Raw genomic sequence first — 120,000 nt, forward strand, 5'->3', positions numbered from 1 at the left:
ATCCACGCCGCAAATTTTCACGACTCGCGGTTTTGAAGAAGATACTGCCGTTCAGGCATGACAGTAAAATGAAGCCGGCATGTCCTTCAATAAGTACGGTTCGAGCCACCAATACCACAAGCATGCACGAAGGGAACGAGCGCGCGCAGCAGCCGAGTGAGCGCCGTCCTGGCCGTGACGTCACTCGTAGAGGGCGCCACTCCAACTTCTCGCCGCTAATTAAGTTCTTGTCGATCTAGACTCCGAAGTAGGGAAAATCTTAAAATAAGTTGTGGGGTCTAATGTCCCGAACTTGAACATTGGGTTATGAGGGACGCCGTAGTGGAGAGCTCCGGAACACTTTTGCTCACCTGGGGTCCTTCAACATACGCCAAAAGCTCGGTTCAGCAGCGTTTTCGCATTCCTCCCTAATGGAAATGCAGCCGGAAATCAAACCCACGACCTCTTTCTCAGCACTAGAACGCCATAGCCACTGAGATACCACCGTGGGTTAGTATATATACTAACCACGGTGGTTAGTATATATATGGACAGCAGTCTGTCCATATATGGACAGACTGCTGGCCTGTAAAAAGTTCGATGCATGCTGCCCACTTGCGGCAGGCCGGTGGTCGGTTGAAAGGAAGGGTGCGCAAGCTGAGCACGGCGCGGTGAATCTTCCTCGAACTTGCGGTCAGGTTCACCTGGTAGAACGAAAGTTACCCGCCGTGGTGGCGTACAGTGGCATGGCGTGGATCGGATGCCGGCCACGGCGACCGCGTTTCGACGGGGGTGAAATGCGAAAACGCCTATAATGTGTGCACATTAAGGAAACCCAGGTGGTCAAAATTAATCCGGAGTCTCTCGCTACGGCGTGCCTCATAATCAAATCATGGTTTTGGCGCGTAAGACCCCATAATTATTTTTTAACGGGGAAAAAAACCCCCGAGAGTTCACCTGATAGTCACGCTCACAGAGCCCTTTCATCGAAGGGGCCACTAGGTTTCACGGTGGATCAAACGATGACGGATTACAAGCCGTATCTCGCAGTGCGCTATCTTGAAGTACTGCATACATCCAAGGCAGAGCAAACGAAGGGAGCCCATGGGGCCCGGGCCGCATTTGATGTCGCCCCGGACACTTTCTAGGAAGCGTCGCCCTGGCCCATGGTTTAAGGTCAGGGTTGAAGTGCGGACGTCGAACCCCGACCCAAGTGCAATGTCGTACGGTGATCGCAGCAACTGACACTCCTTCGTGGACACACAGCGTGGGTCTGCAGCATTTGCACGACCCCAACAATGCCAGCCACCTAAAGACGTGGCTTTTGCTGGCTGTCTTCAGGGAGGCCGGGCGACAACCTCTTTCGTAGAGGTTCCCTCATTGAGACTGTTACACCTAGAAGTGCGCCCTGGATCATTACGTATTTAATTGGTTGTTTTTTCATAGCTGCTCAAAGTAGTGTACTTTATCTGTTATCATTGCACGTAAAACTTATGATACAGAATTTTATTTGATTTCACATCTATATCTATACTTCCCATGAACATATGCACTCGATTCAGTTATCGTTTGAAGCAGTTTTCTTAATTATTTCTGTTCTGAATCGGAAGGAAATCTGGAACGAAATATATTCCAGTTCGACACCATCAGTTGGTGTCTCAGTAACTGCCTTGCGGGGAAGTTCCTACTACTAGGTGCTTCGCCTTGAAGCAAAGAATGATTTCTACAGGCTGCTGCCGAGCGCGAGGTCGCGGGTTCGATTCCCGGCTGCGGCGACTGCATTCCGATAGAGGTGGATGCAAAAAAAAAAAGAAAGAAAAACTTTGCAGTGGTTGAACGCGTTTGTCGAGCGATATAGCACGGTTTTGCTTGCTTTGGGAAAGGACACAGACGCTGCTCGGCGCCGTCAGCAACTACCGCATCCACAATTGCACCACAAGCCAACACACAGACGCTGCTCGGCGCGGCAGCAGCAGCGAGCAAATTGACCGCGTCTCGCTTCAACGCGAACGAAGCGTCGAAAGCACAGCGCATACGAAGCTACCTCGATCTCGGCGCACTTTGTCCACATCGCAGATCGCTTTCAAGATATGGGCGCCCACGTGGCGTACGCAGCACCCGCCGGTAGTGGCAGGCTAAGTCCCAGTTTGGCCTTGGCTGGGCTTGAAGGTCAGATTTACGGAACCAGGCGGTTGCTGGGTTTGTACCTGGAGTAGTAGAGCTATTGGCTCTAAAAAATAAATAACGGTCATGTATCGTGTTTTGGGTGAAGGTTAAATAACCTCTCGCGGTCGGCAATAACCCGGAGCCCTTATCCCCTTTGTCACTTTGTCATAATCATAATAAATCATAATAAATCAAGTAAACTTCTTGCGTACCGAATAATGGCGAAACTGGTGTGTACATGGCTGACATGGTACGTCGCACAAAGATGTAAATTATGCAGAGACGGAGGCGTGCATATCCGGGGGCTGTGTCACTCACTACAGTCGCGGAATACAGCGGTGCTGGAGCTCCTGACCATCAGAGAATGGATGGCTTTCTGGCGCTTGGCGTTTTTACGGTCGTCTCCCAGGTGTACATATATGATGTGCGTCGCAGGCAAACCCTTGTCACGGTCGGTCTGGAGCACTCGGAGCGCGTGCGCGTACTCGCAGGGCGGCCGTTCCTTTTTCAGCCAACTGCTAAGTATGGGCGTCGCAAGGCGCATTTTATGCTTCGTTTAAACACTTCTATATTCTCGGTTGATCACCGCGTTCTGACTCGACTGTGAGGCACTGTAAGTGATAAAATCTGTGTAACTGCAGAGAAAAATATATCTCGCTGCTTGATATCTTCACTGCATGCTAGCATCTCGCTTTAGTGCGACCAACGCCAGAGGAGATGTTTATCTATGTAGATTATATCTACTTCTATCTCTCTGCTTGTGTACCAGCGCCACTGTCTGGCAAGCAGACATCGCACTGTGCTATCCAAGGCCGCTTGTATAAACGCACGGTTTCTCGCTATCGGCGGAAAAATCATCGTTAGTCCGCTTTCCCGGGATGAGGCGAAAATTTATGTATACACATTTGAAGATGTAACCTTGGGACGTAACCCAATTCCACTATAGCTGCCAACGTTCGGTTTTGGGTGTTGCTCTATAGAGGAAGCTAATGGGGGTGTTGCGGTGTGGATCATGTTACGATATACCATTTTCTCAAAGGCTCCATGGCGCGTGCCGCGGGCGAACTTGGGGGAAATTCTGCAGCTCATCTTCACGCTATATGGCTACATTCTGATTTGGTGGCAAGCCGGGTACCCATTAATCTACCACAGACATACTGTTGGACAGCCGGGGCGATTGGTTGGAAACAGTGCCCAGGAAGGGTCCTATAGGCTGTCCCTGGGCAGTACAAGTTTCACCACAAAACTGGAGTGCACTCAAACGTATACACGGCAAAAGGAAATACATATACAATACCCACGTCTCCGTTGTCCTGCTTTTGAGCGCTGCTGTTGTGCGGATATGAACCAACTAGCCCGACAGTCTATTCTCGTTGCCAACTTAGCTTCGAACAAGGAAGCGCCGGATGAGACTGAATCCTGTCAGGCCTCCCAAGCTCTGATAACTCACCCCAGGCTCTCCTCTTATAAATCCGCTGTAGATCTCATTCCCACATCCATGCGACGCTGTATGCAGTACTTAATCAGGGGGGTGGTCACCCCTCTATTTTTTAATGCGTATAAGCATTCTTTGGCGAGTACTCCGGAGAAACTGTGCCTATCCCGTAACGCTTTGTAAATGGGAAATAAGTGCGTAATTGGTCAAGTTAAGACATTTAATCGTTATAATATTGTAGCTGTAGATAATTGGTAGCTCTAGAATCGATTAAAAATATGGTCACGTCACCGTCGCCTCGACATAGTCATTTGTTGCAATAAAAAGTATAAAATGATAAGAATAACTGGTTGATAGATGTGGTTTGGAAAAAAAAAAAAAAGAAAACGAGTTGTGGTAGCGGTTAGTCTCAGTTTATACGATCGCCCTAAAACGGTCGGATGTGCTGCTGAGACGAGTTCTTGCAATGGCACCAAAGAAACGTAAGCTTGCTGAGATGGAGAAGCGGCGTAGGAACGCTGAACGACAACGGGAATATCGTAGTCGGCAGAAGGAACTACGGGAACGGCGACAGGAACTAGGAGATAATCAACACCAAGAAGAGGAAAGGAGGTGTTCAGAAGTGGATCGGAAACGATGTTATGGCGACGTTCGTTAAAAAATGCTACCGAAATTCTGAGAATTGTCTACTAATGCGTAAGCTTTCTTTGGCTCCGGAAAAAGCAATGGATCGACGTACATACATGCATAAGCTAGCAACATAAGTAAAAGCGAAGTAACAGTTGCGTGAAGGAATGCGTACGCGTTAGTAGACGATTGTCAGAATTTCTGCAGCATTGTTAAGGAGGAGCTCAACAGCAGCCCAACACCATAGCCACTGAGCAACCACGGCGGGTGACCCTGTTTCACTGCCGGATCCTGTGATTCATTACTTTACTATGCATATATATATATATATATATATATATATATATAATCATAGCATAAGAAGCCAACAAGCACCGACACCAAGGACAACATAGGGGAAATCAGTTGTACTTACTAACTGAATTAAGAAAATGATAAATTAATGGAAATTAAAGTGCATGAAAAAACAACTTGCTTCAGGTGGGGAATGATCCCACGTCTTCGCATTACGCTTGCGATGCTCTTTCCATTGAACTACCGCGGCGCTGTTTTTCCATCCACTTTCTGGGCTATTTATGTTTTACTACTAGAACTAACCCGGGGAGTGTTAGCCAGCACCACCACTCACAAACCTTGGCGGCGGATGTGGAACATCCTTTCTGCCGCAGGCGCCACGAGTACGTGATCATTTTCGGTGGAGGCAACTGGTCAATAAACCCACATATGCTACCTGAAGACATCAATGTTGCCGGATTCGAGACCCTCGTTATGTAATGAATGATAAGAAAGGGCATCGAGGGGCCCGATTTTTAGTAATCATAACATAAGAAGCCACCAAACACAGACACCGCAAGGACAACATAGGGGTCCGCGATGATCGAACCACTTTTGTTACAACATGGACAGAGAGAGAGAATAAACATCTTTATTATGTAAATGCAGCTTTGGATAGGCGTCCACATTCCAGAATGCCTCGAGCTCGGGCCGCGTCCTGGGCCCTCGCAATCAGCCGTTGCTGATCCTCGAGGTCGGAGCTGGCCAAGGCTCTCTCCCAAAGCTCGTTGGTGTGGTAAAGGTTCGGAGGATTGAGTGGTGCCTCTCTGCAACCCCCTATGTGCCTGAAGGACCCTGGCTCTGCGCAGAAGCGGCATTGCAGAGAGAATTGTGTCGGGGCTATGAGGTGATTTCTGGTTGGGTGGGGGAGTGTATTAACCTGTAGAGCTCGGAGGAATCGCTCCTGCTCTCTAGGTAGTGACTTGTGTGGGGGTGCATATGTTCTGCGGGTTAGCTTGTAATGTTGTGTGATGTCTTGGTACGAGACTAGAGGGTGCATGCGCTCGGGTTCAGATTCCTCATGATTAGACGCTTGTTTATGAATAATGCAGGCCAGGAGGCCGAGAAAGGTAGGACAAGAATACGGAGCACCATAACCATTTCAACATTTCGCAATGCGAAAATACAAAAGCACTGTGTTCAAAGTACAAAAGTGCCAAAAATCAGTCGCTTATTTATGAATAATGCAGCCCAGAAGGCCAAAGTAGGTAGGACAAGATTACTGAACACCGTAACCATTTCAACATTTTTCAATGTCAAAATACAAAAGCACGGCATACGAGTACAAAAGTGCCAAAAAACAGTGTGCAGTTTATAAAACAATGTATAGTTAGGGAAAAGTCAGAGGAATTTCCCTTCATAGCCACTTGCCGTGAGAGCATGTGTCCTGAGCAAGGAAATTCAGTTTGCTTGTTGCTTCCGCATTCTCAAAGGTTTTGTGTACAAGTGTGCCCTACCTAGCACACCCGAGAGTGTTTAATAAATGCTTGCTAGTGGTGACGGAATGGTTTCATTACCTCTTTGAAACGGGCTGTGTAGATCGTGCAGCATATATTTGTCAAAAGTATCGTCCTCGCCTTAAAGGCGAGGACGATACTTTTTTTGCTCTGAAGAACTTATAATGGAGAGAGATGATTTAATAATAATAATAATAATAATAATAATAATAATAATAATAATAATAATAATAATAATAATAATAATAATAATAATAATAATAATAATAATAATTCATGAACGATGTACAGTAGAAAGTTCCAGCCCGCATAAGCCTTGTGGCTTACGTGCGTAGAGAGGAAGCTCATGTCAGCTACGACCCAATGTCAGCTTTTGTCCCATATACCGTGAACGTACGTGACTTACGTACTTTCGAGCAATCCTCACTCGCAGAGAAGCGAAACACTCAAACTATAGAATGCACGGCGTAGCACGATTGCTAAATGTCCGAAGCTGGAAAAGAAAGCTTGTTGTTATATTGGGTGTTCCAAAGAAGGCAAGCAGAAGAATTGGAAAGCAGGAGGATGGGCCGCGGGATTTCTAAGTCTCACGTGGCGGTGGACACCTGAACAGTCCCGCAGCCAAGGAGCTAGGTGAAACAGCAGGAAAGGAAAACGAGAAATGAGGTATCAAAGGAGAGACGCAAGGGTTCGACTTTGAATAAAACGCCAGGAGCAGTTCGGCCCTCACAGACAGCAGCTTAGGTGTGTGACGAAGACGTTCGCGTCATCGGAGTGAGGGTTATGTGCCTTTAATCATAATGTTATGCCTCGAGTCATGGTGACCGTCAGCAGGAAAGAGCGAAAAAGACTGAAGCTAGTTTTTCCGACGCAGTGAGTCGAGCAGACAGCACCTACAGTCTGGAGCAGCAACGGGGTTTCCATACCCGCAGCTTCGAACATCAATCGGAAAGACTGCGGCCACACTGTCGGAGTGTCACACTGAATCGGTAATGAAACGAACAAGTAACGCCTTGCAGCAGCTATTTGCCGTCCTAAACACCCCGAAGACGCTGCGAAAATAATGCCGCAGTGACACCACGTTTTAGTATACATGCGTGAGTGGCCTCGGGATAAGTTTATTACTATTATTTTCTTTTTCTCCCCCCCCCCCCTCCCCCCCTTTTTTTTTGCACAATACACTGTCTTTTTGTCGACATAAAGACGCATGAATGCGAAATGTGCTCAGAACAGAGCATCGTACATTTGTCTAGCGGTCATCTTCGCCATCGTGCTGTATTTCGACTACCTTTTTTCTCTGCCTATATATTGTTCCTCCTTCCCCCAGCGTACCGCGGAGTAGCAGGTCAAAGACATTTCCTTCGGGCTGACCTCCCCATTTTTTTTTTCCCCACACTATCGTCTCTCTCCCAAGTTTAGCGAGTGAATGCATTTTCGAGTAGAAGAAAAGGAAGGTTAATTTAGCCCGAGGAGCGCAACTGCATGAAACACTCGGGGCGAGCGTCGAGTTCTGTGTTAGCCGTGACTCGCGCTTTTGGCGCTATAATATTTATCATTGACGAGCGCCCACGCGTTTCACACGCGGGCACGGAGAAGCGAGAATAGCGCGCAGAATGCGTCGGTTCCCCTCAAAAGCAGCCGCAGGTGCTCGCGAGGCTGCGAAGGGCTTCTACGAACGACGTGTATCCATCACCCACGGTGGACGGGTCCGCTTTGGCAGGAGGAGGCAGCAGCGCGACAACGTTTTCGCGGCGCGGCCGCTTGCACGGGCGGGTGGCAGCCGAGTCAGCAGCAACGGAGGCAGCCGCTGTCAGCGGTGCAGCCCGCGCTCATCGCTTGTGTCACGCGCAATTTCCCTCGTTTCTGCCGCCCTTTTGGCTCCGCACCAGATGCACGCGCGCGGCCCACCTCTTTTTTCAGACATCGATCAGGCGACCACTCGTCACCGTTTCGCGCGCCCCGCAAGGAGCACGTGTTGGCGCCTCCTGCCGCCAACTGCGTTCACTGGCACGGCATCCACAAGACGCATATATCTCGCAGATTTGCGAGATATTTGCTACTATACCCGCGCCCGCCTGCTGGAACCTCAAGGACGCGTCTCTGCCAGGTCTCTGCTGGAGGAAGGCGTCAGCGCCGTCCCTGCGACACTTGTAACTCGAAACACTCATATTGGTTGACACATACCGTAGCACTGCTCGCGCTAATGTCACTGTGACTATTCCTACAAGCTTTACGTATGCTGTTAATGTTTTTGACCACGCACTTTCGAAATAATCGGTTCAGTTTTGCCCTATCCTGTCGATATACAAGATCTGATATGTATATTTCGATGGTGTTAGGAAGCACGTATCTCAAGCGTTAGTTTTATTCTTTAAGATCTAGTAATGTCTTGGCAAATAGTAAGAAACGAACAATAATTTAAATATAACTGATTGAACCTGTCATATTCACAAGAACCAAGTTCACATCGCTTGCGCGTAATTCTAAATGAGAAGTGTTCTTTTTTCTTAAAAAACAATAAAGAAAAAATGCTATTGCCAACTGTCAAACCTTCAAGTTTCACCTGGATATGGACATATGCTCAATAAATATAAACCACGCTGGTCTTGATCCTATTTCATATGCGCTTTCGTTGTGTATTTTGTCTACGTCATGTTAGGAACTCATCAGGAGCACGAACTATCATGGTGCTGCAGTATATATAGCGGCACAGCGAGCAGACAAACATAGAAAGGATACGCAGATACCATTTGGTCAGACTATTCCCCAAGGGCCTTTTGCACGAAGCAGTTTATCTGCAGATAAGTTTGCCCACGGGCAAAAAGCTTTGCGCAAGTTCCAGTACGTTGCCCTGAGAGTGTCGAGTGGAAAAAGTAACGGTTTACCTCCATTGCCACTCGACCAGCCTTTGTACACGTACATTGGAGAAAATAAGTAACCGATTACAATTACTTCAATCAAAAATGTAATTGATTACAGTTACCAACTTCTGCCTCACAAAAGTAGTTGGGCAGTTACTAAAAAAAGTAATCGATTAATTTTACCTTACTTTCCTTCCAACTTTTATTCATGTTGCACGAACACAGTAAATATATAAAACAAGCTAGCGTGGCTCTTTCAGTGCGTCGTTGCAGCTTCACTTTAACTTCCCTAAAAATTCTTTTTGAAGATTTTCATCGCTCAACTTCCCTCTTTTCTTTCTAAGGACACCAGCAGCGGCATTGAAAACTCGGTCGATCTGCGTGCCCGAAGGAATGGCAGTGCATGTTGTATCGTACGAACACCTTGCACACAAGATCATGGTTGCACAATACCGCAATACTCGCGTCGGGATCATCTATGAAGCGTAGCGTGTCATTGTTGTTGGCGCTAGGAGAATACGCTCCTGGTAGGGAAAATCTGAAACATCGTCCTTTGGTGATTTGCCGGCAGCAACTTCCGAAGTGGGCATTGGTGTGGAATCATAGCAACACCTGGTGAACTTCTCGGCCAACATCTGATGGAGCTCTTGCCGGCCCCCTCCACTCGTTAACCGTTTAACTTAAACCAAAGAACTGTAAGGGACGCCAGCAGAAGTTCATGTTCCTCGCAAAGGGGGCCAAATATGTCATGTAACTGTAACTGTTTATGATTCTTATAAATAACTTTTTTATCATTAAGCCATGAAAATAAGTGTTTGTGTTACAATCGCCAAAAAAGTGTGAGTCACGTATCATGCCGACAGGCCGGAACAGTTACGTTTAACGGCCAAGAACTTGTCTAATGTGAGAAATAATAGACTGCGCTAAGCGAAGAACTACAACTCTTACCACCTATGGATGCCGCTTAAAACGTCTCCGAGAGAGGTGTGCAAAACTCGGGTTTGCCTGTCTGATCCTGTGCATCCACGAGGCTGCCACGTACGTTGGACGACCAGGGGCGTACTACTGTAGTTCCCGCCAAAACAAAGTGCTAAATTCTGCGTCTCCTCCTACAGCTTGTACTGACAATAAAGTAACTGGTTACAAATAATTGGTTACTGAAAAGTGTAATTACAGCGACCGTTACTGAGTAAAAAAGTAATCGTTGAATTACAAAATTACCATGAAATGTAATTGATTACAAGTAATTACTTACATGTAACTTTTTTTTAATTTCGAAAGTTACATGTAATTCGTTAAGTACAAGTCTGCACTCGACAACTTATACCGTGCGACAACGTCGCGTCATTTGCGCGAAGTTTCTTACCACTGTATAAATTTACCTGCGGGTAAAAAAGCTTCACAGAAGGGACGCTACGCTGCTGCAATGTATACATTCTCTAGAGGCAATTTACCTACGGTTAAAATGCTTTGTGTGAGCTGCCACAGGAGTAATAATTTTGGCTGTACAGCAACGGCATCATGCTCTTCCTTTTTGATTTGCCTTTTGTGATTGCGATTTACCTGTACTGTATCTTCTTTCTCTTTTTTCAGATATGATATCATGATGACACAATGAATGCAACCGGTCATCCAGCAACAAATCGTAACGTTTTCCTCGGAAAAACAACTGCAAGTAAGTTGGCTGACTGGATCGCTTTTTTGGCCAGGAGTCAATGTTATGAACGGCTTTGCATGCATTGAGATTTATTCTGAGAGCTAAGGTACACATAGGTATACGTATATACCTATGAACTATACCCTATACATAGCTATAGATATACCAAGAGCCCTATAGTGTATAGACTTGACCATCGGCCATTTCATGCCCAAATACTCCTGTTCTCGTCATCGAAGCTGAGCAGCATCGGGCTTGGTGAGCGCACTCGGACGGAAGACCGTGCTTCAGAGCTCATCTCTTGCTGACCGACTGACCGCGGCAAGGGCAAGCGATCAACAGGCTGAAACGAAACGAAGGGCTCGTTGACCTACCCCCAACGACGACAAAAGCTCCTTACACGTGCGGCCCTTTCGTGGGCCATTTCTGCCGGTGTCGCAAAGCCTTTCGCGTCACGAAGTCCACTCTCAAGCATCGTTTATTGAAAACAAGTAGCTGTCCGCCTAACCGCTTCCCGGCACCTCAGCTGATCGTGCCGCCTCGCGTGCGGCCGTCATGTTCCAAGTCAGTGAGCACTCTTTTGCAGTCCCGGGTAAAGCGCGCACCGGGCGATTGCTTGGACGTTCGAGGAACGGTCGTCGTCGTCGTCAGCGACTAGCACCAGCGGGCCGGCCCGTGCAGCGCCGGTGGCTGAGGCAGCAGCGAGGCAGCGCAGTGCCAGGGCGCCTGTGGCGGCAGTCGCGCCAGCTGAGCGACCGGGTGCGGCGGGGGCGGGGCGGCCAGCACGGGCTGCTCGCTGGCTTCGCCGCGGGCCACGCGTTGCGCGCTGCGCTCGTTGCGACGGAACTTGGCTCGCCGGTTCTGGAACCAGACCTGCGACACGGCGGTACCGCCAAACGGTATCGCCCAGCATCAGAAGCCGTCCTCGAGCGCGGCGGAGGCTCGTGCGCGGTTGCAAAGCCCAACTCGGTTGTCAGATCCTTTACTTGAACACAACTGGAACGAGCCGTTCTCTTGTTAATGTTGTTATTATTATTATTGCGTTTCTTACTGCTACCTTATTCCTGAGTGTCATCTTCCTTTGGCTAGTTTCTTTGCGGATATACGGGGTAATCGTTTTTAAGTTTTCCGGAATTTTTAAATATCGCATGTGGCAAGTAGCATAACTCTTGTCCTTAAGCTGGATTATTCGAAGAGGCGGACATTACTAGCGTTAGAAATCGAAACACTTATTCAACTAATTACCAAGTATTCACAAATTAACTTCCCAATTAATTACTTTACTTACATATTGCAATTTACGAATTGTAGCCGGTGAGTTTTCAAGACGTATCCACTTGAAATGAATCTCTATGGAATGACAACAGTTTCGAGATATTATTTCCCAATGTGTGGGACGAAATACATGGGCGTCACAGTAACTTTTGTGCTTCGGTGCATAAAGAGGGTTCTGTTAAAAAATGTAAGTAGAACAGCAGTGCATTTTTACGGGGAATTTGATGGCGCATATCTCCAAACTGGTGTCATTGTGGAAACGCATTCCAAGTGGATACGTCTCGCAAACTCATCGGCTACAATTCTTAAACTGCAATATGTGCGGTAAAGTAATTAATTAAGAAGTTAATTCGTATTTTTGATTAGTTGAATATGTGTTTAGATTTCTCGTGCAAGTAATGCCCGCCGCTCTGAATGATCAAGCTCAAGGACTAGAATGATATCTGCAACAGGCGATTTTTTAAAATACCGGGAAACATAAAAATGATCACCCCGTATATTATTACATTGTTTTTATTGCCTTTGTAACGGGTGGTAAGAGTTAACCAAACTCCTTCAATGCAGCATTGTCTATCATCATCCCTAATGTATCGTACGTGAAAATAAAGACGTGAAAAAATTATTGGTTTATTGGTACGCAAATATATGTGCGACGGCAACAGAAGAGTGAAATAACGGCAGGCCAACAATTGTATGCCTGTAAGGGATACTACGTTCATCTGTTAAAAAAAAAGGAAGAGAAAGAGACAAGTGGAAACACGACACACCAATCACAGAGAACGTGCAGCCGCCACCACCCTTGCCCACTCGTACTTGTGTGGTCTCTGTTAAAAGTACGCAGGCTCCTAGCTCGACAATGCTATCCTACTCCTGAATACCAGTTCTTTCTTTTTTTTTAAGCTGCACTTCATTAAAAAAATGCCTGTGGCAGATAGGACAGTTCTATCCCTTGAGATAAATTACTTGATGAGGCGGCCATTACTTCTGCGAGAAATCAAAATGCTTAATTGGATATTTAACACAATTACACTAACTTTTAAATGTACATGCTCCATGTAGCTTCGCTCTGCAGATGATACGTGGAACACCTGTGAACTTTGGCAGAAGTTTCGAGATGGATATATCGAAACTGGGGGCATTCTCACCATTTTCCAGAGTGCACATGCCATGGGCACTGAACAGCTTAAATTGCACAGTCGGAACAAGTGCGCTACAGTTGGTACAGAAAGCTTATTTTAAATAATCGGATCATCAATATTATCGTATTGGCGATTATGACACTTTTTTAAACGTTTGCCGCTGTTGACCAGCGAAAACAATAATTTAGTCTCGGATACCCTATCGATACCCAGGATACCCTGGAGGTCACTGAAATCCACAATGTACCACGCCTTTTCAATCGGAAGAGCCAAATTCTTTTTTAGACAGTGCTGCGGAGAAATTTATGTCTTATTTATTGGCAACACATAATCAGCAGCATTGGATATCAGTAAATGTGCGATATTCTGTGATTAACTAAATGACTAGCTAAATTTCGCTAAAACCTATAAGTAATTACTTTAAAAATGTTACAATCCCGGGATTGGAGCCGGTGACTGCTTAAGGCATGTATCTCAGTAGAAATCAGGAAACTAGCAATTTCGAGATATCCGTCCTCAAAATGTCATAAAATAGACTGGTGTTGCACTTAGCTTTGCTTTTGGGTACTCTGGAAGTCTGCACAAGGTTATGCGGCGAGTACATATGGTGACGCCATCTATCGGAAGCGCCCCGTTGATGTGGTATGAGGGACAACACGGTGCGCTCCGCATAGCTTGACCCATGTAGCTTGACTGCCGGCGCTCAATCCGTCTTTTGCATGACCCTACGGGGCATGTGTATACAGAACCCAGGCAGCGAGTGTAGAAAACAATTTGTACGGCGTCGGCCGTACTCAGCGTAGTTTTGTTTTATTCGTCATGAAAAAAAGGATCGCTTCATCTTTCATAGTGCCACCGAAACTGGCATGAGAACTCATGATAACGCTCTTAATGAGAGCACTTCTGTGTGTTTCTTCTCGTCAGCTCGAAGGCACTGTGAAGCGAAGTTTGATGCTTAATTGCTCCCCCATTGAGTCATTCTTTTGTGCCGAGCACACATGCAGACTTAGTTCCAAAAGAGTTGCCTCCCAGTATTATGTAATGCCAGTGTCCCTTCAAGATTAGTTGTTGGCGTCGGGCGCCCCGCCACTCGTAATTTTCGCAAGGCTAAAACAAATTTTTTTAGCTTTATATTATTTGTGCCATTTATTATTTAGAGACAACGACGCGATCACCTATATAGATACCAGTGTGGCTTCTTCTCCGTTTATTCAGTACAAGTGAAATAGGGATTCAACGCTTTTCCAGGTTCTCTGTGCTCGGGTGTCACCCAGCAAGCGCGCCAACAGCTTCCGCGTTACTCAATCTGCACTAATTCAACGAGTCCCTCCCTCCGAATGTTCGCACGGTTCGCTCGCTTTTACACATAGACACGAGACAGCAATATCCGGGTGCTTATGTTTCTTGAATGTCTTTTTTTTTTTTTTAATTTCCGCAATGCAAACTCATGAATCACCAGCCACATATATATAGGGCCTTACGACTCTGTCGATTACTTTTGTTATTGTAGCCTAAAGCGCCGTCCATGTGTTCGGCAAGAGGTCGCTGCGTAGACAGCGTTTTACTGCTCTAATGACCCCACCAGACGTCGCTCTTAAAACCAACAGGCGTAACTTCTGCAGGGAGCGCCTGTCCCCCACAGCTTCGTACAACGGGTCGCGACGCCCGGTGACTTCCGGCGGCCGCACGCAGAGCGCAAGCCGTAGTGCGCCCCTCCGTCTGACTTTCCCTCTCCGCGCACCCCCGCGACTGCAGCCAAAAGTTCCCGCCAGCTGATGGGGCGAGCTGCTGCGCTGTGGAAGAGAGCGCGCCAGGGCGTCGGCGATGCTTATCTCCCCGCCGGGAGGACCCACGACCGACACTCGGCGACAACGAGGCGTCGTCAGCCGCAGTTCGGGGCCCCGACGGCGGGCCGGGCTGCCCCTCGAGCACGCGAACCGCTGCTTCCATGCGTGTCTGCGTCGCGCGGATCGCGTTACAGGCGCGGAAGGCGAAGGAAAAACGAAACCGTATTCCAGCGCATTTTACGCTACGTGCGGATAAGCGTGGCTGACTCCGGGAAAGACTGTTGTGTCAGCGACGCTTAACCTCCTGTGCCACAGCTCGTTTCCGTTTTCCCCCGCGGAACGCGTTCGGAAGCGCGGTGAGTGGAATTCACGCAAGAGGAGAAGCAAATGGTGCGCCCATTGACACACAAGACATGACTGTTATTTTGTGGGCGCGACCTGTCTGGCGAATAGCGGAAGTTATACCGGCTGTTTTTTTTAAAAGGTCCAAGAATATTTAAAAATCGCCTGTGTCAGATAGCACAATTGTAATCATTGATCTAAATTACTCCATGAGGTGGCCATTATTTTACGAGAAATCAAAATGCCTAATTAAATAATTAACACAATTACAGTAACTAACTTTTTCATTAATTTACGGCACATATTTAAATATACGAATTATAGCCGGTGAGTTCGCAAGGCGTATCCACATGGAACGAATTCACAGGACTGCACCATTTTCGAGTTATTAATTTTCGAAGTGTCCGACGAAATGCATTGGCGTTCCAGTTACTTCTTTTATAAAACGCTGTGTTATGCATTGAAGCACAACAGTAACTGGAACACCAATGCATTTCGTCGGACACCTTGAAAATTAATAACTCGAAACTGGTGCAGTCCTGAGAATTCGTTCCAAGTGGATACGCCTTGCGAATTCACCAGCTATAATTCATATATTTAAATATGTGCCGTAAATTAATGAAAAAGTTAGTTATGGTATATAATGGTAAAGTAATGGCCTCCTCATGGAGTAATGGCCTCCTCATGGAGTGATTTAGATCAAGGATTACAATTGTGCTATTGACACAGACGATTTTTAAATATTTTGGACTTTCTAGAAAAGGATCACCCGTTATAGATAAATCTATGCTGAAAACGAATGTTAATCTAAATATACTTGAGCAAAACAGAATATTGAGCGAGTTGGTATAAGTTGACTACATTTTAATGTAGCGTAAAAAGACGGAGCCCGGAAGTAGTAAAAGTAGCGATCGTGTGTCTTCGTCTTGTAGTTGTACTTCGTCCTCTTGCGCTACTTAAATATTATTAATCTAAATGTAAATTTCGTATAGCTGAGAGAACGCTCGTGACTTGATGCTCTGCAGATAACACTCAGGTCCCTCATGCAAGAACTTGAAGTTAAATGCCCTGCGTCGCTCCGCGAAAACAAACAAGAAAGTGTGTACATATTCTATATTCTATAATGAGTGTCTATATTCTATAATGTCTATAGAATGGTTAAGATTGTCCTACTCAAAAGTCGTGCGAATTTATTATCACTATACCACCAGCGACGCAGTCAGAATGTGCATCGCCATCATATACGCTTATTCGCGGCAGTATCTGGATTGGCTGAAATTGATCGGCTGCGCACAAAAACGAGCTCGAAGTGTCCCGATCGTAGAAACGAGAGCCGACGAGAGTGCCGGCTCGTTCTTTTGGCTCACCTGTACGCGTGCCTCGCTGAGGTTCACCCTGGCGGCCAGCTCTTCGCGGGCGAAGGCATCCGGGTAGTGGCTGCGCTCGAACGCCTTCTCCAGGGCGTTCAGCTGCTGGGCGCTGAATGCGGTGCGGCTGCGGCGAGCGGCGTCGGACGCGCGGCTCTCGGCAGGCTGCGGCTCACTGTGACTCCGGCTGAGCGCTGCGGGAGAGGAAACGGGCGCCAGCCGCTAACCGAAGAGTCTGCTCTCACGCGGCAGCGGGCGAGAACTGATCGCCGCCGAGGCTGGCGACAGAGGTTCAACCATGACACCGTCGAATGCTGCCAGCCCTTTTGCTCACTCTCTCTGAACACGCTTGTCGATTGATTGATTGATTGGGTTTATAACGTCCCGAAGGAACACAGGGCAATGAGAGACGGGGTAATGCGGGGTGGCTCCAGTTTAACTTTGATCACCAGGTGTTCTAAACACGCACTCAATGCATTCCGAACTCATCAGAATGCGGCCGCCGCGGCTGGTAACTGAACCCACGACCTCGTGCTCAGTAGCAGAACGTCGAAGCCACTGAGCCACTGCGGTGAAGACAAACCTTTCTACCGCGGTTACTCAGTGTCAGACACGCTATACCGCATTGCTAACAATGTTCGTAGAAGTGAGCATTTTTACGGAGTCAAATAGAAAGAGCATGAATAATCTTTGGCTTATATTCCCTCTGATCCCTTCCACATTTGAAGCGTGAATGTCATATATCATCTACAGGGCCGTTGCGAAGGCGGCTAACCAGGTTTACCTTTATACGCGTACGTGCCTCGCTGTGGTACAGGCCTACCCCTGGATTTTATTATAGCCGACCCTGTACATGGAGTATCAATGTTTCACTTCGTAGTACTTCGCTTGCTAAAGGCGATACATACGTGTATCTTCCATGTGAAAAAAATATGATAAAAGGAAAGGAAAACAAAAATTGCGGCAGATCCAACGCACTTTGTTGGAATCTACGTACATCAAAGCTTTGTTTAAATACATAAGGAGTGCTGAAACCTGTGGTACTTTCTGTGCTATTGCACTATTGGCACGTGCACTTGTTTATGTTTCACCGGTGACCACTTCACCGGTGACCGCTGATCAGATTTCGACGATCGCCGACTGTGTTCGCCGCTATCGTTCTGCTTCGAGTGCAACTTGCTTTTGTGGGCACAAGTTCGCCCAATGAAATGCCCGTTTCGTCATTCACAGTTTTGCGACTGTTTTCTTCACCATCACTACTACGTGACAATATCAGTGCAAGGTCATACCAAAGGCCCTGGCCCCACACCATCCAGGTTACAAGCTGTCGAAACACAGCCCCTTCGCATAGGTCTGCTCGAGTGCGAGCGCATCTGCTCTCGCTCAGCCGTGCTACGCATTGTGACACACACGGCGATCATATATACGCGCGATTGTGGCCTAACGTACTTGCGTGGTAAGGTGGCCTGCCAGGACAGGATGTATGTACTAGCTCGTATGCCTATAGAATGTCTATGCCTCCATCAACGAAAACATTCTCCTTTAAATTACATTCTGAAATCATGCCTGTCAGGACTTTGGTTACGTTCAATAGACGTTTTCGTGACATACATAAATTGTCGCTTGTGTGATGCACCCGAACGAAGTGAACATCGTTTTATAGGCTGCAGAGATGCCATTTTATTTCGGAATGTGCTTCAAAGAGACGTTGATCGAAGTCATCATTCCGTGCGATATATGGTGCCAGCTAGCTGTGACGATGTGCCCTTTGATATGTTTATGCTTATTGGAATACATAGCCTGCGGAAAACACGCATGTTGGATCGAAATGCCGAACCTGTAACTTCACCAGCGATTCATTTCTTTCAATAGATCGTCCAGTTGAAACATCTGTACGAACGAATTTAATTTCGTCCAGAGTGGTATCCTGTGTTGTTAAGGTGCTTATCCTTTGCACCATTTCAGTGTCTCTCGTGAAAATCAACCCTGACCTGAGCAGCACGTTTCAAGAATGAATACGAACTCTATGGTGATTGTTTATGTCTTCGTCGCCGTGCACCTGTAAGAGAATTCTTAGCTCGTTTATCTGTTTGTTTCTCGCAAAAGTCATATATGCCTTAAATAAATACCACTGTAGGTCCGAGGTTCTTTCCTATCATCGGGCACGTGATTTTTTCTTGTCTTTAACTGTGAACTATTTGACACGACAGCAGCAGCACCCAGCAGCCACGGCCAAGACAGTCTGGGAGGGTTCGCGAAGAAAGCTTAAAATAGGAAAGTACCAATGTGGGCGAGGGATCAAGAAATTCGCTCTAAAGTATAGCTGGCGACGAATGAGAAAGACTTAAGTATCGGTTGAAATATTACACTCAACACAGTATGAATGTGTAGTTCTCGCTATAACACAGCTTTTGGTACCAATGCGCCGATATCACGTTCCACTGAATAGTGTTGCTATATTATTTTAGGATACTTCACGCACTCTCCGGAAAACTACACAGGAAGTCGGCTAACGCACAAATTTTTTGTTTTGTGTGTTTATGAATTCCGTGAACCCCACTGAGAAATTTCAACGAGAAAGATCAGACACTATTAGGACACCTTTTATCATGAACGAGAAAGATGAACGAGAAAGATCAGCGAACAATGAACGAGAAAGATCAGAAACTATTAGCACACCTTTTATTCCACCTCTTTCTCTTTCCATCTCTTTCTAAAAAAAAAAAAAGATAAAAAACAACGACACAATGAAACCGAAAAAAAAAAAACCCAGTTCACATGGAAGAGTCTCTAGAGGAACTTCTTCACAGGAGGAACTTCTTCGGCAGTCTCTGGCGACTCTTTCAATTGTTTGGTGTAGCTTTGTTTTAACATCTCCTAGTTCAGCCGTGTCAGATGCAATGCTCACCGCGAGAAAATTCGACATGTCAAACGGTTCACCACACTCGAGCAAGGCCTCGTGCTCCTCGTAAAACAAGAAAAAAAAAAGAACTCTCACCGACATACTGTTGAAAAAAAAAAAAAAGAGGAACAAAATGTCCTGAAATGTCACTCAAAAGTGACCCATGTTATCACCTTTTTCGAGAACGTGTGGCACCTTTTTGGCGACTGACTTGTTTGGTGAGCCAAGCCTGGTATACAAAGTGGCATGGACCAGGCCGATGACCGCGATGGCACAGGAAGACCACACAGCGGGGGAGATGATGTCTGCGGCGTAGAGAAGAGGCAACCCCACCAATGCGGCAGCCTTCAGCCTGTTGTTCTTGGTGAGCACCATCCTCGTGCCCCATACAGCTGCAGTCTCCCCGTTGTGGTGCAGCTTGAACGCTGCGCACACTGCACCAACCGCCACGATGCTCGCCACGAGTGCCACGTTGGACATGACACAGCCCGTCAGGATGCCGACGAAAATGATGGCGTAGTTGTAGCGGAAGCGGTCAACGTTTGATTGGATCCGCTTGGTGACCTCCTTGGCCGACTTCGGAATGGAAAACTTGGTGGTGTCCGCAAAATCTTTCCACGGCTGTGCTCGGTTGAGCTGTTCGCAGGACCAGGACACGATGGTACGGCGAACTTCAAAGTTATCCTGTCTCGAAGTCGAGCAGAGGCGCCTGCGCGGCAGCACGTAGTAGGTGACTCGAGCATCACCTGAAGACGTCGGCCTGGAGTTCGGGGACTCCTGGACTTCGCCGTGCTCACGGTTCATGTCTTCGAGCCGCTGTGTTGGTAGATGATGGATGGATGGAAGCGATAGCTGTCCTCCTTGGTGATTCCGGCAGCTGATTGACGTGGCGCTAGCCCTGCTTAGAGCTGTCGTGTCACGCGTCACGTGTCATGGCACGTTCGCTGATGAATTCTCAAAGACGAAGAAGAAGCAGAATCCAGTAGAGAAAGGAAGAGTAAGACGAATTGTGCTTTACCAACAATTTAAAGCAAAGCTTTCTTTTACCCCTGACGCAGGCAAAGTAAAGTCATTCGAAGTAAACCTCTTTCTTTTTTTTTTACGCTGAATCACCCCTTACTAAAAGCAGTTTCGCCAAGTTCCGCCGCTGGCACAAGGTACGGCGCAGTATGCTTTATGTGTTTTCAGTAAACGACGCAGAAGATCACATGGCGCTGCTTCTTTAAACAGAAACTAAAAAAAAACCGCCAAAAATAGATAGAAACATGCTTTAATGTGGTGCTGGTGATGTTAGCCTGGCTATTCGCCTGAAATGCTGCTCCAGGTGCTGGGTGATGATTATGATATATACAGTGATAAATATTTAACAGTACACACAAGTCTTACGCACACACATATTACACTACTTACAAAGTTTGATTAAGGCTCGTGGCCCGTAAGAGCGTTAGCAGCGCTTTCGTGGCGCGTAACGTGCAGGTGGTGCTTTGCCATGGGCTGAGAATATGCCGCATTTCTAAGCTCGAGTCCTAAGGTGCAATGCCGCCTTCAAATACTGTCTGACGCGTAGCGGCAGCAGTCACACAGAACATGTTGCAGGTCTTCAGGGGCGTCATATTGAAAGCACATTGGCGAGTCAGTCAGTTTAATCTTGCTTTTGCAGTAGTTCGTGTAGGAGACGTTTAGTCTGATGCAGTGTAGGCATGTTTGGTCTTGTCTATTGAAGCCTCGCGGCATGTAGAAGTCACACGATGGATCAATTTCGTATAGGGGTCCGTACTGGTGACTTGCATCTGTCCAGAAGGATCGCTGGAAACGCCAAGCGTGTGCAGATGGATACTGCACACGCTTTCTGGGGTTTTATGTGCCAAAACCACTATCTGATTATGAGGCACGCCTTAGTGGGAGACTCCGGATTAATTTTGACGTGCACCCAAAGCACGGTACACGGGTGTTTCTGCTTTTCTCGAGGAAGGTATCTGAACCGTTTCTCTCGAAGTGTCGTGTCCGGCTTTGACAGCGTGGTCAGCCTGGACGTTGCCTTGTATTCCGCAGTGGGCTGGTAACCACTGCAGCAAAACGCTAAAAACAGTAGTGTATCGGGTGAACGGAAAGTAAAAAAAAAAAAAAAAGGGGGGGGGGGGACTGTGTCTGTCTCGGCAAAATCATTAAAAATTTTAAAGTGAGCATCGCTTACGGTCCGCTCAGCTCCGATTTCACTTGTTCAGACGTTGCGGAGAACTGCCGCTGATTTCGGAATTTTATTAGCGCGTCTGACAAACGCCAACGGCGCGCAGTCACCTTGGCTGCAAATGCTCAGTCGGCTTGGCAGCAGATTGAGGAAAGCGTTTTGCAATGTTGATCCAGCCTTCCCGTGCCGGAATGAGCGTTGTGCGAGCACGCACCGTGGCGAACACTAGCGCGTTCTCCGGTATTAGTTAGATACTGGGGTTTTATGTGCCAAAACCCCTATCTGATTATGAGGCACGCCGTAGTGGAAGACTCCGGATTAATTTTAACCACCAGGGGATCTTTAACGTGCACCCAAAGCATGGTACACGGGTGTTTCTGCATTTCGTCTCCATCGAAACGCGGCCGTCACGGCCGGGATTCGATCCCGCGACCTCGTGTTTAGCAGCACAACACAAAAAAGTTATGGGGTTTTGCGTGCCGAAACAACCTATCTGATTATGAGGCACGTCGTAGTAGGGGACTCCGGAAATTTGGACCACCTGGGGTTCTCTAACGTGCACCTAAATCTAAGTACGCGGGTGTTTTCGCAAGCAATACAACACCATAGCCACTAAGCAACCACAGCGAGTGTGCAAGTTGTTAGGATAGGCTTGTGTGAATGGAATAAACGTCGAGCGAAAAATGTGTGCGGTGCTTCCCAACCCTAACAAAGTTTGGACTGTGAGAATCACGATGCCACGCGTAAGCCGCATGGGAACGAAGCTATAGAGCGATGAAACTGCCGGAGGCCAATATCATGCGACAGTGGGGACAACAGCTACCACGCTTTGAGGTTATCGCTGCAGTAAAATTGCGTCGCTGCTAAGAACAAAACTGTTTAAGAAGCACTAGAATTATCGATAAGTCACTATTGTGTTAAAAGCGAAGCTTGTCTTTGCGAACCTCGCTGGGTTTCGTGACCGTGGGAGCTGCGGCCTGGCTGTTCCCTTGCCGAATAGGCCAACCAATCACAGTGGAGCACGCGCGCCATTGGGTTCCTTGCAGTAACCCCAGATGGCGCTCGTCTCCGCGGCAGCGGCGGCCATGCGAGGGAAAGAAACAAAGAAAGAACCAGAAAGCTCGCCTTCGCGTGCGTGCGTGCGTGCGTGCGTGTACTCGTGTTTCGACTCCTTATGCACTCACACAAAGGTTCACTGTATATAGATTCCAACTCGTTGAATCTTCGGCATTTTTGTCATGTTTTTTGTTATTGAAGAGCAGCGATTGAGGTTTACATTTCCTTTCCCTTTCAAGCCCATATACAGGAGTTAGGATATGTTCCTTTCCGGAAGGGGCCCTTACCAAAAAGGAGATACTCCTTTGTTGTGTGTCATACCACGTGAGCGCCTTTCTGGTAGATGTTCCTCTAGTGTAAATGTCTTTGGAGAGCACATGTGTCAGGTGTGTTAGCCTCTTCCCCACCAGCGATTAGGGCAGCGCGTCTCTAGTCGCTTCGCGTACACCGATTACCGCAGTGCGTGGCTTCTTCATAATTTTTTTCTTCTTTCAGCTGAAGTTGCGTACTGTCGCCTTCTTGACTGATATTTTTTGTTTTGTCTATGTTGTGTGTACATTTTATCCCCCTGTGTGGCAAATCTTCCTCGTGGGTATGAGCCATTTGTTGAGGCCACGGCATCAACAACGACCTCGCATCTTGTGTTCGCTCTCGCGTCCTTTAAACATTAACGACTCACGGCAGCGTAGCAGTTTGGTGGAGATGAGGGGTAGTCCAATGAACTACGGAACCGCATCCACTGAAGCGTCGTCGCAGTTGTCGTGTCTCCGGACTTCCCGCTTTGCCATCGGAAATGTCCAGCAATGGAGATGCTCTGACGACAACGCCTGGTGGTCACTGGCCACCTCACAGAGAGAGACGCAACTTCGGTGGAAGAACGGGAGAAGACGTGGACGACTAGCTGACCCACTACCAACGGGTGAACAGACACAATAGATGGGACACAACTGTTCAGCTCACAAATGTCGTGTTCGTTCTGACTAACACAGACACAGATATAAGCGTCAAATACGGAAGGGGGTGGGGCGCAGGGGTGCTCTCGAGTCTCCCCCCCCCCCCCCCCCACACACACACCGAACTTGTCCACGTGAGGGCGAATTAACCCCCCGGGTTTGAAGCCCTAGGCAGCCAAAGCTGCAGGCTTTCCCAAAGGAGAATGTAACAAGTATATTCTTGTACAAAGAATGAACCATGCGTGAATACCCTTCAAATTTTGATCACAACAATGCCTGATTTAGAGTGCCTCCCTCAATGTACCGTAAGTTCGGCTTCCACACGTCCACATGAACCCCAGGGTGACGCCGTCTGGATCGTGGCCTCCCCCTCCCGGACAAAATAGGAACGCTACGCCTCTGGGCCACGAAAACCACGAAGACATGCTTACAAAATGAGATCTGCTTGTTGATGAACTAAAAGAAAGTTGCGCAGAAATCATCGACGATTATTGTCAATGTAAGCGCATAGCCGAACGCTTATAGAACGTTATTCGCTTTATTAAAGGAATAGTGCGCTTGAAGGCGTATAATTGTTGCAGTGAGGACATTTTGACAGCGTTTGTTGCTTCATTGAATAACTCCGTTGAGATCAGAACCTTTAACCAGTCTATCTGCAGCGGTGCTGGAACAGCCACCACAGGGGGAGAGGGCGGCGGGAGAAGAGGCCGGTAATACTTCCCGAGCGTTGCACCACAGCACGTAAACTACAGACGCTACAAACAGCAGATACCTGCTCGTTCTTCTTCTCTTTTTTTTTTTCTCAATAAATGTTTTTCCTCCTCCGACAGGTTCGGCTTTTCGCTTACACACACAACTGTAGACACTATTACGAAGGCATGTTTTAAACGGAGTGCAGCTCAACGTTCGCATTGTCGCCTATTGCCTATCTCCACAACTCCCGCAGTAGCCCTAGATATATATAGAAATTTGACAAGATATTTGTGTTATCGTTGCAAATGTCATATTTAGAACTCATAATTTTGCGAGAAGTACGTTCTCGAGGGTTTTTTCTTTATTTGTTATAGTATTTACTTTTGGAGTTCGGCGACTAAGGGTACGGCCACGCTAGTGGCAAAAACGCGTCAAAAACGCGCGGCAACGCGTCATGCCGCGCGCGGCAATAGCGGCAGGAATCGGGGGTTTTGCGGCATGCCGCGCGAAATTTTCGCCCGAGAAGCGTCTACCGACTGGCGAGGAGCACGACGATAGCGACGAACACAGTCGGCGATCGTCGAATCTGATCAGCGGTGAAAGATAAACAACTGCACGTGTTTCAAGCGGTGTAGGCGGCGCAACGGTCGAAAAAGGAGCGCGAAAGAGAGGAGAAACGAGGAGGAGAGAAGGAGGAGGAGGAGAGTGTCGCTACTTTTTATATATAGGGTCTTTACGGAAACAGGCTCGGCGCGGTCCGTAAGATTAGATTGCAGCTGTTGCAAAGCTTATGCAGCTGCTTGAAAGAGGGTTGACGTCATTCGAAACCCTTCCAGCCTAGTAACTGCTTCGGTTCATTTTCTAGACTACCCCACTATGGGTAGACCACGGAAAGTAAAGACGGCAGAAGAACCTAGATGGCGCGAGGTAACAGTCGTTTTCATGATGACAGTGGCGGCCGGGGAATAAAAACAGCGCGAACCTCTTGGCAAGAAATACAAAAAAAAAAGAAGAAAAAAAAAGTGGCTTGCTTTCTCAAATCTTGTATCTGACAGTGAATAAACAGCAAAGCAGTTACAACGAAACTGAAAAAAATATCAAGTGCGCCGCAGTCACCGTGAGGGTGGCGTAAAAAGCTTCGCTTTCCAACCACCTTCACAGGGTGGTTTGGCGGGCAATTTTTTGTAAAGTCCCTATATAAGAAAAGTACCGCCATCTACTCTTTCCTTCGCCGCCTCCTCTCCTAAAGCGCTTGCTTTTTTCCTTTACTTTTTTGCTTGCGAAAGCCAAATCGACGGTGGCGCACCTAGAAAGTCCACGTTGAAGCTTTCAGGCCGGGCGCGCGCCGCCGCCGGCGACTGCGGCTGCGCAGAGGACTTTCAACATGGCTCTGAGGCGGAAAAAAGGAAAATATAAAGAAGTGAAAAGCGCGCGCTATCATCGTCCAATCGGAGATAGAGGAGAGAGAGAAGCGGCGTTTGTCAAAGGATGGCGGTACTTTTCTTATATAGGGACTTTAGTTTTTTGCCGCTAGCGTGGCCTTACCCTAATTCAACTCGGTTGCGCGGCCGTCAACTACCCTCCGCCAGCCATCGACCACAAAATCCGGAGCACGGTGTAAGATATATACTCTTTCCGGAGCCAAAAGAAAGCTATTCCTTTTAAAAAATGCTTCGGTGACTGCCACAGAAAAAAAAAAAAAAAAAAACCCGATATGCGGACCCCGCGAACTGTGTGACTAGGTTTAAACGAAGCTATCACACATTTGCAACTAAAAATACACGACTAATTTAAAAAAAATGTCGCAGTTTCGCCCTAAGGGCGAAGCAATGAATGCGATAGCAACACAGCAATGTCATACGAAGTAAGGTGAGCGGCTTTGGTAGCAATATGAATTGTAGTAAACATGAGCTGATTAAGTAAGCAGGTGTGCTGCGGCGTAAGTAGACCGACATGAAGAGAGACTCGATGACCACGAGAAGGCGCGTGTGAAACGGTGGTGTTGGTGAGAAGCGCTTCCCGTGGGCAGCGCGTGCGAAGGGACACACATGTAGTGCTGCACTGCCGATCCGGGCAGCATTGCATGTGTAGCGTGCGTTGGAAAATTTGGCCCGACTATTACTAACTGAATGAACAAGCGTGGTGTGAGCGCGCACAAACAAACATGAATAGATGGATCACACTGAATGACTGCAGACAACGACTGTCAAAACGCTGGCAGCGAGCCCATACGCCGCAGCGGGCGAAGGTACGTGCGGTCTATCGCTTCAACGGAAACTGAGCGGCGAATGCACGGCGCATAAAGGTCAGAGCCGTGTGGAGATAAGAGACGGTGCGTGCGAGCGACGAGCGCGGTTGTTGGCAGAGTAGAAGTGCAGCCAGCACTCGCAAATAGCAGCCAGCACTCGCAAAAGAAGGTGGGGGGGGGGGAGAGGCAAGGAAAGCTACGCTTAAAAATCCGCCTCCATTCCACCCTGTGATGGTTGATATACATACAGAAAAGCTGTAGACGAAATGTAGCGTCCGCGACCGTGTTTCGCCCTTTCCGTTTGTGCTTCGACGCCGCGGTGCTCGCTGTGCATGTTCACGGTGTCTCCTCCTTGCATTTGTAGCAATATGCGCTATCCCTGTGCCCCACCAGGCGTCGCACCGTCAAGATCAATGCAGCGATCGCGTTCGCGCCCTTTCCGTTTGTGCTTCGACGCTGCGGTACTCGCTGCGCGTGTTCGCGGCGACCATACGCTTGCGCGTGACCCGCGTTCACGAAGTGGAACGTCACTGTAACTTTTTGGACAGTGTTTGCCATAATGTCGATTACAGTCGCTGCACACGCTGCGCTACAGATCGTCACGTCACGATATCGCCTGACTACGTCATGTGATGACTTCATCACGTCAAACGTGACGTCACGGGATGACGTCATCGTCAAGTGGTGATGCCACCTGATGACGTCATGTGATGCCTCTTGGAGAAGCAGCACACTGTGTACCTTTAACCAGTATATCTGCGGCGGTGCTGGTGCTGCAACCACAGGGGACGAGGGCGGCGAGAGAAGAGGATGGCAATCCTTCCCGAGCGCTGCACCACCTAAACGTACAGACATCACAAACAGCAGATACCTGCTTGTTATTTTATTGCGATAGGAATTATATGGACACTCCAAAGCGGATTTCTGCCGTCGGCGTTGTCGTCGCCCTGAGGTTCCGTATGACGTCAACGGCGATGAAATCGTTGTCGCGCTCCGGACGCTGTATGTGCGAGTGAAAGGGAGCGAAGGACGCGCGCTTTCACGTGGAGCGAACGCATGTCGGAGAGCAAACGCGCGTTCTGCGCCGTGCTCCCTGAAGGGCTGCAGAATTAAGCGTCTCTTTCCTCCTTTACAATCACCATATATAGAGAGCAAACGCGACTTCTATCGCGCGAAACGCCGTGGGGGGACGGGAGGGAAGGAGGGGAGGCGACGTTTAGCTGCGGCACCAAATGCGTATTTATATAAAAAAGTGGTCGCAGTTTCACTTGAAAGGCGAGGCATCAATTGCGATAGCAAATTTGTAGAGAGCTATACGGAGTAATGATAGTAGCTTTATCAGCTGTATAAACTTGGACATGCAGCAGCACCGGCAACACGCAGAACTAATGTCGACGCCGTCGGCGTTTTGCCCGCGTTCGGCGTTGCTGACTGTTGCCGGAGCCTCTGATATAAATAGGCACTTGGTGCCGCAGCTAAAAGTCACCTCCCTTCCCTCCCCCCCCCCCCCACCGCCTTTCGCGCGTCGGAAGAAGGCGCGTTTGCTCTACATATATGGTGATTGTAAAGGAGGAAAGAGACGCCTACTTCTGCAGCCCTTAAGGAAGCACGGCGCAGAGCGTGCGTTTGTTCTCCGCCGTGGGTTCACTCCCCGTGAAAGAGCGCGTCCCTCGCGCCCTTTCACTCGCACATACAGCGTTCGGCGGCGCGCGGCGACGATTTCATCTCCATTGACGTCATACGGAACCTCACGGCAACGGCGACGGCGACGGCGACGGCGACGACGACGGCGACGCCGACGGCAGAAATCTGCTTTGGAGTGTCCATATAATTGCTATCGCAATAAAACGTTGCGAGGCGAGAAGGTGGGTAAGATTTCCGACGCTGCTCGACAAACGTCCCATTCTGATCTCGTCGAAAACCTCCGAGCCGCCCCCGGAGGCACCGGCAACAGTCACCAACGCCACGCGCGTTCGGTGCGAACGCGGGCAAAACACCGATGGCGTCGACAACAGTTCTGCGCGTTGCTGGTGCTGCTGCATGTCGAAGTTTATACAGCTGATAAAACCACTATCCTTACTCCGTATAGCTCTCTACTAATTTGCTATCGCAATTGATGCTTCGCCTTTCGGGCGAAACTGCGACATTTTTTTTTCTTTTTTTGTCAATAAATGTTTTTTCACCTCCGGCAGGTTCCGCTTTTCGCTTGCACACAGAACTGTAGATAATGTTTAAGAGAAGTTTGTGTAGACGATATTACGAAGGCATGTTTTAAACGGAGTACAGATCAACGTTCGCATTTTCGCCTATTGCCTATCTCTACAACCCTCGCAACAGCCCTGGGTGTCTGCAGAAATTTGACAATATATTTGTTTTATCGTTGCAAAAGTCATATTTAGAACTCATAAGTTTATGAGAAGTACGTTCGTGACGAAGTATTTTTTTCGCGTATTCGTTGTAGTATTTACTGTTGGAGTTCGGCGACTATGCCTCGCAGCTCGCTTGCGTGACCGCCAACTACCGTCCACCAGCCAACCACCATGAAATGGGGAGCCAACGAAAGCTATGCCCTTTAAATATGCTTCGGCGACTGCCAGAGAGAAAAAAAAAAACAATATGCGGATCCCGCGAACTTTGTGAATCGGTTTAAGCGAAGCTTTCACTGGTGTTTGTGAAGAACGCTGTTTTAAGCGAAGATTTGTAGGCTTACAAGTGTCGGCGGTGGTAGTGGTGGTGGTGGTGTCACGCTGAAAAGTGGGGCGATCCTGGCGATAGTGCAAAAAGGGTCCAAGCCCCATGGCACATACCAGGGTCAAAAAAAGAAAGAGAGAGAGAGAGAAAGAGAGAGAAGAAAAAAGAAGATCACCAGTCCTTTCCCTGTCAAGAAAATGGGGGTAAGCAAAGGTTGTCGTGTGTGTACTTGACCTACTACTTTCCCTTTCCTTTCCGACTACTTTTCGTTCACATTCCTCCTACTTTTGTTTCGCTTGCGTGCAACTTTTTCTTCCGTTGCTTTGTACGTTTCCTTCCCTCGATGTATACATTTAATAAACATTTATGTTTTATTACCACGACATGTCGTGAACTTTACGTTACCCTGATGAAGGTCAGATATACACACGACGAGCTTCGCTTACTGACTATTTCCTCGACAGGGGAAGGGCTGGTAAATTTTTTTTTTTTTTTTAGCGAACGTTTGTATGAGCACACGACTAAATTGGACGCATTTTCACCGGGAAACGCCTAGCTCAGCGTATACTTGTGGTGCTTGAACAAGCAGATTCGCTGCACGCGCTGCGCGACAGATCGTCACGTGACTATACCGCTTGATGACGTCGTGTGATGACACCATGTCAAACGTGACGTCACACGCTGACGTAATCATCAAGTGATGATGTCACCTGATGTCGTCTTGAGATGCCTCTTGGAGAAGCAGCACACTGCACTTCCCGATTTGCACTTTCTCTGGGATCAGCCCATCATAACGAAACGTGATTACGTCATAACCTCAAATGTCGCATGTTCACGTCATCACACGAAAGGTCGCGCGATTACATCATCACGTGAAACGTAACGTTACGTAATGACGGCATCGTCACGTCATGATATCGCCGGACGACGTCATTTGATGACGTCTTCACGTCAAACGTGACGTCACACGATGACGTCATTGTCAAATGATGATGTCGATGGTAATGCGATTAATATTTGAGCAAGGTAACGACACACCGTATTCCTGAATTCACGTTTATTTAACGTTTATAGTGGTCATTCTGAGACTTCCGTTGCTTCGGCTATATGCGACATACTCCGGTATTGCCCTACTTTGTTATGGAACTCGCTTGCCAAGATCACCCATGAGCACGGAGCCATAACGATGACTATATGACGCTCACGCAGTGACGATGAAGGAATGACAACGGAATGACGTCGATGGAACGACGAAGGCGGTATAACGACGATGACATGACGACGAAAAACGATGACTAGACGACGATGAGATGACATGACGACGATGAGATGACCATTCTTAAATTATGACGATGATATAACGACGACAGCGTGACGACGACATGGGGGCAATGGAATGACGACGAGTGTATGACGACGGTGGCGTGACTACGGCGGTATGAAAACAAATGGATGACAAGCTGGAATAATGACGATGGCATTACCACGACGGCATGTCGACGGCGACCTCACAACGGATGCATGATAGTGGATGTCCGACGACGACGTAAAGACAACAATGGCATGACAACTGCGCATGATCACGATTGAATGACGACAGCACGATTACGATGGAATGACGAAGGCGGTATGACGACGATGGCACGACGACAATGGGATGACGTTACGAAAATGATGATGATGATGGTTAAACGACATCGTCACGACGTCGGCATGGAGACATTGGTATGACGATGACTGCGGGACGGCGATGGCGTGACGGCGACGGCGTGACGAAAGTCGGATGACCAAGTTAGAATTACGACAGTGGAACTGAGAAGGAAAACAGAAGCGCGAAAGAAACAACGACGAGACGAGTACACATGACTTGCGCGTGGACTCGCGTGTACTCCTCTCGTCCTTGTTTCTTTCGCGCTCCTGTTTTCCTTTTCACTTATGAACCAACTCGCCCAAGAAATTGTTTTACTAAGTTGCATAATGGGACGATTACAACAGCATCACGACCATGGTTGACAACGAATCTTTGACGAAGATTGTATGACGACGATGGCGTGATAATGGTGTGAGAACAATGGGATGACGACGAGTGCATGACGACGACTTTGTCATGAAGCGTGTATGACGATAATGGCGCGACGATGGCGGCATGTAGAGAGTCGTATGACGAAGCTGGAGTGACGGACACGACCACGACGACATGACGACGACCGTGTGACAACGGACGCATGATAGCCACTGTCTAACGACGACGCAATGGCGCCGATGGCGTATAACGTACGGCGCCATAATCACAATTCAGTGACGACAGTATGATTACGATAGAATGAAAAAGGATTGACGTCGATGGAACAACGAAGGCGGTTTGACGATGATGGCATGACGACAACGGGATGACGTTGCAGAAGTGGTGACATAATAAAACAACAGCGTGGCAACAAAGGTATGATGGCGACTGTGCGTAAGGAGGAACACTACCTGCCTTCCTTCACTGCGGGCTTGGGATAATAGTGCAGTTTATGGCCGCTCGACGCCTTTATTTTGCGTCTGATCGGTTCACTTTCCGAACGGAGAGAGAGAGAAATTACCGCCCAAGCACTCCGTACAGATGGTTAACCAGCGAAGCTGAAACGCTCGACCCCGGTGTTTACCACTGGGTTAATCCCGACGGTGCATTAAAGTCTTTCTCAATTATTGTCTACGTCTTTGTGTTTCTTAATGAGGTTACACACACGTGCGGCTGCGACGGAGAAAACGACGTCACTGATGGTACGCCCACAGTCCGCTGTTGTCCTACTGCCGCTTGCAATTCTTCAAATTTAAATTGCTTCAAAATTAAATATCTCCTTCAAGTAGAACCATTAATGAATGGCTCATACCCCCTTAAGCAATGGCTCATACCCCCGTAAAGGCGGCCTCCCAATTACAATAAATTCTCACGTATAGATTATGTTGTGTGTTGTATTGACAAGAAGGTAAAAATTCAGCACAAAGTATGGCGATACCGCGGCACAAACATGCAATACTCGCCTTTGAAAAAACTAAGTACAGCATACTAGATGTCTAGTCGGCGATATCTGCGTATTTATACCCGTCTTGGAGGCCTGAGGCCCCCAAAACGGGTATAAATACGCAGATCTCGCAGAAAAAAAGCTTGGCTAACTATACGACGTTGCAACTGCAGTGAAGCAGACGACGTCGCAGGGTGCTCTCGCTAAATTACCTCCGTGGTATAATTCTGTCATCTTAATGTGATCGCGTTGAAGAAGACGCAATTACCGTCCTCCGGAGACTACAAGACGGCTGCAGTGCTTTCACAACTCGCCATCGCAGGCGACTGACAACTGCAAAACGCTCTAGGACCCGTAGTCGCTCGCTCCATGCCCGCACTGTTCCCGCATTCCGAAAGCAGCGCTCACACTAAAATCATAATTATAAGAAGAAATGGTGGCCACATTCAGGCGCTGGATAGTCTGGTCTATAGATGTTCAATTAACGTGCCTTCAGAAATACGGTGCGGCATTACATTGCTCAAATGCAAATCGTTTACCATCGACTGTCATTGTGAGATGAGTTGCGCCGTAATTTGCTTTTTCTTGGAAATATATATTCCTTTAAACCTGCACACGATATCGGCTAACATCCACTAAACCTTTTTTTTTTATGAATTTCGTCAAACCCCCCCCCAAAAAAAAAAAAAAAAAATTCACCGAGTACTAAGATCAAGCAGTTCCACGACACGTTTTATTCCAGTTTTTCAGCATCTAGCAGTCCTTCACACTTAGTCCCAAAAAAGGAAAAACTTAAGCATAAAAAAATAGTGCAAATGAAAGTTTCTCAATGGGTATCCCGCAGCACGAAGCTCTTCGGCAGCATCTGGCGACTCTTTAAGATTCTTTGGTGGAGCTATAGTTTGAAAACTCCTGGTCTCAACCGTGTAATATGCAATGCTCACCGCGAGAAATTTTGATGAGAGATGTCCAATGTTTCACCACACCAGTCGCACTTCGTGGTCGGCGTAAAAGAAAATGAAGTAAGTTATAGAGAACGAGAGCACCTTGTCATCGAAAACTCGGCCATAAAAAAAAAAAAAAAAAAAAAAAAAAAAACATGACGAGAAAAATGTCTTGGAGAACGGAAAAGACAGCAATGTCCTTCAAGGATGACCCATGTTATCAACTTTTGCGGGAACGTGCGGCACCTTTGGCGACTGACTTGTTTGGTGAGCCACGCCTGGCATACAAAGTGGCATGGACCAGGCCGATGACCGTGATGGCACCGAAAGACCACAAAACGGCGGACGAGATGTCTGCGGCGTAGAGAAGAGGCAACGCCACCAATGTGGCCGCAATCAGCCTGTGGTTCTTGTTGAGCACCAGACTCGTGCTCCACACCTGAATCTCGTTGTCGTGGTTCAGCTTGAACACGGCGCACACTGCACCAACCGCCACGATGCTCGCCACGAGTGCCACGTTGGACATGACGCAGGCCGCCAGGATGCCGACGAAAATGATGCTGTAGTTGCAGCGGAAGCGGTGCACGTTCGACTGGATCCGCGTGGTGACCTCCTGGGACGACTTCGGAAGGGAAAACTTGGTGGTGTCCACGAACTCCTTCCACGGCTGTGCGCGGCGGAGCTCTTGGCAAGTCCAGGACACGATGGCACGGTGAACGTCAAAGTCATCCTGTCTGGAAGTCGAACAGAGGCGCCTGCGCGGCAGCACGTAGTAGGTGACTCGAGCATCACCTGAAGACGTCGGCCTGGAGTTCGGGGACTCCTGGACTTCTCCGTGTTCACGGTTCATGTCTTCGAGCCGCTGTGTTGGTAGATGATGGATGGATGGAAGCGATAGCTGTCCTCCTTGGAGGGCTCGGCAGTAGATTGACGTGGCGCTAGCCCTGCTTAGAGCTGTCGTGTCACGCGTCACGTGTCACGGCACGTTCGCTGATGAATTCTCGAAGACGAAGAACAAGAAGCGGAATTCCGGTAGAGAAAGGAAGAGAAAGACGACTCATTTTCTATCAATTTTCTTGCACTTAAGTTGCGCAATGTCTCTTTCTTAATTGATTTTTAATGCAATTAGCATTTTTAGGATACTTCACGCACTTTCCGAAATGTTCGTCTCTAACTGTTTTCCCGCCAAGTTGCGTCACTAGGTACAGTCGATGGGTACTCTGATGGGTCGAGAATCGGGCTGCGGTGCTGAGGGAACTGGGATCAAAAACGAACCGTCGGACCAACTTGGGTCACTGCGTATGTAACACTTTGTGTGTGACTCTGGGTATGTGCCACGGAGTATGCGCCGCATTTCAATGACCCTCTTTGGCGCCATCTAGGGCACCGAGTATGTGCCGCCGTTCAATGAACCACTTTGACGCCTACTTGGCTCATTAGGTGTGTGCCGCAGGGTATTTGCTGCTCTTCAATAAAAATAAATCCTTTAAAATTTCTCCCGTGCTGGGCGGAATGGAACAGAACAAACCCTTTTCATAGGCTAGTTCGCTCAATATAAACAGATGGTTCTTACGCCGCACCTAGTCTATAGTGAGCCTAAATGCAGCTTGCATTTAGGCTCCCTAACCCAGTCATTTGCTGCGTCAAGACTCGCCGCGTCGCCTTCGCGGCTGTTCGATTTTCGGTTGCGGCGGGCGCGTTCAGAGAAGGGTGGAATGCCAAAAAAAAAAAAAAAAAAAAAAACGTTCCTGTACTTAGATTTAGGTGTATGTTAATGAACACCGGACGGTAGAAATGAGTCCGAAGCCCCACTACAACCACGTCCCTCATAGCCTACTGTGCATTTTGAGGACGCTAAACCCCACAATTATTAAAAAATCGGTTAAAATTATATACGAGTACGTACTTTAGTAAGGCTGCTTCTTGTGGTTAGTGGATTCACAACTGTTCCTTTCTCAAATGGATATTTGTGCCAAAAGCTGATCAGCTCGCAGTGTTTTGTGTTCACAATGGAGAAGCATCGAAAAAAGATGCACCACTCTTAATGGCGATCTGCTAACACCGCTTTAAAGTAGCTATACTGTCCTCCCTGGTTTTCTTCGTCCTTCGTTTTTTTACGCCGCAACTCCGGAACAAAATGTCGAACCGTCATCTAACTCAAACCAAGGTTTTGATGTATCAAAAGAAATTTGCGATTTTGCGACAAGTATGATGGCCCAGATAGGACAGCAAATTTTATACGCGCTCGTTCAAGCTTGTAAACATTATTTTTCTGGTTTTCACAAACGTCCGGCCCATTGTACTGAAACTCACCGAGACTCACAGCCACGTATCAGAAGGAGTGCACTAATCAGAGAGTTTGCCGACCAATGAGTGGTTTACATGCTATGTTAAGTAAAACGGTTCGAAGCTGAACTTTTCGTAACGAGCCACAACCTGAACCACTGATGAGCGATATTATAGAGTTTTACATTTTGCGCAGCAAAGTGGTTTACAAAAGATTGCAAACATGTATGCAAAATATTGCAAGATGGGTACAAAAGAAAGCAAGCAGATAGCGGCCCTTTTTGTGGCTCCCTTTGGGTACCCAATGCCCCATTTGGGTGCACGTAATCTAAAACAAGTTAAGGACCGCACAAAGAGCGATGGAACGAAAAATCTTAGGACTAACGTTAAGAGACAGGAAGAGAGCGGTGTGGATCAGAGAACAAACGGGGATAGCCGATATTCTAGTTGACATTAAGCGGAAGAAATGGAGCTGGGCAGGCCATGTAATGCGTAGGATGGATAACCGGTGGACCATTAGAGTTACAGAATGGATACCAAGAGAAGGGAAGCGCAGTCGAGGACGGCAGAAAACCAGGTGGGATGATGAAGTTAGGAAATTTGCAGGCGCAAGTTGGAATACGCTAGCGCAAGACAGGGGTAATTGGAGATCGCAGGGAGAGGCCTTCGTCCTGCAGTGGACATAAAATATAGGCTGATGATGATGATGATGATGAATCTAAAACTCCCTAGTATGTTTTTTTTTGTGTGTAAGAGCTCACGTCTACGCTTACGCAGATCACCTGCCACCCCGGGCTGCCCTGGTTTGCACTGTATCCGGTGTCGGTACCGGTACTGCATGGCCAATCGTGCAAGACAGCAACCAGCACCCATCGCCAAGTGGGGGAAAGGCAAGTAATGCTTTGACATAAATTTCTGGCTACGCCACAGAATAGCTTCTGCTAACGTGTTGTCGTACTTCGGTAACCCACAAACAAAAATTAAAATGTCGAAAATGCCTTGGGTATAAAATGTGGTTAATAACATTTTGTTTAGTAAATGATTCGTGATCGGCGTGCTTCTTGTTGGTAATGTTGTAAGGAGATTGATTGGTGGCATAGAACGTTGATGGCTACTCCTTGTCTCATCAGGAAAGTGTATACAGGTGTAAGACTTCAAATATAGAGAATAAATGTAAATCAGTCTGAACAGCATAGCACATTGGTGCAAGCACGACTTTTAATAAAAATCCGTGTGAGCGATACACGATCGAACGAAAAAAAAAAAAAAATCACCAGCCCTTCCCCTGTGGAGAAAATGGGGGTAAGTTAAGCTTGTCGTGTGTGTATCTGACCTTGGTGGTGATTTCCTTTCGTTCTTTCTTTCGCTCTTTCTTTCTTTCGCTCTCTTTCTTTCTTTCTCTCTCTCTCTCTATGAATTTTCTTTCTCTCTCTTTATGTCTTTCTTTCTCTCTCTTTCTCTCCCTCTCTCGTTCTGTCTCTTTCTTTCTCTATCTCTCTTTATTTCTTTCTCTCTCTTTCCTTCTCTATCTCTTCTCTCTCTCTTTCCCTCCCTCTCTCTCCCTCTCTCTCTTTCTTTGTCTATCTCTCTTTATTTCTTTCTTTATATAACTTTCGTGGCGAGTTTCTTTCTCCCTTTCTTTCTTTCTCTTTCTGTCTCTCTATCTACCTTTCCTTCTCTCTCCCTTTATGTCTTTCTCTCTCTCCTTCTTTCTCTCCCTCTACATTTTTTTATTATCTCCTTATTTCTTTCTCTGTCTCTCTCTCTCTTTCTCTCCTTACTTCTTTCTCTCTCTTTCTTCCTTTCTCTCTGTTTTTCTTTTTTGTCCCTGGTATGTAACATTGAGCTTGGACCTTTTCTGCTCTATCACCAGGATCGGCCTACTTTTCAGCGTTACACCGCCGCTGACCACCACCACTGCCGACACTTGTGAACTTATAAAGCTTCGCTTAAAAAAAAAAAAAAAAAAAAGATAGGCGTAAATTAAAATACAGGAAAACAGCAGTGTGGATTAGAGAGCAGGGGGAGAGGGCGGCTGGAGAAGAGGACGGTAATCCTTCCCGGGCGCTGCACCACAGCACCTAAACCTACAGACGCCGCAAACACCAGATGCCGGTAGGCCCGGCGTTTCGCTTACACACACAACTGTAGACGATATCACGAAGGCATGTTTTAAACGGAGTACAGCTCAACGTTCGCATTGACGCCTATTGCCTATCTCCGCCACCCCCGCAATAGCCCTGGATGTCTGTAGAAACTTGACAATATATTTGCTTTATCGTTGCAAATGTCGTATTTATAACTCATCAGTTTGAAAGAAGTACGTTCGTGACAAAGGTATTTTATTTGTTATAGTACTTACTGTTGGAGTTCGGCGACTAATGAGCCTCGGAGATCGGTTGTGCGACCGCCAACTACCGTCCGCCAGCCATCGACCACAAATAGCCAATAAAGCTATTCGCTTTCAAAAATGCTTTGGTGACTGCTAGAGAAAGGACTCCGCGAACTGTGTGAATCGGTTTAAGCGAAGCTTTCAAGCTGGTGTTTGTGAAGAACGCTGTTTTTGTTAGCGAACGTTTGCAAATAAGAGCATACGACTAAGTTGGACAAATTTTCACCAGGCAACGCTTAGCTCAACATATACTTGTGGTGCTCGAACAAGCAGATTCTACACATGATGACGAATGACAGAGGACGATGGCATGACGACACTTGAAGGACCACGACGGAATGACAACGAATGTATGACGACGACGCAATGGCGACGATGAGATGACAAAATGGAATGGCCACGACAAAATGGCGACGATGGAACAAACACGACGGCGTCACGACGACAGTATTAGCACGAATGCATGACGACGATTGGATGACGTCGACAGCATTGGCAACTATGGGACGAGCACTACGGCATCGCGACGACGCTATGACCACGAATACATGACGACGACTGCATGATGACGATGGAATGACGACGTGTGTGATTACGACGTCTCCATGATTACGACGGCGTGAAGATGAAATAGTCTGACGACAGAGTGAAGACGGCGGAGTGATGACAGCGGCGTGACAACGAAGGAATTATCGTAATGGAATGACGACGACCGAATGGCGACGACGGCATGTTTGTTCTGGAGCTCACGTCCGCGCTTAGGCCTGCCGCTTCGGGGCGTCTCGGTGTACTACATACGGTGGCAGTTTGCACTATCTCCGGAAACGGCCAATCGTGCAAAATAGCAGCCAGCACTCGCAAAAGAAGGGGGGGGGGGGGGAGGAGGAGAGGCAAGGAAAGCTACGCTTAAACATCCGCCTCCATTCCACCCTGTGAAAGTGGGTGTACAGCAAAGCTGTAGTCGAAATGTAGCGTCCGCGACCGCGTTGGGGCGCCCTTTCTGTTTGTGCTTCGACACCGCGGTGGTCGCTGTGCATGCTCACAGCGTCCATACGCTTGCGCATAACCGGCGTTCATGAGTGGAATGTCACTGTAAAGTTTTGGGAAGTGTTTGCCATAATGTCGATTACGGTCGCTGCACACGCTGCGCGACAGATCGTGACTATACCGCTTGATGACGTCGTGCGATGACATCATGTCAAACGTTACGTCACATGATGACGTCATCATCAAGTGAAGATGTCGGTATGTGATGCCTCTTCGAGATGCAGCACACTGCACTTCCCACTTCTTTGCTCTCCCTCTTTGATCGGCTCACGATGACGAAACGTGATTACGTCATAACCTCATACGTCGCGTGAGGACGTCATCATACCAAAGGTCGCGCGATAACATCCTCACGTGAAACGTAACGTTAAGTGATAATGGCATCGCCACATCACGATGCCTGAGGACATCATGTGATGACGTCATCACGTCGAACGTGACGTCACGCGATGACGTCATCAAGTGATGATGCCACCTGATGACGAGGTGTGATGCCTCTTGGATAAGCAACACACTGTACACTTCCAGATTCTTTGCACTGTCTCCGGGATCGGCCTATGATGACGTAACGTGATTACGTAATGACGTCAAACATCGCGTCATGACGTGATCGCACCAAAGGTCGCATGATGACATCATGTCAACCGTTACGTTACGTGATAAAGGCATCGTCACGTGACGTTATCGTTTGATGACGTCATCACGTCAAACAGGACATCACACCATGACGTCTTCGTCAAGGGGTGATGTCACTTGATGACGTCTTGTGATGACTCTTGGAGAAGCAGAACACTGTACCTTTAACCAGTATATCTGCGGCGGTGCTGGAAGAGCCGCCACAAGGGGATAGGGCGGCGGGAGAAGAGGCCGGTAATACTACCCGAGCGCGGCACCACAACACCTAAACCTACAGACGCTACAAACAGATACTTAAGTGTTCTTTTCTTTTTCTCAATAAATGTTTTTCCTCCTCCGGCAGGTTCGGCTTTTCGCTCACACACATAACTGTAGACGATATTACGAAGGCATGTTTTAAACGGAGTACAGCTGAACGTTCGTATCGATGCCTATTGCCTATCTCCACAACCCCCGCAACAGCCCTGGATGTCTATAGAATTTTGACAATATGCTTCTTTTATCGTTGCAAATGTCATATTTAGAACTCATAAGTTTGTGCGAAGTACGTTCGTGACGACGTTTTTTTTATTTGTTATAGTATTTGCTGTTGGAGTTCAGCGACTAACGAGCCTCGCAGCTCGGTTGTGCGACCGCCAACTACCGTCCGCCACCCATTGACCACGAAATCTGGAGCCAAAGACAGACAAAAAAAAAAAAAAAAAAAAAAAAGAAAAGACCACACGATATGCGGACCCCGCGAACTGTGTGAATGGGTTTAAACGAAGCTTTCACATGTGCACATTTGCAAGTAAGAGCACACGACTAAGTTGGACACATTTTCACCGACAAAAGCATAGCTCAATATATACTTGTGGTGCTTGAACAAGCAGATTCTTCACACGACGACGAAGGACAGAGGACGATGGCATGACGAAACTTGAAGGACCATGACAAAATGATAACGACTGTATGACGACGACGTAATGGCGGCGATGAGATGACAAAAATGGAATGGCTACGAAAAAATGGCGACGATGGAACAACCACGACGGCGTCACGATGACAGTATTAGCACGAATGCATGACGACGCTTGGATGGCAAAGACAGAGTGGCAACTATGGAACGAGCACTACGGCATCGCGACGACGCTGTAACCACAAATGCATGACGACGGCCGTATGACGTCGACGGAATGACGGCGACTGTATGATGATGATGGAATGACGACGTGTGTGATTACTACAATGTAGGGTTGCCAGATGGCCCCAACAAAAAGTAGCCAAATGATCTCAAAATGTACCCAAAGATACCGAGACAAATTTTTTGTGACCCAAAAGTAGCCAAAAACATAGCCAAAAGTTTGATGATGTTCTGCAGGTGTCTTATAGATGGTGCAGATGGTTTACAGCGTATTTCCGGCTCCAAAATTACTTCCGCCGCATGCAACCAGCACAACAGTGGCCTCAAGATCTGCGTAATGAATTCTAGTGAGAGCTGCCACTCAGAGGTGGATTTGGACACCACTTATCGCTTCAACGAGCCGAAGGATTTCGTTTCCGATTGATTCATGACGCTATCAGTATTGACTGAGCCACGTTGTGAGCTAACTTGAGTTCACGACTCGCTTTACTCGAGGCATTTTTCTATAAGTGTCGGGCAAAATACTGCCAGCTCCAGCCTCTAGGATCAGCTTCAGCTGGTCACGATCGAGTGCCCAAGAGGTGGCCCGAGCTCAATGCATTTTAGAATAGTGATGCCTTTCCTAAGCAGGATCAATAAAATAAGCATGTTATTTTTATCCCGCTCTCTCTCTTTCTGTTTCTCTTTCTCAATTTTGTATTTTTTACTCGAAAGCAGCTTGACGCTGAGTTAGCAAATGCTGCCGCTTAGAGACACACTGGACTACTGGAGAAAACTTGAAACCTTCTCGCATTTGCCTCGTGCGAAGAAGGGACAGTTGTGACTGCAATAGTGCAAAAACGGAACGACCTGCTGGCCCGCAGCAGAAGAGGTGAATTAAAGTTTACAGTTTCACATGCCACCTGGATTACGGCGCTGGCAATAACCCAGGTGGTATTAGTATCGAAACGTTGAACTGTGCAATTTTTAAACAGGGATTCCCTGGCAAGATTCGTGCAATCTGAAAACGTGTGCGTAAGTTTCTGTGAATGCAGGCACGAATGCGTGTGTTGCCAAATTTCCGAGGGGGGCTGTGTACCTTACCTTCGGTGTGACTTGAAAAAAATAAAGAAATGTAATTCCACTAGGGAACACATAAGCGATGTTACCGTGTTTGAACTTTAGACGCAACCTCACAGCGACGACTTCGACCACGGTAGAAATGCGCTTGGAGTGTCCATGTATACAATTGCTATCGCAATAAAAGGAAATACCTCTTGGTCATTTACCTGTTATTTTATCATAGACAACCACTTTTGTTAAACCTAGTGAAAGCATTCTCACGTTCCAAAAATACTCATTTTACGGGTGGTCAGCCCGCCGGGGCAGACAACAGTAAAGGAAACGAGCCCGCGCACTCGGATTCTTCGCGAACACACTCGGCTCGACCAGGCTGGCGCACACTCCGTTACCGTCACTACGTCACACTAAGTGAAAATGGCGCACGTGCGTTCTTGCTTCTGCAAAAAGGAAACGCAATAAATATACTATAGCGCATTCGATTATCCTTTCTTTAATAAAACCGGTGGGCCGGCAATATCTGTGTGTTTCCAAAGACTAGAAGGGCAAGAGGGGACGGAACGGCAGCGGTCCTCCACGCGCACTGTGCCGTGGCTACCGATCTTGAGATAACGGCAGACGACGAGCGAGTACAAAGTGCGTCCACCGCAAGTACGAAGCGCGCTCGTGCCTGTGCCGAAGTTCGTGATCATGTGGGAGCCTCACGCAAGACCTTGACCCTACCTTAAAACATCCTCATTCTCAACTGCAATATTTCAAATTTTGAATGGCTTTATGCTTTGCAGATACAATAGTTGCCTTCGAATGCGGAATGAATTTCGGACATTTTGTAATAGAGTAAGAAATTTGCTGAATTTCTTACTCTATTCCGAAACAACGCACCACCAGACGCTTTTAAAACCAAATATGCGCATAAAGTAAAATTTACCTTTGAAAGAGGGGTCCTTCTCCCATTCCTTCTTATATGCACGGCTGTATTTTGCCCACTTGCCCATGCTTAGTTTTAAGAACGGTTTTCTTACTGAACCACGCGTGAAGCGGCAGCAGATGGCGTCCCAAAACAAAACGAGAGCTTAGTCTGGAAAGACGTGTAAACACGGCAGCGATGACTTAACGCCATCCATTCAGCGCCGACATTGCCTAAAACACAGCCTTTGAGATTGCCTACATAACTTTTTAGCAGCAATGAGCTTTGGGTTTTCATAAGCCGGCGTTCCCAAATTTTGTCAGTACTGACGTGGTACGCGGGACCCGGAAGTCCTTAATACAAAAATAGCCCAAATATAGGCATCTAGCCAACTCGGAATTTTCTACGCCAAACCGCGTAAAAGGTAGCCCAATTTGGCAACCCTACTACGATGGTATGACGACGTCTCCATGATTACGATGGCGTGATGACGAAATTGTGTAACGACAGAGTGAAGACGGCGCAGTGATGCCAGCGGCGTGACAACGAAGGAATTATCGTAATGAAATGACGACGACCGAATGGCGACGACAGCATGTTTGTTCTGGAGCTCACCTACGCGCTTAGGCCTGCCGGCCCGGGGCGCCTCGGTTTACTATATACGGTGCCAGTTTGCATTATCCCCGGACACGGGCAATCGTGCAAAACAGCAGCCAGCACTCGCAAAAGGGGGGGGGGGGGGGGGGGAGAGGCAAGGAAAGCTACGCTAAAAAATCCACCTCCATTCCGCCCATCATAAGTCATCATAAGTGGTTCTTGAGGGAAAGGGAAAGGTTGGCGCTATCTTCTGCAGCCCTTGAGGGAGCACGGCTCAGCGCCCTGTGATGGTGGATGCGTCCGCGACCGCGTTTCGCCCTTTCCGTTTGTGCTTCGACGCCGCGGTGGTCGCTGTGCATGCTCACGGCGTCTCTTCGTTGCATGCGTAGCACACGGCTTAACACGGCCGGGCTCGACTGGCGCGCGCGAGCCCGGCCGTGCGTAGCAATATGCGCTTTCCCCGTGGCCCACCAGGCGTCACACCGTCGAGATCAATGTAACGTCAGCGATCGCTTTCGCGGCCTTTCCGTTTGTGCTTCGACACCGCGGTGCTCGCTGTGCGTGTTCGCGGCGACCATACGCTTGCGCTTGACCCGCGTTCACGAAGTGGAACGTCACTGTAACTGTTTGGACAGTGTTTGCCATAATGTCGATTACAGTCGCTGCACACGCTGCGCGACTAAAGTCACTGGGACCTGGAAAGTACCGCATCCTCTTCGCCGCCGCGCCGCCGATTGGTCAGTTGCCGTCAGATGGTCACTTTCCGCCATAGATGAACCACGCCGCGTAAGAGCGGGCAAGCAGACAAAGCCATCGCTCGCACACGCCGCGCGTATGAGCCATCGACGAGGTCGGAGTTTTCGTTTTGTGTAATTTAGGGCATATGTAACTTTCGTAGACTTAAAATAAAACGACAGGAAATGCCCGGGTGCTGTGCTTTCGGCTGCAGCAACTACCAGGAGTCCAGGAAAGCGTTTTTCTCGATACCAATTAAGCGGGAAGAGCGACAGCAAGCGCCGTGCTATCTGGCTGTACCGAATAAAGCGCGGCAATTCCACTCCCACTACGTGAACTTGATGATACCGCAAAGCTGAGAGGCTTTGCGGTATCATCGAACTGCGTAAATGGCATAATGTGATCGAGGTGCTTGACGTGTTTGCTTTGTAGACAGCGGTTTGCCTTTCGAAAACAAAGCGAGGAAATGCTCAGAAATATCGATAACCGAGCAAAATGCCCGTCGAAGAACGTTGGAATGCGGGCGACTGTGTAAAAAATAACATAATGCAGTGAGAAAACCGGTGCAATAAAGATCTATCGACTTGTCAATGTCAAATATTTAAATATACACTTCCTCCTGTGTTGTTGTTTATGACTGTTTAAAACAACGGGAACGTGACCTGGATAACTCTGTTTTAGCATCCCTTTCCTTGTACTGCAGTCAGGGACAGTTTATTTTCGTCGAAGTCGATCTGTATCAGTCGTTTCGAGCGCGGGTAAATCAGTCGCCACGTTCGACAGCTATTACATCCATGCTTGTAAACGATGCGTGGCAACGCCTGATACCAAGTCAGCCTAAAAAATTCTGTGACACTCGAGGATCGGGTTCATTTTCAATTTAGAACGGGGGCGCGCATTTGAATGCTTCACTTTCCGAGTAGATGTAATTTATATCGCATCTAGCTAAGCGAAACACGGTTTTGTTTGTGGATTTCACAGGGCCCACTGCGACAACCATCGTGCCGGTCTTCACTGTAGCAAGTTTAGAAAACCCGAGGAAGAGCTGCGTTTTTTGCAGCGCCTCGAATAGCTACGAATTAGCCATGTGGGTAAAACAGTCAATGTAAGCAAACCCGAGATTCACGTAGGACTGCGACGTATTAATTGCTTAAAACACGAGTAATGTTGCTTAATTATGCAATTAAGCAATTTAGCATATTGCTTGGATAGCTTCCCAAGGAGCACAAAACTTATTGAGAAGAACAAACGAAAGGCCGGCCGCTCGAGCGCCCGTCCCATAGCTGGTCTTGCTGCATGCAAATTGGCGCCTGTAAAAATCTTCCGATCGTACTTATCTGTACTGCTTCGCACGCACAAAAGATGCACCATCTCATCTTTTATCTTAAGGACGATGAAATGCGTTTCGATTTGCGATAATATAAACCGCTGAAAGAGAAGCTACATAGCTGCGCTGCCGCCGCCCGAGAGACGCGTTGAACCAAATCTGGCAACAACAGCGCAGTGTTGCCTGCGCGCGCTCCGGCGGTTCCGGTACTTTCCAAGTTCCACTGACTTTATGCGAGACAGATCGTCACGTCATGATATCGCCTGACGACGTCATGTGATGACTTCAACACGTCAAACGTGACGTCACGGGATGACGTCATCGTCAAGTGGTGTTGCCACCTGATGTCGTCTTGAGATGCCTCTTGGAGAAGCAGCACATTGCACTTCCCTATTTGCACTGTCTCTGGGATCAGCCCATGATGACGAAACGTGATTACGTCATAACCTCAAATGTCGCGTGGTGACGTCATCACACCAAAGGTCGCGCGATGACATCATCACGTGAAACGTAACGTTACGTGATGACGGCATCGTCACGTCATATCGCCGGACGACGTGATGTGATGACGCCATCACGTCAAACGTGACGTCACACATGATGTCATCATCAAGTGATGATGTCGACGGTAATGCGATTAATATTTGAGCAAGGTAGCGACGCACCATATTCCTGAATTTATGTTTATTTAACGTCTATAGTGGTCATTCTGAGACTTCCGTTGCTTCGGCTATATGCGACATACTCCGGTATTGCCCTACTTTGCTATGGAACTCGCTTGCCAAGTTCACCCACGAGCACGGAGGCATGACGATGACTATATGACGCTCACGCAGTGACGATGAAGGAATGACGAAGGAATGACGTCGATGGAACGACGAAGGCGGTATAACGACGATGACATGACGACATAAAACGATGACCTGACGACGATGAGTTGACCATTCTTAAATTATGACGATGATATAACGACGACAGCGTGACGACGACATGGGGGCAATGGAATGACGACGAGTGTATGACGACGGTGGCGTGACTACGGCGGTATGAAAACAAATGGATGACGAAGCTGGAATAATGACGATGGCACTACCACGACGGCATGTCGACGGCGACCTGACAACGGATGCATGATGGTGGATGTCCGACGACGACGTAAAGACAACAATGGCATGACAACTGCGCATGATCACGATTGAATGACGACAGCATGATTACGATGGAATGACGAAGGCGGTATGACGACGATGGCACGACGACAATGGGATGACGTTACGAAAATGATGATGATGGTAAAACGACATCGTCACGACGTCGGCATAGAGACATTGGTATGACGATGACTGCGGGATGACGATGGCGTGACGGCGACGGCGTGACGAAAGTCGGATGACCAAGTTAGAATGACGACAGTGGAACTGAGAAGGAAAACAGAAGCGCGAAAGAAACAACGACGAGACGAGTACACAGGACTTGCGCGTGTACTCGCGTGTACTCCTCTCGTCCTTGTTTCTTTCGCGCTCCTGTTTTCCTTTTCACTTATGAACCAACTCGCCCAAGAAATGGTTTTACTAAGTTGATAGAACGATTACAACAGCATCACGACCGTGGTTGACAACGAATCCTTGACGAAGATTATATGACGAAGATGGCGTGATAATGGTGTGAGAATAATGGGATGACGACGAGTGTATGACGACGACTTTGTCATGAAGCGTGTATGACGACCATGGCGGCATGAAGAGAGTCGTATGACGAAGCTGGAGTGACGACGATGACACGACCACGGCGATATGACGACGACCGTGTGACAACGGATGCATGATAGCGACTGTCTAACGACGACGCAATGGCGACGATGGCGTAAACCTTACGGCGCCATAACCACAATTCAATGACGACAGTATGATTACGATAGAATGACGAAGAAGGATTAACGTCGATGGAACGACGAAGGCGGTTTGACGATGATGGCATGACGACAACGGGATGACGTTGCAGAAGTGGTGACATAATAAAACAACAGCGTGGCAACAAAGGTATAATGGCGACTGTGCGTAAGGAGGAACACTACCTGCCTTCCTTCACTGCGGACTTGGGATAATAGTGCAGTTTATGGCCGCTCGACGCCTTTATTTTGCGTCTGATCGGTTCACTTTCCGAACGGAGAGAGAGAGAGAGAAATTACCGCCCAAGCATTCCGTACAGATGGTTAACCAGCGAAGCTGAAACGCTCGGCCCCGGTGTTTACCACTGGGTTGATTCCGACGGTGCATAGAAGTCTTTCTCAATTATTGGCTACGTCTTTGTGCTTCTTAATGAGGTTACACACACGTTCGGCTGCGACGGAGAAAACGACGTCACTGACGGTATGCCCACAGTCCGCTGTTGTCCTACTGCCGCTTGCGATTCTTCAAAATTAAATTGCTTCAAAATTAAATATCTCCTTCACGTAAGACCATTAATGAATGGCTCATACCCCCTTAAGCAATGGCTAATACCCCCGTAAAGGCGGCCTCCCAATTACAATAAATTCTCACTAATAAATTGTGTTGTGTGTTGTATTGACAAGAAGGTAAAAATTCAGCACAAAGTATGGCGATACCGCGGCACAAACATGCAATACTCGCCTTTGAAAAAACTAAGTACAGCATACTAGATGTCGTCTAGTCGGCGAGATCTGCGTATTTATACCCGTCTTGGAGGCCTGAGGCCCCCAAAACAGGTATAAATACGCAGATCTCGCAGAAAAAAGCTTGGCTAACTATACGACGTTGCAACTGCAGTGAAGCAGACGACGTCGCAGGGTGCTCTCGCTAAATTACCTCCGTGGTATAATTCTGTCATCTTAATGTGATCGCGTTGAAGAAGACGCAATTACCGCCTTCCGGAGACTACAAGACGGCTGCAGTGCTTTCACAACTCGCCATCGCAGGCGACTGACAACTGCAAAACGCGCTAGGACCCGTAGTCGCTCGCTCCATGCCCGCACTGTTCCCGCATTCCGAAAGCAGCGCTCACACTAAAATCATAATTATAAGAAGAAATGGTGGCCACATTCAGGCGCTGGATAGTCTGGTCTATAGATGTTCAATTAACGTGCCTTCAGAAATACGGTGCGGCATTACATTGCTCAAATGCAAATCGTTTACCATCGACTGTCATTGTGAGATGAGTTCCGCCGTAATTTGCTTTTTCTTGGAAATATATATTCCTTTAAACCTGCACACGATATCGGCTAACATCCACTAAACCTTTTCTTTATGAATTTCGTCAAACACCCCGAAAAAAATTCACCGAGAACTAAGATCAAACAGTTGCACGACACGTTTTATTCCAGCTTTTTCAGCATCTAGCAGTCCTTCACACTTAGTCCCAAAAAAGGAAAAACTTAAGCATAAAAAAATAGTGCAAATGAAAGTTTCTCAATGGGTATCCCGCAGCACGAAGCTCTTCGGCAGCATCTGGCGACTCTTTAGGATTCTTTGGTGGGGCTATATTTTGAAAACACTTGGTCTCGACCATGTAATATGCAATGCTCACCGCGAGAAATTTTGAGGAGAGATGTCCAATATCTCACCACACTGGTCGCACTTCGAGGTTGGCGTAAAAGAAAATGAAATAAGTTAATGAGACAGAGAGAGCACCTGGTCATAGACGGAAAAAAAAAAAAAAAAAACAGTCACGAGGAAAATGTCTCCGAGTACGGAAAAGACAGCAATGTCATTTAAGGATGATCCATGTTATCACCTTTTTCGAGAACGTGTGGCATCTTTTTGGCGACTGACTTGTTTGGTGAGCCAAGTGTGGTATACAAAGTGGCATGGACCAGGCCGATGACCGCGATGGCACCGAAAGACCACACTGCGGTGGAGAAGATGTCTGCGGCGTAGAGAAGAGGCAACCCTACCAATGCGGCAGCCTTCAGCCTGTTGTTCTTGGTGAGCACCATCCTCGTGCCCCATACGGCTGCAGTCTCCCCGTTGTGGTGCAGCTTGAACGCTGCGCACACTGCACCAACCGCCACGATACTCGCCACGAGTGCCACGTTGGACATGACACAGCCCGCCAGGATGCCGACGAAATGATGCCGTAGTTGTAGCGGAAGCGGTCAACATTTGATTGGATCCGCTTGGTGACCTCCTTGGCCGACTTCGGAATGGAAAACTTGGTGGTGTCCGCGAAATCTTTCCACGGCTGTGCTCGGTTGAGCTGTTCGCAGGACCAGGACACGATTGTACGGCGAACTTCAAAGTTATCCGGTCTGGATGTCGCACAGAGGCGCCTGCGCGGCAGCACGTAGTAGGTGACTCGAGCATCACCTGAAGACGTCGGCCTGGAGTTCGGGGACTCCTGGACTTCTCCGTGTTCACGGTTCATGTCTTCGAGCCGCTGTGTTGGTAGATGATGGATGGATGGAAGCGATAGCTGTCCTCCTTGGAGGGCTCGGCAGTAGATTGACGTGGCGCTAGCCCTGCTTAGAGCTGTCGTGTCACGCGTCACGTGTCACGGCACGTTCGCTGATGAATTCTCGAAGACGAAGAACAAGAAGCGGAATCCGGTAGATAAAGGAAGAGAAAGACGACTCATTTTTTATCAATTTTCTTGCGCTTAATTTCCGCAATGTCTCTTTTTTAATTGATTTTTAATGTAATTAGCATTTTTAGTATACTTCACGCACTTTTCAAAATGTTCGTCTCTAACTGTTTTCCCGCCAATTTGGGTCACTGGGTCCAGTCGATGGGTGGTACTCTGATGGGTCGCGAATTGGGCTGCGGTGCTGAGGGAACTGGGATCAAAAACGAACCGTCGGACCAACTTGGGTCCTGAGTATGTGACACTTTGTGTGTGACTCTGGGATATATGTGCCACGGAGTGTGTGCCGCATTTCAATGACCCTCTTTGGCGCCATTTAGGCTCACCGAGTATGTGCCGCCGTTCAACGAACCCCTTTGACGCCTACTTGTGTCATTCACTCTTAAAAAAAAGGTCGTCATATTCACTAAGTAAATACTAACACGTTACTAGTCCCAAAAAGCACTACCTTCTTAGTAATTGCAGGTAGTAAAATGATGGTTAGTACTTTTCACTACCTACTGAAGCTAGGAAAAAGCACTAACTTAGTACTAACTACATACTACCTCGGTAGTGCAGTTACTAATGCAACTGACATATAATTACCAACAATACAATGGGGCCTATTCGATTTATAAGTGCCGCTTGCATTGTCATATGAGGTCGATGGTATTGTAAATGCATAAAAAGGTAAAATAATAAATATACATGAAAAAAAAGAGAACCGCGTGCTATCGCTATATACTAAGGCGTTAATTGATTGTATATACATATACGTAATGTTTACCAAGTACATGAAGGCGCACTGACTCCGGGCAAGAATGTACTACAATCTCCATTGAACAACGACAAGCAAGGAAACACATACAGAACGACCAAGGTGCTACGGAACAATTACTGAAAGAGCTACTTCACGAGTATTTATAGGCCTAATTAGAGGGAGAACAAGTGGCACCGGTGAGCACCTATGTATTTGGTTAAATAATCAAAGCTTTGTGCATAAATGTCTAAAGCCTACTGTCTGTACATATGTGTTATACGACGTCGCATATAACTGTTAATCCAACATAATGATCAACACTACAGTTTATCTCAATTTCGCATAAGACTATTACAATCACAGCATAATAGGCCAAGGCCAGACAAGTTAGTAGATGCTTAGAAGTTACTTAGTAAAAACTACTAAGAAGCATTTCTGGTTAGTAAAAGCAGCACTTACTAGCTTTACTAACCGCTGGCTAGTACCGAACTAGTCAGAAGGTAGTAAAATACACCTTAATCTAGTAAAAACGTGCATTTACTAGCTATTTACTAAGTTTATTTTTAAGAGTGCTGGGTGTGTTCTACTGGGTATGTGCTGCTATGCAATGAAAAAAAAAAAAAAACACCTTTAAAATGTCTCTCGCACTGGGGGAATCAAACACGCGTCATATACGCTGAGACAATCTTGTCTGACTATAAACCCTTTTCATCGGCTATAGCTTTTGACCGGATTTTTTTCACCAAAACTCCGTGAAGTCTTCCCGGACTTGTGGACATGAATTTCACAGGTGGGAGATCTCGAATTTGCATTCTAGAAGACTTTGAGTGAAATCGGCTGCCGACGCCACGCTAACCCTAACCTGGACTACGGCCACGCCCACGGTGTAAGAAGAACAGGTGATCCGACGGAAGCTCGCGGCGTGTCTCGCTAATGTTGGGATGCCGCTAGGTGGCGCTCGCGACTAGGAGGCTGGGCGTCGGGGGTATGGGGGCCGGTGGCAAACATACCCTGAGCGCGCGCGTTTCAGCTGTTTCAGCCTGCGTTTTCAGAGTGCCTGTTAGTGTTAACGCTCTCATATTGAGGTTATCATCTTAATTTCCCGAAAGCTTAAAGAGTTATTTTAGAGAGTCGCTAGGCTTGCTGCATTTTTAAATCAAAAGCATATATTCGCTCAAAGCGGCGCTAACGGTCCGGATATTTGTTGGAGCAGGTGACAATTCATTTTGCAAGTTACGTTTCAATGACGAGTTGCTATCTGTCGTCACTATACGCTGCGACCCCGTTTTCATTTCTCATGCGAAAACAGTGCGTAGGGAAGTACCGCGTACAATGTCCTCCTGAATGTATATATAAGCGCTTTCGCGTAATGCGGTGAACTGTGTTATCGTTGTTCTGTAGACTCAAACGAAAATTTAGTTTGCGCGCTTCCCATACAGGCTCCGTGCATAGTATTGGGTCCATAAAGCACCTATTTAAAGGCTGTTTGTTTTTTATGAAGCATGCGGCACCTTGCATGCGTATATCCTTTACGCATGCTCCTTAATAAAATATTCATGATAGAAGACGCCGATCGTTTTTCTTGCTTTTTTATTCAAAATTACGAGGCAGCAGAAAAACAAATGAAAGCAACTTGCAAACCAACAGAAAGGAAGTCCATCGATGTAGATTATGCATACCCAGATGTGACATTATTCCTGGCGAGACGGATTTTCAAAGAGCGTGTTGAAGTTGATGCTGTCGGTGTTACCGTCAGGTGATGCTGCACTGAAGTCATGAATTTTGTGAGGTCTTGTAGACTGCTGAGCTGCTATGGCTAACGTTTCCTTGTCCACACGAGAAGTCTCTTGACTTCTTGTCTCTTGCATCACATATACTTTTGCCTGCGGTTCTTGTAGTTCACTGCCTTCAGGTTTTGATTTGCGCTTGCCGTCAGCTGGAGTCTGTTCTGTGTTGGCTTCGCTATTCTGGTTCTGGCCGTCTTCTATTGGTACGTCATTTGCTAGCTCCAGTAACTCATGATTCACAGTTCTTTGAAAGAACTCATGAGACAGTTCTTTGAAAGTGTAGTGTGAAGTAGCCGGAAAATGAGTTGGCACAGCATCTCTAGCTAGATAAGCTCTTCGGGTCGTGCTGGCTAAAACAACTCCGTTGTGCATTGCCGTCCATGTTTTTGACACGTACATTGGGTCGAAGTGCTTTTCGCACACGCAGTCCCCTGGTCGCAGGACTCGATCTTCACGTTGTATGGCATCCCGCCACGCTTGCAGTCGACTCGTCTCTTTAGGGACACTGAACATACATACTTTGTCTTTGCACGAGTCATATCCACTCTTGCAGTTTGGAACGAAACACTTCTTGCCAATAGTCAGGCCAGATCCGTCTCCGCCAGGCAACGTCGCGGCTCAAACGGCAAATCTCTCTTCTTCCCTTTCTTGCGATTAAACGGATTCGTCCTTTTCCATTATGCATACCACGGGAACACTTTATTAAGCGCTTACCGAGAACAAGGGTGACTGATTGCTCAACGGTAAAGCAAACGTTGCAAAATATTAAGAAAAGATAACTTATCGTCTGCCCGCACCACTTTTCTGCGACTGCTTCCAGGCATTGTCAAACGCCGTCTGCTAGATCCAGCGACGCGACCGCAATGCGGAGACATTATCGTTTGTTTCGGCGCCTGAGGGATTTAAATTAGTATAGTGGCACATTCTCCTCCCGCAACGCCGCGATGAGTGCCACGGACAGCGCCAGCGTCAACGCTATTAGATCTTGCCGTTGAGTGCGGGAGTTGGCCGACGTTGAGGAGGCTTTTGCGAACTGAAGGTTTATTTACATTATTTACAGTGAAAATATACAAAGTAATGAACAGTAATACAGTGATCGACGGCCGGCAGCAAATCGGACGCTGCGGCCCGAGGCAAGAAGAGGAACCTCCCTCTCCTCGATTTGTCGCTCTTTTCACCCCTTCGGTCTCTCGGGGTCTCTCGGAATTCCTCGAAGTCCGTTGAGATCCCTCGGGGTGCCGTTTTCGGCCAATGGTCGAGCCAGCTCAGGTGTCGTCATTTTCCTCCCCTGGTATTGGCCCGTGCAAGTGCCGTCATATTCGGCCAATGGGGTCTCTCCAAGGGCTCCATTGTCCGATGGTTGATTTGCCTCCGGCGTTGCCTCCTCACCTGGAAGCGCTCGGCTGAAGGAGTCGGGATGTTCTCGGAACGACCCTCCAGAGCTGCAAAACTGCCTTGCTCTCGACCAAGGCCTCCTACTGGAACCGTGCCCTTACTAAGTGGTTCATTTGGAAAGGAAAGGTTGGCGCTATCTTCTGCAGCCCTTGAGGGAGCACGGCTCAGCGCCAACGGGGAGGGGAGAGTGGGAGGAGAAGGAGGGTATAGAGGAAGGTGTTGGTGTCGCCATGGCAGGGGCGAAGCAGACCGGCGGGCAGGAACGGGGTCACGCCATCCAGAGGGTAGGGCCTTGACAGCTCGCAGCTGGCCTGGTGTGGTCAGCCAGTCCAAGGCTGGGTGGTGCCCTTCTCCCGTTGCACTTTCGGGAAGAGTCAAGCAGGATGAGAGGCAATAGCTTGACGTGAGGCGCATGAGGGGGGGGTGTCGCCAACCTGTCTGACGGGTCCGGTAGCGTGGTTGATGCGCCTCGGTGCACCATAATTGGAATGCGACGGCCTTTTGAGGTGGTGGGGAAACTTGAGTGATTCCGGGAAAGGGCCCGTATGCAACAACGCCAGTGTCAGCGCCGCGAGAAGAGGGCTCGAGCCACTGCCAAGAAACGGCAGCGGCGACAGGCCGATCCCGAACTTCGGGCTCGCGAAGCCGGTAGCTACGTACCTCAACCTAACGGAAACGACGAACTGAAAACTAATGGGAACTTGAGTCGACCCCATGGCTGCTTCGCATACTACTCAGGGTTCCCCTACGGGAAGATGGTGTAATTTTTTCTACTACTCATCGGCTAGTTCGCTCAATATAAACAGATGGTTCTTACGCCGCTCCTAGTTTAGGGAGCCTAAATGCAGCTTGCATTTAGGCTCCCTAACCTAGTCATTTGCTGCGTCAAGACTCGCCGCGTTGCCTTCGCGGCTGTTCGATTTTCGGTTGCGGCGGGCGCGTTCCGAGAAGGGTGGAATGCAAAAAAAAAAAAAAAAAAAAAAAACGTTCCTGTACTTAGATTTAGGTGGATGTTAACGAACACCAGAGGGTAGAAATGAGTCCGAAGCCCCAGTACAATCATGTCCCTCATAACCTACTGTGCAGTTTGAGGACGCTAAGCCCCACAATTATTAAAAAATCGGGTAAAAATTATTTACGAGTACGTACTTTAGTAAGGCTGCTTCTTGTGGTTAGTGTATTCACAACTGTTCCATTATCAAATGGATATTTGAGAATAGCCATCATATTTGAGAATATGATGGCCCAGATAGGACCGCAAATTTAATAGGCGCTCGCTCAAGCTTGTCAACAATATTTCTCTGGTTTTCACTAACGTCCGGCCCCATTTTACTGAAGTTCACCGAGAGTCACAGTCACGTATAAGAAGGAGTGCACTCATCAGAGAGTACGCCGACCAATGAGTGGTTTACATGCTATGTTAAGTAAAAAGGTTCGAAGCTGAACGTTTCGCAACGAGCCACAACCCAAACCAGTGATGAGCAATGTTATGGAGTTTTACATTTTACGCACGCAAAGTTTGGGGAAGCAGCCCGCCGGGTTTACAAAAGATTGCAAACATGTATGCAAAATATTGCGAGATGGGTACAAAAGAAAGCAAGCAGATAGCGGCCCTTTTTGTGGCTCCCTTTGGGTACCCAATGCCCCATTTGGGTGCACATAATATAAAACTCTCTATTATGTCTTTTTTGTGTAAGAGCTCACGTCTGCGCTTACGCACATCACCTGCCACCCCGGGCTGCCCTGGTTTGCACTGTATCCGGTGTCGGTACCGGTACTGGTCAATCGTGCAAGACAGCAACCAGCACCCATCGCCAAGTGGGGGAAAGGGAAGTAAAGCTTTGACATAAATTTCTGGCTACGCCACAGAATAGCTTCTGCTAACGTGTTGTTGTACTACTTCGGTAACCCACAAACAAAAATTAAAATGTCGAAAATGCCTTGGGTATAAAATGTGGTTAATAACATTTTGTTTAGTAAATGATTCGTGATCTGCGTGCTTCTTGTTGGTAATGTTGTAAAGAGATTGATTGGTGGCATAGAACGTTGATGGCTACTCCTTGTCTCATCAGCTAAGTGTATACAGGTGTAAGACTTAAAATATAGAGAATAAATGTAAATAAGTCTGAACAACATAACACATTTGTGCAAGCACGACTTTTAATAAAAATCTTCGTAGAATTCTGTGTGAGCGACGCGCGATGGAACGAAAGAATATCACCAGGCCTTCCCCTGTCGAGAAAATGGAGGTAAGCGAAGCTTGTTGTGTGTGTATCTGCATGACCTTCGTGGTGATTTTCTTTCTTTCTTTCTCGTTCTCTTCTCTCTCTCTCTCTCTCTCTCTGTGTATCTTTCTTTCTCTCTCTCTTTCTTTGTCTCCCTCTCTTTTCCTATCTCTTTCTTTCTATTTCGTTATTTCTCTCTTTCTTCCATTCTCTCTCTCTCTTTCTTTCTTTCTTCTCTCTCTCTCTTTCCCTGACCTTCGTGGGTGACTTTCTCTCTCTTTCTCTCTATCCATCTATCTTTCTCTCTCTTTCTACCTTTATTTCCTTCTCTCCTTACTTCTTTCTCTCTCTTTCTTCCTTTCTCTCTGTTTTTCTTTTTTGTCCCTGGTATGTAACATTGAGCTTGGACCTTTTCTGCTCTATCACCAGGATCGGCCCACTTTTCAGCGTTACACCGCCGCTGGTACCACCACCACTGCCGACACTTGTGAACTTATAAAGCTTCGCTAAAAAAAAAAAAAAGATAGGCGTAAATTAAAATACAGAAAAACAGCAGTGTGGATTAGAGAGCAGGGGGAGAGGGCGGCTGGAGAAGAGGACGGTAATCCTTCCCGGGCGCTGCACCACAGCACCTAAACCTGCAGACGCCACAAACAGCAGACGCCGGCAGGCCCTGCTTTTCGCTTATACATACTACTGTAGGCGATATTACGAAGGCATGTTTTCAACGAAGTGCAGCTCAGCGTTACGCATTGTACGCCTATTGCCTATCTCCGCCACCCCCGCAATAGCCCTGGATGTCTGTAGAAACTTGACAATATATTTGTTTTATCGTTGCAAATGTCGTATTTATAACTCATCAGTTTGAAAGAAGTACGTTCGTGACGAAGGTATTTTTATTTGTTATAGTACTTACTGTTGGAGTTCGGCGACTAACGAGCCTCGGAGATCGTTTGCGTGACCGCCAACTACCGTCCGCCAGCCATCGACCACAAAATCGGGAGCCAAAGAAAGCTATTCCCTTTCAAAAATGCTCCGGTGACTGCTACAGAAAAAAAAAAAAAACAATATGCGGATCCCACGAACTGTGTGAATCGGTTTAAGCGAAGCTTTCACACTGGTGTTTGTGAAGAACGGTGTTTAACTACGCGAAAAAACGGACCACTGCGCGAAGTGGTCTGTTTTTTCGCGTTTTACATCATCATCACGTGTTGTACGTTTGCAAGTAAGAAGACACGACTAAGTTGGACACATTTTCGCCGCGAAACGCCTGGCTCAATATACAGGGTGTTTCATTTTAGCTGCACCAAATTTTTAAAATTGCCTGTGGCAGATAGCACAATTCTAATCCTTGATCTAAACCATGAGGCGGCGATTACTTCCATGTGAAATCAAAACGTGTAATTGAATAATTAACGCAATTATGCTCATTAAGTTTTTAATGAATTACATTAGAGCACATATTTCAATCTACGAATTATAGCCTGGGAGTTCGCAAGGCGTATCCACTTGGAACGAATTCTCAGGACCGAACCAGTTTCGAGATATTAATCTTCAAAGTGTACGACGAAATGCATTGGCGTTCCAATTAACTTTTTTAAGAAAACGCTGTTTTATGCATTGAAGTGGAAAAGTAAATAGAACACCAATGCATTTCGTCGGACACCTTGAAAATTAATATCTCGAAACTAGCGCAGCTCAGAAAATTCGTTCGAAGTGGATATACGCCTTGGAAACTCACTATAGCTACAATTTGTAGATTAAGATATGCGCCGTAAAATAATCAATTAAAAAGGTAAATAACGTAATTATGTTAAGTATTCAATTAGGCGTTTTGATTTCTCGTGGAAGTAATGACCGCCTCATGGAGTAGCTTAGATCAAGGATCAAAAATTGCCACAGGCAATGTTTAAAAATTTGGTGCAGCTAAAATGAAACACCCTGTATACTTGTGGTGCTCGAACAAGCGGATTCTTCACACGACGACGAAGGGCAAACGACAATGGCATGACGACACTTGAAGGACCACGATGGAATGACAACGACTGTACGACGAAGAGTGTATGACGACGACGTAATGACGATGATGAGATGACAAAGCTGGGATGGCTACGACAAAATTGCGCCCACGGAACAACCATGATGGAATTATTGGCACGAATGCATGACGACGATTGGATGACGACTACAGAGTGGCAACTATGGAACAAGTACTACGGCATCGCGACGACGCAATGACCACAAATGCATGAAAACGACTGTATGACGTCAACGGAATGACGACGACTGCATGATGACAATGGAATAACGACGTGTGTGATTACGACGGCTCCATGATGACGACGGCGTGAAGATGAAATAGTCTGACGACAGAGTGAAGACGGCGCAGTGATGCCAGCGGCGTGACAACGAAGGAATTATCGTAATGAAATGACGACGACCGAATGGCGACGACGGCATGTTTGTTGTGAAGCGCACGTACGCGCTTAGGCCTGCCGTCCCGGGCCGCCTCGGTTTACAATATCCGGCAGCGTTTGCACTATCTCCGGAAACGGCCAATCGTGCAAAACAGCAGCCAGCACTCGCAAAGGAAGAAAGGGGGGGGGGGGGGGGGGGGGCAGGCAAGGAAAGCTACGCGAAAGAATCCACCTCCATTCCCCCCTGTGAAAGTGGGTGTACAGCGAAGCTGTAGAGGAAATACAGCGCCCGCGACCGCGTTGCGCCCTTTCCGTTTGTGGTTCGACGCCGCGGTGTTCGCTGTGCATGCTCACGGCGTCTCTTCGGTGCATGTGTAAGCAATATGCGCTTTCCCTGTGGCCCACCAGGCTTCGCACCGTCGAGATCAACGAAAACACGATAGGCATAATTTAAAGGACAGGAAGACAATGGTGTGGATCAGAGAGCAAATAGGGGGAGCCAATATTCTATAGTTGAGATTAAGAGGAAGAAATGGTGGTGGTCAGTTGCAGAATGGGTACCAAAAGATGGGGAAACGCAGTCAAGGACCGCAGACAACTATACGGCATGGTGAAATTAGTAAAATGTGCAGGCGTAAGATTGTGTCAGCTGACGCAAGACAGGAGTGATTGGACATAGCTGAGGGAGGTCTCCGTTCTGTATAGTCGACATAGAATAGGCTGATAATGATGATGATGATGATGATGATACGCACAAGTTGTTAAACGCGTATGTATGGCGGTGTTAGAAAAAAGAAAATAAAGAAGTGCTGCTTCTCTTTTATCCACTTGCAAAATTAACTCCGCGATATAGTATTTGTACGCATTCGCAACTTTAGCTGCACATATCCAAATTACGATCACCCATTTCAATTACGAACCGCTGATTTTAACTCAGGCGCGTACTTCCATCAAATTGTGGCTATACAAGAGCCTATCAGACCAAGCTCCCGACGCAACGAACGCTCTGTCTGTGCATTTCGCTCGCTCACTGATCACTGTTAGTATTTTGAAAGCTGAATAGGTTGGTTACTGTTAAGTACACCTTATCAAAACACCGTCCCCTGAGTTATTCCATATGGTGACCCTTCGAATTAAATAGAATGAGCGAGACATAAAAGAGTGCACATATGGAGAGTGCTGGTAATCGTGCGCACACAACTCTCTTGAGGCGCAATTGGTTAAGCGCTTGCCATTGTGTCAAAAGGTACCCTGGGTTCAGGAGGAGAGGGTTGTTGGCCAAAGGTTGGGCAGAAATTCGCAATGGTAGCCGGTAATTGCAACGGCCAAAGGATGGTTTCTGAATGGAACTCGCAAGTGAACCCATGGTTGCGTGTCTGCACTTGAGAATCGAACAAATCATGCAGAGCGGCCGAGCATACGTTGAAAGCCTTCGCCATGTACTGGTGCACACTCGCGCCTCATTCAATGTCCTATAAAATGATGATAGGCGTCACCATTCAGCTGTTACTCAGCATTCCGCTCAAATTTCGGGGTGAGCCGAGACACCATGTGCACTCTCTCCTGTCGGATCGGTGGCCTCGTGCGAACCGTGTCTAGATGAGCTTGCAGAGCCACTCTACGTTCCAGATTCACAAAACTTCTTTTTCTTATATATGTGATTAATAAGAGATCCGACGGTCGACTCGCTGTAGTTCTGATCGCTAACACGTTAAAAGGCAACATCTCTTAGTCCAATGACACATAACCCAGACTACACGTCGACTCCAGGGCATTCCAAAGCGCACCAGTTACGTTGCATGGCCCTATAGCCCTTGTCATCCCTCGAATATACTACCTCCCTGCAGCTAACACGCAACGCACTAACTCGACACGCTCTGTCGCCATCTCGCCAAACTTATACTTTGTAGTTTCGATTACGCCAAGTCCGATAGAAAATGCGGCACCGCGATCGGTCCCAGTCTGGACGAGCCGACAGAACTGCATCACGAAGTCCAGTATACAAGGGCCGCAGCCAGAGGGGTGACAAATCGTGCACGCACCACTCCACCCCCCCCCCCCCCCTCCCCTCCCGAAATTTCTGCGTATCGGGGATACCTGGCACAAAACGAGTGGACAACACCCGCCTGCCCCTTCCCCTTTCTCTGATGAGTGCGTATTGTAGCGCGTATAGTTTATAATAGAAATGATTGTGTAGCTTTGCAATATGACATTTACACAGTGGTGCGCAACATGGCTTATATACATTGACGTAAAAAAAAAAAAAACATCTGTGCGTGTGTGTGTACAAATCTAAAGAATGTATACGTATATATACGACGGGCCACGGATAAAACGTATTGTAACTGCGATTGCATCCCTATAGGGGCGAGGATATAGTATACTATATCCTCGCCCGAAGGAACGTTGAGAGTTCCTTCGTTGCATAGTTGTGGGCAGGGTGCAGGTAGCGGTGCGCAAGCTTGATATATATCAGGTTGGGGCGGCGTTGCCAATACACCTGCTCGAGGTAGAGCTATATGTATACAATTAGATGTGCGTACACCGTGCACGCAGCCGACAGTGCGGCGAGCAAAGCAGCGCAGCAGCTCTGCACTGGAATATAAATCGCCGAGAAAAAAAAAAGAAAGAAAGAAATGCATCAAGGGCAAGTTCGCTGAGCTCAGAAGTAGTAGCTATGTTTCTTTTTTCACCGTTATGCAATCGAGAAAGAGCAGACAGCTAGACGCTAGATCACTAACAAAATATTAAAAACAAATTCTGGGGTTTTACGTGCCAAGACCACGATCTGATTATCAGGCACGCCGTAGTGGGGGACTCTTGGGCCGCGATTTTGTAGCGAGGCATTATGACTTATTCTACTTTAGTCTTATCATCCACCGCTCACGGCAGGCGGATCCCGTTAATAACGCGAGCGGACCGTCGCTCCGACCACTGACAAAGCGCGAAAAGGCATTATTACCGGAAAGGCATCGCTACAAAATCGCGGCCCTGATACGTTTTGGCCACCTGGGGCTCTTTAACGTACACCCAATGCCCGTTACACGATCCCTTTTGCATTGCGCGTCCACCGAAATGCGGCCGCCGCGGCCGGGATTGACCCCGCGACCTCGAGCTCAGCAGCACAACGCCGTAACAAACTGAGCGACCAGTGTGGGTGACACGCAAAAGGTGTTCCGCTGAAAGAGGGATCAGAAAGGTCGCGAACGTGGGTTAATCCAGCGGGGCCATTCCGTGCTGTCGGCGTTGTCACCGAGCCGCGACAGATTTATCGCTGCCACGCGTCACCGGAAATCTCACCGGGCGCGTCTCTCCACAATGCGTGCCGGCTTGTTCGTTTGCTTGACTCTTTTCTGTTCAGCGTAATTGAGATACATTGTTGTTTAATTGAGCAGGCACGCAAGCAGGGAGACGCAACAAAAAGCTGTCGACTCGCCCGTCGGCCGGGAGAGTCCCGACGTCCTGGAATCAAGGTGGCTTCGCGTGCGTCACCCTTTGTTGACTGTGTGTGCGCGCGCGCCGCTTTACGTGGGATCGTGGCCCCTGTATACCGCGCATTCTCTCGAAGGCGGCAGAGCGTCGTTTCTTTTTTTTCCTCATTTCGGCGCCGTCGTGCAAGCATCGTAAAAAATACCGACGTAGGCCCGCTGGGATTGCGTGTCGGCTGCTTCCAGAAGCTCGTTGCGGAAACCGAGAACCCCAGCCGAGCTGGCTTTTCTGGGATGGCCACGACCTACCGACGGTTTTTGGCGAAGCGGAAATACGTACCTGAACCATGGCGCCGCGTATACACCGTGTATATATATATATATATATATATATATATATATATATATATATATATATAAGTAAGCTTACGTGCTCCTTCGAGGGAAAAATGGCTATGCTGACGGCCAGAAAATGCACTACAAAGGCGTTTAGTCGGACCGTTCAAAAGACCTATTTTTAGGCGCCAAAGTAGCGTAATAGTCTTGGATACATGCGATACGAAAAATAAGCTGATACGCTGAAAAATAAAATAACTAGACGTATAGAGCAATCGTGCGTCACCGTAACCCTTACACGCTCTAACATTTATTTTCTTAACACAGTAAACTTTTGTTACACAAGTATATGGGCAGCCAACCCAACTTCACCACTCCTACAATTTTCATGGTGCCATATATCTATTACATAGCGAACAGAAGAGCAGAAGAACAGAACCCCAAAGACGCCATGATATCCTTCACATGCGCAGAAAAGAACAAATAACAAACATAACGCTTACGAAAAAGTGTTCGCTAATTACTTGTTATCGGTGGACTGTAGCTGCGCTGATTGCCAAGAAAGAGCTACGTTCTGAAGGACGAAATGGAAAGAACTAAACACTAGACATGCTTCGCAGAGCATTTAGGCTCATTCATCGGGAACTGTGCGGCGTGGTCATCAAGATAGCATTACAAATCAATTTTCTTTTTCTGTCTAAATATATGAATAACTTCACAACAACGAACGAACATCGTTGGGATTCACTAAAAACTATGAGGGACACCGCAGTGCAGGGCCCCGTAATTATTTTGACCTCCCGCGGTTCTTTAGAACATGCACTCAAATCTAGTCATGAAGGTGTTATTGCATTACTGCGCACTTAACGTATGTAGCCTGGATTCGATCTTACGACTTCGTATACTCAACAGCCGAATGGTATATATAGTTAGTGAGTTACAGCGGCGGGTATACAATAACGAACTAGAGACCTGTGCCTTGTATTAATTACCGTAAAGATGAAATGCAGTCATTGGAAGTCTTTAGTCAAGTACGTCAGCGAGCTCAAGGGGACAATTATCCGAGCCTTTTTGCCTTTAGTGCACAGAAATCGCTCGTGGAAAGTGTGCAGCATGCGCTTTCCGGTCTTTTGCGTAAAACCGTTCTTGAATTGCAGGTAAAAATAAATTCTATAATATTCAGTTCTCTTGCGAGGTTTCCTACGAATCCGGTGTTCAGTCGTCTGAGGTCTGGCGACCGAACACTGTAGGTCTTAAAATCGTATCTCGCACCGTGGTTTTTAAATACTTTTTTTTTCTTTAAACAGCTTGGATAACGTTAGCAGGGACACCCTATATAACGGGAAAATAGCAAAGAGTTAGACAGGTTTACTCTAAGATGCTTGCTATTGATATCCAGAGCTATAACGAGCGCCGAATTTCTTCTTAAAGCTTCTTCCAAACGTACAGCCGCTTCTGACATGAAATAGAGCAATTGACAAAACCAGTTTTATCGTTTTTTGAATCGTGGTATAGGAAATAAAATAAAAGCGTTTTAAGTGCTGCCGGTAAACATAAAATGCGAAAGAGGGAAAAGTCAGAGGAAGGAGGGAGGCACTGCAATCAGTACACTTAAATTCGGGTTTGGTGGTGGGGGGCCGCCAAGCCAGTGCTTTGCAGTCTTGCTTCGCAGCGTGTACGCGATTTGAAAGCTTGTGTCTCTATTAAGAGGGAGCTGAAGTTCGCTGCGGCGCTTTTACTTGTGCGTTCGGAGCATTCCCCCACACATTCGGTATAGGTGCAATCCGAGTTCACCTGACACCTCATTGCGGTCAAGTTTAAATGAAAACTTTCTTCTCTTATCGGGGAAACTTTTTCTAGCCGGGTTCAGACCATTAGCCCGGAGCCCGGTAATAGTTCGGTATATGGTTGAAGACGCGTCAAAGCCAGTCAACAAAAAAGAAACGAAAGTTTTTCACGCTCCTCGTGGTGGTGACGCAACTTAACAATTTGTGATGCCCCTGGGCCATGAACCCTCGATCTATAGGTATACTTCTATATGTGCAGACTGAATGCGTGCTCTGACCCCCTGTTGCCGTTCAGGAAAACGAACTCGTCGTAATGAACGCTGTCCTAGGCGTCAATGGAATGCAAACGTTAGTCGGCATTTTTCTACTCAGCAAAAGTTTCTCTGTTATACTCTGCGACTTTGCAAACGAGAAGCATATCAGAAGAAAGTCCATTCTGCTCGCACATGATCGCTTGCGCCGAAACAGTTATCTTCGCGTCTAACTATAGAAAGGAAGCGTTTTATGGCTGAGTCACCTACCAACCTTGTGTCAAAATCAGTACTCTATAGCTTGCGTCACGGCTGGTGCGCTGTAAAACTAGTGAAGAATATCTAAATTAATAGGCACGCCAGCATCTACTCAGCCGGGTACCAGTTTGTCCGCCGTTGTCGCCGTGGCAAACTTGATTGATTGATTTTTTTTTGCTCCTCTTGCATATTCCTGCTCCTTTCTACCGCAGTCCTCGAGTGCCCATTGGTAATTTCATTGCTTCGTTATTTTATGTTCGATCTCATGTTTAGCATTATTTTTTAAAGCGGAAGCTCTCTATGGCTAGATCTTTCGCTAAACTACTGCCAAGATTTGCAGCAGAACTTTTGTCGCCGCTGGCCCACAGGTGCGCTTGTAATTTGGTAGTACCACTGAATTACATCGAGTTGGCTAGAAAATGTTCTTCAGGGGCGTTGACCTGCTTGTATTTTCAAGTAGTTCTACGCTTTTCTTCTCGTTACTACGCGCATGCATACGTAGGAAACTATCAAGATTTCCGGTTGTCGTGCACATGACTGTCTTATGCGAGAGAATTTAAACAGAAGAGGTCAAATCAGCATAGTATATATAGCTATAATAATGTTGTGTACCTTTGTCCTGTCCAATAATTCGCCTGGACTGCCGCGCTGGAAGGACGTTTGCGACGCTTATCTAAATGACCGTGGCAAAAGGTATGTCCGACGAATTCTTCGAAATTTGTTTGAGATAAGTTACATGGGCTTGGTAGTTTTTATGGAAATACCTACGTCATAAGTCTCTGGTTAATTTGGAATGTTGAATGCTTGGATAAGTGTGTTGAATGTTGCAAACGTTGGACGTACGTATGGTTCGCAAATACGCTAGATGTGCATAGAAAGAACTGTGTTATTTCCTGGATTAGCACGACCACCGGGCCCCATTTATTTCCGGAAACATGTCCGCCACATGTATCTGGCTAATTCTCGCAGTGTATGTTAAAGGTATTCAGTTATACGGGACCGAAAGAGCAATACGCAGGATATGCACTCGGTAGATCGAAATGATATTCGAAACGCATGTGTTAACGTTCGACAGCGCTTTAGTAAATGTACCATCGTCGTATGGCGGAGTACGGGCGTTGCCCGGAAAATTGGGTGTTCACTGCCTACAAAGCATGACCATATATTAGCATTCTGCGTAATTCGGCACAGATGGCTGCTAATTGGGCTTCTGTGGGACACTGACACGGCCAATAAGCACGTATATTTGCACCTTGCTTCCTAAAAGCTCTTTTAGCTCTCTATCCTCGTAATTCTCACGGCGGACGGTCCATTGATTCGAACAAAATGTTATCATTATTGCTTAATAAACGCTATACTTACGACATCGGCAGAATGAGCCCAATGTGAGCGGCTTTGCGCGCGGCAGATTAAGCGATGGCGATGAGTTGCGAAATGAGTCGTGCCATGAGACGCGATTATTTCGTTTCCCTTGTCCCGCCGCTTGAGCGCGACCATTTCTCTAAGTGTCACTCGTTACCTGAAAGTTTCTCGAGCCACCAACATCAAAGCGGAGTAAGCGTCTTCCTCACTCCAATGCTTCTGATCCGTGGGTGTTTTGTGGAGCCTGTCTTTACGGCAGCGAGCGCAGTTGATGGCACAGCCCGGTGTGCTCATCACCACTGCAACATCTGTAAGCAGCGCACTAGAAGTTCCGCTGCTACTTCTAACATGGCTTTGACGCACAATTTAAGCGCGAAGGACATATATTCCATTCGGTGGCCTTATACGACGCGAAACTATCTGACGTGTCCTGTTTCCACCAGGAATGCCTAGCGGAAGACGAGATGCGTTAACTATGTGGTATATACGGCCGCTCAATCCAGATACTAATCCGATTGAGTGACGGGTGCAAAAGCGTCTGTAAGTGTTGCAGCTATTGGTGCTAGATTTGTCATTTACGAGTATGAAAAAAGAAAAAAAAAAGACATTCGCAAGCGCCAAAATGAAAAAATAAATAAATAAAAAATAAATCTGCGGTGAAAGCAAGCAGAGTTTTCAGTTATATTAAATACCTGCAATACGGCCCACACCACGGAAAGTGTGTTTTTTAGCTTTAGCATACGATGGCTAAATTGGCGAAAGTTTTATTCCAGGCGTAAGAAACATTTTTTTTCTTTTTTATTTTTGTTGTTCAGCTGTAATTTGTATGACGTGACAATAACCATTTTATGCCGCTTTCATCCTATATGGAGAACGTGAAAGTTGGCGAGCTCCCCGAAACGGCAACGCTTCGATTATTAGCAGTTTGCGGCACCGGCGTCCACGAGTTTGCCGTAGGGTTGGCGCACATTGTATAAGTGGTGCCTCGTGGAACTACAGTTCGTGTTGAAAATATATTGCTTTAAAACTACACTCGATATCGGCTAACATCCGGAAAACTTTTTCTTTATGAATTTCGTTAAACCCGCTCAGAAATTTCAACGAGAACTGCAATCAAGCAGTGCCACGACACGTTTTATTCCAGCACTCTCAGCATCTGGCAATCCGTCGCACTTTCTCAAAAAATAACAAAGAAATACAAAAAAGCGCTATGCCAACACAAAAAAAAGACAAAAAGTGAAAAAAAAAGAAAGAGAAAACAGAGAGAGGGAGAGAGAGAGAAAGAAACGGTGCAAATGGCAAAAGTCTCCCAAGAGGTGTCCTGCAGCAGGAGCTTCTTCGGCAGTCTCTGGCGACTCTTTCGGATTCTTTGGTGGAGCTATATTTTGAAAACACCTTGTGTCAACCGTGTAATATGCAATGCTCATCGCGAGAAATTTTGAGAGATGTCCAATGTTTAACCACACTGGTCGCACTTCGTGGACGGCGTAAAATAAATGAAATAAGTTAAAGAGAGAGAGAGAGCACCTGGGGTCATCGACGAAAAAAAAAAAAAAAAAAAACGTCACAAGGAAAATGTCTCCGAGTAAGGAAAAGACAGCGATGTCATTTTGCGGGACCATGCGGCACCTTTTTGGCGACTGACTTGTTTGGTGAGCCACGCCTGGCATACAAAGTGGCATGGACCAGGCCGATGACCGTGATGGCACCGAAAGACCACAAGACGGCGGACGAGAGGTCTGCGGCGTAGAGAAGAGGCAACGCCACCAATGTGGCCGCAATCAGTCTCTGGTTCTTGCTGAGCACCAGACTCGTGCCCCACACCTGAATCTCGTTGTCGTGGTGCAGCTTGAACACGGCGCACACTGCACCAACCGCCACGATGCTCGCCACGAGTGCCACGTTGGACATGATGCAGGCTGCCAGGATGCCGACGAAAATGATGCTGTAGTTGCAGCGGAAGCGGTCCACGTTCGACTGGATCCGCGTGGTGACCTCCTGGGACGACTTCGGAAGAGAAAACTTGGTGGTGTCCACGAACTCCTTCCACGGCTGTGCGCGGCGGAGCTCTTGGCAAGTCCAGGACACGATGGCACGGTGAACGTCAAAGTCATCCGGTCTGGAAGTCGAGCAGAGGCGCCTGCGCGGCAGCACGTAGTAAGTGACTCGAGCATCACCTGAAGACGTCGGCCTAGAGTTCGGGGACTCCTGGACTTTGCCGTGCTCACGGTTCATGTCTTCGAGCCGCTGTGTTGGTAGATGATGGATGGATGGAAGCGATAGCTGTCCTCCTTGGCGGGCTCGGCAGTAGATTGACGTGGCGCTAGCCCTGCTTAGAGCTGTCGTGTCACGCGTCACGTGTCACGGCACGTTCGCTGATGAATTCTCGAAGACGAAGAACAAGAAGCGGAATCCGGTAGATAAAGGAAGAGAAAGACGACTCATTTTTTATCAATTTTCTTGCGCTTAATTTCCGCAATGTCTCTTTTTTAATTGATTTTTAATGCAATTAGCATTTTAGTATACTTCACGCACTTTCCAAAATGTTCGTCTCTAACTGTTTTCCCGCCAATTTGGGTCACTGGGTCCAGTCGATGGGTGGTACTCTGATGGGTCGCGAATTGGGCTGCGGTGCTGAGGGAACTGGGATCAAAAACGAACCGTCGGACCAACTTGGGTCCTGAGTATGTGACACTTTGTGTGTGACTCTGGGATATATGTGCCACGGAGTGTGTGCCGCATTTCAATGACCCTCTTTGGCGCCATTTAGGGTCACCGAGTATGTGCCGCCATTCAATGAACCACTTTGACGCCTACTTGGCTCATTGGGTGTGTTCTACTGGGTATGTGCTGCTATGCAATAAAAAAAATAAATCCTTTAATATTTCTCCCGTGCTGGGCGGAATAGAACTCGCGTCATATAGGTAGTATATTAAGACAATCTCGTCTGAATGTAAACCATTTTCCTCGGCTAGTTCACTCAATATAAACAGATGGCGCTTGCGCCACATTTAGTCTAGTGAGCCTAAATTCAGCTTGTGTTTAGGCTCCCTAACCTAGTCATTTCTTGGCTCAAGACTCGCCGCGTCGCCTTCGCGGCTGGCACGTTCCAAGAGGGGTGGGTTGCAAAAGCGCATTTGTGCTTTGATTAATGAACACCAGATGGTAGAAATAAACCCCGAGCCCCAGTACAACCGCGTCCCTTATAACCTACTGTGCAGTTTGAGGACGCTAAACCCTTTGTCGTGTTGGCTCTGTCCTAAACCCTTGCTGCGAGGGGGACGCCTTCAAGCATCGCGGAACGTACAAGCAACGCAAATGGCTAAGTTTTCGCTGGTGCAGACTTCCACGTATGGCATTCTATGCTATAGTGTCGTTAGAGAATACAGTTGGTCCGACTTAAGTGGATTAATGCATTATACCTGCGTAATCGTGTATAAGTTTGTGTAACCTGACTCTACGGAGGACTTTCTTCACACATGTCCGGCGTACCATTTGGGAAACCAGCCAGAACGTTCGACGTACACTTAACAAACGTACACATAAGAAAAATGCATTGGAACGCCAATGCATTTCTTTCCAAAGTTCGGGAATTAATATATCGAAACTGTTGTCATCCTGAGAATTCGTTCCGAGTGGATCTGCCTTGCGGACTCCACGACTACAATTTGTAAATTGCAATATGGGCCATAAGGTAATTAGTTTAAAAATTATTCAGTGAATATTTATTAATTAATCGATTATGCATTTCAATTTTTTTACAAGTAATATCCGCCGCTTCGAGTAGACAAGCCCATGAAATATAATTGTGCTATCTGCCACAATCAACCTTTTAAAATGTTTGAAAGTGTTCGCTTAAACACCCTGTATATGAGTGGCCAAAGGTTTGGAGTAGAAGCAACCGGCTTTTGGTTCGGAGGAGGCTCCGGAGATGTTAGCTTATATGCTACATGGTTTATTCAAGTAATAACATAAGTGCAATGACTTAAAGCCACGTACGGCATCCCTCGTCAACATATACAGGGTGTATCAGCGAACACTTTCCAAATATTTTTTAAAGTTGCCTGTGGCAGATAGCACAATTCTAGTTCGTGAGCTGGTAGCTACTCGAAGAGGTGGACATTACTTGCACAAAAAATTGAAATGCATAATCGACTTCTTAACAAAAATTCACTAATTAAGTTTTTAATTACTCCCTTATGGACCATAATGCAATTTACAAATTCTAGCCGTGGAGTTCGCAAGGCGAATCCACTTGGAACGAATTCTCAGGATGGCACCAGTTTCGAGATATTAATTCCCGAACTTTGCGAAGAAATGCATTGGCGTTCCAGTTACTTTTGTGCTCCAACGCATAAACGACGTTTTGTTAAGAAAGTAACTGGAACGCCAATGCATTTCTCCGCAAAGTATCTGCCACAGGCAAGCTTAAAACATTTTTCAAAGTGATCGCTGAAACACCCGGTATACTGTAACATTTACTGATACGACTGACTTTGTCGTCATGGTGAGTATAGTGCCGCTGAAAACAAAACATTCTTTTATGAAGGCGTTTCCTCTTAGTCACACCAAGCATTGTGCAGTGGGCCGAACATTTCAGTGGAAAAATAATAACATTTATGATGACAATGTTGTGGTTTCGACTTCGTTTGCGTGTATAGGCGTGGCTTCTTATTCCACGTGCCACCGGCACTAGAACTTCCTGGAGCCGTCGCCTCTTAGAATACATAAAGCTCACTGAATCTTTGCTGCATCAAGCACGTCGCTTGAAATTAGGCGTGCAACCTGAACGACCTGTGTCAAACAGTACAGTTCGAACTGACATTATAAGGTTGTCTACTGGCTGGTATGCGCTAACAATGCTTCTCGGTATGCTGGACATAAAAGGGGCCATTGTTGATCAATACGATCCAGTTATTGGCGTATGCGTCGTGTAACACTGCTTTGTTTCAATGCGGTTGCCCTTAGGAGAACGTTTAAGATGTTCTTATGTGTTGCCCCTTTTATAAATTACAAAATACTGCTTTCTGATCAACGAACTCTGAATGCTTTTGATAATCGTCCTTTTGCTGTAGGAAAAGTGCTTGGACAGTGGAATGATCGAAAACTGCACACTAGAGCCGAAAATGTTTTTAGGGGCTTAGGTAACAAAAAGAAGGAAGGTACAAAGGCGAATGAGCATAAGAGAAAAGTAACCATGATTTCTTATATGCATAAGATATCACATGGCCCCAAAAAGATTGGCGAAAGGCATGGTGCGAAAGTGGCATTTTTTTTTTCAGCTCTTTTAAAATTTAAATGCCTATGCCAAAACGTAAATACTGCTACAGAAAAATCAGCCAGAAACAAATGTGAAATAAAGCATGCAGACGTGTATTTGGAACGTGTAGACAACGCTGTATACAAGATCTCTTTCAGGTGCGCAAAATCATATACAGGGCAGACAGGCCACTGTATCAATATCACGTAAAGAGGGCACACGTGTGCGACAGAAATGCTCCATGGTCAGCAGGACACTTGGCGACCCACTGGGCACGGTGCGGCTGCAAGCATATCTTCAACGAATCAAGGCTTTGGCTCGCCGCAGCTCTACAACAGCACGTAAAATTTTGGAAGCTTATTTGATGCTAAAAAATGAATCGAGAAACCACGTTAGCACATCTTCCGTGGCTCTGGGAGAAACACCTTTTAAATTCATAGACAAGCATTTGATCGAGCCATATTCATTGCGAAATCAGATGTGCTTAAATGACTTTCATTTTGGTCTTTCATTTCATGTTTTGTATTCATTTCCTGTCGCTCTATCTTGTTGTATATTTGACGTGCGCCAGCGAATAATAAACAGTTGAAAGTTTGCGCACATATATATGCCAGTTTCAATGATATTGTCCTTTGTGTGAACAGTATAGCGAAGTAAACAGAAAGATGGTATATCAACTAGCCCCAGTCGAAGCCTTATCCAAATAAGTCAGTCGATCGACCAATAATTGTGCGGCGCGCACAAATGAGCCTTTTTAATATATTCTTTAGGTGTGGCGGACAAAAAATGGAGTAAGACGTTTTTAGCGCTTTTAGGCTATGAATCTTTAGAATATCTTGTGTTTTTACTGTGCAGTGCTGGAACGTCCAATTAGCTGCGTCTCTCGGCTCAGTGCTAAACTATTTTTGCACGACGTGAATGGTCGTTGCACACCAGGTACCGATTCCAATCTGGCAAGTATCTGTAATTCAAATGTTGTGACGTAGTAGTGTGTACCGTACTACCTTACGTCATTTTATTGATGACCCTTGCCAGAATGATGCCAGAAGCGCCCGTACACATTACGTAAGAGAGTGTCCATATGGGACTTACAGAGAAAGAGAGGCCGGCTATATCAGTAACAAAATATGTTAGCTTGGCCGCAGGCATGGTATGCTATTCTAGATAAAGGGTCAGGACCGACGCGACATGTACACAGTCATTGAAAGTACACAAATAACGGCAACACATATGCACACACTCAAATCTGTATGCAAAGTCTCATAAGAAAACCTAGTTCTTTTTATCGTAGTATAACGGCTGTTGGTGGGCAGATTCTCTATATAGTGTTCAGGAGAAAGATGACACTTTGGCGAAAGAAGCCGGATAACCTGAGCAAAGCAGAAGCCTCCGAAGCTTCGCCGACAATTTGCACTATTTTTCACTTACACTGAGAGGAGTAGTAGAAGTTAAGAGGTGGATGTCAGATAATCACAATCCGAGCTCACGCTGATGCTTCTTGTTAAACTTGCTCAATGGACTCGATCGCTTTCTTTATGTCCTTTTGTGCCCACGATAAGTTCTGCGGCAATCGGAGGGGTGCGAGCGAGCGGGCCGTTCCTCACCCCTTCAGTGCCTACTATTTCACGTTGTTTTCAATAAATGCTCGAGGAGGACCAGCGAACTTACGTCGAGCGCGCCTTTCACGGAACGGTTGATCGGTTTTGACAAAACAGAGCGCTGCGAAGACGCCAGTCGGAGTAATAAAGTACGGATGGTTTCAGCCAGACCACCGTTCTCATATTGGACAAGCGCGCGTTGCCTCTATGCCACACAGCGAGAGTTGTCCCAGTCAGCCGCAGCCAGCAACTGACTCTCGGGCTGAGCGCTCACCTGTGGACGGCTGCCTGGCGCGCTGTGCGGCGGCTGCGGCGGGCGCCTGGTCGAGCAGGCGCTGCACGGAGAAGCCCTGCGCCGAGGCGGCCTGGTGCTCGGGTCCCATGGAGGCGCTCTGGCCCACGGCGGCGGCCCAGCGCCAAGGCGGCCCCGCCCGCTTCCGCGACACGGACGGCCACGGAGGAGGGGCCTGTCCGGGCGCCGCCGCCAGCACGGCGCCCCCTCGGCCAAGGCGCGGGCTCGGGGGCGCCTGCGGCCCCGCGCCTCCTCCTTCCGAGGGCCCCCGCGACGCAGCCCCTGGAGGAACGCTTCTGCAGCGCCAAGAACCCCCCACCCCGCGGCACCCTGGTGAAACGGGCGCTGCAGGGCCGTCCCTTGACCGTACCGCTTCACGTGGCTCGGCTTTGTGGCATGCAGTAAATTTAGCTTCTCTAAACTGTCGCTGTTTTAACGGTGCATTTCAGCGCCTTTTAAAGCGAAGCTTTGTACCTCTACGAGCCAAGGGTTCTGTCGTGTCCGTCGTTGTAAGCAAAAAACGATCCCGACGAACCGCTAACAATTGCAGGTATAGCAGTATAGCTTACTTGAATTCAGGCATTCAGCGTACAACTAAGCACTCGTTTTCGCAAGAAAAACCACAAAAACAAGCTTCAAAGTGATGAGCCAACATGATGGATGATAAGGGCTGCGGGCAAACAACGGAAACCGGCTCGGCGCGATCCGTAAGATTAGATTGCAGCTGTTGCAAAGCTTATGCGGCTGCTTGAAAGAGGGTTGACGTCATTCGAAACCCTTCCAGCCTAGTAACTGCTTCGGTTCATTTTCTAGACTACCCCACTATGGGGTAGTCTAGTAGTGTATATCACACCGATCATAAAGCAGTAGTGAACATTGTTGTGAAGTAAATAATAATAAAGGCCGTGGTTAATAAAGGCCGTGGTTGTCACACTACGTTGTAGTGTGTGAAATATCAAGTGCGCCGCAGTCACCGTGAGGGTGGCGTAAAAAGCTTCGCTTTCCAACCACCTTCACAGGGTGGATTGGCGGGCAATTTTTTTCTTTCTCATAACCGCTAGATGTGTGGTTCCGCTTCGTTCGGGGAGAGATGTACGCTTCAATACGCCATATCATCATCAGCGTGTATTTATGTCCACTGCAGGACGAAGGCGCCTCTCGGCGATCTCTAATTAACCCTTGTCTTGCGCTAGCTAATTCCAATTGGCGCCTGCAAATGAGTACCCATATGGCGTATTGAAGAGATATACGCCTCAATACGCCATGTGGGTACTCATTACTGTTAAACTGGCAAGTGATCAAACTTCCGGCGCAGCTAAGAGATGTCCGGGGTTTATATAGAGCTGCTGCTAATGCCTACAGTTGACTCCCATTGAGTTCACGGTTGAGGTAGGCCCTTTCATCTGGCAAAAAGATGCCATCGTATGCAGCCGTTTTACGGATATAACTTCACTAGGGACGGCTCAGCCACTTTCACTGCATTGCCGTCGCCGGCGTCGCAGGTGTAAGGCCCCTGAAAGCTTTTGATTTCATTAATTTAGCGAACACCGAAGATAAAAAGCTTCGTCACTATTTTAGTTTCTCCACATCTCTATTATTTCTTGCAGAAATACTGTAACAAAAAGACAGACTCGGACATCCTTGACATCCTTGAGTCATTTACAGCGCGAGGCAGTTAATGGGTGGACAACAACGGTGGTATAGGACGACGATGGCGACCCTGAACCAACGACGACTATTGTTCGACGACGGCGGCTTGCCGATGACGATGGCACGATTACAGCATGACTACAGCGATGACGACGACTACAGCATGATGACGACACTTCAAACTCTGACAATTAAGACAGATTCTGTTTGAGAGGAATTGTGAAAATGACTGCCACGCATCACTTGGCTTTGATTTCACCCATATTTAGCCATTCATTCTGGCTACGCTAATTACCTTACGACTTTTAAATTTTGCGCATTTCATTTCCAAGTCTTTGCATCTCTCTGTCTCTCCATGCCAAATATTATCTTCTTCTCTCTTTTATGAGAATGGGAGCGACTTTACGCTTGGACTGAGTGTGACGTTACGAACGCTCAGATTTCCGGGGCAATTTGAGCAGCAACAATAGTTCCGCAGCGATAGCACCCATGCCTCTGTATAGTCTTTGTTCCGAGTATACATTAAAGCGCGTTAGTTGGTTCGAGCAAATAAATTTCCTTTCGTGCATTTTCAAGGAATCAGCTGACCCGATCAGCTGATTCCTTGATTAGCGGCCGGGCTTGGACCGGGCCTGAACCAAATGTCTTCTCATCGAACGGGCCTGCGACATGGCGGACTTCAGCCTGAGAGGGACATATGCAGGTTGTTAAGATGCCGCTGGGAATGTTTGCTAAAAGTTATACTGCGCAAAACACTACGAGTATTACTTCACGTAACATCGGGAAGGGAATGCGAAAAATTTTTAATGGCCTTATAACACTTACTATAGTGCGCCCAGTAGGCTAGCAGGTTAAATATACTATGAGAAATATCTTTCAAAACGAAATGTATGGCGGGGTCAATGTCTTGCGAGTTATCGCCGTCAGACGAACATGGGACACCAGCCGATTTGTAGTCGATAACGAACGGCAGCTTTCGAACGTAGAGATATGCTGGTTGCACGGAGAGCTTCGTGCACATGCACCTCACTACTAAACGTATCATCATAACTACGCTCTTGGTAGGAAGTTTTGTAAAGATAGAGCAATACAGGAATATGAATAGAAGCTTCTTGCGGTCGTATCAGTCAATGGTCCCGCTTACTCCAGCTCTCCTGCACTCACGGAAAAAAAAAAAAAAAAAAGGCGTGTGTGTGTGTGTGGGGGGTCCATCAGACAAAACTTACTAATTAAATGAAATTCTGGGGTTTTACGTGCCAAAACCACGATCTAGTTGTGAGGAACGCCATAGTGGGGGACTCCGGATAAATTTTGACCACCTCGGGATCTTTAACGTGTCCTCAATGCACGGGACACGGGCGTTTTTGCATTTCGCCCCCATCGTGATGCCGTCGCCGCTGCCGGGATTTGATCCCGCAACCTCCTGCTTAGCAGCGCAACACCATAGCCGCTAAGCCACTATGGCGGGTGAGACAAAATTTACTGTATTTATGTGCTGTAACACGATTTCAGATGAACAATATAGAATGTACTTCTTGAATGGGGAACGTTAGCACAGAGTTCAATACTGGTCCAGAGCCCAATTAACTGTGGAAATGACAAAATGCGTCTGGCTGATTTCAGTATTTTCAGAACACACAATCCCATGATCGTAATTCGTTGAATATGATAATCATGGACTGCATGTCTTTCGACTTCCAGGAGGTGCGTGACCACGTTCAGGACAAACTTACCATTAGGACGAATAGTAGTGAGTTTCCACTTTCACATTTAAGAAAGTTATTTTGACTCGAATACAGTGAAAGTGAGTGCGTCACTCAAGAGCCCACGTGATGCCGGCCTCGCGAAGCTCTAAAGCGCATCATTGCCCGAGCTCTGCTGTAGTCCTCGGCATGTGATCAAGGCGTACATATTTATTATTCCGACTAATAGCACGAGCACGTGTCATTCGTACTTCTACAATCTGCATATCAAATGTATAAGTAGGATTTTGTTTGACCACCTTTACATATCAGCCGAAAGGCTTCGTTTAGGGTTTTCCTTGACGACTGTTTAGCTTGTGTTGCAGAAAGCATGCATGCGACCAGCCTATGCTAGTGAAAAGTTTCTGGTGATCAACCCAGGACCGTATTTTGTAAGAATAATTTTCCTCCGATTCTATTGATTTCTTGTCCGTTCCGCCGAGTGGGCAATCTCGTTTCCAGCGAGGGCGCGGCTTCGCACGAGCCAGTGACGATGGGCAAAAACAATGGGAAACGGAAAGAAACGTTTCAAAATACGATCCCAACATGTCACTGGTCTGGTCTTCATGCACGCTTCACGGCAGAACTCAGGGAAATGAAGAATAGCTTGTATGCATGTTATATGTGCGAGTGCATACTTCAGCCAGTGCGTCGGCTCAGCTGTTGCAAGAGCGTGCGCTGCGCACGAACCATTCTCCACGGAAGAAACCGGCAAAGAAGCCCACGTGCGTGCATATTTGAAGGCACTCGTCCACTTCCTATGGTGAGCCTGGTCCAACAACGACGAGCCTTTATCAAAACGTTTTCTCATTGGAGTCGTTTCTTCGCAAGTACAAATAAAATGTTTAGCTAGGTGACCTTTAAAGAATAATTGCAAAGCCGAGAAATGCTGGGTGCATTCGTAGGCAAGGAGTTTGCAAACGCTTTTAAGTTAAAGTTTATTCATTCAATATTTTGTATATAAGTACTGGAAATACGCATCACTTTAGCACATTAGCAGGTCCCAAAGTAAATACTTTCAAGGAGACCTTCACATAAATTAAGGATGTGGGTAAACAACTTACCCAGCAGGCAATGGCGATGCGAACGTTAAAAACAAGAGAGTAAAAAAGAAATGCCACAGGCAAAAATAAAATTACGGTAGTCATCCCATCACCAACAACGTATCATATTTCAGATTTATTATCAAAATACGCGTCATACATTGCATAAAAATACATAAATGTAGGAGGAGGTCTCAAAGTCGCTACACTGAGAGCGAGGCCTCCTGTTAGACCTTACATAGGAGAATAACATCGTGATGAACCGTGGTAAACGCGGAAAGGAAATTGTACAAAATGTTGATGTAGGTTGGAAATAAACATGCATAGCAATATAAAACATGAAAAAGCAGTTAGCAAGGATAACAGTGATGAGTTTACCAAATATACACGTAAGTTCTTTTTGAAAATTCCGATGGATCTCTTTTTTTTTACCATGCAGGTAAAGAATTCCAAAATTATACCCATAAAAAGTTTGCAGTTGACTTGCCAGAATTCGTCCTAGGTTCAGGTAAAAGGAAGAGAACGGAAGCTTTGCATCCCAAAATTTTTGTTTAAATGTGTGGTAAAGTTTTTCACAACACACACACACACACACACACACACACACACACACACACACACACACACACACACACACACACACACACACACACACACACACACACACACACAACACACACACACACACACACACACACACACACACACACACACACACACACACACACACACACACACACACACACACACACACCACACACACACACACACACACACACACACACCACACACACACACACACCACACACACACACACACACACACACACACACACACACACACACCCACACACACACACACACACACACACACACACACACACCACACACACACACACACACACACACCACACACACACACACACACACACACACACACACACACACACACACACACACACACACACACACACACACACACACACACACACACACACACACACACACACACACACACACACACACACACACACCACACACACACACACACACACACACACACACACACACACACACACACACACACACACACACACACACACACACACACACACACACACACAACACACACACACACACACCACACACACACACACACCACACACACACACACACACAACCACCACAACACACCACACACACACACAACACACACACACACACACACACACACACACACACACACACACACACACACACACACACACACACACGCACGTACACACACGCGCGCACGCACAAACACACACAAAGAATGCGTTTGTAATACATAAATAATCTGCCGCGGTAGCCCAGTGGCTATACACGGCCTTGCGCCGCTGAGCTCGAGGTCGCAGGTTTGATCCCGACCGCGGCAGCCACATTTCGATGAGGGCGAAATGCAAAGACCGCTCGTGTGTTTAGATTTAGGTGCACGTTAAAGAACCCCAGGTGGTCAAAATTAATCCGGAGCCCTCCACTACGGCGTGCCTCATAATCAGAACTGGTTTTGGCGCGTAAAACCCCAGAAAGAAGTTTTGCGATGATAAAAAGAGATCACTCTGGTGGAATATGCGCAAACTTAGATAAAGTAAGTCACTCCCAGGAGGGCCAATTAAAACCTAGATAAATTCTGGAGTTTTTTGTGCCAAAACCACGATCTGATTATGAGGCACGCCGTTGTGGGGGACTTCGGAATAATTTTGACCATCCTAGAGTTCTTTACCGTGCACCCTAATCTAAGTACACGAGCGTTCTTGCATTTCACCCCTATTGAAATGCGGCCAGGTTCGAACCCGCGACCTCCAGTTCAGCAGCGCAACGCCACAGCCATTAAGCTACCGCGGAGAGCCAATGTAAAGCCGAAAAAATCGCCCATACGTAATTTCCGGGCATCGACGTCCCAAGTGACCATTGCTATCGAGTCGTAGCAGCGCCTGTTCGTATAGTCGGCCAACGTCTGGCGGATCTTAAGATAAAGAAGCAAATACGTTGAGTGCGGGTCTGCATGTTGAACATGCGGATTCGCGTGGCTGCTGCGTGGTATACGGCCGCGTGCGTTCCACTGTACTTACCGCCAACTTCAAGTTCTCAAAAAAGCTGTGTCGCCTGCTACAGCTTGTCTCGTCAGTAATGTTACATGTAATTCGTAACTGTAATGCAACCATTATATGTAATGGTTACATCTAATTCGTAACTGCAAAAAAAAAATTAATTCAATTACAGTGAGCGTTACCGAGTATAAAAAGGTAATCGAGCAATTACAAAACCACTAAAAATGTAATTCATTGCAAGCAGCCTATTCTGTTTGCATGATACACCGGGTGGTTGGTTGTCATGAGCATTTCGATTTCGTCTCTCTCTCTCTCTCTCCCCCCTCCCACTCTCTTTCTCTTTTTCCCCCTACTCCTTCCCCCCGTGCAGGGTAGCCAACCGGAACTACCTTTGGTTACCCTCCCTGCCATTCTTTGCATCCTTTCTCTCTCTCTCGATTTTCCCCACTGCTTTACCCATATCTTGCTGAGCTTAATCTTGACCATCAGATCGATCATACTCCACAGCGTCACACGTCTCTGGCAGATTTTCTGAGGTCGGCCTTGTTCCTCCTCATCTGCCTTGAGGGCCTTCTCACCAATATATATGGATATCGCACCTTCATGTTGCATATCCAAGGCACCTCGCTTTTCCCTCTTCAACCGTGGCTGTTGTGATGTCCATGCTCTTGACGTTCCTTTAGTTGTGGTCCTTGTGAACCTTTGTCTTTCATTGTTCGACGCTCTATACAGCCACTCTATAGGAAGATGCCTGTGGTGAACGAAGAGATACAACCGAAACGCGTAGAATTCCACCTTAGTCACTGGGAAAGAAAAAAAAGAAGAAGAAAAGAGTGTCTCTCGTGATGTCTGTTATTTTCGCTATTCGGCTGGTCATCTCCAGATTCGCTAAAGAAGCATTTTTTCGAATCGCTTTATTTTGTTCGCGTTAGCTACACTTACCTTCTCAAACTACATCCAGCCTTATGTACTCTTTGTGCTTGCTTTACTTAACGTGTGACATCTCTTATTTGATATTATTTAAGGAGCAGCCATCACCACTGTAAGAGGACACTAGCTACTGTGTTTTAGAAGGTTCCTCGACTTAGGACTCGGCCTCGACTCAAGAAAGTGGATGTTAGCACGGTCTCACGGCTGAAGCAGTCAGTCACTGCACTTCACTAACACTGAACGGCGATTCTGGAGGAGAAATGAAGCAACCAGGCGCTTTCTTCGGCTGCCCGAATGCACCGGGGTGTATGTGTATCTGTCAAGCAACTCGTCGACGTTGCAATCACTGAAAAGCGCTATTGAAGTGCACTGTATACTACATTAAACGGACCGAGCTGCCTTCCACTCGGCGGTAGTGGTAGTGTGCGTACAGGAACTGCTCAGGGGAGTCGGAAGTCAACGAAGAGTAGGTTATGCGAGTATTTGAAATATTGAATACGAATCAAACAGTGTGTGCTGTTCGATTGGTATTCGATTCGAGAGTGCGCAATTCGAAGTTGTAGAATATTCGTTTCTTGCGGATATATAAGGAATAAAAACACTTATTGGAGTCTCGAGGGAGAAACAACCATGGATGTGAAGACTGTTCCGAATGAATTTCCCCACATTCAATAAGAATGGGTCTCCTTCAGGCAGCCTATACGCCAATTTGTTCCAATTTATTATTTGACCATTCTCACCATGTTTTCATTTCTTTAAAACAATGTTCGGTGCTGTACTATCATACTTTTATACCTATGCAAAAACAATAATGTGTGTGCGCTTTCCTTGTTTCGTTTCTGGCATTATTGTGATGCCCAAGATAGTTAAAAATATAGTTGTTTACCTTATATAGGCTCCTCAATTACTCGGACGCCCACGTGCGAGCGGTATTATATACATGCGTAAATGTATATAACAGTGATTTCTTCTTTTATCTTATGGACTCCGCGCAAGCTTCGTATTTTGTGCCACCTCATAATTAAGAAAGTATTCGATTTCATATTTGGGGTCGTTTTTCTCGAATATTCGTATTGAATTCGATCCGGAAACTTCACTATCCAAACGCCGCTAATGAAAGATCCTTGAGTCGAGCCCATTTTTTTAACATTCTCGCATGTTTCGTTATTTTCATATCGGTAAAAAGAAAGGCAGATTACAGCGAACTTGAGTACCCAATACTCAAGTTTTTTGGTACCTGAAATAGCAAAAAAGCATGTCCTCCTGCCTTTTAGGAATATATATATATATATATATATATATATATATATATATATATGTTGTAGCAGCCCTTTACTTTTTATTGTTTTTATTGGCTTTGAATGAATTTTAATAATTGAAATGAGATGTATGTATTCTCTTGAACCGCCCCCTTTGTAATGCCCTTTTTAAGGTATTGAAATAAATAAATAAATAAATAAATAAATAAATAAATAAATAAATAAAAAAGTAATAAGTGCAGTCTAGCATTCGTTCGCTGCCTGTGAACACATAACATCAAAAAGAAGAAAAAAAAAATCGTATTAAGCGCTTCTTCCGGAAACACCCTATAGTACGGGAGTAGCTTTGCTAGGATTATTCAAACATATACTCTCGGCAGAAATCGCCGTCACAGTCTCGGCGGCTTACAGTTGTGCTTTGTTCTGAGAACGGTCGTAGATCTTTAATACTTCGACGTTTCGGCGCAATTATTAGCAAGCGACGCGACGCGCACGTTACATGTCTCAGTTGAGTACGACTGAACCTCTAAGGACGGCAAACACCGGGCACTGTCAGCGGTGCCAACATTTTATCAGCTGCGGCAACGTAATAATGATCAGCTGTCATCAGGGCCCTGACTCATTATGCATCTCGCTTTTCCTCCTGCGCGGATGAAAGTTTTTTTATCGCATTAAATTGCGCGCTGCATTCGTTGTATAGATGGACACAGCTAACTATAGGGAGTCAGGTGCTGTCTTCTCCTCTGAGTTTTTTTTTTCTTCGTGGAAACGAACGCTTTGAGCAGGTCCCAAGGACATCGGTCCTTGGAGCAGGTCCCAAGGTGCAGGACCCAAGGGACATCGGGTGATTGTCCACGTTGTCGCTTATAGCTGCCCCTTAGTTATGCGTAAAGTAGACGCTCTTAAATTCCGTCTCTCGTCGCTGTTAGCGCAATAAATATATAGGGCCCCGTGTACGTATTGAGACCCCCATAATATTCGGCTCAGCCATTCGCAGTCATGCCGGCGCCTTCTTTGTGCTTTTAACTGCGATAGTCATCATATATACGGGTCATTCACGTCCGGTCACGTAGTCTTCAATCAATGAAAAAATGAGCCTATATGGTGAAAAGGCAAGTCTATATTTGTATGTGCAGCTAAATTTCTCGTGTGATGAATGCCCGCCGTGGTTACTTAGTGGCTAGGGCGTTGCGCTGCTAAGCAAGAGGTAGCGGTATCAAATCTTTGCCACAGCGGCCGCATTTCGATGGGGGAAAAATGCAGGAATGCCTGTGTACCTTGTATTGGGTGCATGTTAAAGGACCCCATGGTGGTTAAAATTAATCCGGAGCCCCCCACTACGGCGTGCCTCATGATCATATCGTGGTTCTGTCACGTAAAACCCCAGAATTGAATTACATGGCCTGCCCAGCTCCATTTTTTCCGCTTAATGTCAACTAGAATATCGGCTATTCCCGTTTGTTTTCTGATCCACACCACTCTCCTCATGTCTCTTAACGTTAGGCCTAACATTTTTTCGTTCCATCGCTCTTTGTGCGGTCCTTAACTTGTTCTCGAGCTTCTTTGTTAACCTCCAAGTTTCTGCCTGATATGTTAGCACCGGTAGAATGCAATGATTGTACACTTTTCTTTTCAACGACAGTGTTAAGCTCCCAGTCAGGATTTGACAATGCCTGCCGTATGCACTCCAACCCAATTTTATTCTTCTGTAAATTTCTTTCTTATGATCAGGGTCCCCTGTGAGTAATTGACCTAGATGAACGTACTCCTTTACAGACTCTATAGAGGATGACTGACGATCCTGAATTCTTGTTCCTATGCCAGGCTATTGAACATTATGTTGATGAATAATAAACCTAAAATATATGTCAGAGGAGATGTCAGTTATTGAGCAGCCTTTAGCAAGTGGCATATTTAATTGTGAATTAACAGCCTTTAACTGTGACGGACGTAAACGCACTGTGAAGTGCTTGTTTGAACGAATTCGTCAGACGAAACGTGGGCTCCCCTCGGCTGTCCCCGTTAAATCTCGCTACCTCTAGAAAGCGAAGAATCTCCATTTTTTTTTTCCGTTGAAGAAAAATACTATTCACCCGCCTATGTTGGCCATGACAGTTTTGTTCTCATAAGCAAAATCAGTAAACATCCACCCCAGCCGCGAGACAGCATAAAAGCAGTTAATAAAAAGATGACTACGAATTATACAACGCATAGACAGGAAAATACGAAGGCGAGAAAGCCTTCGTTTTTTCCTGTCTTTGTTCTGGTGTGCACTGTAATTCGTAGTAACATAGAACACAAACTAGCCCGGTATCAAACATTGGTGAGTAAAAAGAACGTACTGGGCCCATATTGACAAAAAGCTCTTACGCTTTACTAGTTCGTAAGAGAAACTTCCAGCCATTCCTGACGGTGAACATATTATTAGCTAAGGGACCCGCCAGTGAAAAAGAGCACTTACGGAAAAAAAAAAAAAAAAAAACATCGTGAATACGGCTCCTGTTTCATATGCGTGCAACATGTACAGTCTGTTCACGTATATAGCCAAGCTTCAGAAAAACTGGGGACAATATTGACAGTTTAACGATCGAAGAAGACAATGCTTCACTGTATACGGTCATCTTTCCTAAATTTTGTCTTTTACAGGACCATAAGAATAAGAAAACTTTGTTTGGGAAGTCATGTGCCAGGGGCGAAGTCAGAAAGGTTTTTGTTCGTAAGACTTTCTTCTGGTTGGTCGGCGGCTTTCGATACTATGTTTGCTGTCACTATTGGACGGTTTTTGTTCTTACAAACTTTACTAGCATAACACATTTTTTGTGAATACGTGTCCTGATTGCAAGTAGGTTGAGTAGCAAATGTCACAAAGGCTGTTGTAATATTGTAAACAATTTTACGAAGTTCAAGTCTTGCTGATGACGAAAACTGACTGTTAGCATGGTCCACTGCAGTGCGTGCAGATACAGCTACACTTTCGCAATAAGTGGTCAATTTTCTGAAAGCTTGCTGCTTTCGGCAATTAAAAAATGTCACAGTTTCGCCCTAAGGGCGAAGCAATGAATGCGATAGCAACACAGCAATGTCATACGAAGTAAGGTGAGCGGCTTTGGTAGCAATATGAATTGTAGTAAACATGAGCTGATTAAGTAAGCAGGTGTGCTGCGGCGTAAGTAGACCGACATGAAGAGAGACTCGATGACCACGAGAAGGCGCGTGTGAAACGGTGGTGTTGATGAGAAGCGCTTCCCGTGGGCAGCGCGCGTGCGAAGGGACACACCTGTAGCGCTGCACTGCCGATCCGGGCAGCATTGCGTGTGTAGCGTGCGTTGGAAAATGTGGCCCGACTATTACGAACTGAATGAACAAGCGTGGTGTGAGCGCGCACAAACACGGAGATCACACTGAATGACAGCAGACAACGACTGTCAAAACGCTGGCAGCAAGCATACGCCGCAGCGGGCGAAGGTACGTGCGGTCTATCGCTTCAACGGAAACTGAGCGGCGAATGCACTTAAAGGTCAGAGCCGTGTGGAGATAAGAGACGGTGCGAGCGAGCGACGAGCGCGGTTGTTGGCAGAGAAGTGCGCCCCCCCCCCCCCCCCCCCTCCCTTGCTCCCTCCGGCGCTGGCTTCCTGCTTCCTTGCTTGCGCGTGGGAGATTGAGTGCGTTCGCTCTCCGTGATAGCGCGCGTCTCCGCACGCTTCCTCTCGGGCATACGGCGCGCGGCGAAGATTTTATCTATAGGGAACGTCACGGCGACGGCGACGACGACGACGACGCCGACGGCAGAAATCCGGTTCAAGTGTCCATATAATTGCTATCGCAATAAAAATATTTGAGGACGCTATTCATAACGCTGTGGTCGTCAGTCACTAAAATGTACCTTCTTTTCGTGTAAACGCAACAAATTTACAATTTAATTGAAATCAGACCAGCCTTTTGCATAAAGAGAGAATTTATAGGTTTCTCCTCTAAAGCCTATTTTATCACAAGAAAAATTATCCTTAGATTCAAGCAATTTTTTATTATGCTTCGTAGCCGGCGTTCTAATGTCGTTGAACTTCTCGTCAGCGTTATACTATGCAATAGTATTCTGGAAAGAAGAGCTACGCATCACCTGCTTTATCGTAGGACCACTTCGGACTCGCGACGGGGCGAAACCTGCATAACATGTGCTTTTTATAGGCAGTAGCAAACCTCGGGCGCTTCCTGCTTGATTATAAAGTTTTCTTGAGGAGTTGATCGGAGAAAGGGGCTTAAGCCATTCTGCTATTGCTTAGAGTTACGATGCTGTTGTTGATAGAGTAAACAGAAAGGAAGGAAGGAAGAAAGGAAGAAAGGGAGAAAGAAAGAAGAAAGAAAGAAAGAAAGAAAGAAAGAAAGAAAGGAAGAAAGAAAGAAAACAAGGACAGAAAGAGAGACAGACTCATGCATTGAACTTTCGGCTACATTTCACGAATCTATTGAAATTTCCATGAATCTTGCAACATATAAATAGGTTACCAGAGCATGTTCAAAACATTTGCACCTCCCGCTCTCAGAAATCCAAGTTCTTATTCTGGTCGTGCAATTGAAGGCTTAGAGACGCAAAGGTCACCACGGCGGATTATCGACTCCGCTTCAATAGCATCTGTGATTAGCTGGCATGGTAGCAAAGCCAACACGGAGTTACAATTTTTATGATTCAATGTATTCTTGACTGCAGTTTTGGTACGTGCCCTTAGCGGCCCTCTAAACAGGCTTGGCCGTTTTCAAGGTACTTCGCCATATTTGTCTAAGACTGTCATGCCTTGAGCTAAGACACGTACTTGACCCATGAAATCACGTTGGCGCGTGCTTCTCGCGCAAATAAGGCACATTTAACCCTCCTTATAGGCACTGGTCTCAATGAGATACTGCAGTTTGTTTGTATATTACGCATTGTGGTGTGTTCTGTGTATGTTGCGTATCTGTGACATGCACTGTGCATGTAATTTCATCTCACCATATCCATTCAGAGCAGCATGCTATTCACGCTGCCAGGCAGTCCTCTCCGGGATTCACTAAAATGCTTCATCTCTCTCTCTCTCTGTCAACATTAGAAACACGATGATTCTAGCGGGCGCCAGTGATGGCTTATTATGCGTTCTACTATAGATACGTACAGGAAGTGGGTGCGTAGCACAGGCAAAAAGAGGCACGGCGGGGGAGGAACACGAGGACAGCTGAGACAGGAGGAGGTGTAGAAAGGGAAGACAAATAAACAACTAGGGTGGCGCGGTAGGTATAATAACACTTGGCTACACCGCTGAACAAGCTGGGAGGTTGGCACGCAGCTGTTGAAAAGAGCCCTTGAATGTCCTTGTTCCTTTGACTGTTTCTCGCTAGCTGTACCCCCTGCGTTTCGGGGTTTACATTACTTTTGACACAAAATCTTTAAGGAAGTGAGGAAACCTACACAAAAGGATATGAAATAATAATATGCCTTCTGCGGGGAAAAAAAAGAGAACCAGAACAGGGGGCTGCAGTAACACAGGGCTCCGACGCAATTCCGCCCCGGGCCTCTGTATTATAAGCGACGTGCATCCGAGGATGAGGATATGAGTCGAGTGAAAGCGTGCAGATAAACGCAGTAGAAGAGGAGGGACCAGAGCAAGCACTTCATGCTAAAGGAGTACTGACACAAAAATTTGAAGTCGAGATAACTCGTGAGATCGATTTAGGAGGACACACACACATCGTCTACAAAATATGAGCGGCGAATATAGCTTAGAACATGTTTAAAATCAATTTTAAAAGTACATGCGCGCAGCCACCCGCAAAGCGCAGCACCTCGCAACATTGACATCAATGAAGGATTGTAAATAACTAAGAAAATGCTACGTCACCGTAGCTGCGTCACGAGTTTGCGCTGCCGTCGGGGCGGGGCCGGCGCGCAAGTTCCTCGCTGCTCCGATCGTCTCGGTGCTTTTATTGCGATAGCAATTATATGGACACTTCAACCGGATTTCTGCCGTCGGCGCCGCCGTCGCCGTGAGGTTCCCTATAGATAAAATCTTCGCCGCGCGCCGTATGCCCGAGCGGAAGCGTGCGGGGACGCGCGCTATCACGGAGAGCGAACGCACTCAATCTCCCACGCGCAAGCAAGGAAGCGTGAAGCCAGCGCCGGTGGGAACGGGGGGGGGGAGGCGCACTTCTACTCTGCCAACAACCGCGCTCGTCGCTCGCTCGCACCGTCGCTTATCTCCACACGGCTCTGACCTTTATGCGCCGTGCATTCGCCGCTCCGTTTCCGTTGAAGCGATATACCGCACGTACCTTCGCCCGCTGCTGCGGCGTATGCGCTTGCTGCCAGCGTTTTGACAGTCGTTGTCTGCAGTCATTCAGTGTGATCTATTCATGTTTGTTTGTGCGCGCTCACACCACGCTTGTTCAATCAGTTAGTAATAGTCGGGCCACATTTTCCAACGCACGCTACATGCATGCAATGCTGCCCGGGTCGGCAGTGCAGCGCTACAGGTGTATCCCTTCGCACGCGCTGCCCACGGGAAGCGCTTCTCATCAACACCACCGTTTCACACGCGCCTTCTCGTGGTCATCGAGTCTCTCTTCATGTCGGTCTACTTACGCCGCAGCACACCTGCTTACTTAATCAGCTCATGTTTACTACAATTCATATTGCTACCAAAGCCGCTCACCTTCGTATGACATTGCTGTGTTGCTATCGCATCCATTGCTTCGCCCTTAGGGAGAAACTGTGACATTTTTTTTCTTTCTCCCTGGTCGAGACACTAGCCTCGTTCGCCGCTGACGGCGGCACAAAAATCGGCTCAATTGCTTCTGACAAGAGATAACGCTTAGAGTAAAGTGACCTCGAAAGTGTGCATGTTATGAAACGTTGTGTGATATAGTTAATCGTTGGCGTGATTTTGGCTCGCAAGCGGTCAGCGCAGCCGCCGCAGCAATCGTCTCTACGAAGCGGCTCACCTTGCTAACGTGTTTTCTCATCGCTACCAACGCCGTCGGCAAAACTAATTGTACTGTCAGTTATGAGCGTCATAAATGTGCAGACGTTGATTGTGTTGACGAATATAGGTGCTTTGTTACGGGCTGCGGACGGATTGCAAGGGCCGTCGGCCCCGGATCAGACGGCCAGAGGCCTATACCGTTTCCCAGCGATCGCCAGCACGCCCGTGGTGGATCGAATCAGAAGTGGTTGGCCACGTATAATACGGTGGCGACTCCCGCCTGGAGGAAATAGTCACCGCTGGATGAAGAAAACGAGGACGGCGACCACACGTTGGACGGCGACGACATCGCAAAGCTCGTGCAGGCGTAGCAGACGAACTAGCAACACGAAGCTCGCTCGCCTGCGAGCGCGCTAGCTTGAACACGTCACAGTTTTGTGCGATCACGTGCTCATTGTGTTTACAATCCCTCTTCGCCCATCTCGTTGCTCTCTGAAACCGAAACTTGGACTGGTCGCTGCAAAGAAGACTCTAAATAATTACCTGTAGCGTTATGAAGCAAATGAGGTTTCGCACCGTGATTACTGGGTCATTAGCTACTTATTACAGCAGAAAAAACAAGCTCGAAAATTTTTGTGTCAGTACTCTTTTAAGCGGTTGTAATCTGACTGAATGCTCGCTAGTCGACTGCATGTTGTGCAGGCCTATTTGGGACTTCGTTAAGCCGCAAAAGACGTGTGAAAGTCAGACAGAAAAATTCGACTTTTGGTATAGGGACCTGGCAATCATTTAAACCAGAACATAGCAGCATTACTGTTGTCTTGAGTTTTAAAGCGAATAGCTAGCGTTCTTTGGCTCTTCGCCCGTTTTCTTGGTCGGTGGTTGGTTGTCGGATTTTAACCGCCGATGCAAAGGCGCTGCCCTCACGCAACCGAGTTGTTCGATGTTCCACAAGCCTTCGATGTTCTCACAAACATAGGAGTTCTAGATATGGCATTTGCAACGGTAAAATAAATATTTCGTCAAATTTAATTGCGGAGGTTGTGAAAATAGGCAATGGGCGACAAAGCAAAAGTAAAACTCGGCTCCGTTGTGCCTTCGTAATATCGTCTGTAGTCGTGCGTGCAAGCCAATAGCCGGACCTGCCACCACGCGCTATCGCTCGTGAAGCACAGCCCTCCTCTTCTGCCACCGCCCTTTTCTCCAGTGGCGGCTGCAGGAGAGGGCTCCGGCAACGCTGCAGATCTTTTATTTATTTATTTGTACATACTGCAGCCCTATCGGGCTATGGCAGGAGTGGGTGTGAAAAGCAGAGGAATGATAAATAATAAACAATAAAGGCAATACGAACAATACAAACCAAAACTATTCAATGGCTGCTAAGAATAAGTTTAAAGGAAGAGAACGAGTAGGACCAGGCAAACAATTCCAGTATTCAATTACACGGGGAAATAAACTGTATTTAAAAGTGTCCGTACGCGCAAAATAAGGCACGATGTTTAGGTGATGGTAACTTCTAGTACGACATGGTTTTGCAGGGGTTAGATAATTATCTGAAGATATATGGCAAGAGGAGTTAATAATGCAATGCAAAAACTTCAGTGATTCCGTGCGTCGGCGATCTGAGAGCGGTTGTAAGCCTAGAGATAAAAGCGCTGTAGAAGGGGAAAAATCCCTGTCCTACCTACGGCATATGAAGCGGATCGCTTTATTTTGGATGGCCTCAATCTGATTAATGTGGCATTGTTTGTGTGGATTCCAGACAGGAGAAGCATACTCTAGTATAGGCCGGATTAGCGATTTGTACATCAGTAGTTTAGTATCCCTTGGGGCTGTGGTCAATGTGCGGCGCAGATAGCCTAACTTTTTCAATGGGTTTGAGTATATTAAATCTATTTGGTTCGACCAAGACATACTTGGTGTGAAAACAAGACCAAGGTATTTATATTCACTAACGCTTTGAATTGGAGTATTATTAACTTTGTAAGTGAAAACGGAAGGCGTCGTTTTATTAGTGAAAGTCATAACAACGGTTTACGGATGTTAATTGTCATTTGCCAAGAGATAAAATTGGAAAATGATTTTTGAAGCTGTAAATGGTCCTGAAAGCAGGAAATTTTATGATATAATAGTCATCAGCATACAAACGTATATTTGAGGTTATCTGATGAGGCAAATCATCTATAAAGACCAAGAAAAGCAACGGACCCAGGACGGAACCTTGTGGCACTCCTGAGGGCACCTCTGTCACCCTGGAATTAGCTTTGTTAGAGGACACAAATTGAGATCGATCGGAAAGAAAACTTGAAATCCAGCTGAGAAGGCGGGGATTATTAAGGATTGCGTCAAGTTTATACATAAATTTCGAATAAATCACTGTATCGAATGCCTTTGAAAAATCAATGATGATTGCGTCAATTTGGTTGCCCGTGTCGAGGTTAATACAAATGTCATGTGTAAATTCACTTAGCTGAGTTAATGTGCTGAACCCACGTCTGAAGCCGTGCTGGACATTAGTTAGTAATTTATGTGACTCAAGATATTCCATAATGTGTTTGTAAATAATGTGCTCTAGTATTTTACATAAATGAGAGGTTATAGAAATTGGTCTATAATTAGATAAAACGTGTTTGTCACCGGTCTTGAATAAAGGAAGAACTTGAGCCATTTTCCAGGATGAGGGTACTGTAGAGGATGCCAGGGACTTGCGGAATATGGTAGTGAGGTAGCGACAGATCCATAATGAGTACCGTACCAAAAACAAGTTAGGAATGCCATCTGGCCCAGCAGACTTCTTATTATCGAGTTTCAATATTAAGTTCAACACACCTTCTTCGGTAATGTTAATTTCATTGATGAATACGTCACTACGAGCAATGGCTGTCTGTTTGGATGACGTTGTTGTCACGAGTGAAAACTGACTGGAAATACTTATTAAATACGTTTGATATATAAAGTGGATCATTGGTAGAATCATTGTTAATCACCATAGAAGTAGCCGTCGTATCACGTGGCAAGACAGACGACCGAAATTTACGCGGGTTGGTTTTTAGTAGGTCCTGCAGCTGCGCACGGAAGAAGAAATCCTTAGCGCAGTTAATTTTCAGTCTAAACTCCTCTTTTGCCTTAACGAAATTCATCATGGCTGCCCGATTGTTTGAGCGCCTCTTACACCTTAGTCTATTTACACGACGTGTCAGATGTAATATATCTCGCGTCATCCAGCGAATTTTCACATTTTTCTTCTTTGTTTTGAAAGGAACAGAACACTGAATACTTTTTTTAACCAAGCATTCGAAATAGATTACCAATGCGTTAACATCACAAGCAGAACTTAGTGCAACGAATTCTTCAAAACCATCAGACAGAGTGTCTATTACTGAAACATTATCAGCGCGATTAAAATCTGGAAATGTAGAGAAAACAAAATTCTGCTTAATGTTATAGTTCAGCGGAAATCCGCTAGGTGGAGATTTTAAAATTCTGCTTAGTAACCGAGAAATTTAAGGAGACAAGAACGGCCTGGTGATCAGAAAGTCCCTGATTGACATCACTTCTGTAGCCTTTTGCAACAATGTTAGAACTAACGAACACCAAATCAAGCAGAGTGTCGCATCGTGTAGGTTTATCGGTAATCTGGACAAGGTCGAATAAAAGGGAAAAGGCAACTAGTTCTCTATTTATGGAAGTCTCTTTCACAAGTGTTAAAGTACGCCAATGAATGCCGGGGGCGTTAAAGTCACCCATGCAAATGAGGTTACCCGTATTTAGCTGCTGCTCGTTAATATAGCGACTTAAGAGTTACAACGTGGTCTACAGAGGAACTTGGTAGACGGTAAACGACGCCTAGCATGACGTGTGCTTTGTCTAGATAAAGTTTACACCAGACTGATTATATGTCACCTGATGGGGACAATCGTGAAAACTCGAGATCCGATCGAAAAAGCAACGCAACGCCGCCGATCTGCGCGAACCGCAACGTAGCCAGGAGGAGTGAACTCAGAGTCCAGTATATCATCATGCAGCCAAGTCTCTGTGATACCAACCACATGAGGCGAGTGCGCAGAAGTTAAAGATAAAAAGTCTCCGAAATTGTTAATTATGCTCCTGGCATTGAGGTTTAAAATTGTAAGGTTACGATTGGAATCACGGAACAGTCTGTTAGGGGAAGTGGAACGTAGTGACTCGGAAGGTTCAGCGGCAGGGGACGAATCAGGCGGTATTGACCGATATGTTCTGTTATTGAAGGATTTCGGGTCTCTGATAAGGGCATTGGACACACCATCCCAACTGTAACGCACTTTGTCGATAAAAACGTAATCGTAGCGTAGCTTGACAACAGAGCCTTGTCATCGAAAAGGTGCTGAGGCGTCCCAAATTTTTTTCCGGACTGCACGAACGCTGGATGAAAAATATTCAGTGATGTAATATTGCGATCCTTTAAGCTTCGATACGTTTTTCATCACCGCAGACTTTTCCCGAAAATACAGCAGCTTAAGAATAACTGGGCGTGGGCGCTCTCTGCGCTTTCCGCCGATCCTGTGGCAACGCTCAGTATGCGGGGGCGTGATTCGCAGTATACCAGAAAATATCTGTCCAACCCCATCTAGCAAAGTCTTCTCATTTTCATCTGGTTTTTCATCCAAGCCGTGTATAATAATGTTGTTGCGACGGGATCGGTTATCAAGGTCGTCATTCTTGGCAACCAACTGAGCCACAGTTCCAGTTAGTGTTATAACCTCGGAGCTGGTTAACGGCTCTGTTCTCTGCAGAATTACGCAGTGTAACAACAAGCGCCACCCTGATGTCCTGTCTGCAACCGATATACGCATTCAAGAGCATCATTTCTTCAATAAAGCGAATAGCTTTCTAGAAGCGTTCGGTGCTGTTCGCTTACATTGGCAATTATCATCGATGGTTTCTGCACATTTTTTTTTTTTTTTTTTTGTATCACGGAAGCCCATGCCCTGTCTATGCTTGAAGTGTTATTCCACAACGGGCTGGTTTCCCGTAGGTGTTCTTTTTTTCATTGCGTACCATTTTTATAGTTTTCGCATAGCTAGAAGATCAGTACCGTCTAAAGTAAGCGAACAAACAGACAAGTAAAGAAACGGTACGGTCACTGGCAGCAGGAGTGCACTTAAGATTAACAAAAGGAAAACCTTTACTTTCGCTTTTGTCACGGTACCGTTTGCATTCGTTTTCAAAGTAGGTAACTCTTATTCGCACTGCCCCGGAATATTTTATTCGCGTGCGACTCGGTCTATTATCTCTGGCGACTAGCTCGGAGCTAGTAAGCCCACGTGTGGCACATGTAATTCTCTCCAGAACACATGAAAGTAAACTTTCTTCGAGCAACCAGTGTCTGTTTCTCCTACTTTCTAATGCACGCTCCCTATTCGATCGATCTTGCGTCATTAGGGTTTGGCTTGTATGTAACCAAGGGCGGATCCAGAGAGCGAGAAAAGGCTACATTGTATGCTGTGGGAAGGGATAATGGCAATATAAAGAAGGGATAAGGAGAAGGGAATGCGGTGAATGTGCGCACGTGCGTGGAAAGCACGAAAGTACCTTCACTGCCTTCTGTTGCGCACCCAGGGTGTAGCTTCGGGTACCGCGTGTGCATCAAAACAAATAGAGAACGGAGGTGGAGAGTCACTGCAGGCTCAATTCTGTCAGCGCACGCATTTTCTGTGCCATATTATATATCCAGACCAAGTTGTGTTTCAAAAGTGCCACCATGTTTTGAAGGAAAGGGGGGGGGGGGGGGGGGGCATGAGACCGGTCCGCCAGGGTCATCCCCATCTGAATCCGCCAGTGATTGTAACCCACCTTCAGTAACGCGCTGAAAAGCGGTGGTTGGTGGAGTGAGTGATATATTTGGATGAAATTGCAAATGTTGGCAACGATTGTGTCGCCGGCTTCTCCACAAACAATGAATTCATCGATGATCAAAGGATGATAACATGAGATGATACGAAAAACGTTGCGGCAATAAAGCCCGTTTTATAAACGTGCGCAAACGGCACGCCAAATTGTTACACGTATTGTTTACACATATAACAATTACCGCTCCATTAAAGTCAGACATATACCCGCCGTGGTTACTTAGTGGCTATGGTGTTGGGCCGCTAAGCCCGAGGTTGCGGGATCAAATCCCGGCCACGGCGGCCGCATGTCGATGGAGGCGAAATGCGGATACATCCGTTTAGGTGCATGTGAAAAAACCCCAGGTGGACCAAATTATTCCCGAGTCCCCCACTATGGCGTGCCTCATAATTGGATCGTGGTTTTCGCACGTAAAACCCCACAATATAAAAGTCGGACATATCACGGTGCGCAAGTCGTCTGGTTGTGCTAGCGTCTTATCCAAAAATGCACTGTCCCAGTCAGCACGTATGTCAAGCTAGGTCACTTTTACACGAGCCAGCAGCTGACGACCGCAGTCGCATCTAGCCCCTTGCTTCATGTTTCGTTGCGTTGAATTCCGCAGGAAGCGGAATGCCGGGTGGACGTCCTCCGATCTTGGCAGCGTGCCCCTCACTTCGCTACCGAGCCTCTCTTTCCTTTATTTTTTTTTGTTCTCTCTCTCACTCGCTGCTTTTCCTGTTGTCAAAAGGCTGCCAGCTGCTGTTCGCGCTGTCTCGCTAGACAAACAAAAATTGGCACGCACGGCATTCACTTGGCGGCCATCGAGGAGATCGCTGACTACTCGCGTGACACTTTCGCGTCTCCTCACGGTGACGTCTCGGGCCGCTATCTTCCTCTGCGGTGTGGCATGGCTGACATTTCGGTTGACACACCGCGAGCGACCGGTGGCGTGTCTCAGCTGCGGCTGCCGTCATCGGCGGCCTCGCGGTTGACCTGTCTCAGCTGAGTTCGTTTAGTTCAACGCACTCTCCCCCCTGCTTGCCTCGTCAGCGTGGTAGCGTCCTCTATACGTAACAATGTGGCGAAAGAAATTCGCAACGTGACGTTTTCTTGAGGTGGAGGGTGGGGGATCTCGGTATTAGTAGTAATGTTATGAAAGGTGATTGTTAAGAATTGATGGAGGAGACAGCGGAAGGGGAGAGTGCGGAATTTCAGCCGCCGACACCGCAAATGTGTCGCTCAAGACGAGCAGCTGAATTATTCCGAGGGAAAAGGAGATCCACCAGCACTCAGCGTTCCCAGACGGCATTCCTGCCAAAGAAGCGCAATGTTGCTCAGCATCGGTAATCTGAGCAGCACCAGGCTCTGGCAGAACTGACGCATTGCACATGACATGATTTAAACTTCAATGTAACGTTAGCTGAAGTCATGCTACACTTTCTTCTACAAAATAAATAAAACCTTTTAATGCGAACCATTCAGATATTTCGCGTTGCTGCAAGCGGGTTGGATACTCAAAAAAAGAAAGAAAGAAAGAAAGAAAGAAAGAAACGTGGAAGAGGAACGCCTGTCATCATCAACATCATCAGGCTATATTTATGTCCACTGCAGGACGAAGGCCTCTCCCTGCGATCTCCAATTACCCCTGTCTTGCGCTAGCTGACTCCAACTTACGCCTGCGAATTTCCTAACTTCGATCATCACTCCACCTAGTTTTCTGCCGTCCTCGACTGCGCTTCCCTTCTCTTGGTATCCATTCTGTAACCCTAATGGTCCACCGGTTATCCATCCTACGCATTACATCGCCTGCCCAGCTCCACTTTTCCGCTTAATGTCAACTAGAATATTGGCTATCCCTGTTTGTTATCTGATCCACACCGCTCTCTTCCTGTCTCTTAACGTTAGGCCTAACATTTTTCGTTCCATCGCTCTTTGTGCGGTCCTTAACTTGTTCTCGAGCTTCTTCGTTAACCTCCAAGTTTCTGCCCCTTATGTTAGCACTGGTAGAATGCAATGATTGTACACTTTTCTTTTCAACGACAGTGGTAATCTCCCAGTCAGGATTTGGTAATGCCTGCCGTGTGCACTCCTGCCCAATTTTTAATTAGGTATAAATGCGTTTAACGAACAAAATGTGTTTGTGTCCTGGAACAATGTTTTTCAACAAAGAACGCAGTGATCGGTCACTCGCGAACTTGCAACTAGTTGCGAAACATATCGACGTGCACCTTGCATTTATCGATGCCCATGCTAAATTTCTGTCCCTTTATTCAATCCTTGACCCGTTCCACAACCTCCAGATGAGCACAGCGCGACTCCCTTTGGGGTCAGGACCCACAGTTTGAAAACATTGTCTTATTGAAGATCTTCGTGTCCACTGAGAATGAAAATGATTCAGGCACGAAGACATTTTGCAGAGACAAAAGTTCTTTGGAAAATACGACGCCTAATCGTCTTACCTGCCGCCACTTTTTTGTCACAGTCGCGCCGAGTCCAAAAACATGTCGTTAGTATGTTTTCCTGGTTTCTGGGGACGCCCACCATATAGGCGTTACACTCGGTGTTTGTAGACAGCTGCGACCGCAGAGTACTTAACTGCGCACGCAAGCGCTTGGCGGACTTTCTGTAGAGGGAAATTTAGGAGCTCTCTGGAAGGCCCTATAAGCAGGTACAGCGCTATTGTTCTGAAAATGTGCAGGCAGCAAGAAGTGAAGTCACGTAGAGTCCGTTATAATGGTCTTTCTTTGCGCACTGTTCTGAGGTTGATGTTGTTTCAGCGCACTTTACTTGCCTCTTTGAAGAAGTGATTTGCCCTGTCAGCTACTTTGGCTGCGCATATGGTATAATATCAGTACTTTTTTCTTCTTCTTTCTGGAGTTGTACGTGCCAAAACCAGTTCTGATTATGAGGCACGGCGTAGTGGAGGGCTCCGGATTAATTTTGACCACCTGGGGTTCTTTAACGTGCACTACAACGCAAGCACACGGGCGTTTTGCATTTCGTCTCCATCGAAATGCGGCCGCCGCGGCCGGGATTCGATCCCGCGATCTCGTGCTCAGCAGCGCAACGCCTTAGGTGACTGAGCCACCTCGGCGGGTATCAGTACTTTTTTGCAGCATAAAAGCGCTGCTGAACTTGAGGCTATACAAGGGGTCCCAACTATCATGCACCAAGGTTAAACATATGCAAATGCCACGTAACTGGACAGAACCAAGGTAATGTTGTTTGCCGTCACTTGGAGATACTCAGATTATTTTTTGCATTCCGCCTAATTACATAATTATTCTTAATTAATTAATGAACTTCTCAAATATTATAATTAGATGAACAGTGCCAAGGAGAAAATTGTAGAGCAACATGAAAAACTCCCGATACAGCTTTCTATCGCTCAATACATGCTACATAAAAGTGTTTTTCCGAGCGTGAAAGAAGCCCACGAATACACGCGAAGTGCCTCGAGCCGCCAGTCGGGCGGCAATTTTGCGTGTATTCGCGGGCTTCTTTCACACTCGCAAAACACTTTTATGTAGCACGTATTGGGCAACAGAAAGCTGTAGCTGGAGTTTTTCATGTTGCTCTACAATTTTCTCATTGACACTTTTCATGTAACTATAATATTTGAGAAGTTGATTAATTAATTAAGAATAATTATGTAATTAGGCGGAATGCAAAAAATAATCTGAGTATCTCCAAGTGACGGCAAACAACATTACCTTGGTTCTGTCCCGCTACGTGGCATGTGCATATTTTTAAGTTTGAAGCATGATAGTTGGGACACCCAGTCTATTCTTTGCAATCACACAGACATGCACACACACTATATATAATACTATATATCATAGCATAAGAAGCCAAAACACACAGACGCCAAGGAAAACATAAGAGAAATTACTTGTACTCACTAACTGAATTAAAGAAATGATGACCAGTTGCCATCACCCAAAAAGATCACGTACTCGTGACACCTGTGGCAGAAAGGATGTTCCACATCCGCCGCCAAGGTTTGTGAGTGGTGGCGCTGGCTAACACTCCCAGGGTTAGTTCTACGTAGTCCTAAAACATAAATAGCTCAGAAAGTGGACGGGAAAACGGCGCCGCGGTAGCTCAAGAATCGCACGCGTAATGCGAAGACGTGGGATCGTTCCCCACCCGCGGCTTATCCACATTCATTTCCATTAATTTATTATTTCTTCAATTCAATTAGTAAGTACAAGTAATTTCCAGTATGTCTTCCTTGGGGTCTGTGTTTGTTGGCTTCTTATGATATGATTAATAAAAATTGGGCCTCTCGATTCCATTTCTGCTCGTATATATATATATATATATATATATATATATATATATATATATATATATATATATATATATAATGGCCATTATGTGCAAGTATTCCTAAACGTGATCGACCAAGAATGCTTCCCCTGACGACTATTTGCGTTTCTTTAAACAGTCGCATTGTTCTTACCTAAGTTTTGACGTTTTGACACGCGCGCTGACGAAAGTAGTAAACGCCAACAATTGACACGCAGTTATGCGTTACCTTTTTTTGCTGTATATATAGAACATGGAGCAGCGGAGCCACACACTTATAACATCTTAGAACAGAAAGTGATATGTTTACACATATTATATTGATTTTTTTCTTTCTTTTGTCAGTTGCATTCACTCTTTGTACTAAATATTCTATAGCTACCCGTGTGCCCAAAGTACTCATATAGTACTCACAGATTATTCTAGAGTGGTGCAGAGTACTGTAGCGTATTGCAAGAGCGTTCGGTCTTTATATTAAAGCGAAGGTTTCTATGCCTCACTGATTCGTCCGTGAGCGCCGAAAACACACTGGAGGAAAGCTAACTTACACAATGGAACTATCTGTGTATCTGCGCACACAATAGAACAATCTGCGCATCTGCGCACACAATCGTAGGACACTACAGTTTACATTCTCAGTTGTACCGATAAGAACGAGGGGAACTGGAGTGCCACGCTACCCAGATGAACTGTATATATCTGCATTGCATTACGCACGTCACGCAATGCATTCCCGGCCGTCACCATGGGTAGGCCGCGGGTGCAGCGCACGGCAGAAAAAGAGGCTGCCGTACGCGAACGTAAGCGCGAGCGCGATCATGCCCGCAAGGCCGATCCCGTGTATCGGCAACGGCACGCAGTCCGTGAAAGTGTGAGTGTGTGCGCATAGTCAACGGCTACATGATCTAAAATAAAGGCTACGCAACTTAACGAAATGCGTCTTCATGCAACTTCAACGTTCAAAAAATACAATCCTAAACAAGCAATCAAATCTCATATGCATCGCATCGGGTCGCTCATCATATCTTGGGTTCGTTGCGTGGTAGTTGGCTGTGGAGTTTGACTTTGATTCAGTTTGCATGGGCGAAGGCTTCACGTTCAACCATATTTCTTTAAGAAAGGGGCTTTGTTTGTTTTCACCACTCTTACTTCGTACTTCGTTTTGTCAGAGCTGTTCACCATGGCTTATAAGAACCGTTTTATCGTTGGGTCTCCGTCTCTTGCCGTCTTCTTAGCTACACATAATTATTTTCATTCCGAAATGTTTTTCCTTTCGCCTAATTGTTACGGTATGATTGCCTCGGCCTCCTGGAACCTACTGACCAGACGTTCTGCGACTTCACTTTTTTTGGTCCTTCCTTTGTTGTCAACTCATTGTTTGACTATATTCGCGGGCCTTTTGTTGCTTCGCTGGAAATGTTGAGCTCTTCATAAGCAATCCCTTTCTCCCTAACCTCTCGGCGTCCTGGTTCTCCCACTTCTTATCTCTCCCGCTTTCATCTGTTTCATTGTTTGTCCAAGTGAAAATGAAACATTTTCTCGTGGTGGTGATGTTGAAGCACACGAACACGTTTGCCTTCAGTAAACTGTATTTCAAAATCTGAGCATGAAGAGAAGGATAGAGAGGGTCTGGCGTTCGATCTTATGCCCTCGCTGAGAGCATTTGCCGTCCAATTCCGACACAATGAAAGGGATGTTCAAGCAAATGCCACACTTTTTCTTCTTTTTACATAATTTCCGTACATATTCTGAGGCAAGGGTGGCGTCCAAAAAACCGCAGTGTCCCGAACAATACGTAAATCGCACGAGGCTAAAGAACGCGGAGAACGGCCGGTAGACAATGTTGCATGTATATGCCTGTTCTAGGCATGTTTGTCAATCCCAAATTTGAATAATTCAAGACACTCGCTGAGGAGAAAGTGAACAGTGCTCGTGGTGCGAGTCTGATACAGCTGTGCCAGTGAGGGACGATGTGGTCAGTTAAACAAACAGCTCTCGCCGGCACGTGCTCATACTACACGTATAGATAGCTGAAGCCCTAAATGCGCCTCCAAGCCTCCATGAATGTTCATGGAGAACGGAGGCTGCGCTCAGCGTTTTCCTTTGCTTTTCGACGAGATTATCAAACGGCGGGTTCAACGTGAAGCGGTGAAAGGGGCGTCTTCTGACTGGCTGGCGGAAAAGAAACGGAAAACCATCGGAAAACCCGCGCAACGTAGGAGGCGGAGTGTAGCCACGACGACAGCCCCAAAGGAATTTTCCTGCCCTAAGAAACGGTCACTGCGGAGTGTAGCGGGCCCTTTTGTGCCCTCGAGTGCGCAACCGGCGGGTTCGTCGACCGCAGGGAGTTTTCGTTGGAAACCGCTGCTGCGCACAGAGGTCGCTAGTTGGCCGGAGCTGAGCGAGGCCGGCGCGACGCGCTGCAGGGTTGCGCTGCGGAGCGTCTCTGCGACCGCCGGCGTCGGGCCGCCGCGCCTCAAGGTCGCGAGGGGGAGCACGCTCCGCTTGCCTGCTCGCCCGCTTCAAGGACCCCCGACCCCTTGCCGTCTGGCCGATTGCGTAAGCTTGCCGAGTTCGCTGCACGCGTTGTGACGCCTTATCTCCAAGCGGCCCTCGCTCGCGCCATTCAAGCGAGACGTGTTCAGGGAAGGTTGGTGTTTGCAAACGAGACGCTGCTTCGTCGCGTCGAGACGAAACGGCTAAATTACTACGCGGCAAACAATACCGTGGAGGCCGGATTCACGAAGGCCCTCTTATGTAATTAGAGCAGTACGTAATGAGCCCGCGTGTGAACACAAAACAGTCGCAAAAGCCGACCACAAGATAGAGAGTGTGAGCCGTTATTAGTAAAGAAAAAAAAAAAAAACGAGAAAAAAAAGTGTTTGTGAGTCCGGCTACGTTCCGTCGAGTCCAGTTATGGCGGCGAGAGTCTGGCGCAGTACAGCGATGCTAATTGCTTTCTTGAAATCAAATTATAGTAAAGGAAGCAGACACCCCCATCCAACTTTCGCCGATATTAGCGTTACTCACATTGGGATGCCCAGTACGTGAATCCAACCATGTTGGCACGTTTCACGTGCTTTTTAGTGAAGGCCGGGGCTCTATGTCCATGCACGCCTGCGTTCGAGAATGATCATGCATCGTATAAACGTCAGGGTATTCTTAGAAGGGTAAAGTGTACTAGTTTTTCCTCCTGCTAAGCATAAAGTTCTATGCGTACGTACAACTGCTCTGTTCTCAACCCTGAAGTTGAGCGTAAAATGTCCTTAGAAAGATACGGCTACCGCGATGAAGTGCGAGAATAATAATAATAAAAAAAAAGATATCCCACTGCACGCCAGACAGGTTCACAGTAAGCTCGATAGCTGAAGTAACCCACAGTGGTCGAAAAAGGGATGCGCCAGGAGCACGGAGCCTGGAGTTAACATTTCGGCAAGGGGATCTTGTCTTCGTCAGGGCCCTTGTTCGACAACTGTTGCTCACTGTACGCTACTCTTATATACATACTTAGGGCACTTTTACGCATGATAGCCACACTGTTTTAGGCGTTTTTCATTTCCTCGAAGCAGACACTTAAAAGCTTTTTCTCGATGGACTAAGCCGCCTATCACTTAGGGCAGTCCGTCACAAGGTTTTCGTAGCCTCCCAGAAGAACCTCTGCACGGATGGCAGTGGTTATCCGTGCAGGCAAGAGTTGGCGTGCCTCATATCAAATCGTGGTTTTGGCACGTAAAGCCCAAAAATTTAATTTAAGTAATGTTCAGAAGATTGGCGTGCCTCTGCTATTACTAAAGCACCTGGCCGTTTGCACGGGGTACTCCAAGACATATACGTCATATACGACATATACAAACATGATAGACATGCAACATTAAATTTTATTTCAGTGGATTCCTAGTCACCGCGGCCTCCCATGGCAACACAGATGCAGACAGTTTAGCACGCGCGGCGCACACTGAAAATGACACTCATCTGATACCTCTTTCACATAGCGATGCCCGCCACAGTTTACGTCAACTTTTAGTCCGATTATCGAGATATAGCTGGTTTGTAAACGGTGGTTGAAACTCCGTTTGATTATAGATTGACCCAAAAATACAGTTCAGTGTTCCAGTAACGGTTCTTCTTCTTCTTCTTCTTCTTCTTCTTCTTATTGTTATTATTTGTTTTGAAAGCATGTATACATTTGACAACAAAGGGAAAGCGAGGATCACGCTGGCTACTGCCAGCGGCCCGGGGCACAACGCCTGTCCTACGGTTAGACGTTCGCTCGAAACAGTAATACACAGATTACGTATGGGCACAGCGCACACAAAGTGTCTTTTTATTTTTTTTTTTTTTTTTTACATAGCATAGGATGAGCCGAGGTGTGCTGTGCTCTTGCTCAGAATCAGAAGAAGATATTGAACACCTCTTCTAGCACTGCAGTATTCATGCTCAGCACAGGAAAGAAATTGTCACGAGATAAATTGTGTGCTCTGCGACAAACGGCCACTCTCACTGGGGAAAATAATAGGGCCATACCCAACAACTGAACTTCAATAGCGCGCACTTAGTATGTGAAAATAATTTTTGAAAATGACAAGGATTGCAGACAATTTCTAGAGCGTAGTAATTATGTGCTATGATTATGCGCAGCAGTTTAATGTTTAATGCCTTTGATCTTGACTTCGTTGCAATCTGTCGTGTAAGCTTTCATATAATGTACGGTAGATGGCGCTCCTTCGAAATACAATTACTAGTGACTGCCATATTCTTAAATGACGTTACTTGCTGCGCAAATTCTGTGTGGTGACGTACAATGCGCCAATTTGAACTTTATCTGAACTCTGCGTTAGCGCTTTTGGACCTATCCGACCGTCCACCTATCCACCTTTTATGTTGATATTGTATGTCTATTTTGTGTGTTTTAGCCGGCAATTTACAAGTACTGTTTGCCTAAGAGAGAAGGAATAGCGGGCATCACCCTTGATGTCAACCTCTCCTGCACACGCATCTAATAACAATAAAAAAATATATTTTCTGAACAAAGCGCTCAAGTGAGGGACGTAGTAAAGCAGACAAACAGCGGCCCAGGTTTCAGTTCTTTTAAACTACGCAGGAGTTCACTAAACAAAAAGCAACAAGCAAAAAGTAGGGGAAATTATAAGACGTGCATGAAGCCTCCACCTATACCTCCGAGACATCGGCATGCCTCATCGGTAGTGACTGTCTTTCGTTTCGCGACAATAAAAATAAAAAAGAGCCTCAATATATATATATATATATATTCCTTTAGAATCAAATGACTCAGCTACGGTTTGGAAACCTTTTTTTCAGTATGCTTCGAGATGATTCGAGTAGCACATATTGAAGGAGCTCCGCAATTCAGATGTGTGTTTTGCACCTTTATTTCCTTAACATCCTCCTCGCCGACTCGAATTAGCTTATGCGGAACACATGGTTGACAGGAAACACTTGAGAGACCTTGCCATAAAACCCGTGACGTATCTTCTCATCTTATACTATATTCTTTTTCCTCATTGCCTCTCGAAACGCAGTAGCTGTCACCACAAATGTTCGCCCCATCCTTCTTATTGCCTCACCTGTGCGCACGTTTATGGGCGTAACCAGTGCGAGATGACGGTTCCCTCCTTTAATTATAATCCACTAGAAAAAAAAAAAAAACGACAGACAAACACGTAAAAGAAGACAAACAGACAAGACACCAGCAGCGAACATCTATAGTAAAATTTCGGCTGGGTTGGCCGCATGTATACGCGGCACAATTGAATTATCCGGCTTTAACTTGGACAGGTTTCTTTCCTTAAAATCTTTCTAACTTATTTACATGTGTACCAGCGGTGATATTATATTAGTTCCATCAGTGTTACTCATGACATGAAGTCGCAGGTTGGCCTATTCCCAAAATGCTTAAGGACGCAATTTCCACTGCAGCACACTTAAAAGAGTACTGCAATTGGCAATATGCTTTGATGTTTGAGGACAATCGCGCCCACCACGAGATACGCGATGCCTGTACGTGGCAGTCGAAAAGACCGTGTTGCAGCAGATGTTGCAACAGAGAGCAGGAAACACGCAGTTTCTGTTGACGCAGCGGACCGTATAGGAAAACAGAGGTGGGGCATTGTTCTTAGTTCAAATCTCGACTGTCACGTTCACATTGCGTTAGTCGATCCAGCAGAGACAGCTACCGGGAAAAGGCAAAGTACAGGTTTGAAATGCTCATTTCTTTAACGAAAAATTAAATTCGTCATCGAATGGTAGTGATGGACATTATTTTTCGGTTCGCAGTAAGAAAATAATCCCCCCCCCCCCCCCCGCTTTTTTTTTAAAGCTTGCAGACAAAATGAACTGCAAACCATGTACATATTACTGCAATATGTAAGAATGCTCCAAGGTCGTCTATTGTCAACAAAATGCCCAATGCAGCTCATTCATCTAGGCACAGTACGGGGATGAGCGAGTAAGGACACTCATCTGTACTGAGAAGTCATATCACAAATCCCTAAAAACCGTGAAAGCGTGCTCGTGCACTTTTCGATGCTCTAAAGAACACGGTTGTCGGATGGGTCGACGTGGGTCAAGTACGCCGAATTCTTATTCGAGGTTTCTTTTTTTACATGTATGCACTGTATTCCGGAGCCACAGTTGGAGCGGACTGGTCGTCGTCGTCATGGCCGCATGGTCACGCCGTAAGGAACCGGCAAACAACAATGCCTAAAATAAGGGTCGTGCCGAAGAGAGACATATGTCCATTTTGGTGTGTGTGCGCGCGCGCGTGTGTGTGTGTGTGCATGTGTGTGTGTAGAATATATATATATATATATATATATATATATATATATATATATATATCGCATCAGTGCGTTTTGAGAAGGAGACGACTAACGGTTTATGCAGAAGTGAATGAACTGCTCCGAGAGTCGATTCTCTCGCATCTGCTGTTAAGCCACTCGATAATCACGATTCTATATTGGATGACCCACAAAATAACTGCACCCAACTTAGAAAAACGACTTGAGCGGCATTCCAAATTATCACCACATGCTTTTTTGCCTCTGTGCCTGCCGTTCGTTCTTCTTGCGCCCGTAGCGACTTAGGAGCCACGGAAACACTCCTTTGTTGTCTTAGCTCTTCGGATGAAGTATAAGCTATGCACATTGTGTCAAACCCAGCTGCGCATCGTTTCATGAGGAATTAACATAACTGAGACGCTCGTTTAAAAGCCGTTAGAAAAGCTGAAGTGAGTGGTGTTAGCCATAGACTGAGCAGCCTTTCTCACCTTTCTCCGTGACAAGGCTACCTGTGACAGCACGAGAATGTTCTCTCTATTTTTCTCCTTCTTTTTTTCTTTTGCTGTGTGGGGGAAGCGGCCTTAGACATCCTTGCATCGGACCTCTTCATTACATTTTCTAGCAAAAAAAAAAAAACAAAAACAAAAAAAACAAAAAAAACCTATCTACATTTACTCCACCACGAAATATTATAGCGCATTCAAAATACATAACATACGCTGAACACATTTCCTTTGCCAGAAAATCTTCTGCGACTGATGTTTTAAAATATTAACGTCATCCCAGCGACTAATGTTGGTTTGGATTCTGACAAGCCCTACTACTTTCCATACACAGTGGCCAAGGTTTTTTGGAGGATTCGAAAGCAATCAGGGAGAGCCTCGTGCTTTTCCTTGTGCTCTGGAAGGCCGGCCTGCTCTTGGCTCGTTTTTCATTGAAGCCCGTCGCTAACGAAACCTTTTGTGCTGTTCCACAGGTTCTGTTAATGGGGTTTGTTGCTATATTATGCCGTCCTGTATATCCTGTTCCATGTATCGCGTTTCATACTATGTCGCGTTCCGAGCAAAATCTTTCCTGATTTCATTGTATGCACACAGTGGTGGCTCAGCGGCCACGGCATTTTGCTGTGCATATATACGTTCTGAGGGGGGCGAAATGCGTAAGTTCTTCTGTGCTGATTCCTGCACACGGAAAAAAAAAAAACACAACAACAGCTCGTCCAAATTAAAAGGAGGCTTCAACGACGGCGTCTCTTTATAGCCTGTGTTGGACGTAAACTTCCATTAGTTGTTACTGTTCGCTCCAACTCCGCTTCGAGCACGCAGCTTCAGTGTTTTCACCAATTTAGACACAAATTCGTGGATAATTTATATTAACAAATTCAGAAAATATTGCAAACATTAGGCATGCGAAACTATTCTATCGTCTGAATATTTTCATCAACCCGTAGGTCACTGTTAATAAAGAGGTCGTGCGTTGGGGCGGAGCACCGGCTTGCTGCGTTGGGGGACCCAGTTTCGAAAGCCGCTGTCGGCCATGCAATTCTCTCTCTCCTTTTTTTTTTTTTTATTGAGCGAGAGCTTCTACTCGGCGAGACAGTGATGGCCATACGCCACACCACAGAGAGGTAGGCAAATAAAACATTTGCTGAACTTGCAGTCTTCGTGAGTATTAGTAAGTGTAGATGCTTCTTGTCTACACATCTCATGACAGTGAGCAAGAGAGAGAGAAAATGATAAATGAAAGGCAGGGAGGTTAACCAAGAGTGAGCACGGCTTGCTACCCTACACTGGGGGGAGGGAAAAGGGGAGGGAAATATTAGGAGAAAAAGAGGAAGTCCACTGCGGATATTGTTGGCGTGGTAACAGTGACAGTGAGCAACTGGTCTAAAATACACTAGCTGTAGTCGTTCACGTGTGCGGGACGCTCCTACTTCTTCGCGCATTTAAACATGTCTTCTTGAGTTGAAAAAAAAAAAAAATAGTACAAGCTTGAAGAGCCGAGCACACGCGTTCGTGCGCATCACAGTCGCCTCAGCTAGTTCTAAATGGACGTTGCGAGATTGCGCAGCACAAAACTGGGCTCAGCCAGACCATCGGTACAGGCGCCTGCGGGAAATAGACTGTGAGAGGACTTTTCGCCTCCCAGCTAAAGTCAAGCGATGCGAAGCAAGCATGCTTCACCGGATTCGCCTGGTCGTCGCCTTCAGACGACGCTATGCACATCTGATTGGCCGTACGGACAGCCCGAACTGTGAACGCAGCCAAGTGTCGGAGACTCTCCAACATCTGTTTTGCGACTGCCCTCGCTACGCATCACAGCGAAAATGCTGGCTTCGACGCTAGCAGGCATTGGAAGACAAACATTGTCCGAAAGTACTATTTTGTCCGCCATCTGTGACCGTACAGTAGCATCAATAGCTACAAGGGCTGCTCTGGACTACTTGAAGATCACCGAACTAGACACAAGGCTTTAAGGAAACTACTGTGTTAATGTATATATGCACGCCTTCTTCCTGTCCTCATCATCATCTTTCATCACTTTTTGTTGTCCCCTTTACTTTTTCCCCTGTCTATCTAAATTCTATCCCCTGTCTATTCCCCTGTCTAAATTCTATCTGTCTATTGGTGAAAGAATGAGCAGAAACATTAATATTGGTCCGCGATATCAAAGATTTAGAAAACTCTGTGTTGATACCTATCTTCATTACGAAACTTGTAGAGATTCATGCATTGTAAATATTCGTAGTTTTAACTCCGGCAGCACTGTGAAGGAAGTGTTGATAGGCGCGGCCCTTTAGCGTTGTTTTAAGAGCTGCGGAATACACCAGCTGGATCGTTACATGTCTGGCGAATATACTACCAGGTACCATTGCCTCTGGCAAACGTGACAAGTGGACCGTCACTCAGGCTTGGGTCATCAGAGCTGGGTCACAGAACTACCATGACATTCTATCTCGAGCAGTGGCGCACCGACCGGGCGGGGGGGGGGGGGGGGATTCGGGGGTTGTAACCCCCCCCCCCCCCTGAGGCCGGCTTAACTCCCCCCCCCCCTTTTTTTGTTTAACCCCTTTTCTTTCCTTGCGCATTTGAGCACTGCAACTAAGATGTAAGACGCGCAATCGTCTGGGTCATCAGAGCTGGGTCACAGAACTACCATGACATTCTATCTCGAGCAGTGGCGCACCGATTTGGGGGGGGGGGGGGGATTCGGGGGTTGTAACCCTCCCTCCCCCCCTTTTGTTTAACCCCTTTTCTTTCCTTGCGCATTTGAGCACTGCAACTAAGATGTAAGACGCGCAACCGTCTGCACACTCGCAAAAAGCGCATTTTTTGACAATTTCCCGCGAAGAAATCGAAATTAGTGCTGTTTAGATGGTATTGGCAAACTGTCAACCCCCCTATGGCAGAGATCCTGGGTGCGCTACTGATCTCGAGGATCTCTAAGCGACCGACTGCAGAGAATTCGTGTCGGAGCCCCAATTGAGACGCTCGTGCAGCTGCCATAAAAATGTTAGTTTTCCATATCAAGCTTTCACGTTCCTTTTTTTTTTTTTCAGTAGCAAACACCAAGTGATGTAGTCTGTGATGGTATCTGTCAAGCTTCCTTTACCTGTCTGTCGCGCAGTTTGTATAGCCGTTAAAGAACAGTGGGGGATACTTGCACAGCTTACAGCAACCACACATCACGGACAGCCAACAGTAGTTATAACGCGGGCTGCAGTGATGTCGCAGTGGTGATTACATTGACATCAAAATATTCGGGGACGGCGACATCGCAAGCCTGTACTACTACATCATGAATGCTGCAATAGGTGTTTCGGGGGCTAGCGGTTCGATGCACTTCTTTCGTGGCTACCACTGTACTCATATTCTTCTTTCGTTTCTCTTCTAGCAGCTGGTTTAATACTGTCACGTGCCCTGTGGAACGAGCCACTGTCACTGCCGCATGTGCCATTGCGTCTTTAAATGCTTCCAGTTTGTCGATGTTGTCGTGGAGCATGGCAAAGGCTTGGTTTATCAGAGCTGGGTCACAACACTACCATGACATTCTATCTCGAGGATCTCCAAGCGACCGACGGCAGGGCTGTTCCTCAAAAATAAAAATAGAAACAAAAGAAGGAGGATAAGGAGGCTGTGCATTGCACCTAATGAAGCGCCACAAGAACAGCAGCAACAACCATACATCTCTACATTTCTCAGCGTCCAGTGTCTGCAACTGTGGATATGATCAATATGCTGTCATAAACATACAAGTTCATGTAATTCATGTGACGATTTAGTAAAATCTTTGTAAACTTTCTACATTTCAAACGAGAATACGGGAACTTCTTCAATTGCATTTTAAGGTCGTATTTACATATTTCCCATTGTGAGAATAACGCTAAATATAGAGGGACGCGTTAAAAAAAAGGCTCGTGTAAAGACAGCAAATTGTTAAACTTCCACAACTCTCAGCGCGAACGCCAACTTGGAAACTGACGTTTACAAGTTCCGCGTTACAAGTTCACGTATCCGCGGATGTGTGAGAAAGAACTTTAGGACACGTAAGTAAGGTCAAGCCCTGTGCGTGAGGCAGCCTGGAAATGTGTGTAACGATATAAGCTCCTTTCATGCTCACCAATGTCATCAAGTTGATCACGCACAAGCTTAGGCGAGACATCAACAATTGCGTCATGACACTCCTGTAACCACGATTAATACTTGACCACCCAGGCGGGGCACTTACATTAACGAAGTAGTTGCAAATATGTGTTATTATGAGACCGCACTCTTCACATTGGGCTATCTGTGCTAGAGTGCGTAGCGGGAGCCTTTGGGGAAGTATAGCAATGGTCCAGATTTACTTATCGAAAGCGTTTGGTTGCTTTAGTCACTCTTTCTTGTTTCACGTGCTGGAGCACGTAAGCATTGAACTTCTGGTTCATGAAGGTGTCAAGATATGCGACGCGAATGCCTCGACCAAATTGGAAGTTAAAGATGATCTCTTAATGTGGATTCGTAGCCTGTCATCAGTGCGGACAAGGTGCCCATCGTATTCATTTTTGTTTTAGTGGATTTCATTCCTTATCCTATGAGTATGCAGACCCTTTGACCTAATTCGGTGATCATAAGCAGAGTGTACCGTGACCTGCGTGTTCATTAAGGCGAAAGCCTTATAGGTCTCATCGTTCAGTCGACCTTCAGCGTCCTTGAGCGAAAACCGTGTCGTCCACGCGAAATCGTACACGATGCCGACTCGGTGTAGTAATTTACTTACTACACCGACCCAGCATCGTGTCTTACCTACATGCAAACGCTCACGCAACAATTTTGATGGTGCGCGGGTCACCGTGGTCATCCTGCTAAGATAGAGTTAATTCAGGCACTCGAACCCACGACCTTCGGCGGCAGTCTTACCCTCGAGCTTATGTCGGAGTCGAACTCACCACCTTTGGCGTTAAGGCGAAATTAATTAAGGCACAGTTAATTAATATAGAGTTAATTAAGGCACTCGAACCCACGAACTTTGGTGGGAGTCGAACCCACAACCATTGGTGTTGATTAGGGCGAGGTTAATTAAGGCACAGTTAATTAAGGTAGCGTCAATTTGGCACTCGAACCCGCGACCTTTGGTTGAAAAAAAAAACAGTAATAAAATGTAACAACGCATTCGAATGAGAATGTCAAGTAATTGAATTCATGTCTCTTGAGCGCGCAGGCTTTCGCCTTCACCCTCTTTGGCGTATGTTAAAGTGACTATCAATTTTTTTTTCTCTGCGGCAGTCACCGAAGCATTTTCAAAGGGAATAGCTTTCTTTGGTTCCCGATTTCGAGGTCGATGGTTGGTGGATGGTAGTTGGCGGTCGCGCAACCGAGCTTTGAGGCGTGTTAGTCGTCGAACTCCGGCAGTAAATACTATAACAAATAAAAGAACCTTCGGCACGAACGTACGTCTCACAAACTTATGTGTTCTAAATATGACATTTGCAACGATAAAAGAAATATATTGTCAAATTTCTACAGACATCCAGGGCTGTTGCGGGGGTTGTGGAGATAGGCAATAGGCGACAATGCGAACGTTAAGCTGTACTACGTTTAAAACATGCCTTCGTAATATCGTCTATAGTTGTGTGTGTAAGCGAAAGGCCGGACCTGCCGGCATCTGTAAAGCCCTCGGAAAAAAAAAAAAAAAAAAAAAAAAACTGAACTAGCGCCAACACCTTCGCCTCCTCTCCTAGCAGCTGCAGCAGCGCCTCTTTGGTGTCCGCAAGGAGACTACGGAAAAGCTTGTGCACATTCAATATGGTGCTTGTTCGACCTTCGAAAAAAACAGTGCGTCACGTTTGAACACCTGCGATTTCTCAGCGCCGCCGAGATAACCCGGATGTCTGTTGCCAGCGTAGTGCCGCTGCCTTCAGGAGCGTCATAAAGCGCGTCAACGCTGAGCGCGTCTGCATGCAAACGCACTCGCGTCTGGTCTATACTTGCTTGCGGGGAAGATTTTTGCCAGTACAAGCATTTTGCTGACTTAAATCTTTTTTGAAGCACTTCTATGACACGGTGTACCCTTAAAATAGTGAATAAGTGGTAACCGCACCATCGTCATAAACCTGTCAGTTTAAAACCCCTGAAAAAAAAATATATATAGGTAGCATTTTCAGGGACTCTGTATATTGGCTGACTGAACACCGCCTATTTTTACGCTTTCACACACGACAAGAATCACGCCACTTACTTCTACATATATTCCATTGTCGTACTCAACGTTACATTTTCGCATTTTTCCTTCTCTCGAACCTCTCCCACTACATCGCTTCGAACTGCACCGCCCTCGTGTGCCCTAGCGGGATAATTGTACATGCCCATTTTCCCGGCCAAGCGTCATGCTCCACGGGCTTCGCATCTCAACTAACTTGATTTACAATCTACAAAACACACGTGAGAGGAGGTGCGTGCACATTGACACCAATGGCGCTACTTTAGTTTTTTTCCAGGGGTTTTCGGCATCTGCTGACTGTGGCGTCTGTAGGTTTAGGTGCTGTGGTGCAGCGCTTGGGAAGGATTACCCTTATCTTCTCCCGATACTCCTCGCAATATACTATTTGGGTTTCTTGCATCTGTATCATGATACGTCTGACAAGGCATGTATCAGTATCTGTATTTCCGATACATGAAAGAATGTATCGTGCATTTTAAGATACAAGATACTGCTATCGCAACATCACTAGTTGTGCGAAACTATAAACGTTGTCTCAACTCCGCTTCTCAAGCTGATACTGCTGCCACTAAGTCACCTGAATAAAACTAAAGGCAGCGACATTCTTTTATCCTTCCGCCAAACCCCCCCCCCCCCCCCCCCCAGCGAGGGGAGTCGATGAGGTCTGCGCGTCTCTATCGGTGGAGCAGAGTCACGTGGGGACGCTCGCACCGCCTCGACAAAAAATTACTAGGGGTCCCTTATGCTACAACTAAGGCAATTGAAGGCAAAAGCCCGAAAGCCGCTAACTCAGTGACACGACGACCACTTTTTTTGCTGAATTATCATCACTCTGAAACCACAATTTACAGTAATTTTTGCAAATCATCATGTTTTTTGTTTGCAAGTCACCCTTCCTATGATTCACCAAACTCTAACCGTGACTCAGCACTTTTTTGCTGAGTCACTCTTACTTGGGCCCTCAAATCTTACATATATGTTTTGCAAGTAGCTCCCCCACTCCGTAACCCCTTGATTCATTCTTAATTCACACTTGATTCACCCTATCACTGCTTGGTTCACCTTCATTCACTCTTAATTCACTCTCATTTACTCTTCATTATCTTAGCTCACTCTATCTCATCATTACCTTTCGTTTGACTCATATCGCCCAACTAAGCCCCTTTAATTCATCATCAATTCACTCTTAATTCACCTCATTCACCTCTCTCTATGCCCATTATCACTTTAGTTCACTTGCTTTGGCACGTAAAACCCCATATATTAATGAAATTAGTTCACTTGCTTAATCATTCTTCCACCCTTAATCGCGGTTTTGTGCGCATTATCGCCTCTTGTCCTAAGAAAACCGTCGACGACGCGGTTTTGAAAAGGCTTTGAAACAGCTTTGAAATGGAGATCTCACCATAAGACATACGGATTTTGCTAGGATTTTGCGGATTTTGAAAGTTACAATGACGTTTCACTTCGTGAACGCGGGTTACGCGCACGCGTATCGACGACGCGAACATGCACAGCGAGCACCGCGGCGTCGAAGCACAAACGGAAAGAGCGCGGACGCTCCGTTGATCTCGACGGTGCGACGCCTGGTGGGCAACAGGGAAAGCGCAAATTGCTTACAAATGCAACGAAGAGACTCCGCGAACATGCACAGCGACCACCGCAGCATCGAACCACGAACGGAAAGGGCGCCCCAACGCGGTCGCGGACGCTACACTTCGTCTACAGCGTCGCTGTACATCCACCATCACAGGGTGGAATGGAGGCGGATTTTTAAGCGTAGCTTTCCTTTCCTTGCCTCCCCCTCTTGCGAGTGCTGGCTGCTGTTTTGCACGATTGGCCGTTTCCGGATATAGTGCAAACTGGCACCGGATATAGTAAACCGAGGCGCCCCGGGGCGGCAGGCCTAAGCGCGGACGTGAGCTCCAGAACAAACATGCCGTCGTCGCCATTCGGTCGTCGTCATTCCATTACGATAATTCCTTCGTTGTCACGCCGCTGTCATCACTCGGCCGTCCTCACTCTGTCGCCAGACTATTTCGTCATCACGCCGTCGTAATCATGGAGCCGTCGTAATCACGCCATCGTTATTCCATTGTCATCATTCCATCATCATCATGCAGTCGTCGTCATTCCTTGGGCGTCATCCAATCATCGTCACGCATTCGTGCTAATACTGTCGTCGTGACGCCGTCATGGTTGTTCCGTCGTCGCCATTTTGTCGTAGCCATTCCAGCTTTGTCATCTCATCGTAGCCATTACGTCGTTGTCATACACTCATCGTCGTACAGTCGTTGTCTTTCCATCGTGGTCCTTCAAGTGTCGTCATGCCATTGTGGTTTTCCCTTCGTCGTCGTGTGAAGAATCGCTTGTTCGAGCACCACAAGTATACAGGGTGTTTCATTTTAGCTGCACCAAATTAAAAAAAAAATTCCTGTGGGAGATAGCATGATTCTTATCGTTGAGCTGGGTTATTCGAAGAGGCGGACATTAGTAGCACGAGAAATCGAAACACATATTCCACGAATTAACAAAAACTGACTAATTAACTTCTTAGTTAATTACTTTGCGACACATACTGCAATTTACGAATTATGGTTGGTGAGTTTGCAAGACGCATCCACTTGAAAGGAATTTCCTCCCTTTCAGGATGGCACCAGTTTCGAGATATTATTTCCCAAAGTAGGGCACGAAATACATGGGTGTTACAGTTACTTTTGTGCTTCAATGCATAAACAGCGTTTTGGTAAAAAAGTAAGTGGAACAACAGGGCATTTTTACGGCGAGTTTGATGGCGCTTATCTCCAAACTGGTGTCATTCTGGAAATTCATTCCAAGTGGATACGCCTGACAAGCTCACCGGCTACAGTTGGTAAATTGCTGTATGTGTCGTAAAGTAATTAACTAAAAATGTTAATTAGTGAATTTTTGTTAATTTGTTCAATATATGTTTCGATTTCTCGTACTACTAATGTCCGCCTGATCGAATAACCCAGCTCAATGATGAGAATTATGCTATACCTGCCACAGGCAATTTCTAAAAATTTCGTAAAACTTAAAAATGAACACCCTGTATTTGAGTTTGGCTTCTCCCCGTAAAAATGTGTCCAACTTAGTCGTGTGCTCTTACTTGCAAACTTTCGCTAAACAAAAACATCGTTCTTCACAAACACCAGTGAAAGCTTCGCTTAAACCGATTCAAGCAGTTCGTAGGATCCGCATATTGTTTTTTTCTCAGTTGCAGTTACCGAAGTATATTTAAAGGGAATAGCTTTCTTTGGCTCCCGATTTCGTGGTCGATGGTTGGGGGACGGTAGTTGGCGGTCGCGGAACTGTGAAGCGCTTTAGTCGCCGAACACCAACAGTAAATACTATAACAAATAAAAAAAACCTTCGTGACGAACGTACTTCTCGCAAACTTATGAGTTTTAAATATGACATTCGCAACGATAAAACAAACATATTGTCAAGTTTCCACAGACATCCAGGGCTATTGCGGGGGTTGTGGAGATAGGCAATAGGCGACAATGCGAATGTTGAGCTGTACTCCGTTTAAAACATGCCTGCGTAATATCGTGTACAGTTGTGTGTGTAAGCGAAAAGCCGTACTTGCCGAAGAAAGAAAACCATTTATTGACAAAAAGAAAAAGAACAAGCAGGTATCTGCTGTTTGTGACGTCTGTATGTTTAGGTGCCGTGGTGCAACACTCGCGAAGGATTACCCTCCTCTTCTCCCGCCGCCCTCTCCCTCTGTGGCGTCTGCTCCAGCACCGCGGCAGATATACTGGTTAAACGTTTCGTTCTCAACAGAATTATTCGATGAAACAACAAACGCTGCCAAAATGTCCTCACGGGAACAAATATACACCTTCCAGCGCACTATTCCTTTAATAAAGCGAATAACTTTCTAAAAGCGTTCGGCTATTCGCTTACATTGACAATAGTCGTCGATGGTTTTTGCACAACTTTTTCTAACAACTTGAAATGAAGATTTTGCGGTTACCGCCAATGTGTTTTCGCTCAAATTTTGGGACATGATTGCATATAAAACCGCCAATGTGTTTTCGCTCAAATTTTGGGACATGATTGCATATAAGAAAATATGCAATCATGTCCCAAAATTTGAGCGAAAACACATTGGCGGTAACTGCAAAATCTTCATTTCAAGTTGTTAGAAAAAACTGTGCAAAAACCATCGACGATTATTGTCAATAATAATCCATCTATAAATAATACGCTTGGCATCGTGGTTCGCCTGGTTTCTCGGCGTATTTAGTCGCCGACGTTGGCAAAGTCAGACCATTTCTCTAAAGCAAGCGATTCTCCGATGGCGAGGCGATAATACAACAATGTTTTTTCTTGTTTTTTCTGGATATACCAGACAACGAAATACGTCAAGTGCTTTATTGAACCAAAAGTGTTTTATTGAACCAAAAAAATGTCTTCCTGCTAAATTTGGACGAAAACGAAGCAGCGGTAAGCACAAAATATTTTAAAGTTGGTAAAATGAAAGAGCAGGTACACTATGCGAATGCTGTCGCGATTGGGCAGCACCTTTCTTCGTTGCGCAAGCATTAATTTTTAGAAAAGTTGTGGCTTTCAGTCAAGGAAGTGGGTATGTTGCCATCTCACTACGTTGGGATTCGTAGGTGCCGATGAATTTCTTGTTGCTGATGGGACACGGGCTAGACAGCTTTGGCGCGGGGTGCGGCGTTAACAGCTGGTGGCTGTGAAAAACACCGCAGCGTGCTGCGTACTGAAACCCCTTCATGTTTTGCGCCTTGCGGAATAACAGCTGGAATCACTCAAACTTTCTACACATGTTCTCAGTAACAAAGCGATAAGTTGGGCTATGTGTGTACGTTCATTGTTATTGCGCTATGTACAGCACGTACTCAGGCGATCAACACCGGCTAGGAAGAAGACAAAGTGACGCGATGAAGCGGTGTATTACCAGATGAAATCACATATTTAAGTGAACACAACGATCTCTTGCGAAGTGCAGAATCCAATCAGCAGATACTTTCATATCGCGTTCTCCCATTTTAACATATCTCCTACGTATACGTGCGTCACGTGCGCATGCGATTTCAGCGTCAATGAGTATGACTCAGTAAGGTGAATATGAGATGACACGTAGGCGCCCTGGAGGAAACAATCACCACAATTCCAAGAACTGACAGTGGCAGCATTCCTTGGAAGTATATAGGGGGCTGCCTTTCACCAACGTCTATTTCTTGTTACGTGTTTTTTTTTTTTTTACTAAATTGGAAATAAATTTTCATCTTCAAGCGAGAGAAATTTGCAAACACGTTGTGCACTGCATATTATCGGCGAAATTCTTCGACATTCCCGTGGTGCAGATTTCCTTTAAAGTGTTCTTTTTTTTTTTTTTCCACATCGCAGCGCATTTATTTTCATCGGTTGCTCCGTGTTGACCACTGGAATACGCCATTTATGCGCACGTCAACACCATCCCCGGCATGTATAGTTGTAGAGTGCGGAAAATTCTTCACACACACGAAAAGCACCAGAAATAAATAAGCTTTTTGCGTGCAAAAAGTGTCCGTCAAGTCGTACGCGGACTGCTGGGGTTGCCGGCCGTCGTTTTTCGTCATATTGTTAAAAGATTATTTTTATCATGGTTTTGTTTTAGTTTATCCGCCATTTTATCCGCCACACTTCAGCTACCGGCGACCAATACTAATTCCTGGATACATCGCCTGTCTGCCTCGGAACCTTGGCGGGACTGATCTTCATCAACCAATCGCATGAACAGACGCATCACCGGACGCGCATGCTTTAAATATACCGCCCACGCAATGGCCCACCAGTGGGCATGGGGCCGTAACTATGCCGCAGGTTTGTCTAACCGCTTATGCTTCGTGCTCTAGTTAAGTAATTCCTATTCGCTCCATTCTAAGCGTGCAAGTAACCGTTGCTTGTTGCTAATCTCATGCCCACATGTGTTGCTATTGTTGTTTGATGAGCGCACACATGTAACGACGTTGCTGCTGGTGGCCGGTGATGTCGAAATGAATCCTGGTCCTCCCAGAAAAGATCCCAATGCTGTTGACAGTGGCGTTTTAAATGCTATTAATACCCTTACCACCAATATGGAATCACGCCATACCAAGGTAATTGAGACTCTGGGCGAAATCAAGGCTAATTAAACGCGACTAGAATATCGCATGTCCGATATTAGCACCCGATTTTCAACCACAAAAAAAAGTGCATGGTTTTAAAGACCTTGAGGACCCATGCAATCTACGTTGCTTTGTTGCTGAGACAATAAGGACCGAGAACGCAGCGATACAGTCGCGTCTAAATGAATGTGAAGATAGGTCTCGCAGAGACAACTTAATATCTTATGAAATAACAGATACCTCATTTGAAACCCGAGCGCAAACAGAAGATAAAGTGCGTTCGTTCCTGGCTGACTGTTTTTCAATGACCCTCCCTGATGACGGAATAGCACGTGCGCGCCGACTGGATGATTTCGCCGTGGGTAAGATTCGGCCGATAATTGTACAACTTTCTTCATTCAAAATAAAAGGTAAAATTTTTTTCACAGAGAAACAAACTGAAGGGTAGAAGACTTTGGAGAAAGACTTGCAAGGCAACGTGACTAGCACAAAAGAAAATATTTGATTTCGGCAAATTCTTTTTCTTTCTGTGGTTTTACGTGCCCAAACCCGTTCTGATTATGAGGCACGCCGTAGTGGAGGGATCCGGATTAATTTTGACCACCTGGGGTTCATTAACGTGCACTACAACGCAAGCACACGGGCGTTTTTGCATTTCGCCGCCACCGAAATGCGGCCGCCGGGGCCGGGATTTCGGCAAAGAAAGTGGACTTTAGTTTGATATGAAGTACACACAAAGTGTACGTGAGCAAAACGGGCTGCGTATACGGTGGCTGAATCAGCTAAGGCGTTGCGCTGCTGAGCATGAGATCGCGGGATCGAATCCCGGCCGCGGCGGCCGCATTTAGATGGAGGCGAAATGCGAAAACGCCCGTGTGCTTGCGTTGTAGTGCACGTTAAAGAACCCCAGGTGGTCAAAATTAATCCGGAGCCCTCCACTACGGCGTGCCTCATAATCAGAACTGGCTCTTCTCAGCGCTAAGCATACTTTCTTTAACAACACTCTTCCTACCTAGTTAGCCACTAGCCCACGCAAATTCGGGAGTGTGATAAACACACGAAGCAGCAAAGATAATACCGTGTGGAAGCGGGCTTATAGTTCACCGTTACAATGCTGTCACCTACTGAATGAAACCTTTTCGTTGAATTTTGCCAATTCATCATCGCCTACCCTTCCCAGCATTCCTGCTTCAACCTTTCCATGTGAGGAACCGGTTTTAATAAACTGGGAAGGCATTATTAAGCTTACCAGGAAAGCCAAACGTCTTCTTCGTCGGGTCTGACGAAATTAATTACAAGCTTTTAAAGAGTTCTGAAACCTTCTTTTTTTTTCAGGTATTATATTCTCGCATAATTTCTGGCAGTCTACAGCGTGCCTCTCTACTTGACGACTGGAAGGCGGGAAAGGTGATCTCAGTGTTCAAATCCGGGGATGTTCATATATAGTCCCACTAAATACAGACCCATTTCGCTCACCTCCATTCCATGCAAACTGTCAGAACGCGTTATTTATTTCAAAAATTGTATAATATAGACATATAATAGCAGAGACATGAACATGTTGT

The 120,000-nt window shown here is 46.6% G+C and overlaps 2 protein-coding genes across 2 annotated transcripts; both read right to left on the reverse strand.

Annotated features, from left to right (window-relative positions):
* Positions 1-10,379: 10,379 nt before the first annotated feature.
* Positions 10,380-101,854, reverse strand: LOC119451006 (paired mesoderm homeobox protein 2-like). The gene is made up of 4 exons (XM_037714472.2): positions 101,824-101,854; positions 72,931-73,278; positions 16,426-16,619; positions 10,380-11,388 (listed from the first exon to the last, which is right to left on the reverse strand). The coding sequence occupies exons 1-4, from the start codon at positions 101,852-101,854 to the stop codon at positions 11,170-11,172; spliced, it is 792 nt and encodes a 263-aa protein (XP_037570400.1). The 3' UTR covers positions 10,380-11,169.
* Positions 32,894-34,286, reverse strand: LOC125946982 (prenylated Rab acceptor protein 1-like). Its single transcript, XM_049671241.1, has one exon. It carries the CDS (start codon positions 33,956-33,958, stop codon positions 33,329-33,331), a length of 630 nt encoding a protein of 209 aa, XP_049527198.1. The 5' UTR covers positions 33,959-34,286; the 3' UTR covers positions 32,894-33,328.
* Positions 101,855-120,000: the final 18,146 nt, after the last annotated feature.

The sequence above is a fragment of the Dermacentor silvarum genome, chromosome 1, assembly GCF_013339745.2.
Source record: "Dermacentor silvarum isolate Dsil-2018 chromosome 1, BIME_Dsil_1.4, whole genome shotgun sequence".
NCBI lineage: Eukaryota > Metazoa > Arthropoda > Arachnida > Ixodida > Ixodidae > Dermacentor > Dermacentor silvarum.

Coding starts and splice junctions, on each gene's coding strand:
- LOC125946982 (XM_049671241.1), bottom strand. CDS start 33,958: ATGAACCGTGAACACGGAGAAGTCCAGGAGTCCCCGAACTCCAGGCCG.
- LOC119451006 (XM_037714472.2), bottom strand. CDS start 101,854: ATGGTTGGATTCACGTACTGGGCATCCCAAT. Junction 73,279..101,823: donor CACGTACTGGGCATCCCAAT/GTGAGTAACGCT, acceptor CCGTTTCACCAG/GGTGCCGCGGGGTGGGGGGT. Junction 11,389..16,425: donor TCAGCGAGGCACGCGTACAG/GTGAGCCAAAAG, acceptor GCCGTGTCGCAG/GTCTGGTTCCAGAACCGGCG.